Raw genomic sequence first — 144,179 nt, forward strand, 5'->3', positions numbered from 1 at the left:
TATTTTGCTTCTGTATTGAACCTCGGTTGGACACTTACAATAATTCTGGTCTCCATATAATAAAAAAGATACAGAAGTACCAGAGAAAATGCAAAAGAGATTTACTATGCTGATAGCAGATTGGGTTGTACCACATCAGGAAAGACTGAACAGACTGGGCATCTTTCTTGTAGAAAGGTTAAGAATGGGAGGTGATAAAAGCAAATTACTGCAGATGCTGGAATCTGAAACCAAAAAAAAAATGCTGGAAAATCTCAGCAGGTCTGGCAGCATCTGTAGGGAGAGAAAAGAGCGAACGTTTCAAGTCCGATAACTCTTTGTCAAAGCTGAAGACAGAGAAAGTGGGAAATATTTGTGCTGTGGAGTGAGAATGAAAGATGAGCCATAGCCACAGAAACACAATGATGGGGGGCAAATAGAACATACAGTGCAGAAGGAGGCCATTCGGCAAATCGCCGAAATGGGTCTGCACTGACCCACTTAATCCCTCACTTCCACCCTATCCCCGTAACCCAATAACCCCTCCTAACCTTTTTGGGCACGAAGGGCAATTTATCACGGCCAATCCACCTAACCTGCACGTCTTTGGACTGTGGGAGGAAACCAGAGCACCCGGAGGAAACCCACACAGACACACGGAGAACGTGCAGACTCCGCACAGACAGTGAGCCAAGCTGGGAATCGAACCTGGGACCCTGGCGCTGTGAAGCCACAGTGCTATCCACTTGTGCGACCGTGCTGCCCACGAATAGCAACAGAAAGCAAGGGGAAAGAGTGCTAATGGCAGTCCCCAGAGAGAACAAAAGGTGTGAAAGGCTGGTAGAATTTGAGGTGACCTGGTAGAGGTCTTTAAGATGATGAAATGTTTGCGAGAGGAGATGTTCAAAGATGTGCAGGTTAGGTGGATTGGCCATGATAAATTGCCCCGTACTGTCAAAAAGGTTTTGTGGTGTTATTGGGTTATGGGGATAGGGTGGAGGTGTGGGCTGGTGCAGACTCAATGGGCCGAATGGCCACCTTCTGCACTGTAGGGATTCTATGAATCTTATTATTTTTTTTTAGAAAATATTTTTTTGAGGCATTTATAATTTTAACATTTTAAACAGAGGTCCAACACACACAAAAAACCCACAATAGCATACCCAACCCCCCCCCCATCATAAACCCTAACTACCCATACATTAGATTCCCTACCCTTATTCGGCACTTCCTAGCCTCCCCCCCCCCCCCCCCCCCGCTGAAGGTCAATTTTCCTTGAAGAAGTCGATGAACGGCTGCCACCTCCAAACGAACCCCTGTAGTGAACTCCTTAAGGCAAACTTATTTTCCTCTAGTCACTGACCCAAACACCCGCCTTTGGAGGCTCCGAGTCCCCCCATTCCAACAAAACCCATCTCCGGGCCACCAGGGAGGTAAAGGCCAAAACGTCGCCCTCTCTCCCCACCCCCCTGGATCTTCCGGCACTCCAAATATTGCCAGTTCTGGAGTCGGAGTCACCCTCCCTTCCTGGACCTCTGAGGGATTCCATGAATCTGTGATTCTATGTAGAGACGATGTTCCCACTGGCCAGGGAGTCCAGAACTAGGACATAAATATAAAAGGGTCGCCAATAGCTATAATCTGGAATTCAGGAGAAATTTCTTTACTCAAAAGAATGGTGAGAACGTGGAACTCGCTTCCATGGGGAGTGGTCGAGATGAAGCAATGGATAAATTTAAGGTGAAGCTCAATAAACACATGAGGGAGATATGACCAGCTATCTAGTTATTTCACTATTTGCTGTTTGTGGGAGCTTGTTGAGTTTAAACTAACATTAACATTTCCTACCTTCCAACAATGAGTACACTTCAAAATTACACCATTGACTGTGAAGCATGCTGGGATACCTTGAGGTGAAAGAAACCGCGATATAAATGAAAATTCCTTTTAATTTTCCAAACTCTGTTAAATTTAATGGCGAGGATACTTTGACAGGGCTTTCTCCAGGTTACTGACACATTTCAAATTACAATGACATCGATACGGCAATAAAAGACTGAACAGAATTAGCAACGCACACATCCTCGGGAAACGATCATATTTTCTGCTGATAAGCTTTCGATGATCCTCATTTTAAAATCTTGTCCAGGCCAGGAAACTATGAAAAGAAGATAAGAAAATATCTCAAAATATCAAGATATTCTGGTCCTTTATCCCTCCAATTTCCTTCCCTCTTTTCCTGAAGGTATTAATCCATTATCAGGGGCTGTTTAGCACAGGGCTAAATTGCTGGCTTTGAAAGCAGACCAAGGTAGGCCAGCAGCACGGTTCAATTCCCGTACCAGCCTCCCCGAACAGGCACCGGAATGTGGCGACTAGGGGCTTTTCACAGCTTTTCACAGTAACTTCATTTGAAGCCTACTTGTGACAATAAGTGATTTTCATCTCATTTCTGTGTACCTGTGCAGCTTTGATGTAGGGCTCACGTTTTGTGTCAGCACTCTTTCCACATCAGCATGTGCCCTGGGACTGTGATGCCAGTTTTGAGTTCAGCTCTGGGACTGTGCTATCTAGTATGTCGGGTTTAGGCTTAGGTCTGTGCCGTCATGATGCCAGGGCCGTTAGATGTCCCTCACTTTCCTGTACCTTGTTCAGATCCTCGTTCCCCAAGGAGTACCAAGCAGTGAGTTCTCACGGGTAACGAGCTAAAGGATTGCCATCTGTCCAGGCCTGTCCTCGCGCTACGCTCTCAGCATAGGACCCCGAAGACATCCCTGGGTCAAACCATCAATGGACTCCATCATGCGTGAAATTTTAAATCCCTCCCCCCCGGGGGTGGGGCTGCAGAATGCAATGAGCCATTCAAAATTCCATGACTTCAGTGGGGTGGGAAATGCCCCCGGCATAAAATTCAGCCCCATGTGTCTCCAAACAGGAAGCGCCATTTAAAATTTTTATTCATCCACGAGATGTGGGAATCGCTGCTTACACCAGCATTTATTGCCCTTCCTAATTGCCCTTGAGAAGGTGGTGGTGAGCTGTCTTCTTGTGGCTGTAGCTACACTGCAGGTGTAGCTACAGCCACAGTGCTGTTGGGGAGGAAGTTCCAGGATTTACCCCAGCGACAGTGAAGGAACGGCGATATATTTCCAAGTCGGGGTGGTGAGTGACTTGGAGGGGAACCTCCAGGTGGTGGGGTTCCCAGGTATCTGCTGCCCTTGTCGTTCTAGATGGTCGAGGTAGCTGGTTTGGAAGTTGTTATCCAAGGAACCTTGGTGAGTTGCTGCAGTGCATCTTGTAGATGGTACACACGGCTGCCACTGTGCGTCGGTGGTGGAGGGTTTGAATGTTTGTGGAAGGGGGAGCAATCAAGTGGGCTGATTTGTCCAGGATGGTGTCGAGTTTCTTGATTGATTGATTGATTGATTGTCACCTGTACCAAAGTACAGTGAAAAGTATTTTTCTGCGGCCAAGGGAATGTACACAGTACATACATAGTAGGCAAAAAGAATAATTGACAGAGTACATTGACAAATGACTAACGGTACTAGACAGGGTAGATGCAGGGAAGATGTTACCAATGATGGGTGTGTCCAGAACCAGGGGTCACAGTCTGAGGATTCAGGGTAAACCATTTCGGACAGAGATAAGGAGACATTTCTTCACACAAAGAGTGGTGAGCCTGTGGAATTCATTACCACAGGAAGTAGTTGATGATAAAACATTGAATATATTCATGAGGCAGCTGGATATAGTACTTGGGGAGAATGGGATCAAAGGCTGAGCAGAGAAAGCAGGATTAGGCTATTGAGTTGGATGATCAGCCATGATCGTGATGAATGGCAGAGCAGGCTCGAAGGGCCAAAAGGCCTCCTCCTGCTCCTATCTTCTACGTATCTGTGTATATCGACAAATAGTGATTGGTTCCAGCGCAGTGCGTACAGATTGAGTGCAGTGTTGTTGGAGCTGCACTCATCCAGGCAAGTGGTGGGTGTTCCATAATACACCTAACTTGTTCCTTGTAGGTGGTAGATAGACTTTGGGGAGGTGAGTTACTCGTAACAGAATTCCCAGAATTTAATCTGCCCTTGTGACCACAGTGTTTATATGTCTGGTCTATTTTGGTTTCTCATCAATGGCCAAATCCTTGAGGAACTCCTGCAGTGATATCCTGTGAAGTGATTGATCTCCAACAACCACAACTATCCTCCTTGTGCTGGCTAGGATTCAAACTAGTGGAAAGTTCACCAACCATTTCCCAATGACTTCAGATTTGCGAGGGCTCCTTCATTCCAATACTCATTGAAATGCTGCCTTGATGTCGAGGGCAGTCACTCTCATCTCAACTTGACCACAGTTATTTTGCCCATGTTTGGATCGAGGTTTTAATGATTGCGGGGAGCTGAACCACCCAGGCAGAACCCAACTGAGGGTCAGTGAGCAGGTTGGTCTTTTGTAACTGGGGCTTGTAAACACTGTCTATTCACATGATAACAGGAAAGCAGGCATTTCGCTCCTCAAACCTATTCCGTCACTCAATTAGATCATGGCTGATTTGTATCTTAATTCTATTTACTCACCGTGATTCTTTAATTGAAGAATAAAGGGATTAAGGGTTGTGGTGTTCGGGCCGGAAAGGGGAGCTGAGTCCACAAAAAATCAGCCATGATCTCATTGAATGGTGGAGCAGGCTCGAGGGGCCAGATGGCCGATTCCTGCTCCTAGTTCTTATGTTCTTATGTCCTAATACCTTCATCTAACAACAAAAATTATTTTCAGTTTTCAAATTTTCCATTGTTCCTCAACGTCAGCAGCTTTTTGCAGAGTTACAGAATCCCGCAACCTTTTGTGTGAAATCGTGCATCCTGGCATCACCCATGAATGTCCTGGCACTAATTCTGAGCTGAGGGTTTGGTAATATCTGGCAGTGTGAATATTGGATATTGAGCCATAGATTCAGGATTGGTTAAAGGACAGAAAACAGGGAGTAGCAATGAAGCAGTAATTTTCAGGCTGGCAGACTGTGACCTCTGGGGCAGAACAAGAACAAAGAACAAAGGAAAGTACAGCACAGGAACAGGCCCTTCAGCCCTCCAAGCCCGTGCCGACCTTGCTGCCCGACCACAAGGCCCAGTCCTGGGGCCTGTTATGTGGATTAATGGGTGAGGTGCCGTGTAAAATATATCCAAACTTGCTGATGGCACAAAGCTAGTATGTAACGTCACATGTAGCCATGTTTTACTGCATCTGCCATGTGTTTCCCCCCTCACTCAACTTGTCTGAATCAAGGGCAGCACAGTGGCGCAGTGGTTAGCACTGTTGCCTTATGGCGCCGCGGACCCGAGTTCGATCCCGGCCCTGGGTCACTGTCCGTGTGGGGTTTGCACATTCTCCCCGTGTCTGCATGGGTTTCAGCCCCACAACCCAAAGTTGTGCAGGGTAGGTGGATTGGCCACACTAAATTGACCCTTAACTGGAAAAAAAAGAATTGGATACTCTAAATTTATTTTTTTTAAGCTTGTCTGAATCACATTGAAGACTCCTTGCATCCTCCTCACAATTCCACCCAGTTGTGTGTTGTAGAAATGTGCGGGCAGGTGGGGTCAGCGGGCAGTTGGGGTCAGCGGGCAGGTGGGGTCAGCGGGCAGGTTGGGTCAGCGGGCAGGTGGGGTCAGCAGGCAGGTGGGGTCAGCGGGCAGGTTGGGTCAGCGGGCAGGTGGGGTCAGCAGGCAGGTGGGGTCAGCGGGCAGGTGGGGTGAGTGGGCAGGTTGGGTGAGTGGGCAGGTTGGGTGAGTGGGCAGGTTGGGCGAGTGGGCAGGTTGGGAGAGTGGGCAGGTTGGGTGAGTGGGCAGGTTGGGTGAGTGGGCAGGTTGGGTGAGCGGGCAGGTTGGGTGAGTGGGCAGGTTGGGTGAGCGGGCAGGTGGGGTCAGCGGGCAGGTTGGGTCAGCGAGCAGGTTGGGTGAGTGGGCAGGTTGGGTGAGTGGGCAGGTTGGGTGAGTGGGCAGGTTGGGTGAGTGGGCAGGTTGGGTGAGTGGGCAGGTTGGGTGAGTGGGCAGGTTGGGTGAGTGGGCAGGTTGGGTGGGTGGGAAAGAAGGTGCCAGATGGAATGCGATGCAAGAAAACGTGAGGTTATTCACTTTGGAGAGAAACGTGTTTCTCGTGTTCGTGGTGATTTGGGTCTCCCTGCACAAGATGGTTAACAGTGGTACAGCAAACAATTAGTAAAGCAAATCTTACGTTAGCCTTTCATGTAAAGGGGTTGCAGCGTAACAATAAATCTTGCTGCAAATGTGCAGAGCTTTGGTGGGACTTTTGGAGCATGTTGCACATATTTGGTTCCATACCGAAGGAAGGTTTTATTTAATTAAGTGATGGTGCAACATAGGTTGACAAGACTGATTCTCGGAATGAGAAGGAATTGAGTAAAATGGATCTATAATTTCTGGAGATTAAAAGAATGAGACATGATCTCATTGAGACATAAATTATTCAGAGACGGTTTTGCAGTGTGGCTTCCCCTGGTTTAAGAATCTAGAACTAGGGCCATATTGTGTCAGGATAAGTGGTCGGTCATTTAGGACTGAAAAATTTCTTCACTAACGATTACCTGGGATTGTATGCCTGGTTCACCTTGGGAGAGACCAGTGCTAAATGTCAGTCACTCTGGATCTCCGAGGCACAGATGTTAGACCCCGCACCTTGGCTAACTCCGGCGAGAGCATATTCAAGTGAGCCTGACTGAACACGTTGAGCTGTAAAATTTAGATCCCGTCCATTGGGTTTGGTACTGGGTAATGAACCAGGACAGGTGTTAGATTTGGAGGTAGGTGAGCACTTTGGTGATAGTGACCACAATTCCATTACGTTTACTTTAGTGATGGAAAGGGATAGGTATATACCGCAGGGCAAGAGTTATATCTGGGGCAAAAGCAATTATGATGCGATGAAGCAGGACTTAGGATGCATCGGACAGAGCGGAAAACTGGAGGGGATGGGCACAATGGAAATGTGGAGCTTGTTCAAGGAACAGCTACTGCCTGTCCTTGATAAGTATGTACCTGTCAGGCAGGGAGGAAGTGGTCGAGCAAGGGAACCGTGGTTTACTAAAGCAGTCGAAACACTTGTCAAGAGGAAGAAGGAGGCTCATGTAAAGATGAGACATGAAGGTTCAGTTAGGGTGCTCGAGAGTTACAAGTTAGCTAGGAAGGGCCTAAAGTGAGAGCTAAGAAGAGCCAGGAGGGGACATGAGAAGTCTTTGGCAGGTAGGATCAAGGATAACCCTAAAGCTTTCTATAGATATGTCAGGAATAAACAAATGACTAGGGTAAGAGCAGGGCCAGTCAAGGACAGTAGTGGGAAGTTGTGCTTGGAATCCGAGGAGATAGGAGAGATGCTAAATGAATATTTTTCGTCAGTATTCACACAGGAAAAAGACAATGTTGTTGAGGAGAATACTGAGATTCAGGCTACTAGACTAGAAGGGCTTGAGGTTCATAAGGAGGAGGTGTTAGCAATTCTGGAAAGTGTGAAAATAGATAAGTCCCCTGAGCCAGATGGGATTTATCCTAGGATGCTCTGGGAAACTAGGGAGGAGATTGCTAAGCCTTTGGCTTTGATCTTTAAGCCATCTTTGTCTACAGGAATAGTGCCAGAAGACTGGAGGATAGCAAATGTTGTCCCCTTGTTCAAGAAGGGGAGTAGAGACAACCCAGGTAACTATAGACCAGTGAGCCTTACTTCTGTTGTGGGCAAAATCTTGGAAAGGTTTATAAGAGATTGGGTGTATAATCATCTGGAAAGGAATAATTTGATTAGACATAGTCAACACGGGGAGGTCGTGCCTCACAAACCTTATTGAGTTCTTTGAGAAGGTGACCAAACAGGTGGATGAGGGTAAAGCAGTTGATGTGGTGTATATGGATTTCAGTAAAGCGTTTGATAAGGTTCCCCACGGTAGGCTACTGCAGAAAATACGGCAGCATGGGATTCAGGGAGATTTAGCAGTTTGGATCAGTAATTGGCTAGCTGGAAGAAGACAAAGGGTGGTGGTTGATGGAAAATGTTCTGACTGGAGTCCAGTTACTCGTGGTGTACCACAAGGATCTGTTTTGGGGCCACTGCTGTTTGTCATTTTTATAAATGACCTGGAGGAGGGCTCAGAAGGATGGGTGAGTAAATTTGCAGATGACACTAAAGTTGGTGGAGTTGTGGACAGTGCGGAAGGATGTTACAAGTTACAGAGGGACACGGATAAGCTGCAGAGCTGGGCTGAGAGGTGGCAAATAGAGTTGAATGCAGAAAAGTGTGAGGTGATTCATTTTGGAAGGAATAACAGGAAGACAGAGTACTGGGCTAATGGTAAGATTCTTGGCAGGGTGGATGAGCAGAGAGATCTCGGTGTCCATGTACATAGATCCCTGAAAGTTGCCACTCAGGTTGAGAGGGTTGTTAAGAAGGCGTACGGTGTGTTAGCTTTTATTGGTAGAGGGATTGAGTTTCGGAGCCATGAGGTCATGTTGCAGCTGTACAAAACTCTGGTGCGGCCGCATTTGGAGTATTGCGTGCAATTCTGGTCGCCGCATTATAGGAAGGATGTGAAAGCATTGGAAAGGGTGCAGAGGAGATTTACCAGAATGTTGCCTGGTATGGAGGGAAGATCTTATGAGGAAAGGCTGAGGGACTTGAGGCTGTTTTCGTTAGAGAGAAGAAGGTTAAGAGGTGACTTAATTGAGGCATACAAGATGATCAGAGGTTTAGATAGGGTGGACAGTGAGAGCTTTTTCCTCTGATGGTGATGTCTAGCACGAGGGGACATAGCTTTAAATTGAGGGGAGATAGATATAGGACAGATGTCAGAGGTAGGTTCTTTACTCCGAGAGTAGTAAGGGCGTGGAATGCCCTGCCTGCAACAGTAGTGGACTCGCCAACACTAAGGGCATTCAAATGGTCATTGGATAGACATATGGACGAGAAGGGAATAGTGTAGATGGGCTTTAGAGTGGTTTCACAGGTCGGCGCAACATCGAGGGCCGAAGGGCCTGTACTGCGCTGTAATGTTCTATGTTCTATTGGGGGCAGGATCCAGATCACGAGGGTTCGTGAGATGCCATTTGACCTCGCAAGATGTGACAAGACCTGTAAATCCCATCAGAGGCCTCAGGCGAGATTTAATGGCCATGTCGCGTCCAGAGTAGGATGTACGATCGCGCCCTACATTTATGTTCTCATGTGCAATGGTTAATGATATACCATGTCAGTTTCTGATCTTTGGTAGGTACATGTGACCAATCCGATCCATTGGGAAATTAACTCGTCTCCTTCGACCATCTGGAACCTTCCTAGAAGGATCAAAAATAATTACAGATTGAAATGCTGCGCTGACAAATCAAAGCCAGACACCATTAAACATTCCTATTCCTCGTCAACATTAAAGCATTGAGCAGCCCAGAGATTCCAAACAAGATAATACCGGAGGTGCACACTGGGACACTGGGTCACAAGCTGTCCTTTCACACTATGGGACACTGGGTCACACACTGTCCTTTCACACTCTGGGACACTGGGTCACAAGCTGTCCTTTCACACTCTGGGACACTGGGTCACACACTGTCCTTTCACACTCTGGGACACTGGGTCACACACTGTCCTTTCACACTCTGGGACACTGGGTCACACACTGTCCTTTCACACTCTGGGACACTGGGTCACAAGCTGTCCTTTCACACTCTGGGACACTGGGTCAAACACTGTCCTTTCACACTCTGGGTCACTGGGTCACACACTGTCCTTTCACACTCTGGGACACGGGGTCACAAGCTGTCCTTTCACACTCTGGGACACTGGGTCACACACTGTCCTTTCACACTCTGGGACACTGGGTCACACACTGTCCTTTCACACTCTGGGACACTGGGTCACAAGCTGTCCTTTCACACTCTGGGACACTGGGTCAAACACTGTCCTTTCACACTCTGGGTCACTGGGTCACACACTGTCCTTTCACACTCTGGGACAGTGGGTCACACTCTGTCCTTTCATACTCTGGGACAGTGGGTCACACACTGTCCTTTCACACTCTGGGACAGTGGGTCACACACTGTCCTTTCACATTCTGCGACACTGGGTCACACACTGTCCTTTCACACTCTGGGAGGGTGAGTCACACACTGTCCTTTCACACTCTGGGACAGTGGGTCACACACTGTCCTTTCACACTCTGGGACAGTGGGTCACACACTGTCCTTTCACACTCTGCGACACTGGGTCACACACTGTCCTTTCACACTCTGGGACAGTGGGTCACACACTGTCCTTTCACACTATGGGACACTGGGTCACACACTGTCCTTTCACACTCTGGGACACTGGGTCACACACTGTCCTTTCACACTCTGGGACACTGGGTCACACACTGTCCTTTCACACTCTGGGACAGTGGGTCACACACTGTCCTTTCACACTCTGGGACACTGGGTCTCACACTGTTTTTTCACACTCTGGGACACTTGGTCACACACTGTCCTTTCACACTCTGGGACAGTGGGTCACATACTGTCCTTTCACATTCTGGGACAGTGGGTCACACACTGTCCTTTCACACTCTGGGACAGTGGGTCACACAATGTCCTTTCACACTCTGGGACAGTGAGTCACACACTGTCCTTTCACACTCTGGGACACTGGGTCACACACTGTCCTTTCACATTCTGGGACACTGGGACACACACTGTCCTTTCACACTCTGGGACAGTGGGTCACATACTGTCCTTTCACACTCTGGGACAGTGGGTCACACACTGTCCTTTCACACTCTGGGACAGTGGGTCACACACTGTCCTTTCACACTCTGGGACAGTGAGTCACACACTGTCCTTTCACACTCTGGGACAGTGAGTCACACACTGTCCTTTCAGACTCTGGGACACTGGGTCACACACTGTCCTTTCACACTCTGGGACACTGGGTCACACACTGTCCTTTCACACTCTGGGACAGGGGGGGTCACACACTGTCCTTTCACACTCTGGGAGAGTGGGTCACACACTGTCTTTTCACACTCTGCGACACTGGGTCACACACTGTCCTTTCACACTCTGGGAGAGTGCGTCACACACTGTCCTTTCACACTCTGGGATAGTGGGTCACACACTGTCCTTTCACACTCTGGGACAGTGGGTCACACACTGTCCTTTCACACTCTGCGACACTGGGTCACACACTGTCCTTTCACACTCTGGGACAGTGGGTCATACACTGTCCTTTCACACTATGGGACACTGGGTCACACACTGTCCTTTCACACTCTGGGACACTGGGTCACACACTGTCCTTTCACACTCTGGGACAGTGGGTCACACACTGTCCTTTCACACTCTGGGATAGTGGGTCACACACTGTCCTTTCACACTCTGGGACAGTGGGTCACACACTGTCCTTTCACACTCTGCGACACTGGGTCACACAGTGTCCTTTCACACTCTGGGACACTGGGTCACACAGTGTCCTTTCACACTCTGGGACACTGGGTCACACACTGCCCTTTAACACTCTGCGACACTGGGTCACACACTGTTCTTTCACACTCTGGGACAGTGAGTCACACACTGTCCTTTCACACTCTGGGACACTGGGTCACACACTGTTCTTTCACACTCTGGGACAGTGAGTCACACACTGTCCTTTCACACTCTGCGATACTGGGTCACACACTGTCCTTTCACACTCTGGGACACTGGGTCACACACTGTCCTTTCACACTCTGGGACACTGTGTCACACGCTGTCCTTTCACACTCTGGGACAGTGGGCCACGCACTGTCCTTTCACACTCTGGGATACTGGGTCACACACTGTCCTTTCACACTCTGGGACACTGGGTCACACACTGTCCTTTCACACACTGGGACAGTGGGTCACCCACTGTCCTTACACACTATGGGACACTGGGTCACACACTGTCCTTTCACACTATGGGACACTGGGTCACACACTGTCCTTTCACACTCTGCGACACTGGGTCACACACTGTCCTTTCACACTCTGGGACACTGGGTCACACACTGTCCTTTCACACTCTGGGACAATGGGTCACACACTGTCCTTTCACACTCTGGGTCAGTGGGTCACACACTGTCCTTTCACACTATGGGACACTGGGTCACACACTGTCCTTTCACACTCTGGGACACTGGGTCACACACTGTCCTTTCACACTCTGGGACAGTGGGTCACACACTGTCCTTTCACACTCTGGGATACTGGGTCATTCACTGTCCTTTCACACTCTGGGACAGTGGGTCACACACTGTCCTTTCACACTCTGGGACACTGGGTCACACACTGTCCTTTCACACTCTGGGACACTGGGTCACACACTGTCCTTTCACACTCTGGGACACTGGGTCACACACTGTCCTTTCACACTCTGCGACAGTGGGTCACACACTGTCCTTTCACACTCTGGGACAGTGGGTCACGCACTGTCCTTTCACACTCTGTGATACTGGGTCACACACTGTCCTCTCACACTCTGGGACACTGGGTCACACACTGTCCTTTCACACTCTGGGACACTGGGTCACACACTGTCCTTTCACACTCTGGGACAGTGGGTCACACACTGTCCTTTCACACTCTGGGACACTGGGTCACACACTGTCCTTTCACACTCTGGGACAGTGGGTCACACATCTTTCCTTTCACACTCTGGGACAGTGGGTCACACACTGTCCTTTCACACTCTGGGACAGTGGGTCACACACTGTCCTTTCACACTCTGGGACACTGGGTCTCACACTGTCTTTTCACACTCTGCGACACTGGGTCACACGCTGTCCTTTCACACTCTGGGACAGTGGGTCACATACTGTCCTTTCACACTCTGGGACAGTGGGTCACACACTGTCCTTTCACACTCTGGGACAGTGAGTCACACACTGTCCTTTCACACTCTGGGACACTGGGTCACACACTGTCCTTTCACACTCTGGAACTCTGGGTCACACACTGTTCTTTCACACTCTGGGACAGTGAGTCACACACTGTCCTTTCACACTCTGGGACACTGGGTCACACACTGCCCTTTCACACTCTGGGACAGTGGGTCACACACTGTCCTTTCACACTCTGGGACACTAGGTCACACACTGTCCTTTCACACTCTGGGACAGGGGGGTCACACACTGTCCTTTCACACTCTGGGACACTGGGACACACACTGTCTTTTCACACTCTGCGACATTGGGTCACACACTGTCCTTTCACACTCTGGGACACTGGGACACACACTGTCCTTTCAGACTCTGGGACAGTGGGTCACACACTGTCCTTTCACACTCTGGGACACTGGGTCACACACTGTCCTTTCACACTCTGGGAGAGTGGGTCACACACTGTCCTTTCACACTCTGGGATAGTGGGTCACACACTGTCCTTACACACTCTGGGACAGTGGGTCACACACTGTCCTTTCACACTCTGGGACAGTGAGTCACACACCGTCCTTTCACACTCTGGGACAGGGGGGTCACACACTGTCCTTTCACACTCTGGGAGAGTGGGTCACACACTGTCTTTTCACATTCTGCGACACTGGGTCACACACTGTCCTTTCACACTCTGGGAGGGTGGGTCACACACTGTCCTTTCACACTCTGGGACAGTGGGTCACACACTGTCCTTTCACACTCTGGGACAGTGGGTCACACACTGTCCTTTCACACTCTGCGACACTGGGTCACACACTGTCCTTTCACACTCTGGGACAGTGGGTCACACACTGTCCTTTCACACTATGGGACACTGGGTCACACACTGTCCTTTCACACTCTGGGACACTGGGTCACACACTGTCCTTTCACACTCTGGGACAGTGGGTCACACACTGTCCTTTCACACTCTGGGATAATGGGTCACACACTGTCCATTCACACTCTGGGACAGTGTGTCACACACTGTCCTTTCACACCCTGCGACACTGGGTCACACAGTGTCCTTTCACACTCTGGGACACTGGGTCACACAGTGTCCTTTCACACTCTGGGACACTGGGTCACACACTGTCCTTTCACACTCTGCGACACTGGGTCACACACTGTTCTTTCACACTCTGGGACAGTGAATCACACACTGTCCTTTCACGCTCTGGGACACTGGGTCACACACTGTCCTTTCACACTCTGGGACACTGGGTCACAAACTGTCCTTTCACACTCTGGGACACTGGTTCACACGCTGTCCTTTCACACTCTGGGACAGTGGGTCACGCACTGTCCTTTCTCACTCTGGGATTCTGGGTCACACACTGTCCTTTCACACTCTGGGACACTGGGTCACACACTGTCCTTTCACACTCTGGGACACTGAGTCACACACTGTCCTTTCACACTCTGGGACAGTGGGTCACCCACTGTCCTTACACACTATGGGACACTGGGTCACACTCTGTCCTTTCACACTATGGGACACTGGGTCACACACTGTCCTTTCACACTCTGGGACAGTGGGTCACCCACTGTCCTTTCACACTCTGGGATGGTGGGGTCATTCACTGTCCTTTCACACTCTGGGACAGTGGGTCACACACTGTCCATTCACACTCTGGGACACTGGGTCACACACTGTCCTTTCACACTCTGGGACACTGGGTCACACACTGTCCTTTCACACTCTGGGACACTGGGTCACACACTGTCCTTTCACACTCTGCGACACTGGGTCACACACTGTCCTTTCACACTCTGGGACACTGGGTCACACACTGTCCTTTCACACTCTAGGACAGTGGGTCACACACTGTCCTTTCACACTCTGGGACAGTGAGTCACACACTGTCCTTTCACACTCTGGGACACTGGGTCACACACTGTCCTTTCACACTCTGGAACTCTGGGTCACACACTGTCCTTTCACACTCTGGGACAGTGAGTCACACACTGTCCTTTCACACTCTGGGACACTGGGTCACACACTGTCCTTTCACACTCTGGGACAGGGGGTCACACACTCTCCTTTCACACTCTGGGACACTGGGTCAGACACTGTCCTTTCACACGCTGGGACAGGGGGGTCACACACTGTCCTTTCACACTCTGGGACACTGGGTCACACACTGTCTTTTCACACTCTGCGACACTGGGTCACACACTGTCCTTTCACACTCTGGGACAGAGGGTCACACACTGTCCTTTCACACTCTGGGACAGTGGGTCACACACACTGTCCTTTCACACTCTGGGACACTGGGTCACACACTGTCCTTTCACACTCTGGGAGAGTGGGTCACACACTGTCCTTTCACACTCTGGGATAGTGGGTCACACACTGTCCTTTCACACTCTGGGACAGTGGGTCACACACTGACCTTTCACACTCAGGACAGTGAGTCACACACTGTCCTTTCACACTCTGGGACAGGGGGGTCACACACTGTCCTTTCACACTCTGGGAGAGTGGGTCACACACTGTCTTTTCACACTCTGCGACACTGGGTCACACACTGTCCTTTCACACTCTGGGAGAGTGGGTCACACAATGTCCTCTCACACTCTGGGACAGTGTGTCACACACTGTCCTTTCACACTCTGGGACAGTGAGTCACACACTGTCCTTTCACACTCTGCGACACTGGGTCACACACAGGCCTTTCACACTCTGGGACAGTGGGTCACACACTGTCCTTTCACACTATGGGACACTGGGTCACACACTGTCCTTTCACACTCTGGGACACAGGGTCACACGCTGTCCTTTCACACTCTGGGACAGTGGGTCACACACTGTCCTTTCACACTCTGGGATAGTGGGTCACACACTGTCCATTCACACTCTGGGACAGTGTGTCACACACTGTCCTTTCACACTCTGCGACACTGGGTCACACAGTGTCCTTTCACACTCTGGGACGCTGGGTCACACAGTGTCCTTTCACACTCTGAGACATTGGGTCACACACTGTCCTTTCACACTCTGCGACACTGGGTCACACACTGTTCTTTCACACTCAGAGACAGTGAGTCACACACTGTCCTTTCACGCTCTGGGACACTTGGTCACACACTGTCCTTTCACACTCTGGGACAGTGAGTCACACACTGTCCTTTCACACTCTGCGACACTGGGTCACACACTGCCCTTTCACACTCTGGGACACTGGGTGACACACTGTCCTTTCACACTCTGGGACACTGGGTCACACGCTGTCCTTTCACACTCTGGGACAGTGGGTCACGCACTGTCCTTTCACACTCTGGGATACTGGGTCACACACTGTCCTTTCACACTGTGGGACACTGGGTCACACACTGTCCTTTCACACACTGGGACAGTGGGTCACCCACTGTCCTTACACACTATGGGACACTGGGTCACACACTGTCCTTTCACACTATGGGACACTGGGTCACACACTGTCCTTTCACACTCTGGGACAGTGAGTCACCCACTGTCCTTTCACACTCTGGGATGGTGGGGTCATTCACTGTCCTTTCACACTCTGGGACAGTGGGTCACACACTGTCCTTTCACACTCTGGGACAGTGGGTCACACACTGTCCTTTCACACTCTGGGACACTGGATCACACACTGTCCTTTCACACTCTGGGACACTGGGTCACACACTGTCCTTTCACACTCTGCGACACTGGGTCACACACTGTCCTTTCACACTCTGGGACACTGGGTCACACACTGTCCTTTCACACTCTGGGACACTGGGTCACACACTGTCCTTTCACACTCTGGGTCAGTGGGTCACACACTGTCCTTTCACACTCTGGGACAGTGAGTCACACACTGTCCTTTCACACTCTGGGACACTGGGTCACACACTGTCCTTTCACACTCTGGGACACTGGGTCACACACTGTCCTTTCACACTCTGGGACAGTGGGTCACACACTGTCCTTTCACACTCTGGGACAGTGGGTCACGCACTGTCCTTTCACACTCTGGGATACTGGGTCACACACTGTCCTTTCACACTCTGGGACACTGGGTCACACACTGTCCTTTCACACTCTGGGACACTGGGTCACACACTGTCCTTTCACACCCTGGGACAGTGGGTCACACACCGTCCTTTCACACTCTGGGACACTGGGTCACACACTGTCCTTTCACACTCTGGGACAGTGGGTCACACACTGTCCTTTCACACTCTGGGACAGTGGGTCACACACTGTCCTTTCACACTCTGGGACAGTTGGTCACACACTGTCCTTTCACACTCTGGGACACTGGGTCTCACACTGTCTTTTCACACTCTGGGACACTGGGTCACACACTGTCCTTTTACACTCTGGGACAGTGGGTCACATACTGTCCTTTCACACTCTGGGACAGTGGGTCACACACTGTCCTTTCACACTCTGGGACAGTGAGTCACACACTTTCCTTTCACACTCTGGGACACTGGGTCACACACTGTCCTTTCACACTCTGGAACTCTGGGTCACACACTGTCCTTTCACACTCTGGGACAGTGAGTCACACACTGTCCTTTCACACTCTGGGACAGTGGGTCACACACTGTCCTTTCACACTCTGGGACAGTGGGTCACACACTGTCCTTTCACACTCTGGGACACTGGGTCTCACACTGTCTTTTCACACTCTGGGACACTGGGTCACACACTGTCCTTTTACACTCTGGGACAGTGGGTCACATACTGTCCTTTCACACTCTGGGACAGTGGGTCACACACTGTCCTTTCACACTCTGGGACAGTGGGTCACACACTGTCCTTTCACACTCTGGGACAGTGGGTCACACACTGTCCTATCACACTCTGGGACAGGGGGATCACACACTGTCCTTTCACACTCTGGGACACTGGGTCACACACTGTCTTTTCACACTCTGCGACACTGGGTCACACACTGTCCTTTCACACTCTGGGACAGAGGGTCACACACTGTCCTTTCACACTCTGGGACAGTGGGTCACACACTGTCCTTTCACACTCTGGGACACTGGGTCACACACTGTCCTTTCACACTCTGGGAGAGTGGGTCACACACTGTCCTTTCACACTCTGGGATAGTGGGTCACACACTGTCCTTTCACACTCTGGGACAGTGGGTCACACACTGTCCTTTCACACTCTGGGACACTGGGTCACACACTGTCCTTTCACACTCTGGGACAGTGAGTCACACACTGTCCTTTCACACTCTGGGATAGTGGGTCACACACTGTCCTTTCACACTCTGCGACACTGGGTCACACACTGTCCTTTCACACTCTGGGACACTGGGTCACACACTGTCCTTTCACACTCTGGGACACTGGGTCACACACTGTCCTTTCACACTCTGCGACACTGGGTCACACATTGTCCTTTCACACTCTGGGACACTGGGTCACACACTGTCCTTTCACACTCTGGGTCACTGGGTCACACACTGTCCTTTCACACTCTGGGTCACTGGGTCACACACTGTCCTTTCACACTCTGGGACACTGGGTCACACACTGTCCTTTCACACTCTGGGACACTGGGTCACACACTGTCATTTCACACTCTGGGACAGTGGGTCACACACTGTCCTTTCACACTCTGTGACACTGGGTCACACACTGTCCTTTCACACACTGGGACAGTGAGTCACACACTGTCCTTTCACACTCTGGGACAGTGGGTCACGCACTGTCCTTTCACACACTGGGATACTGGGTCACACACTGTCCTTTCACACCCTGGGACACTGGGTCACACACTGTCCTTTCACACTCTGGGACACTGGGTCACACACTGTCCTTTCACACTCTGGGACAGTGGGTCACACACTGTCCTTTCACACTCTGGGACAGTGGGCCACACACTGTCCTTTCACACTCTGGGACAGGGGGGTCACTCACTGTCCTTTCACACTCTGGGACAGTGGGTCACACACTGTCCTTTCACACTCTGGGACAGTGGGTCACACACTGTCCTTTCACACTCTGGGACAGGGGGGTCACTCACTGTCCTTTCACACTCTGGGACACTGGGTCACACACTGTCCTTTCACACTCTGGGACAGTACGTCACACACTGTCCTTTCACACTCTGGGACAGGGGGGTCACTCACTGTCCTTTCACACTCTGGGACAGTGGGTCACGCACTGTCCTTTCACTCTCTGGGACACTGGGTCACACACTGTCCTTTCACACTCTGGGACAGTGGGTCACACACTGTCCTTTCACACTCTGGGACAGTGGGTCACACACTGTCCTTTCACACTCTGGGACAGTGGGTCACACACTGTCCTTTCACACTCTGGGACAGTGGGTCACACACTGTCCTTTCACACTCTGGGACAGTGGGCCACACACTGTCCTTTCACACTCTGGGACAGGGGGGTCACTCACTGTCCTTTCACACTCTGGGACAGTGGGTCACACACTGTCCTTTCACACTCTGGGACAGTGGGTCACACACTGTCCTTTCACACTCTGGGACAGGGGGGTCACTCACTGTCCTTTCACACTCTGGGACACTGGGTCACACACTGTCCTTTCACACTCTGGGACAGTACGTCACACACTGTCCTTTCACACTCTGGGACAGGTGGGTCACTCACTGTCCTTTCACACTCTGGGACAGTGGGTCACGCACTGTCCTTTCACTCTCTGGGACACTGGGTCACACACTGTCCTTTCACACTCTGGGACAGTGGGTCACACACTGTCCTTTCACACTCTGCGACAGTGGGTCACACACTGTCCTTTCACACTCTGGGACAGGGGGGTCACTCACTGTCCTTTCACACTCTGGGACAGTGGGACACACACTGTCCTTTCACACTCTGGGACAGTGAGTCACACACTGTCCTTTCACCCTCTGGGACAGTGGGTCACACACTGTCCTTTCACACTCTGGGACAATGAGTCACACACTGTCCTTTCACACTCTGGGACAGGTGGGTCACTCACTGTCCTTTCACCCTCTGGGACAGTGGGTCACACACTGTCCTTTCACACTCTGGGACAGTGGGTCACACACTGTCCTTTCACACTCTGGGACAGGGGGGTCACTCACTGTCCTTTCACACTCTGGGACAGTGGGACACACACTGTCCTTTCACACTCTGGGACAGTGGGTCACACACTGTCCTTTCAAACTCTGGGACAATGAGTCACACACTCTCCTTTCACACTCTGGGACAGGGGGGTCACTCACTGTCCTTTCACCCTCTGGGACAGTGGGTCACACACTATCCTTTCACACTCTGGGACACGGGGTCACACACTGTCCTTTCAGACTCCGGGACAGTGGGTCACACACTGTCCTTTCACACTCTGGGACACTGGGTCACAATCTGTCCTTTCACACTCTGGGACTGTGAGTCACACACTGTCCTTTCACACTCTGGGACATTGGGTCACACACTGTCCCTTCACACTCTGGGACAGTGGGTCACGCACTGTCCTTTCACACTCTGGGACACTCGGTCACACATTGTCCTTTCACACTCTGGGACAGTGGATCACACACTGTCCTTTCACACTCTGGGTCACTGGGTCACACACTGTCCTTTCCCACTCTGGGACAGTGGGTCACACACTGTCCTTTCACACTCTGGGACACTGGGTCACACGCTGTCCTTTCCCACTCTGCGACACTGGGTCACACACTGTCCTTTCACACTCTGGGACAGTGGGTCGCACACTGTCCTTTCACACTCTGGGACAGTGGGTCACATGCTGTCCTTTCACACTCTGGGACAGTGGGTCACACACTGTCCTTTCACACTCTAGGACACTGGGTCACACGCTGTCCTTTCACACTCTGGGACAGTGGGTCACACACTGTCCTTTCACACTCTGGGACAGTGGGTCACACACTGTCCTTTCACACTCTGGGACAGTGGGTCACACACTGTCCTTTCACACTCTGGGACAGTGGGTCACACACCGTCCTTTCACACTCTGGGACTGTGGGTCACACACTGTCCTTTCACACTCTGGGACAGTGGGTCACACACTGTCCTTTCACACTCTGGGACAGTGGGTCACACACTGTCCTTTCACACTATGGGACACTGTGTCACACACTATCCTGTCACACTCTGGGACACTGGGTCACACATTGTCCTTTCACACTCTGGGACAGTGGGTCACACACTGTCCTTTCACACTCTGGGACACTGGGTCACACACTGTCCTTTCACACTCTGGGACAGGGGGACACACACTGTCCTTTCACACGCTGTGACACTGGGTCACACACTGTCCTTTCACACACTGGGACAGTGAGTCACATACTGTCCTTTCACACTCTGGGACAGTGGGTCACGCACTGTCCTTTCACACTCTGGGACAGTGGGTCACGCACTGTCCTTTCACACACTGGGATACTGGGTCACACACTGTCCTTTCACACCCTGGGTCTCTGGGTCACACACTGTCCTTTCACACTCTGGGACAGTGGGTCACACACTGTCCTTTCACACTCTGGGACAGTGGGTCACACACTGTCCTTTCACACTCTGGGACAGTGGGTCACACACTGTCCTTTCACACTCTGGGACAGTGGGTCACACACTGTCCTTTCACACTCTGGGACAGGGGGGTCACTCACTGTCCTTTCACACTCTGGGACAGTGGGTCGCACACTGTCCTTTCACACTCTGGGACAGTGGGTCACACACTGTCCTTTCACACTCTGGGACAGGGGGGTCACTCACTGTCCTTTCACACTCTGGGACAGTGGGTCACGCACTGTCCTTTCACTCTCTGGGACACTGGGTCACACACTGTCCTTTCACACTCTGGGACAGTGGGTCACACAGTGTCGTTTCACACTCTGGGACAGTGGGTCACACACTGTCCTTTCACACTCTGGGACAGGGGGGTCACTCACTGTCCTTTCACACTCTGGGACAGTGGGACACACACTGTCCTTTCACACTCTGGGACAGTGAGTCACACACTGTCCTTTCACCCTCTGGGACAGTGGGTCACACACTGTCCTTTCACACTCTGGGACAATGAGCCACACACTGTCCTTTCACACTCTGGGACAGGTGGGTCACTCACTGTCCTTTCACCCTCTGGGACAGTGGGTCACACACTGTCCTTTCACACTCTGGGACACGGGGTCACACACTGTCCTTTCAGACTCTGGGACAGTGGGTCACACACTGTCCTTTCACACTCTGGGACAGGGGGGTCACTCACTGTCCTTTCACACTCTGGGACAGTGCGACACACACTGTCCTTTCACACTCTGGGACAGTGGGTCACACACTGTCGTTTCAAACTCTGGGACAATGAGTCACACACTCTCCTTTCACACTCTGGGACAGGGGGGTCACTCACTGTCCTTTCACCCTCTGGGACAGTGGGTCACACACTATCCTTTCACACTCTGGGACACGGGGTCACACACTGTCCTTTCAGACTCCGGGACAGTGGGTCACACACTGTCCTTTAACACTCTGGGACACTGGGTCACAATCTGTCATTTCACACTCTGGGACTGTGAGTCACACACTGTCCTTTCACACTCTGGGACACTGGGTCACACACTGTCCTTTCACACTCTGGGGCAGTGGGTCACACACTGTCCTTTCACACTCTGGGACAGTGAGTCACACACTGTCCTTTCACACTCTGGGACACTGGGTCACACACTGTCCTTTCACACTCTGGGACACTGGGTCACACACTGTCCTTTCACACTCTGGGACACTGGGTCACACACTGTCCTTTCACACTTTGGACAGTGGGTCACAAGCTGTCCTTTCACACTCTGGGACAGTGAGTCACACACTGTCCCTTCACACTCTGGGACAGTGGGTCACGCACTGTCCTTTCACACTCTGGGACACTCGGTCACACATTGTCATTTCACACTCTGGGACAGTGGGTCACACGCTGTCCTTTCACACTCTGGGACACTGGGTCACACACTGTCCTTTCCCACTCTGGGACAGTGGGTCATACACTGTCCTTTCACACTCTGGGACACTGGGTCACACGCTGTCCTTTCCCACTCTGCGACACTGGGTCACACACTGTCCTTTCACACTCTGGGACAGTGGGTCACACACTGTCCTTTCACACTCTGGGACAGTGGGTCACACGCTGTCCTTTCACACTCTGGGACAGTGGGTCACACACCGTCCTTTCACACTCTGGGACTGTGGGTCACACACTGTCCTTTCACACTCTGGGACAGTGGGTCACACACTGTCCTTTCACACTCTGGGACAGTGGGTCACACACTGTCCTTTCACACTATGGGACACTGTGTCACACACTATCCTGTCACACTCTGGGAAACTGGGTCACACACTGTCCTTTCACACTCTGGGACAGTGGGTCACACACTGTCCTTTCACACTCTGGGACAGTGGGTCACACACTGTCCTTTCACACTCTGGGACAGTGAGTCACACACTGTCCTTTCACACTCTGGGACACTGGGTCACACATTGTCCTTTCACACTCTGGGACACTGGGTCACACACTGTCCTTTCACACTCTGGGACAGTGGGTCACACACTGTCCTTTCACACTCTGGGACAGTGAGTCACACACTGTCCTTTCACACTCTGGGACACTGGGTCACACACTGTCCTTTCACACTCTGGGACAGTGGGTCACACACTGTCCTTTCACACTCTGGGACACTGGGTCACACACTGTCCTTTCACACTCTGGGACAGGGGGGTCACACACTGTCCTTTCACACTCTGGGACACTGGGTCACACACTGTCTTTTCACACTCTGCGACACTGGGTCACACACTGTCCTTTCACACTCTGGGACAGAGGGTCACACACTGTCCTTTCACACTCTGGGACAGTGGGTCACACACTGTCCTTTCACACTCTGGGACACTGGGTCACACACTGTCCTTTCACACTCTGGGAGAGTGGGTCACACACTGTCCTTTCACACTCTGGGATAGTGGGTCACACACTGTCCTTTCACACTCTGGGACAGTGGGTCACACACTGTCCTTTCACACTCTGCGACACTGGGTCACACACTGTCCTTTCACACTCTGGGACACTGGGTCACACACTGTCCTTTCACACTCTGGGACACTGGGTCACACACTGTCCTTTCACACTCTGGGACACTGGGTCACACACTGTCCTTTCACACTCTGGGACACTGAGTCACACACTGTCCTTTCACACTCTGCGACACTGGGTCACACACTGTCCTTTCACACTCTGGGACACTGGGTCACACACTGTCCTTTCACACTCTGGGTCACTGGGTCACACACTGTCCTTTCACACTCTGGGTCACTGGGTCACACACTGTCCTTTCACACTCTGGGACACTGGGTCACACACTGTCCTTTCAAACTCTGGGACACTGGGTCACACACTGTCCTTTCACACTCTGGGACAGTGGGTCACACACTGTCCTTTCACACTCTGTGACACTGGGTCACACACTGTCCTTTCACACACTGGGACAGTGAGTCACACACTGTCCTTTCACACTCTGGGACAGGGGGACACACACTGTCCTTTCACACGCTGTGACACTGGGTCACACACTGTCCTTTCACACACTGGGACAGTGGGTCACACACTGTCCTTTCACACTCTGGGACAGTGGGTCACGCACTGTCCTTTCACACTCTGGGACAGTGGGTCACGCACTGTCCTTTCACACACTGGGATACTGGGTCACACACTGTCCTTTCACACCCTGGGACACTGGGTCACACACTGTCCTTTCACACTCTGGGACAGTGGGTCACACACTGTCCTTTCACACTCTGGGACAGTGGGTCACACACTGTCCTTTCACACTCTGGGACAGTGGGTCACACACTGTCCTTTCACACTCTGGGACAGGGGGGTCACTCACTGTACTTTCACACTCTGGGACAGTGGGTCACACACTGTCCTTTCACACTCTGGGACAGTGGGTCACACACTGTCCTTTCACACTCTGGGACAGGGGGGTCACTCACTGTCCTTTCACACTCTGGGACAGTGGGTCACACACTGTCCTTTCACACTCTGGGACACTGGGTCACGCACTGTCCTTTCACTCTCTGGGACACTGGGTCACACACTGTCCTTTCACACTCTGGCACAGTGGGTCACACACTGTCCTTTCACACTCTGGGACAGTGGGTCACACACTGTCCTTTCACACTCTGGGACAAGTGGGTCACTCACTGTCCTTTCACACTCTGGGACAGTGGGACACACACTGTCCTTTCACACTCTGGGACAGTGAGTCACACACTGTCCTTTCACCCTCTGGGACAGTGGGTCACACACTGTCCTTTCACACTCTGGGACAATGAGTCACACACTGTCCTTTCACACTCTGGGACAGTGGGTCACAAGCTGTCCTTTCACACTCTGGGACAGTGAGTCACACACTGTCCCTTCACACTCTGGGACAGTGCGTCACGCACTGTCCTTTCACACTCTGGGACACTCGGTCACACACTGTCCTTTCACACTCTGGGACAGTGGGTCACACGCTGTCCTTTCACACTCTGGGACACTGGGTCACACGCTGTCCTTTCCCACTCTGGGACAGTGGGTCACACACTGTCCTTTCACACTCTGGGACACTGGGTCACACGCTGTCCTTTCCCACTCTGCGACACTGGGTCACACACTGTCCTTTCACACTCTGGGACAGTGGGTCACACACTGTCCTTTCACACTCTGGGATAGTCGGTCACACACTGTCCTTTCACACTCTGGGCCAGTGGGTCACACACTGTCCTTTCACACTCTGGGACAGTGGGTCACACACTGTCCTTTCACACTCTGGGACAGTGGGTCACACACTGTCCTTTCACATTCTGGGACAGAGGGTCACACACCGTCCTTTCACACTCTGGGACTGTGGGTCACACACTGTCCTTTCACACTCTGGGACAGTGGGTCACACACTGTCCTTTCACACTCTGGGACAGTGGGTCACACACTGTCCTTTCACACTATGGGACACTGTGTCACACACTATCCTGTCACACTCTGGGACACTGGGTCACACACTGTCCTTTCACACTCTGGGACAGTGGGTCACACACTGTCCTTTCACACTCTGGGACACTGGGTCACACACTGTCCTTTCACACTCTGGGACAGTGAGTCACACACTGTCCTTTCACACTCTGGGACACTGGGTCACACATTGTCCTTTCACACTCTGGGACACTGGGTCACACACTGTCCTTTCACACTCTGGGACAGTGGGTCACACACTGTCCTTTCACACTCTGGGACACTGGGTCACACACTGTCCTTTCACACTCTGGGACAGTGGGTCACACACTGTCCTTTCACACTCTGGGACACTGGGTCACACACTGTCCTTTCACACTCTGGGACAGGGGGGTCACACACTGTCCTTTCACACTCTGGGACACTGGGTCACACACTGTCCTTTCACACTCTGGGACAGTGGGTCACACACTGTCCTTTCACACTCTGGGACACTGGGTCACACACTGTCCTTTCACACTCAGGGACAGGGGGGTCACACACTGTCCTTTCACACTCTGGGACACTGGGTCACACACTGTCTTTTCACACTCTGCGACACTGGGTCACACACTGTCCTTTCACACTCTGGGACAGAGGGTCACACACTGTCCTTTCACACTCTGGGACAGTGGGTCACACACTGTCCTTTCACACTCTGGGACACTGGGTCACACACTGTCCTTTCACACTCTGGGAGAGTGGGTCACACACTGTCCTTACACACTCTGGGACACTGGGTCACACACTGTCCTTTCACACTCTGGGACAGTGAGTCACACACTGTCCTTTCACACTCTGGGACACTGGGTCACACATTGTCCTTTCACACTCTGGGACACTGGGTCACACACTGTCCTTTCACACTCTGGGACAGTGGGTCACACACTGTCCTTTCACACTCTGGGACAGTGAGTCACACACTGTCCTTTCACACTCTGGGACACTGGGTCACACACTGTCCTTTCACACTCTGGGACAGTGGGTCACACACTGTCCTTTCACACTCTGGGACACTGGGTCACACACTGTCCTTTCACACTCTGGGACAGGGGGGTCACACACTGTCCTTTCACACTCTGGGACACTGGGTCACACACTGTCCTTTCACACTCTGGGACAGTGGGTCACACACTGTCCTTTCACAATCTGGGACATTGGGTCACACACTGTCCTTTCACACTCTGGGACAGGGGGGTCACACACTGTCCTTTCACACTCTGGGACACTGGGTCACACACTGTCTTTTCACACTCTGCGACACTGGGTCACACACTGTCCTTTCACACTCTGGGACAGAGGGTCACACACTGTCCTTTCACACTCTGGGACAGTGGGTCACACACTGTCCTTTCACACTCTGGGACACTGGGTCACACACTGTCCTTTCACACTCTGGGAGAGTGGGTCACACACTGTCCTTTCACACTCTGGGATAGTGGGTCACACACTGTCCTTTCACACTCTGGGACAGTGGGTCACACACTGTCCTTTCACACTCTGCGACACTGGGTCACACACTGTCCTTTCACACTCTGGGACACTGGGTCACACACTGTCCTTTCACACTCTGGGACACTGGGTCACACACTGTCCTTTCACACTCTGGGACACTGGGTCACACACTGTCCTTTCACACTCTGGGACACTGAGTCACACACTGTCCTTTCACACTCTGCGACACTGGGTCACACACTGTCCTTTCACACTCTGGGACACTGGGTCACACACTGTCCTTTCACACTCTGGGTCACTGGGTCACACACTGTCCTTTCACACTCTGGGTCACTGGGTCACACACTGTCCTTTCACACTCTGGGACACTGGGTCACACACTGTCCTTTCACACTCTGGGACACGGGGTCACACACTGTCCTTTCACACTGGGACAGTGGGTCACACACTGTCCTTTCACACTCTGTGACACTGGGTCACACACTGTCCTTTCACACACTGGGACAGTGAGTCACACACTGTCCTTTCACACTCTGGGACAGGGGGACACACACTGTCCTTTCACACGCTGTGACACTGGGTCACACACTGTCCTTTCACACACTGGGACAGTGGGTCACACACTGTCCTTTCACACTCTGGGACAGTGGGTCACGCACTGTCCTTTCACACTCTGGGACAGTGGGTCATGCACTGTCCTTTCACACACTGGGATACTGGGTCACACACTGTCCTTTCACACCCTGGGACACTGGGTCACACACTGTCCTTTCACTCTCTGGGACACTGGGTCACACACTGTCCTTTCACACTCTGGCACAGTGGGTCACACACTGTCCTTTCACACTCTGGGACAGTGGGTCACACACTGTCCTTTCACACTCTGGGACAAGGGGGTCACTCACTGTCCTTTCACACTCTGGGACAGTGGGACACACACTGTCCTTTCACACTCTGGGACAGTGAGTCACACACTGTCCTTTCACCCTCTGGGACAGTGGGTCACACACTGTCCTTTCACACTCTGGGACAATGAGTCACACACTGCCCTTTCACACTCTGGGACAGGTGGGTCACTCACTGTCCTTTCACCCTCTGGAACAGTGGGTCACACACTGTCCTTTCACACTCTGGGACACGGGGTCACACACTGTCCTTTCAGACTCTTGGACAGTGGGTCACACACTGTCCTTTCACACTCTGGGACAGGGGGGTCACTCACTGTCCTTTCACACCCTGGGACAGTGGGACACACACTGTCCTTTCACACTCTGGGACAGTGAGTCACACACTGTCCTTTCACACTCTGGGACAGTGGGTCACACACTGTCCTTTCACACTCTGGGACACTGGGTCACACACTGTCCTTTCACACTCAGGGACAGGGGGGTCACACACTGTCCTTTCACACTCTGGGACACTGGGTCACACACTGTCCTTTCACACTCTGGGACACGGGGTCACACACTGTCCTTTCAGACTCTGGGACAGTGGGTCACACACTGTCCTTTTACACTCTGGGACACTGGGTCACAATCTGTCCTTTCACACTCTGGGACTGTGAGTCACACACTGTCCTTTCACACTCTGTGACAGTGGGTCACACACTGTCCTTTCACACTCTGGGGCAGTGGGTCACACACTGTCCTTTCACACTCTGGGACAGTGAGTCACACACTGTCCTTTCACACTCTGGGACACTGGGTCACACACTGTCCTTTCACACTCTGCGACACTGGGTCACACACTGTCCTTTCACACTCTGGGACACTGGGTCACACACTGTCCTTTCACACTCTGGGACAGTGGGTCACAAGCTGTCCTTTCACACTCTGGGACAGTGAGTCACACACTGTCCCTTCACACTCTGGGACACTCGGTCACACACTGTCCTTTCACACTCTGGGACAGTGGGTCACACGCTGTACTTTCACACTCTGGGACACTGGGTCACACACTGTCCTTTCCCACTCTGGGACAGTGGGTCACACACTGTCCTTTCACACTCTGGGACACTGGGTCACACGCTGTCCTTTCCCACTCTGCGACACTGGGTCACACACTGTCCTTTCACACTCTGGGACAGTGGGTCACACACTGTCATTTCACACTCTGGGACAGTGGGTCACATGCTGTCCTTTCACACTCTGGGACAGTCGGTCACACACTGTCCTTTCACACTCTAGGACACTGGGTCACACGCTGTCCTTTCACACTCTGGGACAGTGGGTCACACACTGTCCTTTCACACTCTGGGACAGTGGGTCACACACTGTCCTTTCACACTCTGGGACAGTGGGTCACACACTGTCCTTTCACACTCTGGGACAGTGGGTCACACACTGTCCTTTCACACTCTGGGACTGTGGGTCACACACTGTCCTTTCACACTCTGGGACAGTGGGTCACGCACTGTCCTTTCACACTCTGGGACAGTGGGTCACACACTGTCCTTTCACACTATGGGACACTGGGTCACACACTATCCTGTCACACTCTGGGACACTGGGTCACACACTGTCCTTTCACACTCTGGGACAGTGGGTCACACACTGTCCTTTCACACTCTGGGACACTGGCTCACACGCTGTCCTTTCACACTCTGGGACAGTGAGTCACACACTGTCCTTTCACACTCTGGGACATTGGGTCACACATTGTCCTTTCACACTCTGGGACACTGGGTCACACACTGTCCTTTCACACTCTGGGACAGTGGGTCACACATTGTCCTTTCACACTCTGGGACAGTGAGTCACACACTGTGCTCTCACACTCTGGGACACTGGGTCACACACTGTCCTTTCATACTCTGGGACAGTGGGTCACACACTGTCCTTTCACACTCTGGGGCAGTGGCTCACGCACTGTCCTTTCGCACTCTGGGACAGTGGGTCACACACTGTCCTTTCACACTCTTTGACACTGGGTCACGCACTGTCCTTTCACACTCTGGGACACTGGGTCACACACTGTCCTTTCATTCTCTGGGACACTGGGTCACACACTGTCCTTTCACACTCTGGGACAGTGGGTCACATGCTGTTCTTTCATACTCTGGGACAGTGGGTCACGCACTGTCCTTTCACACTCTGGGACACTGGGTCACATACTGTCCTTTCATACTCTGGGACAGTGGGTCACGCGCTGTCCTTTCACACTCTGGGACACTGGGTCACATACTGTCCTTTCATACTCTGGGACAGTGGGTCACACACTGTCCTTTCACACTCTGGGACAGTGGGTCACATACTGTCCTTTCATACTCTGGGACAGTGGGCCACGCACTGTCCTTTCACACTCTGGGACAGTGGGTCACACACTGTCCTTTCACACTCTGGGACAGTGGGTCACATACTGTGCTTTCACTCTCTGGGGCACTGGGTCACACACTGTCCTTTCACACTCTGGGACACTGGGTCACGCACTGTCCTTTCACACTCTGGGACAGTGAGTCACACACTGTCCTTTCACACTCTGGGACACTGTGTCACACACTGTCCTTTCACACTCTGGGACAGTGAGTCACACACTGTCCTTTCACACTCTGGGACACTGGGTCACACGCTGTCCTTTCCCACTCTGCGACACTGGGTCCCACACTGTCCTTTCACACTCTGGGACAGTGGGTCACACATTGTCCTTTCACTCTCTGGGACAGTGGGCCACACACTGTCCTTTCACACTCTGGGACAGTGGGTCACACACTGTCCTTTCACACTCTGGGACAGTGGGTCACACACTGTCCTTTCCCACTCTGGGACAATGGGTCATGCACTGTCCTTTCACACTCTGGGACAATGGGTCACACACTGTCCTTTCACCCTCTGGGCCAGTGGGGCACGCACTGTCCTTTCATACTCTGGGACAGTGGGCCACACACACACTGTCCTTTCACACTCTGGGACAGTGGGTCACACACACACTGTCCTTTCACACTCTGGGACAGTGGGTCACACACTGTCCTTTCCCACTCTGGGACAATGGGTCACGCACTGTCCTTTCACACTCTGGGACAATGGGTCACACACTGTCCTTTCACACTCTGGGCCAGTGGGGCACGCACCGTCCTTTCACACTCTGGGACAGTGGATCACGCACTGTCCTTTCATACTCTGGGACAGTGGATCACGCACTGTCGTTTCACACGCTGGGATAGTGGATCACGCACTGTCCTCTCACACTCTGGGACACTGGGTCACACACTGTCCTTTCACACTCTGGGACAGTGGGTCACACACTATCCTGTCACACTCTGGGACACTGGGTCACACACTGTCCTTTCACACTCTGGGACAGTGAGTCACACAGTGTCCTGTCACACTCTGGGACACTGGGTCACACACTGTCCTTTCACACTCTGGGACACTGGGTCACACACTGTCCTTTCACACTCTGGGACAGTGGGTCACATACTGTCCTTTCCCACTCTGGGACAATGGGTCACACACTGTCCTTTCACACTCTGGGACACTGGGTCACACACTGTCCTTTCACACTCTGGGACAGTGGGTCACACACTGTCCTTTCACACTCTGGGACACTGGGTCACACACTGTCCTTTCACACTCTGGGACACTGGGTCACACACTGTCCTTTCACACTCTGGGACACTGGGTCACACACTGTCCTTTCACACTCTGGGACAGTGGGTCACACACTGTCCTTTCACACTCTGGGACACTGGGTCACACACTGTCCTTTCACACTCTGGGACACTGGGTCACACACTGTCTTTTCACACTCTGCGACACTGGGTCACACACTGTCCTTTCACACTCTGGGACAGAGGGTCACACACTGTCCTTTCACACTCTGGGACAGTGGGTCACACACTGTCCTTTCACACTCTGGGACACTGGGTCACACACTGTCCTTTCACACTCTGGGAGAGTGGGTCACACACTGTCCTTTCACACTCTGGGACACTGGGTCACACACTGTCCTTTCACACTCTGGGACAGTGAGTCACACACTGTCCTTTCACACTCTGGGACACTGGGTCACACATTGTCCTTTCACACTCTGGGACACTGGGTCACACACTGTCCTTTCACACTCTGGGACAGTGGATCACACACTGTCCTTTCACACTCTGGGACAGTGAGTCACACACTGTCCTTTCACACTCTGGGACACTGGGTCACACACTGTCCTTTCACACTCTGGGACAGTGGGTCACACACTGTCCTTTCACACTCTGGGACACTGGGTCACACACTGTCCTTTCACACTCTGGGACAGGGGGGTCACACACTGTCCTTTCACACACTGGGACACTGGGTCACACACTGTCCTTTCACACTCTGGGACAGTGGGTCACACACTGTCCTTTCACAATCTGGGACATTGGTTCACACACTGTCCTTTCACACTCTGGGACAGGGGGGTCACACACTGTCCTTTCACACTCTGGGACACTGGGTCACACACTGTCTTTTCACACTCTGCGACACTGGGTCACACACTGTCCTTTCACACTCTGGGACAGAGGGTCACACACTGTCCTTTCACACTCTGGGACAGTGGGTCACACACTGTCCTTTCACACTCTGGGACACTGGGTCACACACTGTCCTTTCACACTCTGGGACACTGGGTCACACACTGTCCTTTCACACTCTGGGACACTGAGTCACACACTGTCCTTTCACACTCTGCGACACTGGGTCACACACTGTCCTTTCACACTCTGGGACACTGGGTCACACACTGTCCTTTCACACTCTGGGTCACTGGGTCACACACTGTCCTTTCACACTCTGGGTCACTGGGTCACACACTGTCCTTTCACACTCTGGGACACTGGGTCACACACTGTCCTTTCAAACTCTGGGACACTGGGTCACACACTGTCCTTTCACACTCTGGGACAGTGGGTCACACACTGTCCTTTCACACTCTGTGACACTGGGTCACACACTGTCCTTTCACACACTGGGACAGTGAGTCACACACTGTCCTTTCACACTCTGGGACAGGGGGACACACACTGTACTTTCACACGCTGTGACACTGGGTCACACACTGTCCTTTCACACACTGGGACAGTGGGTCACACACTGTCCTTTCACACTCTGGGACAGTGGGTCACGCACTGTCCTTTCACACTCTGGGACAGTGGGTCACGCACTGTCCTTTCACACACTGGGATACTGGGTCACACACTGTCCTTTCACACCCTGGGACACTGGGTCACACACTGTCCTTTCACACTCTGGGACAGTGGGTCACACACTGTCCTTTCACACTCTGGGACAGTGGGTCACACACTGTCCTTTCACACTCTGGGACAGTGGGTCACACACTGTCCTTTCACACTCTGGGACAGGGGGGTCACTCACTGTACTTTCACACTCTGGGACAGTGGGTCACACACTGTCCTTTCACACTCTGGGACAGTGGGTCACACACTGTCCTTTCACACTCTGGGACAGGGGGGTCACTCACTGTCCTTTCACACTCTGGGACAGTGGGTCACACACTGTCTTTTCACACTCTGGGACACTGGGTCACGCACTGTCCTTTCACTCTCTGGGATACTGGGTCACACACTGTCCTTTCACACTCTGGCACAGTGGGTCACACACTGTCCTTTCACACTCTGGGACAGTGGGTCACACACTGTCCTTTCACACTCTGGGACAAGTGGGTCACTCACTGTCCTTTCACACTCTGGGACATGGGACACACACTGTCCTTTCACACTCTGGGACAGTGAGTCACACACTGTCCTTTCACCCTCTGGGACAGTGGGTCACACACTGTCCTTTCACACTCTGGGACAATGAGTCACACACTGTCCTTTCACACTCTGGGACAGTGGGTCACAAGCTGTCCTTTCACACTCTGGGACAGTGAGTCACACACTGTCCCTTCACACTCTGGGACAGTGGGTCACGCACTGTCCTTTCACACTCTGGGACACTCGGTCACACACTGTCCTTTCACACTCTGGGACAGTGGGTCACACGCTGTCCTTTCACACTCTGGGACACTGGGTCACACGCTGTCCTTTCCCACTCTGGGACAGTGGGTCACACACTGTCCTTTCACACTCTGGGACACTGGGTCACACGCTGTCCTTTCCCACTCTGCGACACTGGGTCACACACTGTCCTTTCACACTCTGGGACAGTGGGTCACACACTGTCCTTTCACACTCTGGGATAGTCGGTCACACACTGTCCTTTCACACTCTGGGCCAGTGGGTCACACACTGTCCTTTCACACTCTGGGACAGTGGGTCACACACTGTCCTTTCACACTCTGGGACAGTGGGTCACACACTGTCCTTTCACACTCTGGGACAGAGGGTCACACACCGTCCTTTCACACTCTGGGACTGTGGGTCACACACTGTCCTTTCACACTCTGGGACAGTGGGTCACACACTGTCCTTTCAAACTCTGGGACAGTGGGTCACACACTGTCCTTTCACACTATGGGACACTGTGTCACACACTATCCTGTCACACTCTGGGACACTGGGTCACACACTGTCCTTTCACACTCTGGGACAGTGGGTCACACACTGTCCTTTCACACTCTGGGACACTGGGTCACACACTGTCCTTTCACACTCTGGGACAGTGAGTCACACACTGTCCTTTCACACTCTGGGACACTGGGTCACACATTGTCCTTTCACACTCTGGGACACTGGGTCACACACTGTCCTTTCACACTCTGGGACAGTGGGTCACACACTGTCCTTTCACACTCTGGGACAGTGAGTCACACACTGTCCTTTCACACTCTGGGAGACTGGGTCACACACTGTCCTTTCACACTCTGGGACAGTGGGTCACACACTGTCCTTTCACACTCTGGGACACTGGGTCACACACTGTCCTTTCACACTCTGGGACAGGGGGGTCACACACTGTCCATTCACACTCTGGGACACTGGGTCACACACTGTCCTTTCACACTCTGGGACAGTGGGTCACACACTGTCCTTTCACACTCTGGGACACTGGGTCACACACTGTCCTTTCACACTCAGGGACAGGGGGGACACACACTGTCCTTTCACACTCTGGGACACTGGGTCACACACTGTCTTTTCACACTCTGCGACACTGGGTCACACACTGTCCTTTCACACTCTGGGACAGAGGGTCACACACTGTCCTTTCACACTCTGGGACAGTGGGTCACACACTGTCCTTTCACACTCTGGGACACTGGGTCACACACTGTCCTTTCACACTCTGGGACAGTGGGTCACACACTGTCCTTTCACACTCTGGGACACTGGGTCACACACTGTCCTTTCACACTCTGGGACAGTGAGTCACACACTGTCGTTTCACACTCTGGGACACTGGGTCACACATTGTCCTTTCACACTCTGGGACACTGGGTCACACACTGTCCTTTCACACTCTGGGACAGTGGGTCACACACTGTCCTTTCACACTCTGGGACAGTGAGTCACACACTGTCCTTTCACACTCTGGGACACTGGGTCACACACTGTCCTTTCACACTCTAGGACAGTGGGTCACACACTGTCCTTTCACACTCTGGGACACTGGGTCACACACTGTCCTTTCACACTCTGGGACAGGGGGGTCACACACTGTCCTTTCACACTCTGGGACACTGGGTCACACACTGTCCTTTCACACTCTGGGACAGTGGGTCACACACTGTCCTTTCACACTCTGGGACATTGGGTCACACACTGTCCTTTCACACTCTGGGACAGGGGGGTCACACACTGTCCTTTCACACTCTGGGACACTGGGTCACACACTGTCTTTTCACACTCTGCGACACTGGGTCACACACTGTCCTTTCACACTCTGGGACAGAGGGTCACACACTGTCCTTTCACACTCTGGGACAGTGGGTCACACACTGTCCTTTCACACTCTGGGACACTGGGTCACACACTGTCCTTTCACACTCTGGGAGAGTGGGTCACACACTGTCCTTTCACACTCTGGGATAGTGGGTCACACACTGTCCTTTCACACTCTGGGACAGTGGGTCACACACTGTCCTTTCACACTCTGCGACACTGGGTCACACACTGTCCTTTCACACTCTGGGACACTGGGTCACACACTGTCCTTTCACACTCTGGGACACTGGGTCACACACTGTCCTTTCACACTCTGGGACACTGGGTCACACACTGTCCTTTCACACTCTGGGACACTGAGTCACACACTGTCCTTTCACACTCTGCGACACTGGGTCACACACTGTCCTTTCACACTCTGGGACACTGGGTCACACACTGTCCTTTCACACTCTGGGTCACTGGGTCACACACTGTCCTTTCACACTCTGGGTCACTGGGTCACACACTGTCCTTTCACACTCTGGGACACTGGGTCACACACTGTCCTTTCACACTCTGGGACACTGGGTCACACACTGTCCTTTCACACTCTGGGACAGTGGGTCACACACTGTCCTTTCACACTCTGTGACACTGGGTCACACACTGTCCTTTCACACACTGGGACAGTGAGTCACACACTGTCCTTTCACACTCTGGGACAGGGGGACACACACTGTCCTTTCACACGCTGTGACACTGGGTCACACACTGTCCTTTCACACACTGGGACAGTGGGTCACACACTGTCCTTTCACACTCTGGGACAGTGGGTCACGCACTGTCCTTTCACACACTGGGATACTGGGTCACACACTGTCCTTTCACACCCTGGGACACTGGGTCACACACTGTCCTTTCACACTCTGGGACAGTGGGTCACACACTGTCCTTTCACACTCTGGGACAGTGGGTCACACCCTGTCCTTTCACACTCTGGGACAGTGGGTCACACACTGTCCTTTCACACTCTGGGACAGGGGGGTCACTCACTGTACTTTCACACTCTGGGACAGTGGGTCACACACTGTCCTTTCACACTCTGGGACAGTGGGTCACACACTGTCCTTTCACACTCTGGGACAGGGGGGTCACTCACTGTCCTTTCACACTCTGGGACAGTGGGTCACACACTGTCCTTTCACACTCTGGGACACTGGGTCACACACTGTCCTTTCACTCTCTGGGACACTGGGTCACACACTGTCCTTTCACACTCTGGCACAGTGGGTCACACACTGTCCTTTCACACTCTGGGACAGTGGGTCACACACTGTCCTTTCACACTCTGGGACAAGGGGGTCACTCACTGTCCTTTCACACTCTGGGACAGTGGGACACACACTGTCCTTTCACACTCTGGGACAGTGAGTCACACACTGTCCTTTCACCCTCTGGGACAGTGGGTCACACACTGTCCTTTCACACTCTGGGACAATGAGTCACACACTGCCCTTTCACACTCTGGGACAGGTGGGTCACTCACTGTCCTTTCACCCTCTGGAACAGTGGGTCACACACTGTCCTTTCACACTCTGGGACACGGGGTCACACACTGCCCTTTCAGACTCTTGGACAGTGGGTCACACACTGTCCTTTCACACTCTGGGACAGGGGGGTCACTCACTGTCCTTTCACACTCTGGGACAGTGGGACACACACTGTCCTTTCACACTCTGGGACAGTGAGTCACACACTGTCCTTTCACCCTCTGGGACATTGGGTCACACACTGTCCTTTCAAACTCTGGGACAATGAGTCACACACTCTCCTTTCACACTCTGGGACAGGGGGGTCACTCACTGTCCTTTCACCCTCTGGGACAGTGGGTCACACACTATCCTTTCACACTCTGGGACACGGGGTCACACACTGTCCTTTCAGTCTCTGGGACAGTGGGTCACACACTGTCCTTTTACACTCTGGGACACTGGGTCACAATCTGTCCTTTCACACTCTGGGACTGTGAGTCACACACTGTCCTTTCACACTCTGTGACAGTGGGTCACACACTGTCCTTTCACACTCTGGGGCAGTGGGTCACACACTGTCCTTTCACACTCTGGGACAGTGAGTCACACACTGTCCTTTCACACTCTGGGACACTGGGTCACACACTGTCCTTTCACACTCTGCGACACTGGGTCACACACTGTCCTTTCACACTCTGGGACACTGGGTCACACACTGTCCTTTCACACTCTGGGACAGTGGGTCACAAGCTGTCCTTTCACACTCTGGGACAGTGAGTCACACACTGTCCCTTCACACTCTGGGACAGTGGGTCACGCACTGTCCTTTCACACTCTGGGACACTCGGTCACACACTGTCCTTTCACACTCTGGGACAGTGGGTCACACGCTGTACTTTCACACTCTGGGACACTGGGTCACACACTGTCCTTTCCCACTCTGGGACAGTGGGTCACACACTGTCCTTTCACACTCTGGGACACTGGGTCACACGCTGTCCTTTCCCACTCTGCGACACTGGGTCACACACTGTCCTTTCACACTCTGGGACAGTGGGTCACACACTGTCCTTTCACACTCTGGGACAGTGGGTCACATGCTGTCCTTTCACACTCTGGGACAGTCGGTCACACACTGTCCTTTCACACTCTAGGACACTGGGTCACACGCTGTCCTTTCACACTCTGGGACAGTGGGTCACACACTGTCCTTTCACACTCTGGGACAGTGGGTCACACACTGTCCTTTCACACTCTGGGACAGTGGGTCACACACTGTCCTTTCACACTCTGGGACAGTGGGTCACACACTGTCCTTTCACACTCTGGGACTGTGGGTCACACACTGTCCTTTCACACTCTGGGACAGTGGGTCACGCACTGTCCTTTCACACTCTGGGACAGTGGGTCACACACTGTCCTTTCACACTATGGGACACTGGGTCACACACTATCCTGTCACACTCTGGGACACTGGGTCACACACTGTCCTTTCACACTCTGGGACAGTGGGTCACACACAGTCCTTTCACACTCTGGGACACTGGGTCACACGCTGTCCTTTCACACTCTGGGACAGTGAGTCACACACTGTCCTTTCACACTCTGGGACATTGGGTCACACATTGTCCTTTCACACTCTGGGACAATGGGTCACACACTGTCCTTTCACACTCTGGGACAGTGGGTCACACATTGTCCTTTCACACTCTGGGACAGTGAGTCACACACTGTGCTCTCACACTCTGGGACACTGGGTCACACACTGTCCTTTCATACTCTGGGACAGTGGGTCACACACTGTCCTTTCACACTCTGGGGCAGTGGATCACGCACTGTCCTTTCGCACTCTGGGACAGTGGGTCACACACTGTCCTTTCACACTCTTTGACACTGGGTCACGCACTGTCCTTTCACACTCTGGGACACTGGGTCACACACTGTCCTTTCATTCTCTGGGACACTGGGTCACACACTGTCCTTTCACACTCTGGGACAGTGGGTCACATGCTGTTCTTTCATACTCTGGGACAGTGGGTCACGCACTGTCCTTTCACACTCTGGGACACTGGGTCACATACTGTCCTTTCATACTCTGGGACAGTGGGTCACGCGCTGTCCTTTCACACTCTGGGACACTGGGTCACATACTGTCCTTTCATACTCTGGGACAGTGGGTCACACACTGTCCTTTCACACTCTGGGACAGTGGGTCACATACTGTCCTTTCATACTCTGGGACAGTGGGCCACGCACTGTCCTTTCACACTCTGGGACAGTGGGTCACACACTGTCCTTTCACACTCTGGGACAGTGGGTCACATACTGTGCTTTCACTCTCTGGGGCACTGGGTCACACACTGTCCTTTCACACTCTGGGACACTGGGTCACGCACTGTCCTTTCACACTCTGGGACAGTGAGTCACACACTGTCCTTTCACACTCTGGGACACTGTGTCACACACAGTCCTTTCACACTCTGGGACAGTGAGTCACACACTGTCCTTTCACACTCTGGGACACTGGGTCACACGCTGTCCTTTCCCACTCTGCGACACTGGGTCCCACACTGTCCTTTCACACTCTGGGACAGTGGGTCACACATTGTCCTTTCACTCTCTGGGACAGTGGGCCACACACTGTCCTTTCACACTCTGGGACAGTGGGTCACACACTGTCCTTTCACACTCTGGGACAGTGGGTCACACACTGTCCTTTCCCACTCTGGGACAATGGGTCATGCACTGTCCTTTCACACTCTGGGACAATGGGTCACACACTGTCCTTTCACCCTCTGGGCCAGTGGGGCACGCACTGTCCTTTCATACTCTGGGACAGTGGGCCACACACACACTGTCCTTTCACACTCTGGGACAGTGGGTCACACACACACTGTCCTTTCACACTCTGGGACAGTGGGTCACACACTGTTCTTTCCCACTCTGGGACAATGGGTCACGCACTGTCCTTTCACACTCTGGGACAATGGGTCACACACTGTCCTTTCACACTCTGGGCCAGTGGGGCACGCACCGTCCTTTCACACTCTGGGACAGTGGATCACGCACTGTCCTTTCATACTCTGGGACAGTGGATCACGCACTGTCCTTTCACACGCTGGGATAGTGGATCACGCACTGTCCTCTCACACTCTGGGACACTGGGTCACACACTGTCCTTTCACACTCTGGGACAGTGGGTCACACACTATCCTGTCACACTCTGGGACACTGGGTCACACACTGTCCTTTCACACTCTGGGACAGTGAGTCACACAGTGTCCTGTCACACTCTGGGACAATGGGTCACACACTGTCCTTTCACACTCTGGGACACTGGGTCACACACTGTCCTTTCACACTCTGGGACAGTGGGTCATACACTGTCCTTTCCCACTCTGGGACAATGGGTCACACACTGTCCTTTCACACTCTGGGACACTGGGTCACACACTGTCCTTTCACACTCTGGGACAGTGGGTCACACACTGTCCTTTCACACTCTGGGACACTGGGTCACACACTGTCCTTTCACACTCTGGGACACTGGGTCACACACTGTCCTTTCACACTCTGGGACACTGGGTCACACACTGTCCTTTCACACTCTGGGACAGTGGGTCACACACTGTCCTTTCACACTCTGGGACATTGGGTCACACACTGTCCTTTCACACTCTGGGACACTGGGTCACACACTGTCTTTTCACACTCTGCGACACTGGGTCACACACTGTCCTTTCACACTCTGGGACAGAGGGTCACACACTGTCCTTTCACACTCTGGGACAGTGGGTCACACACTGTCCTTTCACACTCTGGGACACTGGGTCACACACTGTCCTTTCACACTCTGGGAGAGTGGGTCACACACTGTCCTTTCACACTCTGGGACACTGGGTCACACACTGTCCTTTCACACTCTGGGACAGTGAGTCACACACTGTCCTTTCACACTCTGGGACACTGGGTCACACATTGTCCTTTCACACTCTGGGACACTGGGTCACACACTGTCCTTTCACACTCTGGGACAGTGGATCACACACTGTCCTTTCACACTCTGGGACAGTGAGTCACACACTGTCCTTTCACACTCTGGGACACTGGGTCACACACTGTCCTTTCACACTCTGGGACAGTGGGTCACACACTGTCCTTTCACACTCTGGGACACTGGGTCACACACTGTCCTTTCACACTCTGGGACAGGGGGGTCACACACTGTCCTTTCACACTCTGGGACACTGGGTCACACACTGTCCTTTCACACTCTGGGACAGTGGGTCACACACTGTCCTTTCACAATCTGGGACATTGGGTCACACACTGTCCTTTCACACTCTGGGACAGGGGGGTCACACACTGTCCGTTCACACTCTGGGACACTGGGTCACACACTGTCTTTTCACACTCTGCGACACTGGGTCACACACTGTCCTTTCACACTCTGGGACAGAGGGTCACACACTGTCCTTTCACACTCTGGGACAGTGGGTCACACACTGTCCTTTCACACTCTGGGACACTGGGTCACACACTGTCCTTTCACACTCTGGGAGAGTGGGTCACACACTGTCCTTTCACACTCTGGGATAGTGGGTCACACACTGTCCTTTCACACTCTGGGACAGTGGGTCACACACTGTCCTTTCACACTCTGCGACACTGGGTCACACACTGTCCTTTCACACTCTGGGACACTGGGTCACACACTGTCCTTTCACACTCTGGGACACTGGGTCACACACTGTCCTTTCACACTCTGGGACACTGGGTCACACACTGTCCTTTCACACTCTGGGACACTGAGTCACACACTGTCCTTTCACACTCTGCGACACTGGGTCACACACTGTCCTTTCACACTCTGGGACACTGGGTCACACACTGTCCTTTCACACTCTGGGTCACTGGGTCACACACTGTCCTTTCACACACTGGGTCACTGGGTCACACACTGTCCTTTCACACTCTGGGACACTGGGTCACACACTGTCCTTTCACACTCTGGGACACTGGGTCACACACTGTCCTTTCACACTCTGGGACAGTGGGTCACACACTGTCCTTTCACACTCTGTGACACTGGGTCACACACTGTCCTTTCACACACTGGGACAGTGAGTCACACACTGTCCTTTCACACTCTGGGACAGGGGGACACACACTGTCCTTTCACACGCTGTGACACTGGGTCACACACTGTCCTTTCACACACTGGGACAGTGGGTCACACACTGTCCTTTCACACTCTGGGACAGTGGGTCACGCACTGTCCTTTCACACTCTGGGACAGTGGGTCACGCACTGTCCTTTCACACACTGGGATACTGGGTCACACACTGTCCTTTCACACCCTGGGACACTGGGTCACACACTGTCCTTTCACACTCTGGGACAGTGGGTCACACACTGTCCTTTCACACTCTGGGACAGTGGGTCACACACTGTCCTTTCACACTCTGGGACAGTGGGTCACAAACTGTCCTTTCACACTCTGGGACAGTGGGTCACACACTGTCCTTTCACACTCTGGGGCAGTGGGTCACACACTGTCCTTTCACACTCTGGGACAGTGAGTCACACACTGTCCTTTCACACTCTGGGACACTGGGTCACACACTGTCCTTTCACACTCTGCGACACTGGGTCACACACTGTCCTTTCACACTCTGGGACACTGGGTCACACACTGTCCTTTCACACTCTGGGACAGTGGGTCACAAGCTGTCCTTTCACACTCTGGGACAGTGAGTCACACACTGTCCCTTCACACTCTGGGACAGTGGGACACGCACTGTCCTTTCACACTCTGGGACACTCGGTCACACACTGTCCTTTCACACTCTGGAACAGTGGGTCACACGCTGTACTTTCACACTCTGGGTCACTGGGTCACACACTGTCCTTTCCCACTCTGGGACAGTGGGTCACACACTGTCCTTTCACACTCTGGGACACTGGGTCACACGCTGTCCTTTCCCACTCTGCGACACTGGGTCACACACTGTCCTTTCACACTCTGGGACAGTGGGTCACACACTGTCCTTTCACACTCTGGGACAGTGGGTCACATGCTGTCCTTTCACACTCTGGGACAGTCGGTCACACACTGTCCTTTCACACTCTAGGACACTGGGTCACACGCTGTCCTTTCACACTCTGGGACAGTGGGTCACACACTGTCCTTTCACACTCTGGGACAGTGGGTCACACACTGTCCTTTCACACTCTGGGACAGTGGGTCACACACTGTCCTTTCACACTCTGGGACAGTGGGTCACACACTGTCCTTTCACACTCTGGGACTGTGGGTCACACACTGTCCTTTCACACTCTGGGACAGTGGGTCACGCACTGTCCTTTCACACTCTGGGACAGTGGGTCACACACTGTCCTTTCACACTATGGGACACTGGGTCACACACTATCCTGTCACACTCTGGGACACTGGGTCACACACTGTCCTTTCACACTCTGGGACAGTGGGTCACACACAGTCCTTTCACACTCTGGGACACTGGGTCACACGCTGTCCTTTCACACTCTGGGACAGTGAGTCACACACTGTCCTTTCACACTCTGGGACATTGGGTCACACATTGTCCTTTCACACTCTGGGACAATGGGTCACACACTGTCCTTTCACACTCTGGGACAGTGGGTCACACATTGTCCTTTCACACTCTGGGACAGTGAGTCACACACTGTGCTCTCACACTCTGGGACACTGGGTCACACACTGTCCTTTCATACTCTGGGACAGTGGGTCACACACTGTCCTTTCACACTCTGGGGCAGTGGATCACGCACTGTCCTTTCGCACTCTGGGACAGTGGGTCACACACTGTCCTTTCACACTCTTTGACACTGGGTCACGCACTGTCCTTTCACACTCTGGGACACTGGGTCACACACTGTCCTTTCATTCTCTGGGACACTGGGTCACACACTGTCCTTTCACACTCTGGGACAGTGGGTCACATGCTGTTCTTTCATACTCTGGGACAGTGGGTCACGCACTGTCCTTTCACACTCTGGGACACTGGGTCACATACTGTCCTTTCATACTCTGGGACAGTGGGTCACGCGCTGTCCTTTCACACTCTGGGACACTGGGTCACATACTGTCCTTTCATACTCTGGGACAGTGGGTCACACACTGTCCTTTCACACTCTGGGACAGTGGGTCACATACTGTCCTTTCATACTCTGGGACAGTGGGCCACGCACTGTCCTTTCACACTCTGGGACAGTGGGTCACACACTGTCCTTTCACACTCTGGGACAGTGGGTCACATACTGTGCTTTCACTCTCTGGGGCACTGGGTCACACACTGTCCTTTCACACTCTGGGACACTGGGTCACGCACTGTCCTTTCACACTCTGGGACAGTGAGTCACACACTGTCCTTTCACACTCTGGGACACTGTGTCACACACAGTCCTTTCACACTCTGGGACAGTGAGTCACACACTGTCCTTTCACACTCTGGGACACTGGGTCACACGCTGTCCTTTCCCACTCTGCGACACTGGGTCCCACACTGTCCTTTCACACTCTGGGACAGTGGGTCACACATTGTCCTTTCACTCTCTGGGACAGTGGGCCACACACTGTCCTTTCACACTCTGGGACAGTGGGTCACACACTGTCCTTTCACACTCTGGGACAGTGGGTCACACACTGTCCTTTCCCACTCTGGGACAATGGGTCATGCACTGTCCTTTCACACTCTGGGACAATGGGTCACACACTGTCCTTTCACCCTCTGGGCCAGTGGGGCACGCACTGTCCTTTCATACTCTGGGACAGTGGGCCACACACACACTGTCCTTTCACACTCTGGGACAGTGGGTCACACACACACTGTCCTTTCACACTCTGGGACAGTGGGTCACACACTGTTCTTTCCCACTCTGGGACAATGGGTCACGCACTGTCCTTTCACACTCTGGGACAATGGGTCACACACTGTCCTTTCACACTCTGGGCCAGTGGGGCACGCACCGTCCTTTCACACTCTGGGACAGTGGATCACGCACTGTCCTTTCATACTCTGGGACAGTGGATCACGCACTGTCCTTTCACACGCTGGGATAGTGGATCACGCACTGTCCTCTCACACTCTGGGACACTGGGTCACACACTGTCCTTTCACACTCTGGGACAGTGGGTCACACACTATCCTGTCACACTCTGGGACACTGGGTCACACACTGTCCTTTCACACTCTGGGACAGTGAGTCACACAGTGTCCTGTCACACTCTGGGACAATGGGTCACACACTGTCCTTTCACACTCTGGGACACTGGGTCACACACTGTCCTTTCACACTCTGGGACAGTGGGTCATATACTGTCCTTTCCCACTCTGGGACAATGGGTCACACACTGTCCTTTCACACTCTGGGACACTGGGTCACACACTGTCCTTTCACACTCTGGGACAGTGGGTCACACACTGTCCTTTCACACTCTGGGACACTGGGTCACACACTGTCCTTTCACACTCTGGGACACTGGGTCACACACTGTCCTTTCACACTCTGGGACACTGGGTCACACACTGTCCTTTCACACTCTGGGACAGTGGGTCACACACTGTCCTTTCACACTCTGGGACATTGGGTCACACACTGTCCTTTCACACTCTGGGACACTGGGTCACACACTGTCTTTTCACACTCTGCGACACTGGGTCACACACTGTCCTTTCACACTCTGGGACAGAGGGTCACACACTGTCCTTTCACACTCTGGGACAGTGGGTCACACACTGTCCTTTCACACTCTGGGACACTGGGTCACACACTGTCCTTTCACACTCTGGGAGAGTGGGTCACACACTGTCCTTTCACACTCTGGGACACTGGGTCACACACTGTCCTTTCACACTCTGGGACAGTGAGTCACACACTGTCCTTTCACACTCTGGGACACTGGGTCACACATTGTCCTTTCACACTCTGGGACACTGGGTCACACACTGTCCTTTCACACTCTGGGACAGTGGATCACACACTGTCCTTTCACACTCTGGGACAGTGAGTCACACACTGTCCTTTCACACTCTGGGACACTGGGTCACACACTGTCCTTTCACACTCTGGGACAGTGGGTCACACACTGTCCTTTCACACTCTGGGACACTGGGTCACACACTGTCCTTTCACACTCTGGGACAGGGGGGTCACACACTGTCCTTTCACACTCTGGGACACTGGGTCACACACTGTCCTTTCACACTCTGGGATAGTGGGTCACACACTGTCCTTTCACAATCTGGGACATTGGGTCACACACTGTCCTTTCACACTCTGGGACAGGGGGGTCACACACTGTCCGTTCACACTCTGGGACACTGGGTCACACACTGTCTTTTCACACTCTGCGACACTGGGTCACACACTGTCCTTTCACACTCTGGGACAGAGGGTCACACACTGTCCTTTCACACTCTGGGACAGTGGGTCACACACTGTCCTTTCACACTCTGGGACACTGGGTCACACACTGTCCTTTCACACTCTGGGAGAGTGGGTCACACACTGTCCTTTCACACTCTGGGATAGTGGGTCACACACTGTCCTTTCACACTCTGGGACAGTGGGTCACACACTGTCCTTTCACACTCTGCGACACTGGGTCACACACTGTCCTTTCACACTCTGGGACACTGGGTCACACACTGTCCTTTCACACTCTGGGACACTGGGTCACACACTGTCCTTTCACACTCTGGGACACTGGGTCACACACTGTCCTTTCACACTCTGGGACACTGAGTCACACACTGTCCTTTCACACTCTGCGACACTGGGTCACACACTGTCCTTTCACACTCTGGGACACTGGGTCACACACTGTCCTTTCACACTCTGGGTCACTGGGTCACACACTGTCCTTTCACACTCTGGGTCACTGGGTCACACACTGTCCTTTCACACTCTGGGACACTGGGTCACACACTGTCCTTTCACACTCTGGGACACTGGGTCACACACTGTCCTTTCACACTCTGGGACAGTGGGTCACACACTGTCCTTTCACACTCTGTGACACTGGGTCACACACTGTCCTTTCACACACTGGGACAGTGAGTCACACACTGTCCTTTCACACTCTGGGACAGGGGGACACACACTGTCCTTTCACACGCTGTGACACTGGGTCACACACTGTCCTTTCACACACTGGGACAGTGGGTCACACACTGTCCTTTCACACTCTGGGACAGTGGGTCACGCACTGTCCTTTCACACTCTGGGACAGTGGGTCACGCACTGTCCTTTCACACACTGGGATACTGGGTCACACACTGTCCTTTCACACCCTGGGACACTGGGTCACACACTGTCCTTTCACACTCTGGGACAGTGGGTCACACACTGTCCTTTCACACTCTGGGACAGTGGGTCACACACTGTCCTTTCACACTCTGGGACAGTGGGTCACAAACTGTCCTTTCACACTCTGGGACAGTGGGTCACACACTGTCCTTTCACACTCTGGGGCAGTGGGTCACACACTGTCCTTTCACACTCTGGGACAGTGAGTCACACACTGTCCTTTCACACTCTGGGACACTGGGTCACACACTGTCCTTTCACACTCTGCGACACTGGGTCACACACTGTCCTTTCACACTCTGGGACACTGGGTCACACACTGTCCTTTCACACTCTGGGACAGTGGGTCACAAGCTGTCCTTTCACACTCTGGGACAGTGAGTCACACACTGTCCCTTCACACTCTGGGACAGTGGGACACGCACTGTCCTTTCACACTCTGGGACACTCGGTCACACACTGTCCTTTCACACTCTGGAACAGTGGGTCACACGCTGTACTTTCACACTCTGGGTCACTGGGTCACACACTGTCCTTTCCCACTCTGGGACAGTGGGTCACACACTGTCCTTTCACACTCTGGGACACTGGGTCACACGCTGTCCTTTCCCACTCTGCGACACTGGGTCACACACTGTCCTTTCACACTCTGGGACAGTGGGTCACACACTGTCCTTTCACACTCTGGGACAGTGGGTCACATGCTGTCCTTTCACACTCTGGGACAGTCGGTCACACACTGTCCTTTCACACTCTAGGACACTGGGTCACACGCTGTCCTTTCACACTCTGGGACAGTGGGTCACACACTGTCCTTTCACACTCTGGGACAGTGGGTCACACACTGTCCTTTCACACTCTGGGACAGTGGGTCACACACTGTCCTTTCACACTCTGGGACAGTGGGTCACACACTGTCCTTTCACACTCTGGGACTGTGGGTCACACACTGTCCTTTCACACTCTGGGACAGTGGGTCACGCACTGTCCTTTCACACTCTGGGACAGTGGGTCACACACTGTCCTTTCACACTATGGGACACTGGGTCACACACTATCCTGTCACACTCTGGGACACTGGGTCACACACTGTCCTTTCACACTCTGGGACAGTGGGTCACACACTGTCCTTTCACACTCTGGGACACTGGGTCACACACTGTCCTTTCACACTCTGGGACAGTGAGTCACACACTGTCCTTTCACACTCTGGGACATTGGGTCACACATTGTCCTTTCACACTCTGGGACACTGGGTCACACACTGTCCTTTCACACTCTGGGACAGTGGGTCACACATTGTCCTTTCACACTCTGGGACAGTGAGTCACACACTGTGCTCTCACACTCTGGGACACTGGGTCACACACTGTCCTTTCATACTCTGGGACAGTGGGTCACACACTGTCCTTTCACACTCTGGGGCAGTGGATCACGCACTGTCCTTTCGCACTCTGGGACAGTGGGTCACACACTGTCCTTTCACACTCTTTGACACTGGGTCACGCACTGTCCTTTCACACTCTGGGACACTGGGTCACACACTGTCCTTTCATTCTCTGGGACACTGGGTCACACACTGTCCTTTCACACTCTGGGACAGTGGGTCACATGCTGTTCTTTCATACTCTGGGACAGTGGGTCACGCACTGTCCTTTCACACTCTGGGACACTGGGTCACATACTGTCCTTTCATACTCTGGGACAGTGGGTCACGCGCTGTCCTTTCACACTCTGGGACACTGGGTCACATACTGTCCTTTCATACTCTGGGACAGTGGGTCACACACTGTCCTTTCACACTCTGGGACAGTGGGTCACATACTGTCCTTTCATACTCTGGGACAGTGGGCCACGCACTGTCCTTTCACACTCTGGGACAGTGGGTCACACACTGTCCTTTCACACTCTGGGACAGTGGGTCACATACTGTGCTTTCACTCTCTGGGGCACTGGGTCACACACTGTCCTTTCAGACTCTGGGACACTGGGTCACGCACTGTCCTTTCACACTCTGGGACAGTGAGTCACACACTGTCCTTTCACACTCTGGGACACTGTGTCACACACTGTCCTTTCACACTCTGGGACAGTGAGTCACACACTGTCCTTTCACACTCTGGGACACTGGGTCACACGCTGTCCTTTCCCACTCTGCGACACTGGGTCCCACACTGTCCTTTCACACTCTGGGACAGTGGGTCACACATTGTCCTTTCACTCTCTGGGACAGTGGGCCACACACTGTCCTTTCACACTCTGGGACAGTGGGTCACACACTGTCCTTTCACACTCTGGGACAGTGGGTCACACACTGTCCTTTCCCACTCTGGGACAATGGGTCATGCACTGTCCTTTCACACTCTGGGACAATGGGTCACACACTGTCCTTTCACCCTCTGGGCCAGTGGGGCACGCACTGTCCTTTCATACTCTGGGACAGTGGGCCACACACACACTGTCCTTTCACACTCTGGGACAGTGGGTCACACACACACTGTCCTTTCACACTCTGGGACAGTGGGTCACACACTGTCCTTTCCCACTCTGGGACAATGGGTCACGCACTGTCCTTTCACACTCTGGGACAATGGGTCACGCACTGTCCTTTCATACTCTGGGACAGTGGATCACGCACTGTCCTTTCACACGCTGGGATAGTGGATCACGCACTGTCCTCTCACACTCTGGGACACTGGGTCACACACTGTCCTTTCACACTCTGGGACAGTGGGTCACACACTATCCTGTCACACTCTGGGACACTGGGTCACACACTGTCCTTTCACACTCTCGGACAGTGAGTCACACAGTGTCCTGTCACACTCTGGGACACTGGGTCACACACTGTCCTTTCACACTCTGGGACACTGGGTCACACACTGTCCTTTCACACTCTGGGACAGTGGGTCACATACTGTCCTTTCCCACTCTGGGACAATGGGTCACACACTGTCCTTTCACACTCTGGGACACTGGGTCACACACTGTCCTTTCACACTCTGGGACAGTGGGTCACACACTGTCCTTTCACACTCTGGGACACTGGGTCACACACTGTCCTTTCACACTCTGGGACACTGGGTCACACACTGTCCTTTCACACTCTGGGACACTGGGTCACACACTGTCCTTTCACACTCTGGGACAGTGGGTCACACACTGTCCTTTCACACTCTGGGACACTGGGTCACACACTGTCCTTTCACACTCTGGGACACTGGGTCACACACTGTCTTTTCACACTCTGCGACACTGGGTCACACACTGTCCTTTCACACTCTGGGACAGTGGATCACACACTGTCCTTTCACACTCTGGGACAGTGAGTCACACACTGTCCTTTCACACTCTGGGACACTGGGTCACACACTGTCCTTTCACAATCTGGGACAGTGGGTCACACACTGTCCTTTCACACTCTGGGACACTGGGTCACACACTGTCCTTTCACACTCTGGGACAGGGGGGTCACACACTGTCCTTTCACACTCTGGGACACTGGGTCACACACTGTCCTTTCACACTCTGGGACAGTGGGTCACACACTGTCCTTTCACAATCTGGGACATTGGGTCACACACTGTCCTTTCACACTCTGGGACAGGGGGGTCACACACTGTCCTTTCACACTCTGGGACACTGGGTCACACACTGTCTTTTCACACTCTGCGACACTGGGTCACACACTGTCCTTTCACACTCTGGGACAGAGGGTCACACACTGTCCTTTCACACTCTGGGACAGTGGGTCACACACTGTCCTTTCACACTCTGGGACACTGGGTCACACACTGTCCTTTCACACTCTGGGAGAGTGGGTCACACACTGTCCTTTCACACTCTGGGATAGTGGGTCACACACTGTCCTTTCACACTCTGGGACAGTGGGTCACACACTGTCCTTTCACACTCTGCGACACTGGGTCACACACTGTCCTTTCACACTCTGGGACACTGGGTCACACACTGTCCTTTCACACTCTGGGACACTGGGTCACACACTGTCCTTTCACACTCTGGGACACTGGGTCACACACTGTCCTTTCACACTCTGGGACACTGAGTCACACACTGTCCTTTCACACTCTGCAACACTGGGTCACACACTGTCCTTTCACACTCTGGGACACTGGGTCACACACTGTCCTTTCACACTCTGGGTCACTGGGTCACACACTGTCCTTTCACACTCTGGGTCACTGGGTCACACACTGTCCTTTCACACTCTGGGACACTGGGTCACACACTGTCCTTTCACACTCTGGGACACTGGGTCACACACTGTCCTTTCACACTCTGGGACAGTGGGTCACACACTGTCCTTTCACACTCTGTGACACTGGGTCACACACTGTCCTTTCACACACTGGGACAGTGAGTCACACACTGTCCTTTCACACTCTGGGACAGGGGGACACACACTGTCCTTTCACACGCTGTGACACTGGGTCACACACTGTCCTTTCACACACTGGGACAGTGGGTCACACACTGTCCTTTCACACTCTGGGACAGTGGGTCACGCACTGTCCTTTCACACTCTGGGACAGTGGGTCACGCACTGTCCTTTCACACACTGGGATACTGGGTCACACACTGTCCTTTCACACCCTGGGACACTGGGTCACACACTGTCCTTTCACACTCTGGGACAGTGGGTCACACACTGTCCTTTCACACTCTGGGACAGTGGGTCACACACTGTCCTTTCACACTCTGGGACAGTGGGTCACAAACTGTCCTTTCACACTCTGGGACAGGGGGGTCACTCACTGTACTTTCACACTCTGGGACAGTGGGTCACACACTGTCCTTTCACACTCTGGGACAGTGGGTCACACACTGTCCTTTCACACTCTGGGACAGGGGGGTCACTCACTGTCCTTTCACACTCTGGGACAGTGGGTCACACACTGTCCTTTCACACTCTGGGACACTGGGTCACACACTGTCCTTTCACTCTCTGGGACACTGGGTCACACACTGTCCTTTCACACTCTGGCACAGTGGGTCACACACTGTCCTTTCACACTCTGGGACAGTGGGTCACACACTGTCCTTTCACACTCTGGGACAAGGGGGTCACTCACTGTCCTTTCACACTCTGGGACAGTGGGACACACACTGTCCTTTCACACTCTGGGACAGTGAGTCACACACTGTCCTTTCACCCTCTGGGACAGTGGGTCACACACTGTCCTTTCACACTCTGGGACAATGAGTCACACACTGCCCTTTCACACTCTGGGACAGGTGGGTCACTCACTGTCCTTTCACCCTCTGGAACAGTGGGTCACACACTGTCCTTTCACACTCTGGGACACGGGGTCACACACTGTCCTTTCAGACTCTTGGACAGTGGGTCACACACTGTCCTTTCACACTCTGGGACAGGGGGGTCACTCACTGTCCTTTCACACTCTGGGACAGTGGGACACACACTGTCCTTTCACACTCTGGGACAGTGAGTCACACACTGTCCTTTCACCCTCTGGGACAGTGGGTCACACACTGTCCTTTCAAACTCTGGGACAATGAGTCACACACTCTCCTTTCACACTCTGGGACAGGGGGGTCACTCACTGTCCTTTCACCCTCTGGGACAGTGGGTCACACACTATCCTTTCACACTCTGGGACACGGGATCACACACTGTCCTTTCAGACTCTGGGACAGTGGGTCACACACTGTCCTTTTACACTCTGGGACACTGGGTCACAATCTGTCCTTTCACACTCTGGGACTGTGAGTCACACACTGTCCTTTCACACTCTGTGACAGTGGGTCACACACTGTCCTTTCACACTCTGGGGCAGTGGGTCACACACTGTCCTTTCACACTCTGGGACAGTGAGTCACACACTGTCCTTTCACACTCTGGGACACTGGGTCACACACTGTCCTTTCACACTCTGCGACACTGGGTCACACACTGTCCTTTCACACTCTGGGACACTGGGTCACACACTGTCCTTTCACACTCTGGGACAGTGGGTCACAAGCTGTCCTTTCACACTCTGGGACAGTGAGTCACACACTGTCCCTTCACACTCTGGGACAGTGGGTCACGCACTGTCCTTTCACACTCTGGGACACTCGGTCACACACTGTCCTTTCACACTCTGGGACAGTGGGTCACACGCTGTCCTTTCACACTCTGGGACACTGGGTCACACACTGTCCTTTCCCACTCTGGGACAGTGGGTCACACACTGTCCTTTCACACTCTGGGACACTGGGTCACACGCTGTCCTTTCCCACTCTGCGACACTGGGTCACACACTGTCCTTTCACACTCTGGGACAGTGGGTCACACACTGTCCTTTCACACTCTGGGACAGTGGGTCACATGCTGTCCTTTCACACTCTGGGACAGTCGGTCACACACTGTCCTTTCACACTCTAGGACACTGGGTCACACGCTGTCCTTTAACACTCTGGGACAGTGGGTCACACACTGTCCTTTCACACTCTGGGACAGTGGGTCACGCACTGTCCTTTCACACTCTGGGACAGTGGGTCACACACTGTCCTTTCACACTATGGGACACTGGGTCACACACTATCCTGTCACACTCTGGGACACTGGGTCACACACTGTCCTTTCACACTCTGGGACAGTGGGTCACACACTGTCCTTTCACACTCTGGGACACTGGGTCACACGCTGTCCTTTCACACTCTGGGACAGTGAGTCACACACTGTCCTTTCACACTCTGGGACATTGGGTCACACATTGTCCTTTCACACTCTGGGACACTGGGTCACACACTGTCCTTTCACACTCTGGGACAGTGGGTCACACATTGTCCTTTCACACTCTGGGACAGTGAGTCACACACTGTGCTCTCACACTCTGGGACACTGGGTCACACACTGTCCTTTCATACTCTGGGACAGTGGGTCACACATTGTCCTTTCACACTCTGGGGCAGTGGATCACGCACTGTCCTTTCGCACTCTGGGACAGTGGGTCACACACTGTCCTTTCACACTCTTTGACACTGGGTCACGCACTGTCCTTTCACACTCTGGGACACTGGGTCACACACTGTCCTTTCATTCTCTGGGACACTGGGTCACACACTGTCCTTTCACACTCTGGGACAGTGGGTCACATGCTGTTCTTTCATACTCTGGGACAGTGGGTCACGCACTGTCTTTTCACACTCTGGGACACTGGGTCACATACTGTCCTTTCATACTCTGGGACAGTGGGTCACGCGCTGTCCTTTCACACTCTGGGACACTGGGTCACATACTGTCCTTTCATACTCTGGGACAGTGGGTCACACACTGTCCTTTCACACTCTGGGACAGTGGGTCACATACTGTCCTTTCATACTCTGGGACAGTGGGCCACGCACTGTCCTTTCACACTCTGGGACAGTGGGTCACACACTGTCCTTTCACACTCTGGGACAGTGGGTCACATACTGTGCTTTCACTCTCTGGGGCACTGGGTCACACACTGTCCTTTCACACTCTGGGACACTGGGTCACGCACTGTCCTTTCACACTCTGGGACAGTGAGTCACACACTGTCCTTTCACACTCTGGGACACTGTGTCACACACTGTCCTTTCACACTCTGGGACAGTGAGTCACACACTGTCCTTTCACACTCTGGGACACTGGGTCACACGCTGTCCTTTCCCACTCTGCGACACTGGGTCCCACACTGTCCTTTCACACTCTGGGACAGTGGGTCACACATTGTCCTTTCACTCTCTGGGACAGTGGGCCACACACTGTCCTTTCACACTCTGGGACAGTGGGTCACACACTGTCCTTTCACACTCTGGGACAGTGGGTCACACACTGTCCTTTCCCACTCTGGGACAATGGGTCATGCACTGTCCTTTCACACTCTGGGACAATGGGTCACACACTGTCCTTTCACCCTCTGGGCCAGTGGGGCACGCACTGTCCTTTCATACTCTGGGACAGTGGGCCACACACACACTGTCCTTTCACACTCTGGGACAGTGGGTCACACACACACTGTCCTTTCACACTCTGGGACAGTGGGTCACACACTGTCCTTTCCCACTCTGGGACAATGGGTCACGCACTGTCCTTTCACACTCTGGGACAATGGGTCACACACTGTCCTTTCACACTCTGGGCCAGTGGGGCACGCACCGTCCTTTCACACTCTGGGACAGTGGATCACGCACTGTCCTTTCATACTCTGGGACAGTGGATCACGCACTGTCCTTTCACACGCTGGGATAGTGGATCACGCACTGTCCTCTCACACTCTGGGACACTGGGTCACACACTGTCCTTTCACACTCTGGGACAGTGGGTCACACACTATCCTGTCACACTCTGGGACACTGGGTCACACACTGTCCTTTCACACTCTGGGACAGTGAGTCACACAGTGTCCTGTCACACTCTGGGACACTGGGTCACACACTGTCCTTTCACACTCTGGGACACTGGGTCACACACTGTCCTTTCACACTCTGGGACAGTGGGTCACATACTGTCCTTTCCCACTCTGGGACAATGGGTCACACACTGTCCTTTCACACTCTGGGACACTGGGTCACACACTGTCCTTTCACACTCTGGGACAGTGGGTCACACACTGTCCTTTCACACTCTGGGACATTGGGTCACACACTGTCCTTTCACACTCTGGGACACTGGGTCACACACTGTCCTTTCACACTCTGGGACACTGGGTCACACACTGTCCTTTCACACTCTGGGACAGTGGGTCACACACTGTCCTTTCACACTCTGGGACACTGGGTCACACACTGTCCTTTCACACTCTGGGACACTGGGTCACACACTGTCCTTTCACACTCTGGGACAGTGAGTCACACACTGTCCTTTCACACTCTGGGACACTGGGTCACACACTGTCCTTTCACACTCTGGGACACTGGGTCACACACTGTCCTTTCACACTCTGGGACAGTGGGTCACACACTGTCCTTTCACACTCTGGGACACTGGGTCACACACTGTCCTTTCACACTCTGGGACACTGGGTCACGCACTGTCCTTTCACACTCTGGGACAGTGAGTCACACACTGTCCTTTCACACTCTGGGACACTGTGTCACACACTGTCCTTTCACACTCTGGGACAGTGAGTCACACACTGTCCTTTCCCACTCTGGGACACTGGGTCACACGCTGTCCTTTCCCACTCTGCGACACTGGGTCACACACTGTCCTTTCACACTCTGGGACAGTGGGTCACACATTGTCCTTTCACTCTCTGGGACAGTGGGCCACACACTGTCCTTTCACACTCTGGGACAGTGGGTCACACACTGTCCTTTCACACTCTGGGACAGTGGGTCACACACTGTCTTTCCCACTCTGGGACAATGGGTCATGCACTGACCTTTCACACTCTGGGACAATGGGTCACACACTGTCCTTTCACCCTCTGGGCCAGTGGGGCACGCACTGTCCTTTCATACTCTGGGACAGTGGGCCACACACACACTGTCCTTTCACACTCTGGGACAGTGGGTCACACACACACTGTCCTTTCACACTCTGGGACAGTGGGTCACACACTGTCCTTTCCCACTCTGGGACAATGGGTCACGCACTGTCCTTTCACACTCTGGGACAATGGGTCACACGCTGTCCTTTCACACTCTGGGCCAGTGGGGCACGCACCGTCCTTTCACACTCTGGGACAGTGGATCACGCACTGTCCTTTCATACTCTGGGACAGTGGATCACGCACTGTCCTTTCACACTCTGGGATAGTGGATCACGCACTGTCCTCTCACACTCTGGGACACTGGGTCACACACTGTCCTTTCACACTCTGGGACAGTGGGTCACACACTATCCTGTCACACTCTGGGACACTGGGTCACACACTGTCCTTTCACACTCTGGGACAGTGAGTCACACAGTGTCCTGTCACACTCTGGGACACTGGGTCACACACTGTCCTTTCACACTCTGGGACACTGGGTCACACACTGTCCTTTCACACTCTGGGACACTGGGTCACACACTGTCCTTTCACACTCTGGGACAATGGGTCACGCACTGTCCTTTCACACTCTGGGCCAGTGGGGCACGCACTGTCCTTTCACACTCTGGGACAGTGGATCACGCACTGTCCTTTCATACTCTGGGACAGTGGATCACGCACTGTCCTCTCACACTCTGGGACACTGGGTCACACACTGTCCTTTCACACTCTGGGACAGTGGGTCACACACTATCCTGTCACACTCTGGGACACTGGGTCACACACTGTCCTTTCACACTCTCGGACAGTGAGTCACACACTGTCCTTTCACACTCTGGGACACTGGGTCACACACTGTCCTTTCACACTCTGGGACACTGGGTCACACACTGTCCTTTCACACTCTGGGACAGTGGGTCACACACTGTCCTTTCACACTCTGGGACAGTGAGTCACACACTGTCCTTTCACACACTGGGTCAGTGAGTCACACACTGTCCTTTCACGCTCTGGGACACTGGGTCACACGCTGTCCTTTCACACTCTGGGACACTGGGTCACACACTGTCCTTTCACACTCTGGGACACTGGGTCACACACTGTCCTTTCACACTCTGGGACACTGGGTCACACACTGTCCTTTCACACTCTGGGACACTGGGTCACACACTGTCCTTTCACCCTCTGGGACAGTGGGTCACACACTGTCCTTTCACACTCTGGGACAGTGGGTGACACACACACTGTCCTTTCACACTCTGGGACAGTGGGTCACACACTGTCCTTTCCCACTCTGGGACAATGGGTCACGCACTGTCCTTTCACACTCTGGGACAATGGGTCACACGCTGTCCTTTCACACTCTGGGCCAGTGGGGCACGCACCGTCCTTTCACACTCTGGGACAGTGGATCACGCACTGTCCTTTCATACTCTGGGACAGTGGATCACGCACTGTCCTTTCACACTCTGGGATAGTGGATCACGCACTGTCCTCTCACACTCTGGGACACTGGGTCACACACTGTCCTTTCACACTCTGGGACAGTGGGTCACACACTATCCTGTCACACTCTGGGACACTGGGTCACACACTGTCCTTTCACACTCTGGGACAGTGAGTCACACAGTGTCCTGTCACACTCTGGGACACTGGGTCACACACTGTCCTTTCACACTCTGGGACACTGGGTCACACACTGTCCTTTCACACTCTGGGACACTGGGTCACACACTGTCCTTTCACACTCTGGGACAATGGGTCACGCACTGTCCTTTCACACTCTGGGCCAGTGGGGCACGCACTGTCCTTTCACACTCTGGGACAGTGGATCACGCACTGTCCTTTCATACTCTGGGACAGTGGATCACGCACTGTCCTCTCACACTCTGGGACACTGGGTCACACACTGTCCTTTCACACTCTGGGACAGTGGGTCACACACTATCCTGTCACACTCTGGGACACTGGGTCACACACTGTCCTTTCACACTCTCGGACAGTGAGTCACACACTGTCCTTTCACACTCTGGGACACTGGGTCACACACTGTCCTTTCACACTCTGGGACACTGGGTCACACACTGTCCTTTCACACTCTGGGACAGTGGGTCACACACTGTCCTTTCACACTCTGGGACAGTGAGTCACACACTGTCCTTTCACACACTGGGTCAGTGAGTCACACACTGTCCTTTCACGCTCTGGGACACTGGGTCACACGCTGTCCTTTCACACTCTGGGACACTGGGTCACACACTGTCCTTTCACACTCTGGGACACTGGGTCACACACTGTCCTTTCACACTCTGGGACACTGGGTCACACACTGTCCTTTCACACTCTGGGACACTGGGTCACACACTGTCCTTTCACCCTCTGGGACAGTGGGTCACACACTGACCTTTCACACTCTGGGACACTGGGTCACACACTGTCCTTTCACACTCTGGGACAGTGTGGGTGAAACGCTCCAGCCCAGGCAGCATCCTGGTGGATCTCCTCTGCACCCACTCCAATGCAATCACATCCCTCCTGCAGTGTGGTGACCAGAACCGCACACAGTTCTCCAGCTGTGGCTTAACCAGTGTTTTATACAGGGGCTGGTTTAGCACAGGGCTAAATCCCTGGCTTTTAAATCAGACCAAGGCAGGCCAGCAGCACGGTTCAATTCCTGTACCAGCCTCCCCGAACAGGCGCTGGAATGTGGCGACTAGGGGCTTTTCACAGTAACTTCATTTGAAACCTACTTGTGACAATAAGCGATTTTCATTTTCATTTCATTACAGCTCCAGCATCACCTCCTTGCTCTTAAATTCTGTGCCTCGGCTAAGAAAAGGGAAGTGTCCCAGAGGACGCCTTTTTTTAAAAAAATTTAGAATACTCAATTGATTATTTCCAATTAAGGGGCAATTTGGTTTGGCCAATCCACCTACCCTGCACATCTTTGGGTGCGCTGGGCAAGATCCAGATATACATATTTAAATAAGCTGTACGGCACATTCAAATATGCTTGTGCTGGATTCTCCCGGGGCACAGGAGCTAACAGCATCACCAGCGAGGCCCGGGCCAGGTGTCACTTAGTACTGGTCCACATTGACCAGGCCTAATGGCAACTGGAGGGTCTTCCAGGCCTTTGGTGACCTCTAGGTGGTTGGGGACACAGCAAGGTGACTCCCTGGCATTCCCTCTGGCACCTGGGCACTTTGGCACTGCCAGGTTTGCACCTTGACACTCCCACCCTCGCACCGCCACAGTGCCCGGGTAACACTGCCAGGGGGAGGGACAGTGTGGCAGGGGCACGGCCAGGATGGCAGGGGCAGTGCCAGGCTGGCAGGGGCAGTGACAGGGTGGCAGCGGCTCTGCCAGGGTGGCAGCGGCTCTGCCAGGGTGGCAGGGGCAGTGACAGGGTGGCCTTCCAGGCAGACCATTCTAGATCTTAAACACTTATTGCATAAAAAACATTCTCCTCAACTCCCCGAGTTCTTTTCTCAATTATCTTAAATCTGTGCCCTCTGGTTACTGACGATTTGCCATTGCAAACAGTTTCTCCTCATTCACTCTATCAAATCCTTCTTGCACACCTCTGTTAAATCTATCCTCAACCCTCTCTGCTGATACGATTGAAACATACAAGATTCTTCGGGGGTTCGTCAAGGTAAATGTTGGAAGGATGTTTAATAATAATCTTTTTATTGTCACAAATAAGCTTACATTAACACTGCAATGAGGTTCCTGTGAAAAGCCCCTAGTCGCCACACACCGGTGCCTGTTCGGGTACACAGAGGGAGAATTCAGAATGTCCAATTCACCTAACAACACGTCTTTCTGGACTTGTGGGAGGAAACCGGAGCACCCGGAGGAAACCCCCGCAGACACGGGGAGAACGTGCAGACTCCGCACAGACAGTGACCCAAGTCGGGAATCGAACCTGGGGCCCTGGCGCTGTGAAGCCACCGTGCTAACCATCGTGCCACCCTTCCACTCCTGGGAGAGTGTCGGGCCAGAGGGCAGAGTCGCAGAATAAGGAGGAGCTCATTTAAGATGGATTTGAGGAAGAATTTCTTCCTCAGTGAGTGGTGAATCAGGACGCTGTGGAGGCCAGAGTCTTGAACATTTTCAAGTTTGAGATCAATAGGTTTTTAATCCGTTGATAAATTGAGGTTTACAGAACTAAGACAGGAAAGTGGATTTAGTGAGTGTTAGATCAGCCATGATCATCGCAGGATAATAGAATCACAGAATCCCTACAGTGCAGAAGGAGGCCATTCGGCCCATCGAGTCGGCATTGACCCTTCGAAAGACCACGCTACTTAGGCCCAATGCCCCACCCTATTCATGTAACCCCACTCTAAGGGGCAATTTATCGCAGCCAATCCACCTAACCTGCACATCGTTGGACTGTGGGAGGAATCCAGAGCACCCGGAGGAAACGCACGCACACACGGGGAGAAGGTGCAGACTCCACACAGTCACCCAAGGCCGGAATTGAACCCAGGACCCTGGATCTGTGAGGCAGCAGTGCTAACCACTGTGCCACCGTACCGCCCCTAGTCTTATCTTATTAAATGGCAGACTAGACTGGACGGGCTAAATGGCTGACTGCTGTCCCGATATTTTACGGTGTAAGAAGAATCCTAGCTTGCCCAGTCTTTCAGCTTTGAAGTCTCTCATTCCTAGTCTCATTCCAGTAAATCTACGCTAAGGGCCCGATCGAATATGACCTCATCATGCCCGACTCGGGACGCGACAAGGCCGTTCAATCTCGCGGGAGGCCTCTCACAAGATTGGTGACGCTTGGGATGCCTCGCGAGATTGAATGAAATTTCACGAGACGTCGCAATCCCGCCCAATGAGGGTGGGATCCAGATTTACATATTTAAGTGAGCAGGTAGCTTCACTGAAGTATCTCTGCGCCGGACTCTTCCGAAGCCCGGGAATGAACGCCTGGGAGTCCTCGCTGTGGCGCCGTTTAACACTGGTCCGCAAACACATGGACCGGGCATAACGGCACATGAGGTGCTCTCCCAGGCCTCCGGAGGCCCCTGGGTGGTCAGGCTCTCGGAAGGGTGATACCCTGGCATTCCCTCTGCTTTTGCAATGCCACCGATCACCCTGGCGGTGCCCAGTTGGCAATGCCAGGCCGGCAGGGGCACTGCCAAGGTACCAGGCTGGCAGTAGCAAGGTGCCCGGATGCCAGGATGTCCATGCCGAGGATTGGGCCAGGAGTGCCCTGTCCTTATGAGGCCAGAAAAAGAGCCGTTTCACAGCGGGGTCGCTCTTCGTGCTCCAGGCGCTGAGAAACACGCCTCTATCCACACCCAAAACGGAACTCTTTTTCCCCTTAAATCGCCTTGACATTCTTCCTGAAGTGTGGTGCCCAGAATTGGCCAAAATAGTCCAGCTGAGGCCTGACTATTATAAAAATGTCACGTAATTGCTTTTGTATTCTATGTGTCTGATAACAAAGCCACAATCCCTCGCTGTCTGCTCTTCCACAGCCGTCTCAACTTGTCCTGTCACCTTCAAAAGGTTGTATTTTTTTTGATCACAGGCATCTGTCACTCAGGGATAGGGCAGGGGAGTGGGCCTAGGTTCAGGGTGCTCATTCGGAGGGTCGGTGCAGACTCGATGGGCCAAAAGGCCTCCGCCTGCACTGCAGGGATTCTATGACTCGATGGACAGAGACGTGCAAGCGTGCGACATTCAAGGAGCCAGGTCGCCGTGAGCCACCACAGCCAGGACAGGATTGAACTCAAGCCTTTGGTGTCATTCTGTGTCACAGCCAACCAATCTAGCCAACTAACCGATGCCTACCCTTCAGAGGTGTGTGGAAAGTCCCCCGCCCTCTGCCCCTTCAACATTCCACCATTTCGTTTTCATTGCCTCTCCTCAATTTTCCCACCAACATAAATCAGTTCATATTCAGAGTGAGCTCTGAGGGGGGGGTTGGGGAGACCTTATGAAGAGGGCAGACTCACCCCGGCTTCGACGTGCCGCTTTTGGGTTTGGCAGAACTCCGGTTTGAACGGAAACCTAACTGGGGCACGCTCCTCCTCTTTTTCTTCGATGCGACATCAGTTTGGCGACTGGTGAGGTGACTGAAGGGAGGAAGCCAGGCTGACGGACTGGAGTCGTTCCCCTCCATGGATGCTGAAGTCAGGACTGCCTTGGCCCACGGTGAGGGGTCTGAGGGCTGCGGAAAGGTTAACTCTGAAAATTACAATCTTCCACAGCCCTGTCCCAGGACAAGTCAGAATGCTTCATTCCGGTCTGTTTTACATAAATGTACAGATATTTTTCAGACCCAGAACCACAGAATTCCAACAGTGCAGAATGAGGCCATTCGGCCCATCGAGTCTACACTGACCCTCTGAAAGAGCACCCTACCGAAGCCCATTCCCCTGTCCTAACCCCGTACCGCACCTAACTTCCACATCTTTGGACGCTAAGGGGTAATTTATCACGGCCAATCCACGTAACCTGCACATCTTTGGACAGTGAGAGGAAACCGGAGCACCCGGAGGAACCCCACGCACACACAGGGAAAAAGTGCAGACTCTACACAGTCATCCAAGGTTGGAATTGAACCCGAGTCCCTGGCGCTGTGAGGCAGCAGTTAACCACTGTGCCACCGTGAAAAGAATAACATTAAAAAAGAAAACTTAAGTGAACATGTTTTCTGCTAAAAACAAATAAAATAGTTATTTCTGACTGTAGCAAGTACCATCAAAAGGTTTAATTCAGAGGTATCAACATTCTGAGCACATCCTCCAATTCTTTTCCCCCAAAGACACAAATCTTTACTGCCTCAGGATATCAGCTGTTGGGTCAACACTCTCATTTCTGACTCAGAAAGTTGTCGGTTCAAGTCCCACTCTGGAGACATGCACACAAAGTCCAGACTGGCACAGCCAGTACAATACTGACCGAATGCTGCACCGTCAGAGGTGCCATGGTTCAGTTTAGATGTTAAACCAAGGTCTTATCTGCCCTCCCTGGTGTGCTGGTCATTATCTGTACCTCAATCTGCAGATTAGCTGGTCAGCATCACATTGATGTGGGATCTTGCTGTGTAATTTGAACAGTGACTGCACTTCACTCGTACCCTCAATGGCCTTATGACATCCCGAGATTGTGAAAGGTGCGATGGATGTGCAAGTCTTTTTTTTAAATTTAGAGTACCCAATTCATTTTCCCAATTATGGGGCAATTTAGCGTGGCCAATCCACCTAGCCTGCACATCTTTGGGTTGTGGGGGCGAAACCCACGCAAACACGGGGAGAATGTGCAAATACCACACGGACAGTGACCCAGAGCCGGGATTGAACCTGGGACCTCGGTGCTATGAGGCAGCAGTGCTAACCACTGTGCCACCGTGCTGCCCCGTGCAAGTCTTTCTTTACAGCTACACAAGCACCATTGTACTCCTGCTCAACACTCTTGTTTGTGTTCAACATTCCCAAGTCTGGACACTGATTGTTGGCAAGGCGCAGGTGGTGAGACCATCAGCCCCTCCACTCTCCCCACACCCCCTCCACTCTCCCCACACCCCCATCACTCTCCCCAGACCCCCATCACTCTCCCCACACCCCATCCACTCTCCCCACACCCCCATCACTCTCCCCACACCCCCATCACTCTCCCCACACCCCCATCACTCTCCCCACACCCCCATCACTCTCCCCACACCCCCATCACTCTCCCCACACCCACATCACTCTCCCCACACCCCTATCACTCCCCCCACACCCACTCCACTCCCACCACACCCCCTCCACTCTCCCCAAACCCCCATCACTCTCCCCACACCCCCACCACTCTCCCCACACCCCATCACTCTCCCCACACCCCCATCACTCTCCCCACACCCCTATCACACCCCCACACCCTCTCCACTCCCCCCACACCCCCTCCACTCTCCCCACACCCCCACACCCTCTCCACTCCCCCCACACCCCCTCCACTCTCCCCACACCCCCATCACTCTCCCCACACCCCCATCACTCTCCCCAGACCCCCATCACTCTCCCCACACCCCCTCCACTCTCCCCACACCCCCACCACTCTCCCCACACCCCCATCACTCTCCCCACACCCCCATCACTCTCCCCACACCCCCATCACTCTCCCCACACCCCCATCACTCTCCCCACACCCCCATCACTCTCCCCACACCCCCATCACTCTCCCCAGACCCCCATCACTCTCCCCACACCCCCACCACTCTCCCCACACCCCCATCACTCTCCCCACACCCCCATCACTCTCCCCACACCCCCATCACTCTTCCCACACCCCCTCCACTCTTCCCACACCCCCTCCACACTCCCCACACCCCCTCCACTCTCCCCACACCCCATCACTCTCCCCAGACCCCCATCACTTTCCCCACACCCCCTCCACTCTCCCCACACTCCCATCGCTCTCCTACACCCCCATCACCCTCCCCACACCCTCATCACTCTCCCCACACCCTCATCACTCTCTCCACACCCCCATCACTCTCCCCACACCCCCATAACTCTCCACACACTCCCATCACTCTCCCCACACCCCCTCCACACTCCCCACACCCCCATCACTCTCCCCACACCCCCATCACTCTCCCCACACCCCCATCACTCTCCACACACCCCCATCACTCTCCCCACACCCCCATCACTCTCCCCACACCCCCATCACTCTCCCCACACCCCCATCACTCTCCCCACACCCCCATCACTCTCCCCACACCCCCATCGCTCTCCCCACACCCCCATCACCCTCCCCACACCCTCATCACTCTCCCCACACCCCCATCAATCTCCCCACACCCCCATCACTCTCCCCACACCCCCATCACTCTCCCCACACCCCCATCGCTCTCCCCACACCCCCATCACCCTCCCCACACCCTCATCACTCTCCCCACACCCCCATCACTCTCCCCACACCGCCATCACTCACCCCACACCCCCATCACTCTCCCCACACCCCCATCACTCTCCGCACACCCCCATCACTCTCCCCACACCCCCATCACTCTCCCCACACCCCCATCACTCTCCCCACACCCCCATCACTCTCCCCACATCCCCATCACTCTCCCCACATCCCCATCACTCTCCCCACACGCCCATCACTCTCCCCACACCCCCATCACTCTCCCCACACCCCCATCACTCTCCCCACACCCCCACCACTCTCCCCACACTCCCTCCACTCTCCCCACACCCTCATCACTCTCCCCACACCCCCATCCCTCTCCACACACCCCCATCACTCTCCCCACACCCCCATCACTCTCCACACACCCCCACCACTCTCCCTCCACTCCCCCCACACCCTCATCACTCTCCCCACACCCCCATCACTCTCCACACACCCCCATCACTCTCCCCACACCCTCATCACTCTCCCCACACCCCCATCACTCTCCACACACCCCCATCACTCTCCCCACACCACCATCACTCTCCCCACACCCCCGTCACTCTCCCCACACCCCCGTCACTCTCACCACACCCCCGTCACTCTCCCCACACCCCCGTCACTCTCCCCACACCCCCGTCACTCTCCCCACACCCCCGTCACTCTCCCCACACCCCCGTCACTCTCCCCACACTCCCATCACTCTCCCCACACTACCATCACTCTCCCCACACCCCCGTCACTCTCCCCACACCCCCGTCACTCTCACCACACCCCCGTCACTCTCCCCTCACCCCCATCACTCTCCCCACACCCCCATCACTCTCCCCACACTCCCATCACTCTCCCCACACTCCCATCACTCTCCCCACGCTCCCATCACTCTCCCCACGCCCCCATCACTCTCCCCACACTCCCATCACTCTCCCCACACTCCCATCACTCTCCCCACACTCCCATCACTCTCCCCACACCCCCATCACTCTCCCCACGCCCCCATCACTCTCCCCACACTCCCATCACTCTCCACACACTCCCATCACTCTCCCCACACCCTCATCACTCTCCCCACACCCCGTCCACACTCCCCACACCCCCTCCACTCTCCCCACACCCCTTACACTCTCCACACTCTCCCATCACTCTCCCCACACTCCCATCGCTCTCCCCCACTCCCATCACTCTCCTATACCCCCATCACTCTCCCCACACCCTCATCACTCTCCCCAGACCCCATCACTCTCCCCACACTCCCATCACTCTCCCCACACCCCCATCACTCTCCCCACACCCCCATCACTCTCCCCACACTCCCATCACTCTCCCCACACTCCCATCACTCTCCCCACACCCGCATCACTCTCCCCACACCCGCATCACCCTCCCCACACCCCCATCACTCTCCCCACACCCCCATCACTCTCCCCACACTCCCATCACTCTCCCCACACTCCCATCACTCTCCCCACACCCCCATCACTCTCCCCACACCCCCATCACTCTCCCCACACTCCCATCACTCTCTCCACACTCCCGTCACTCTGCCCACACTCCCGTCACTCTCCCCACACCCCCGTCACTCTCCCCTCACCCCGTCACTCTCCCCACACCCCCGTCACTCTCCCCACACCCCTGTCACTCTCCCCACACCCCCGTCACTCTCCCCACACCCCCGTCACTCTCCCCACACCCCCTACACTCTCCCCACACCCCCATCACTCTCCCCACACTCCCATCACTCTCCCCACACTCCCATCACTCTCCCCACACCCCCTTCACTCTCCCCACACCCCCTCCACTCTCCCCACACCCCCTCCACTCTCCCCACACCCCCATCACTCTCCCCACACCCCCTACACTCTCCCCACACCCCCATCACTCTCCCCACACCCCCGTCACTCTCCCCACACCCCCTACACTCTCCCCACACCCCCATCACTCTCCCCACACCCCCATCACTCTCCCCACACCCCTATCACACCCCCACACCCTCTCCACTCCCCCCACACCCCCTCCACTCTCCCCACACCCCCACACCCTCTCCACTCCCCCCACACCCCCTCCACTCTCCCCACACCCCCATCACTCTCCCCACACCCCCATCACTCTCCCCAGACCCCCATCACTCTCCCCACACCCCCTCCACTCTCCCCACACTCCCTCCACTCTCCCCACACCCCCATCACTCTACCCACACCCCCATCACTCTCCCCACACCCCTATCACTCCCACCACACCCCCATCACTCTCCCCAGACCCCCATCATTCTCCCCACACCCCCATCACTCTCCCCACACCCCCTCCACTCTCCCCACACTCCCTCCACTCTCCCCACACCCCCATCACTCTACCCACACCCCCATCACTCTCCCCACACCCCCATCACTCTCCGCACACCCCCATCACTCTCCCCAGACCCCCATCACTCTCCCCACACCCCCACCACTCTCCCCACACCCCCATCACTCTCCCCACACCCCCATCACTCTCCCCACACCCCCATCACTCTCCCCACACCCCCATCACTCTCCCCACACCCCCATCACTCTCCCCACACCCCCATCACTCTCCCCAGACCCCCATCACTCTCCCCAGACCCCCATCACTCTCCCCACACCCCCACCACTCTCCCCACACCCCCATCACTCTCCCCACACCCCATCACTCTCCCCACACCCCCATCACTCTTCCCACACCCCCTCCACTCTTCCCACACCCCCTCCACACTCCCCACACCCCCTCCACTCTCCCCACACCCCATCACTCTCCCCAGACCCCCATCACTTTCCCCACACCCCCTCCACTCTCCCCACACTCCCATCGCTCTCCTACACCCCCATCACCCTCCCCACACCCTCATCACTCTCCCCACACCCTCATCACTCTCTCCACACCCCCATCACTCTCCCCACACCCCCATAACTCTCCACACACTCCCATCACTCTCCCCACACCCCCTCCACACTCCCCACACCCCCATCACTCTCCCCACACCCCCATCACTCTCCCCACACCCCCATCACTCTCCACACACCCCCATCACTCTCCCCACACCCCCATCACTCTCCCCACACCCCCATCACTCTCCCCACACCCCCATCACTCTCCCCACACCCCCATCAATCTCCCCACACCCCCATCGCTCTCCCCACACCCCCATCACCCTCCCCACACCCTCATCACTCTCCCCACACCCCCATCACTCTCCCCACACCCCCATCACTCTCCCCACACCCCCATCAATCTCCCCACACCCCCATCGCTCTCCCCACACCCCCATCACCCTCCCCACACCCTCATCACTCTCCCCACACCCCCATCACTCTCCCCACACCGCCATCACTCTCCCCACACCCCCATCACTCTCCCCACCCCCCCATCACTCTCCCCACACCCCCATCACTCTCCCCACACCCCCATCACTCTCCCCACACCCCCATCACTCTCCCCACACCCCCATCACTCTCCCCACATCCCCATCACTCTCCCCACATCCCCATCACTCTCCCCACACGCCCATCACTCTCCCCACACCCCCATCACTCTCCCCACACCCCCATCACTCTCCCCACACCCCCACCACTCTCCCCACACTCCCTCCACTCTCCCCACACCCTCATCACTCTCCCCACACCCCCATCACTCTCCACACACCCCCATCACTCTCCCCACACCCGCATCACTCTCCCCACACCCGCATCACCCTCCCCACACCCCCATCACTCTCCCCACACCCCCATCACTCTCCCCACACTCCCATCACTCTCCCCACACCCCCATCACTCTCCCCACACCCCCATCACTCTCCCCACACTCCCATCACTCTCTCCACACTCCCGTCACTCTGCCCACACTCCCGTCACTCTCCCCACACCCCCGTCACTCTCCCCTCACCCCGTCACTCTCCCCACACCCGCGTCACTCTCCCCACACCCCTGTCACTCTCCCCACACCCCCGTCACTCTCCCCACACCCCCGTCACTCTCCCCACACCCCCTACACTCTCCCCACACCCCCATCACTCTCCCCACACTCCCATCACTCTCCCCACACTCCCATCACTCTCCCCACACCCCCTTCACTCTCCCCACACCCCCTCCACTCTCCCCACACCCCCTCCACTCTCCCCACACCCCCGTCACTCTCCCCACACCCCCTACACTCTCCCCACACCCCCATCACTCTCCCCACACCCCCGTCACTCTCCCCACACCCCCTACACTCTCCCCACACCCCCATCACTCTCCCCACACCCCCATCACCCTCCCCACACCCCCATCACTCTCCCCACACCCCCATCACTCTCCCCACACCCCCATCACTCTCCCCACACTCCCATCACTCTCCCCACACTCCCATCACTCTCCCCACACCCCCTTCACTCTCCCCACACCACCTCCACTCTCCCCACACCCCCTCCACTCTCCCCACTCCCCCATCACTCTCCCCACACCCTCATCACTCTCCCCACACCCCCATCACTCTCCCCACACCCCATCACTCTCCCCACACCCCCTCCACTCTCCCCACACTCCCATCGCTCTCCTACACCCCCATCACCCTCCCCACACCCTCATCACTCTCCCCACACCCCCATCAACCTCCCCACACCCCCATCACTCTCCCCACACCCCCATCACTCACTACCTCACACCCCCACCACTCTCCCTCTAACATACCCAGTCTCTCTCTCTCTCACCCTGGTCTCTCTCTTCCCTCTCTACCCCACATTCTCTCTCTCGCCATCTCACCTATTTCCTTCTCTCTTATTCTAGTGTCTCCCCCAGTCTCTCCCTGTCCCCTCATCGTTCTCTGGCAGCCTCTCTCTTGCTTTTCTACATTCCCACTCTCTCACTCTCACACACTTCCAGTCCCCCCCTACCTCCAATCTCCTGGCCAGTCACCCTCCCTCTCTCCAACTCTCTTTCCCTCTCCACCTCTGCCAGTCACTCTCTCTCTCTCACCCTCCCTCACTCCGAGTCACCCTCTCTCTCTGTCACGCTCAGACACCCTCCCTCTCTCCCACCCTCACCCTCTCTCCCTCACTGCCAGTCAATCTCTCTCCGTCCCCCTCCCTCTCTCTCTCACCCTCTCTCTCGCTCCCCCTCCACCTTTCTCTCTCTCACCCTCCCTCTCTCTCTCTCTCACCCTCCCTCTCTCTCTCTCTCTCACCCTCCCTCTCTCTCTCTCTCACCCTCCCTCTCTCTCTCTCTCACCCTCCCTCTCTCTCTCTCACCCTCTCTCTCTCCCCCTCCCCCTCCCCCTCCCCTTCTCTCTCTCTCCCCCTCCCCCTCTCTCTCTCTCTCTCACCCTCCCTCTCTCTCACCCTCCCTCTCTCTCTCTCACCCTCACTCTCTCTCTCACCCTCCCTCTCTCTCTCCCCGTCCCCCTCTCTCTCTCTCCCCTCCCCCTCTCTCTCTCTCTCTCACCCTCCCTCTCTCTCTCACCCTCCCTCTCTCTCTCTCTCACCCTCCCTCTCTCTCTCACCCTCCCTCTCTCTCACCCTTCCTCTCTCTCTCTCACCCTCCCTCTCTCTCTCACCCTCCCTCTCTCTCTCCCCCTCCCCCTCTCTCTCTCTCACCACCCTCCCTCTCTCTCTCACCCTCCCTCCCTCTCTCTCTCTCTCACCCTCCCTCTCTCTCTCACCCTCCTCTCTCTCTCTCACCCTCCCCCACCTCTCTCTCACAACTCCCCCTCTCTCTCCCTCCCCTCCCTCTCCCTCCTTCCCCTCTCTCTCTCTCTCTCTCCCCCTCCCCCTCTCCTCCCTCTCTCTCCCCCTCCCCCCTCTCACTCTCTCACCCTCCCTCTCTCTCTCTCTGTCACCCTCTCTCTCCTCTCTCTCACCCTCCCTCGCTCTCTCTCTCTCTCACCCTCCCTCTCTCTCTCTTTCTCCCTCGCTCCCTTTCTCCCTCTCTCTCTCCCTCCCTCTCTCTCTCCCTCCCTCTCTCTCTCCCTCTCTCTCTCCCCCTCCCCCTCTCTCTCTCTCTCACCCTCCCTCTCTTCCTCTCTCTCACCCTCCCCCTCTCTCACCCTCCCTCTCTCTCTCTCTCACCCTCCCTCTCTCTCTCTTCCTCTCTCTCCCTCTCTCTCTCTCTCCCTCTTTCTCTCTCCCTCCCTCTCTCTCTCTCTCTCTCTCCCTCTCCCTCTCTCTCTCTCTCCCTCCTCTCTCTCTCTCTCTCTCTCCCTCCCTCCCTCTCTCTCTCTCCCTCCCTCTCTCTCTCTCCCTCCCTCCGTCTCCCTCCCTCTCTCTCTCTCCCTCCCCCCCTCTCTCTCTCTCTCACCCTCCCCCCTCTCTCGCTCTCTCCCCTTCCCCCTCTCTCTCTCTCTGTCTCTCACCCTCTCTCTCTCCCCCTCCACCTCTCTCTCTCTCACCCTCACTCTCTTTCTCTCTCTCTCACCCTCCCTCTCTCTCTCACCCTCTCTCTCTCTCTCTCTCACCCTCCCTCTCTCTCTTTCTCCCTCGCTCCCTTTCTCCCTCTCTCTCTCTCTCCCTCTCTCCCTCTCTCCCTCTCTCACCCTCCCCCTCTCTCTCACCCTCTCTCTCTCTCTCTCCTCACCTCCCTCTCTCTCTTTCTCCCTCGCTCCCTTTCTCCCTCTCTCTCTCTCCCTCCCTCTCATCTCTCCCTCTCTCTCTCCCTCTCTCTCTCCCCCTCTCTCTCTCTCTCACCCTCCCTCTCTTCCTCTCTCCCCTCACTCCACCCTCCCCCTCTCTCTCTCTCACCCTCCCTCTCTCTCTCTCACACTCCCTCTCTCTCTTCCTCCCTCCTCTCTCTCTCTCCCTCCCTCTCTCTCTCTCACACCCTCCCTCTCTCTCTTCTCCCTCCCTCTCTCTCTCCCCCTTTCCCTCCCTCTCTCTCTCTCTCTCTCCCTCTCTCTCTCTCCCTCTCCCTCCCTCTCTCTCTCTCTCCTCCTCCCTCCCCTCTCTCGCTCTCTCACCCCCCTCTCTCTCTGTCTCCCTCCCTCCCTCCCTCTCTCTCTCCCTCCTTCCCTCTCTCACCCTCCTCTCTCTCTCTCTCCCCCCCTCTCTCTCCCTCTCTCTCTCTCTCCCCCTCCCTCCTTCTCCCCCCCTCTCTCTCTCCCTCCCCCCTCTCTCTCTCTCTTTCACCCTCGCTCCCTTTCTCCCTCTCTCTCTCCCTCCCTCTCTCTCTCCCTCTCTCTCTCCCCCTCCCCCCTCTCTCTCTCTCTCACCCTCCCTCACTTCCTCTCCTCTCACCCTCCCCCTCTCTCACCCTCCCTCACTCTCTCTCTCACCCTCCCTCTCTCTCTCTTCCTCTCTCCCTCTCTCTCTCTCTCCCTCTTCTCTCTCCCTCCCTCTCTCTCTCTCTCTCTCTCCCTCCCTCCCTCCTCTCTCTCTCCCTCCCTCTCTCTCTCCCTCCCTCCGTCTCCCTCCCTCTCTCTCTCTCCCTCCCCCCCTCTCTCTCTCTCTCACCCTCCCCCCCCTCTCTCGCCTCTCTCCCCTTCCCCCTCTCTCTCTCTCTGTCTCTCACCCTCTCTCTCTCCCCCCTCCACCTCTCTCCTCTCTCACCCTCACTCTCTTCTCTCTCTCTCACCCTCCCTCTCTCTCTCACCCTCTCTCTCTCTCTCTCTCACCCTCCCTCTCTCTCTTTCTCCCTCGCTCCCTTTCTCCCTCTCTCTCTCTCTCCCTCTCTCCCTCTCTCTCTCTCTCTCACCCTCCCCCTCTCTCTCACCCTCTCTCTCTCTCTCTCTCTCACCCCTCCCTCTCTCTCTTTCTCCCTCGCTCCCTTTCTCCCTCTCTCTCTCTCCCTCCCTCTCTCTCTCCCTCTCTCTCTCCCTCTCTCTCTCCCCCTCTCTCTCTCTCTCACCCTCCCTCTCTTCCTCTCTCTCACCCTCCCCCTCCTCTCTCTCACTCCCTCTCTCTCTCTCTCACACTCCCTCTCTCTCTTTCTCCCCTCCCTCTCTCTCTCCCTCCCTCTCTCTCTCTCTCACCCTCCCTCTCTCTCTTTCTCCCCTCCCTCTCTCTCTCCCTCTCTCTCTCCCTCTCTCTCTATCTCTCTCCCTTTCCCTCCCTCTCTCTCTCTCTCTCCCTCTCTCTCTCTCCCTCTCCCTCCCTCCCTCTCTCTCTCTCCCGCTCCCTCTCTCGCTCTCTCTCCCCCTCTCTCCTCTGTCTCCCTCCCTCCCTCCCTCTCTCTCTCCCTCCCTTCCCTCTCTCTCCCCCTCCCCTCTCTCTCTCCCCCCCTCTCTCCTCCCTCTCTCCCTCTCTCTCTCTCTCCCCCTCCCTCCGTCTCCCCCCCCTCTCTCTCTCCCTCCCCCTCTCTCTCTCTCTCCCTCCTCCCCCCTCTCTATCTCTCTCACCCTCCCTCTCTCTCTCACCCTCCCCCCTCTCTCTCTCTCTCCCCTTCCCCCTCTCTCTCTCTGTCTCTCACCCTCTCTCTCTCACCCTCCCTCTCTCTCTCACCCTCCCTCTCTCGCTCTCTCTCTCTCTCTCACCCTCCCCTCTCCTCTCTCTCCCCCTCTCTCTCTCCCCCTCCCTCTCTCTCTCACCCTCCCTCTCTCTCTCTCTCACCCTCCCTCTTTCTCTCACCCTCCCTCTCTCTCTCCCCCCTCCCCCTCTCTCTCACTCACCCTCCCCCCTCTCTCTCTCACCCTCTCTCTCTCTCTCTCTCTCTCTCTCTCCCTCACCCTCCCTCTCTCTCTCTCTCTCTCTCCCCCTCCCCCTCTCTCTCTCTCTCTCACCCTCCCTCTCTCTCCTCCCTCCCTCCCTCTCTCGCTCTCTCACTCCCTCCCTCTCTCTCTCTCCCTCCCTCTCTCTCTCTCCCTCCCTCCCTCCCTCTCTCTCTCCCTCCCTCCCCTCTCTCTCTCCCTCCCTCCCTCTCTCTCTCCCTCCCTCCCTCTCTCTCTCCCTCCCTCCCTCCCTCCCTCCTCCCTCTCTCTCTCTCTCCCTCCCTCCCTCCCTCCCTCCCTCTCTCTCGCTCTCTCTTCCTCCCTCTCTCTCTCCCTCTCTCTCTCTCTCTCTCTCACCCTCCCTCTGGCTGTCTCTCTCTCTCTCACCCTCCCTCTCTCTCTCTCTCTCTCACCCTCCCCCTCTCTCTAACCCTCCCCCTCTCTCTCACCCTCCCCCTCTCTCTCTCACCTTCCCTCTCTCTCTCCCTCCCCCCCCTCCCTCTCTCCCTCCTCTCTCTCTCTCCCTCCCTCCCTCTCTCTCTCTCACCTTCCCTCTCTCTCTCTCTCTTTCACCCTCCCTCTCTCTATCTCTCCCTCTCTCTCACCCTCCCCCTCTCTCTCTCTCCCTCTCTCTCTCTCTCTCCCTCCCTCCTCTCCCTCTCTCTCTCCCTCCCTCTCTCCCTCCCTCTCACCCCTCCCCCTCTCTATCTCTCCCTCCCTCTCTCTCTCCCTCCCCCCCCTCCCTCTCTCCCTCTCTCTCTCTCTCCCTCCCTCCCTCTCTCTCTCTCACCTTCCCTCTCTCTCTCTCTCTTTCACCCTCCCTCTCTCTCTCTCTCCCTCTCTCTCACCCTCCCCTCTCTCTCTCTCCCTCTCTCTCTCTCCCTCCCTCCCTCCCTCCCTCTCTCTCGCTCTCTCTTCCTCCCTCTCTCTCTCTCTCCCTCTCTCTCTCTCTCTCTCTCACCCTCCCTCTGGCTGTCTCTCTCTCTCTCACCCTCCCTCTCTCTCTCTCTCTCTCTCACCCTCCCCCTCTCTCTAACCCTCCCCCTCTCTCTCACCCTCCCCCCTCTCTCTCTCACCTTCCCTCTCTCTCTCTTTCACCCTCCCACTCTCTCTCTCCCTCCCTCTCTCCCTCTCTCTCTCCCTCCCTCTCTCCCTCCCTCTCACCCTCCCCCTCTCTATCTCTCCCTCCTCCCTCCTCCTCTCCTGCCCTCCCCCTCTCTCTCTCCTCTCTCTCTCTCCCTCCCTCCCTCTCTCTCTCTCACCTTCCCTCTCTCTCTCTCTCTCTTCACCCTCCCTCCCTCTATCTCTCCCTCTCTCTCTCTCCTCTCCCCCTCTCACTCTCTCTCCCTCTCTCTCTCTCTCCCTCCCTCCTCTCTCTCTCTCCCTCTCTCCTCTGCCTCCCTCCTCCCTCTCTCTCTCTGCCTCCCTCCCTCCCTCTCTCTCTCTTTTGCTCTCTCTTCCTCCCTCTCTCTCTCCCTCCCTCTCTCTCTTTCTCTCTCTCACCCTCCCTCTGTCTGTCTCTCTCACCCGCCCTCTTTCTCTCTCACCCTCCCCCTCTCTCTCACCCTCCCCTCTCTCTCTCACCTTCCCTCTCTCTCTCTTTCACCCTCCCTCCCTCTCTCTCTCCCTCTCTCTCCCCCTCCCCCTCTCTCTCTCTCTCACCCTCCCTCTCTCTCTCCCTCCCTCTCCCTCCCTCTCACCCTCCCTCTGTCTGTCTCTCTCTCTCTCTCTCACCCTCCCTCTCTCTCTCGCCCTCCCCCTCTCTCTCACCCTCCCCCTCTCTCTCTCACCTTCCCTCTCTCTTTCACTCGCCCTCTCTCTCTCTCTCCCTCCCTCTCTCCCTCTCTCTCTCCCTCCCTCTCTCCCTCTCTCTCACCCTCCCTCCCTCGCTCTCTCTCTCTCCCCCCCCTCCCTCTTTCTCCCACCCACTCTCCTTACCAGTTCAGCCGCCTGTGTCCCCGGTGATGTCCCGCCGCTGGAGCCCACGATGCTGAGCACCAGGAGCAGGTGAAGGAAGTTCTGTCCGGATCCCAGCATCTGGCGAGAGATTTACTTTGGTGAATAACAAGAATCGGGGGCTGGATTCTCGCCTCTGGCAGTTCGGGAACATTAAGGGCAGCACTGAATAGAAAGCAGAATATTCACTGCAATCGCACTCTGCAACAGGAATGATTATGGGGAGAATGAGTGACAGACTGCAATAAATTCTACAGAACTCCTGCTCACTGAGGTTTGAGGAGCTTCGGCGAATCCAAACGGTGTAATCAGCAAATTAATCTTAAAAAGAATCAATCTTCAACCTTGAAGGAATAAAACTATTGAGTTCGGAACAATTAAAGGTCAGAATGCAGCCAGACCCCCTGAGTTTGATTTATTCCAGGTCTCCAGCATCATTGTAACTGTTCGAAACATTGGAATAAAGAACTGGATTCATTGCCAATCATGTTTCCAATTGTTAGAAGCTGGTTAGTTTTGCCAACCTTTTAGAACAATTCTAAAAGTTTAAATTCTTCGCATTTTGATGGAATAAAGGAGTCAGCCCCCCTCCCCTCCTCTGGAAGCCCCCCTCCCCTCCTCTGGGTCCCCCCTCCTCCGGTTCTCGCCTCCATCCCCCCCTCCTCCATTCCCCCCTCCTCTGGATCTCACCTCCATTCCTATGCAGGAGCTCAGATTCCTCCTCCTCCGCCTTCATTCCCACTGTATTTATAACCCGGCCCCCACCCTCCTTGCCTCTCTCTTGCCCCCTCTCTGTCTCACCCACACGCCTCTTGGCGTCCGCACCTGCTTCTCGGTCACTTTCCCTTTCATTGAGTGTCTGCGGTTTGGGCGAAAGTCGGAACGAATCCCAAACCTTCAGCCTCTGCCAAGTCGCGGAAACCATGCAGCTGCCTGCTGAGGGCTGCTCTTCAATGTTTCAAACCACACCTGGCCTGCACTCGGCGTCTGCACAACACCAGCTTTCCTCCCCTCCCCTTCTTCACTTTCTCGGAAAAGGCCAGCCCGTTCGGCCCCTCTTACAGGCCAGCATTTGTTGCCCATCCCTAGTTGCCCCTTGAGGAGGTGGTGGCCAGATACCTTCTTGAACTGCTGCAGCCCCCGATGTGTAGGTACACCCACTGGGCTGTTAGGGAGGGAGTTCTAGGATGTTGCCCCAGGGACAGTGAACGAACGGCGATATATTTCCAAGCCAGGGTGGTGAGTGACTTGGAGGGGAACCTCCAGGCGGTGGGGTTCCCAGGTATCTGCTGCTCTTGTCCTTCTAGATGGTAGTGGTCGTGGGTTTGGAAGGTGCTGACTAAGGAACCTGGGCGAGTTGCTGCAGTGCATCTTGTAGATGGTACACACGGCTGCCACTGTTCGTCGGTGGTGTAGGGATTGAATATTTGTGGAAGGCGGAACAATCAAACTGGGCTGCTTTGTCCTGGATGGTGTTGAGCTTCTTGTGTGTTGTTGGAGCTGCACTCATCCAGGCAAGTGGAGAGTATTCCATTACACTCCTGACTTGTGCCTTGGTGGACAGGCTTTGGGGAGTCAGGAGCTGAGTTACTCACCGTAGGATTCCTAGTCTCTGACCTGTCCTTACAGTCATAAAAGTGGAAGGCTGAATAGGGGGAACTTAAAGGCAGGGATCCCTCAGCAACGCCATGGTGGGGTATACTCACTTGGGTGGGGGGGGTGGGGGGAATGCCCCGATGCCTACAAGGATGCATGGGTGTGGGGCTGGCTCACCTTCATGCTTGGGTGCCATGCAAAGAACTGATGGGGGGGGAGGGTTCTGCCAATGTCTGTGGGGAGCCGCGATGTATGTGGATGATGGATTAGGGGGAGCCTCAACCTCACTTTGAGATCTGGGCAGCCTTTAAAATGGGCGCTGCGATCTCTGAGGAACCGGTCTTTAGTTCCCCACTGCAGAAATAAATTTGTCGTGTGGGATTTTCTAGTGAGAAACTCCCCAAGCGACTAAGTGTGGGTGAATACTGGTCTGGATCCCGGCCAAACATCCAGCAGGAAACACCCCACCAAACCTGCCCAAAATGATTTTGGGGAGAATCACGCTATAGTCGGAGAAGCTACACACCCTCAAATACACATCACTGGCAAGTTCCAACTTCCTGTGCAGAGCGTGTGGCAGACGTTACCTTTCAGTAATCTGCATCTTCGGCCATTGAAGGAAGAGGAGCAGATGATCCCCTCTGGACTTACCAACGTTCTGAGGCTGGATTCCCATCATCCCTCACAGAGTTAACACAGGCATGGAAGAAGGTTTCAGCAGCAAATGAGCTGAGACGGGAAGAGAATTGGTGATGTTAATGTTACCAGAGTTGCGAATGTTACAGAGGTGAGAATAGTCAGTCTGAGTGAGGCGAGGGTATGTGTCCAGAAGCTCATTTCACGAGAATGTTGCAAAGAATCTGGTTCAGCTGCAAAATAACAGGCACTTTGATTTTCCCAGTACTTGGTTGGGGAATTTCCTGTTCACACACATGGGACGAGATTTTCCGTCCCACCAGCTCCGTTTTCCGGGACAGCACCCCCCCCGCCGGCAGCGGGATTCTCCGTCCCGCCAGCCCGGTTTTCCGGCGCTCCTCCGTCAGCAGCAAGGTTCTCTGTTCCTGCAGCCGGCCAATGGGGTTTCCCATTGTGGCCGCCCCCAGGTCATCGGGAAACTCGCGGGCGTGGGCGCACTGCCGGCGGAGCGGAGGATCCCCCAGAAGGACTGCAGCGGTTCAAGAAGGCAGCTCACCATCACCTTCTAAAGGACGATTAGGGATGGACATTAAATGGTGGCCTAACCAGCGACACCCACATCCCATAAACAAATCTGTGGGCAGCACAGTGGTTAGCACAGTTGCTTCATAGCTCCAGGGTCCCAGGTTCGATTCCCGGCTTGGGTCGCTGTCTGTGCGGAGTCTGCACGTCCTCCCCGTGTGTGCGTGGGTTTCCTCCGGGTATTCCGGTTTCCTCCCACAGTTCAAAGATGTGCAGGTTAGGTGGATTGGCCATGCTAAATTGCCCTTAGTGTCCAAAGAGGTTGTATGGGGTTGCTGGGTTTCGGGGATAGGGTGGAGGTGTGGGGCTTAAGTGTGGTGCTCTTTCCAAGAGCAGGTGCAAACTTGATGGGCCGAATGGCCTCATTCTGCACTGTAAATTCTATGATTCTATGAAAACAAAAAAAGAGTCGCTCTGGATCCAGGATAATCAGTCTGTGATGTAGAGACAGTTAAGGCGTTGAGGAAGGTCACAGAATCTAAATGCAAGGTATCTAAACTAAAAGGTTCAATGAAGGTTGCAGGAACGTATGCCAGGAACATCTGCTGTACCTAAAAATGAGGAATCACCTAATGAAGCTATAACACAGCTACTTGCATGTCAAACAGCATGAGCAGCAAGTGCTACACAAGCTGAGCGATTCCAGAAGATATCTAAGCTCTGCAGTCCTGCCACATCCAGTCGTGAATGGTGGTCAAAATTAAATAACTCAGTGGAGGAGGAGGCTCCACAAATATCCAGCGGGGAGTCTGGCTCATCAGTGCTAAAGATAAAGCTGAATACTGCAAAGGATCTAGTCCCTGACAATATTCCAGCAATGCTTCTGAAGGCTTGTCCAGAACTTGCCGCACCCCTAGCCAAGCTGTTCCAGTGCAGCTACAACACTGGCCTCTACCCGGCAATGTGGAAAATTGCCCAAGTATGCCTGTACACAAAAAGCATGACAAATCCAACCCAGCCAATTAACGTCGTATCAGTCTACTCTTGATCTTCAGTGAAGTGATGGAAGGGCCATCAACTGTATATCAAGTGGCACTTGCTTAGCAATAACCTCCTCGCTGATGTTATGTTTGGGTTTTGCCAGGGCCAAGGAGCCCTAGCTAAACTGGAGTTAATGGACATCAGAGGGAAAACACTCCACTGGTTAAAGTCATACCTGGCACAAAGGAAGATGGTTGCGGTAGTTGGAGGTCAGTCATCTCAGCTCCCGGACATCAGTGCAGGGGTTCCTCAGGGTAGTGTCCTAGGCCAAACCATCTTCCGTCATACGGTCGGAAGTTCGCTGATGACTGCACAATCTTCAGCCCAATTGGTGATTCCTCAGATACTGAAATGGTCCATGTCCAAATGCAGCAAGACCTGGGCAATATCCAGGCTTAGCTGACAAGTGACAAGCAGCATTTGCACCACACAAGTGCCAGGCAATGACCATCTCCTGCAAGAGAGGATCTAACCATCACCCCTTGTCATTCAATGATATTAATATCACTGAATCCCCCACAATCAACATCCTGGGCGTTACCATTGACCAGAAACTGAACTGGACCCAGCCACATTAATACTGTGGCTATCAAATCAGGTCAGAGACGAGGAATCCTGCAGCGAGTAACTCATCTCCTGACTTCCCAAAGCCTGTCCATAATCTACATGTCAGGAGTGTGATGGAATAGTATCAACTTGCCTGGATGAGTGAAGCGCCAACACCACTCATGAGGGCAGCACGGTAGCACAGTTAGTGGTTAGCACAGTTGCTTCACAGCTCCAGGGTCCCAGGTTTGATTCCCGGCTTGGGTCACTATCTGTGCAGAGTCTGCATGTTCTCCGTGTGTCTGAGTGGGTTTTACTCCGGGTGCTCCGGTTTCCTCCCACAGTCCAAAGACGTGCGGGTTAGGTGGATTGGCCACGATGAATTGCCCTTAGTATCCAGAAAGGTGTGGTTGCTGGGTTATGGGATAGGGTGGAGGCGTGGGCTTAAGTAGGGTGCTCTTTCCAAGAGCCAATGTCGACACGAATGGCCTCATCCAGGACAAAACAGCCCCGCTTGACTGGCACCCCATCTAGAAATATTCACTGCCCCCACCATCAATGCACAGTGGCAGCAGTGTGTACCATCTCTAAGATGCACCATAGGAGCTCACCAAGGCTCCATAGACAGCACCTACCAAATCCACGCCCACTGCCATATAGAAGGAGAAGGGCAGCAGATACATGGGGGCACCACCGGTAGAAAGTTCCCCTCCAATGTCACTCACCATCCTGACTTGGGAACATATCGGTCGTTCCTTCATTGTCACTGGGACAAAATGCCTAGCCAGCAGGAAGTCGACATCCCATGAATGAATTTTTAAAATGTATGATTCCAGGGTTTGCGCCCTCATCTCTGCACAGTAGGTATTTCTATGTGCTAAATTAAGTGGATTGAGAGCTGAGATGGTTTCTCTTGTTTGAGTGGAAATAAAGATAGCAGTTAAGGGTATTGTATCCACTGTATTGAAAAGTATTATTTATGGGGTAATTAAGTTATTTTCCGGTGCGATGTTAAAGATATTTAATACTGTGTTAGTAATAAAGTTTGTTTTAATATACCGTATCCCTATTTCACTGTGAAATTACAAAATTAAAATAAAACATTGGGGTTTCTATCCAGTATCCTCGTCACTGTTGGGGTCTTCTGGGATCGTAATATTGGCAAATGAAGCAGAAGTGATAAGAGAAAAAACTTTTTCACACAGTGAGTGGCTAAGTCCTGGAATGCAAGGCCTGAGAGAGGTGGAAACAGGTCGAATTGGGGCATTCTGAAGGAAATTAGATGATAATTTGAAAAGAAAAAATATGACGAACAGACAAGAGGATGGCATTAAGGAATTGTTCATTTGGAGGGCTGGCACAGGGAGGCTGGGCTGAATGTCCTCCCACAGCACTGTGGCGAACCTGTGATTGTCATGAACTCGTCACGAACCTGACAAGACTCAAGCTAAAGCTTTCACCAGTAGTTTTGTATCAAAAGTAAATGCACACGGCATATAATTGTTCCTGCGTTGAACATATAATTTTTGAAAAGGAAATAATCTCTGACATAGTAAAATTTATTTTCACTCTTCGCCAAGGAAACGATGGGCTTTTTTCAGCATTTTCTTCTGCTCCCTCCAACCTACTCACTCTCGTGAAACCACATTGACTAAATTCCTGTGGCAAACAGAACTGGCCTCCTTCTGCACTGTAAAACTTTATGATTCAAATACTGACTTTGAGAGACTTTCTTCTCTCTGTTTCAACACTGTGCCTCCCTCCCCCCCCGCCCCCCCCCCCCCCCCCCCCCATTTTCTCCGAGGGCTCTTCTGGTATTCAGTGATCAATAGCTGGTTTCTTTGCTTGGATTGGAACTCCTAATTAGGCAATGGACTAATTTGGTGCATTTGTATTGATGGCCTCACTGTACCAAGAGTATGCCCCAATCCAATTTCAAAGCCATTCTGATCAACAGACCAGTAAGTAACGTCGCCTACACCTCCTGAGGTCCCTGAGAGAAGCTGGAAGGAGTCCAGCACTGAGGGGGAGAGGGTGTTGACCTGTTCGAAGGCATTTGATTTATTTATTCTTTCACAGGACGTAGGTACAACTGGAAAGTGCATCATTTGTTGCCCATCCGTAACTGCCCTCGAGATGGTGGCGGCGAGCTACTTTCTTGAACCGCTTCAGTTCATGTTTTGTACGTACACCCACAGAGCAGTTAAGGAGGGAGTTCCAGGATTTTGACCCAGGGACAGTGAAGGAACGGCGATATATTTCCCAGTCAGGATGGTGGGTGGGTTTGAGGGGGACCTGCAGGAGATTGCATTCCCATTCCCTGCTGCCCTTGTGCTTTTGGGAAAAGGAGAGTCCAACACTACAAAATGACCGAGGAATGGGAAGAACTTCCTGTTGCATGTCTGCCATAGAATCCATAGAAGGATCCGTAGAATTCCTGCAGTGCAGAAGGAGGCATTCGGCCCATCACATCAGACAGGTGCAGGAACCAGAGCACAGGTATAAGGTAATTGTCAGAAAACCAGAGATGAGATGAGAGACATTATCCTGCGCTGTTATAAACTAGAAGGTGTTGCTTGAAAGGGCGATGGAAGCAAGTTATACAGTGACTTAAAAAAGAGCATTGGATAAAAGCTTAGAACGGAAATATTTGTGGGTCTGTGGGAAAGGACCGGAGAAGTGGTACTTATTGAACAGAGAACATACAGTGCAGAAGGAGGCCATTCGGACCATCGAGTCTGCACCGACCCACTTAAGCCCACATTTCCACCCTATCCCCGTAACCCAATAACCCCTCCTAACCCTTTTTGGACACTAAGGGCAATTTATCACGGCCAATCCCCCTAACCTGCACATCTTTGGACTGTGGGAAGAAACCGGGGCACTCGGAGGAACGCAGACACGGGGAGAACGTGCAGACTCTGCACAGACAGTGACCCAGCGGGGAATTGAACCTGGGACCCTGGCGCTGTGAAGCCACAGTGCTAACCACTGTGCTGTCATGTTGCCCAATGTTATGCTTTAAGGTGAAAAAATACTCAAGTGTACGTGCAAAATTGTGCATATGAATGTTTATATGTATGTGAGTATCAATATGTACCAATATGTCTATGTGCGTGTGTGTGTGTGTTGAGTGAGTGTGTGTGTATGTGAGTGTGCATGATATGCCTATGTGTACATGTGTGAGTGTATGTGTGTGTGAATGTGATTGCCAGCCCGTGTCACTGTATATCAGGGAGAGAGTGCCTGTTGTGTGTCATAGAGGCTACAACACAGAAAAGGCCCTTCGGCCATTGCATCTGCGCCGCTCAAAAACAACCACCTCACTATTCAAATTCCATTTTCCAGCACATTGTCCTTTCCTTTATCTACCCTCCAATTGCAATTGCAGATCTAAATACTTAAATGTTATGAGGGTCTCTGCCTCCACCATCCTTTCAGACAATGTATGTGTTTATGTATTTGTGCGTGTGTGTATGTATGTTTGGATGTGTGTGTTTGTGTGCATATGTGTGTGTATATGTATGTATCTGTGTGTGCTTATATATGTTCGTATCTATGCGTGTGTGTGTGTAACTTTGTGTGTGTATGTCTGTGCTTTTGTGTCTTTTGTATGTGCATGTGTGTGTGTCACTGTCTCCATGTGAGTGCGTTTATGTCTGTGTTTGTTGGTGTATGTACATGTGTATGCGTGTGTATGTTTGTGTGCATGTCTGTCTATCTGTCTGTGTATGTTTGTGTGTGTATTTGGCTGTTTGTGTGTATGTATATATTTCTGTATGTTTTATGTGTGTTTGTGCAATGTCTGTGTGTATATCCGTGTATGTATCCGTGTATGGTGTGAGGTAAGTGCCATATTATATTATTATTATATTATTAGCATTGTGCAGGTCAAGGTTCGGAGGTGGAGGAGCAGTCTCTGTCAGCGAGAGAACCTGAGAACATCTAAGACACTCAGAAGGTAAGAAGGTGAGTAAGTGATTTTTACTTATTTTTACTTTTATACCTTTTTCAAATTGTGTGTGTCGGGGGGAAACTGAAGTGACATCACAGAAAAGCTGTGGCCAGAGTGGCTAGTATTTGGTAACTAATTAAACATAATAACTTAATTATAATTTAGAGGGATATCTAAGCCAGAGATCGGAGAGTACTATAGTTAGCTATCGCATTTCTATTAGAAATCTAGTGCTAGGAAAATGATAGTTGACAGTAACTTTGAAATTTAAAAAATATATATTTAACAAAAAAAGACAAATTTTAATTTTAATTTTAATTAATTGACGCAATGTCAGTTAGAGGGGTGCTGTGCTCTGACTGTGAGATGTGGCAGGTCCGGAAGGCTTCCAGCGTCCCGGGTGGCTTCATCTGCAGAAAGTGCACCCAATTGGAGCTCCTCACAGACCGCATGGTTCGGTTGGAGCGGCAATTGGATGCACTTAGGAGCATGCAGGTGGCGGAAAGCATCATAGATCGCAGTTATGTAAATGTGGTCACACCCAAGGTGCAGGCAGAGAAATGGGTGACCACCAGAAAGGGCAGGCAGTCAGTGCAGGAATCCCCTGTTGTTGTCCCCCTCTCGAACAGATATACCCCTTTGGATACTGTCGGGGGGGATAGCCTATCAGGGGAAAACAGCAGCAGCCAGAGCAGTGGCACCACGGCTGGCTCTGATGTTCAGAAGGGAGGGTCAAAGCGCAGAAGAGTAATAGTAATAGGGGACTCTATAGTCAGGGGCACAGATAGGCGCTTCTGTGGACGTGAAAGAGACTCCAGGATGGTATGTTGCCTCCCTGGTGCCAGGGTCCAGGATGTCTCCGAACGGGTAGAGGGCATCCTGAAGGGGGAGGGCAAACAGGCAGAGGTCATTGTACATATTGGTACTAACGACATAGGCAGGAAAGGGCATGAGGTCCTGCAGCAGGAGTTCAGGGAGCGAGGCAGAAAGTTAAAAGACAGGACCTCGAGGGTTGTAATCTCGGGATTACTCCCTGTGCCACGTGCCAGTGAGGCTAGAAATAGGAAGATAGAGCAGCTAAACACGTGGCTAAACAGCTGGTGTAGGAGGGAGGGTTTCCATTATCTGGACCACTGGGAGCTCTTCCGGGGCAGGTGTGACCTGTATAAGAAGGACGGGTTGCATCTAAACCGGAGAGGCATAAATATCCTGGCCGCGAGGTTTGCTAGTGTCACACGAGAGGGTTTAAACTAGTATGGCAGGGGGGTGGGCACGGGAGCAATAGGTCAGAAGGTGAGAGCATTGAGGGAGAACTAGGGAATAGGGACAGTGTGGCTCTGAGGCAGAGCAGACAGGGAGAAGTTGCTGAACACAGCGGGTCTGGTGGCCTGAAGTGCATATGTTTTAATGCAAGGAGCATTACGGGTAAGGCAGATGAACTTAGAGCTTGGATTAGTACTTGGAACTATGATGTTGTTGCCATTACAGAGACCTGGTTGAGGGAAGGGCAGGATTGGCAGCTAAACGTTCCAGGATTTAGATGTTTCAGGTGGGTTAGAGGGGGATGTAAAAGGGGAGGTGGAGTTGCGCTACTTGTTCGGGAGAATATCACAGCTGTACTGCGAGAGGACACCTCAGAGGGCAGTGAGGCTATATGGGTAGAGATCAGGAATAAGAAGGGTGCAGTCACAATGTTGGGGGTATACTACAGGCCTCCCAACAGCCAGCGGGAGATAGAGGAGCAGATAGGTAGACAGATTTTGGAAAAGAGTAAAAACAACAGGGTTGTGGTGATGGGAGACTTCAACTTCCCCAATATTGACTGGGACTCACTTAGTGCCAGGGGCTTAGACGGGGCGGAGTTTGTAAGGAGCATCCAGGAGGGCTTCTTAAAACAATATGCAGACAGTCCAACTAGGGAAGGGGCGGTACTGGACCTGGTATTGGGGAATGAGCCCGGCCAGGTGGTAGATGTTTCAGTAGGGGAGCATTTCGGTAACAGTGACCACAATTCAGTAAGTTTTAAAGTACTGGTGGACAAGGATAAGAGTGGTCCGAGGATGAATGTGCTAAATTGGGGGAAGGCTAATTATAACAATATTAGGTGGGAACTGAAGAACATAGATTGGGGGCGGATGTTTGAGGGCAAATCAACATCTGACATGTGGGAGGCTTTCAAGTGGCAGTTGAAAGGAATACAGGACCGGCATGTTCCTGTGAGGAAGAAAGATAAATACGGCAATTTTCGGGAACCTTGGATGACGAGTGATATTGTAGGCCTCGTCAAAAAGAAAAAGGAGGCATTTGTCAGGGCTAAAAGGCTGGGAACAGACGAAGCCTGCGTGGAATATAAGGAAAGTAGGAAGGAACTTAAGCAAGGAGTCAGGAGGGCTAGAAGGGGTCACGAAAAGTCATTGGCAAATAGGGTTAAGGAAAATCCCAAGGCTTTTTACACGTACATAAAAAGCAAGAGGGTAGCCAGGGAAAGGGTTGGCCCACTGAAGGATAGGCAAGGGAATCTATGTGTGGAGCCAGAGGAAATGGGCGAGGTACTAAATGAATACTTTGCATCAGTATTCACCAAAGAGAAGGAATTGGTAGATGTTGAGTCTGGAGAAGGGGGTGTAGATAGCCTGGGTCACATTGTGATCCAAAAAGACGAGGTGTTGGGTGTCTTAAAAAATATTAAGGTAGATAAGTCCCCAGGGCCTGATGGGATCTACCCCAGAATACTGAAGGAGGCTGGAGAGGAAATTGCTGAAGCCTTGACAGAAATCTTTGGATCCTCGCTGTCTTCAGGGGATGTCCCGGAGGACTGAAGAATAGCCAATGTTGTTCCTCTGTTTAAGAAGGGTAGCAAGGATAATCCCGGGAACTACAGGCCGGTGAGCCTTACTTCAGTGGTAGGGAAATTACTGGAGAGAATTCTTCGAGACAGGATCTACTGCAGGATGTTTGAGGTGAGGGATGCAGTTAGTGTCCCTGCTGATTTTACCTGCAGGAAGTGCTGCCATCTCCAGCTCCTCCTAGACCGAGTTAGGGAACTGGAGCTGGAGTTGGAAGAACTTCGGATCATTCGGGAGGCAGAAGGGGTCATAGATAGCAGCTTCAGGGAATTAGTTACACCAAAGATTGGAGATAGGTGGGTAACTGTAAGAGGGACTGGGAAAAAACAGTCAGTGCAGGGATCCCCTGCGGTCGTTCCCCTGAGAAACAAGTATACCGCTTTGGATACTTGTGGGGGGGGGGACTTACCAGGGGTAAGCCATGGGGTACGGGCCTCTGGCAGGGAGTCTGTCCCTGTTGCTCAGAAGGGAAGGGGGGAGAGGAGCAGAGCATTAGTAATTGGGGACTCTATAGTCAGGGGCACAGATAGGAGATTTTGTGGGAGCGTGAGAGACTCACGTTTGGTATGTTGCCTCCCAGGTGCAAGGGTACGTGATGTCTCGGATCGTGTTTTCCGGGTCCTTAGGGGGGAGGGGGAGCAGCCCCAAGTCGTGGTCCACATTGGCACCAACGACATAGGTAGGAAAGGGGACAAGGATGTCAGGCAGGCTTTCAGGGAGCTAGGATGGAAGCTCAGAACTAGAACAAACAGAGTTGTTATCTCTGGGTTGTTGCCCGTGCCACGTGATAGTGAGATGAGGAATAGGGAGAGAGAGCATTTAAACACGTGGCTACAGGGATGGTGCAGGCGGGAGGGTTTCAGATTTTTGGATAACTGGGGCTCTTTCTGGGGAAGGTGGGACCTCTACAGACAGGATGGTCTACATCTGAACCTGAGGGGCACAAATATCCTGGGGGGGAGATTTGTTAGTGCTCTTTGGGGGGGTTTAAACTAATGCAGCAGGGGCATGGGAACCTGGATTGTAGTTTTAGGGTAAGGGAGAATGAGAGTATAGAGGTCAGGAGCACAGATTTGACGTCGCAGGAGGGGGCCAGCGTTCAGGTAGGTGGTTTGAAGTGTGTCTACTTCAATGCCAGGAGTATACGAAATAAGGTAGGGGAACTGGCAGCATGGGTTGGTACCTGGGACTTCGATGTTGTGGCCATTTCGGAGACATGGATAGAGCAGGGACAGGAATGGATGTTGCAGGTTCCGGGGTTTAGGTGTTTTAGTAAGCTCAGAGAAGGAGGCAAAAGAGGGGGAGGTGTGGCGCTGCTAGTCAAGAGCAGTATTACGGTGGCGGAGAGGATGCTAGATGGGGACTCTTCTTCCGAGGTAGTATTGGCTGAAGTTAGAAACAGGAAAGGAGAGGTCACCCTGTTGGGAGTTTTTTATAGGCCTCCTAATAGTTCTAGGGATGTAGAGGAAAGGATGGCGAAGATGATTCTGGATATGAGCGAAAGTAACAGGGTAGTTATTATGGGAGACTTTAACTTTCCAAATATTGACTGGAAAATATATAGTTCGAGTACAATAGATGGGTCGTTTTTTGTACAGTGTGTGCAGGAGGGTTTCCTGAAATAATATGTTGACAGGCCAACAAGAGGCGAGGCCACGTTGGATTTGGTTTTGGGTAATGAACCAGGCCAGGTGTTGGATTTGGAGGTAGGAGAGCACTTTGGGGACAGTGACCACAATTCGGTGAGGTTTACGTTAATGATGGAAAGGGATAAGTATACACCGCAGGGCAAGAGTTATAGCTGGGGGAAGGGCAATTATGATGCCATTAGACGTGACTTGGGGGGGATAAGGTGGAGAAGTAGGCTGCAAGTGTTGGGCACACTGGATAAGTGGGGCTTGTTCAAGGATCAGCTACTGCGTGTTCTTGATAAGTATGTACCGGTCAGACAGGGAGGAAGGCGTCGAGCGAGGGAACCGTGGTTTACCAAGGAAGTGGAATCTCTTGTTAAGAGGAAGAAGAAGGCCTATGTGAAGATGAAGTGTGAAGTTTCGGTTGGGGCGATGAATAGTTACAAGGTAGCGAGGAAGGATCTAAAGAGAGAGCTAAGACGAGCAAGGAGGGGACATGAGAAGTATTTGGCAGGAAGGATCAAGGAAAACCCAAAAGCTTTCTATAGGTATGTCAGGAATAAGCGAATGACTAGGGAAAGAGTAGGACCAGTCAAGGACAGGGATGGGAAATTGTGTGTGGAGTCTGAAGAGATAGGCGAGATACTAAATGAATATTTTTCGTCAGTATTCACTCAGGAAAAAGATATTGTTGTGGAGGAGAATGCTGAGCCCCAGGCTAATAGAATAGATGGCATTGAGGTACGTAGGGAAGAGGTGTTGGCAATTCTGGACAGGCTGAAAATAGATAAGTCCCCGGGACCTGATGGGATTTATCCTAGGATTCTATGGGAGGCCAGGGAAGAGATTGCTGGACCTTTGGCTTTGATTTTTATGTCATCATTGGCTACAGGAATAGTGCCAGAGGACTGGAGGACAGCAAATGTGGTCCCTTTGTTCAAAAAGGGGAGCAGAGACAACCCCGGCAATTATAGACCGGTGAGCCTCACGTCTGTAGTGGGTAAAGTCTTGGAGGGGATTATAAGGGACAAGATTTATAATCATCTAGATAGGAATAATATGATCAGGGATAGTCAGCATGGCTTTGTGAAGGGTAGGTCATGCCTCACAAACCTTATTGAGTTCTTTGAGAAGGTGACTGAACAGGTAGACGAGGGTAGAGCAGTTGATGTGGTGTATATGGATTTCAGCAAAGCGTTTGATAAGGTTCCCCACGGTAGGCTATTGCAAAAAATACGGAGGCTGGGGATTGAGGGTGATTTAGAGATGTGGATCAGAAATTGGCTAGCTGAAAGAAGACAGAGGGTGGTGGTTGATGGGAAATGTTCAGAATGGAGTACAGTCACAAGTGGAGTACCACAAGGATCTGTTCTGGGGCCGTTGCTGTTTGTCATTTTTATCAATGACCTAGAGGAAGGCGCAGAAGGGTGGGTGAGTAAATTTGTAGACGATACTAAAGTCGGTGGTGTTGTCGATAGTGTGGAAGGATGTAGCAGGTTACAGAGGGATATAGATAAGCTGCAGAGCTGGGCTGAGAGGTGGCAAATGGAGTTTAATGTAGAGAAGTGTGAGGTGATTCACTTTGGAAGGAATAACAGGAATGCGGAATATTTGGCTAATGGTAAAGTTCTTGAAAGTGTGGCTGAGCAGAGGGATCTAGGTGTCCATGTACATAGATCCCTGAAAGTTGCCACCCAGGTTGATAGGGTTGTGAAGAAGGCCTATGGAGTGTTGGCCTTTATTGGTAGAGGGACTGAGTTCCGGAGTCGGGAGGTCATGTTGCAGCTGTACAGAACTCTGGTCCGGCCGCATTTGGAGTATTGCGTACAGTTCTGGTCACCGCATTATAGGAAGGACGTGGAGGCTTTGGAGCGGGTGCAGAGGAGATTTACCAGGATGTTGCCTGGTATGGAGGGAAAATCTTATGAGGAAAGGCTGACGGACTTGAGGTTGTTTTCGTTGGAGAGAAGAAGGTTAAGAGGAGACTTAATAGAGGCATACAAAATGATCAGGGGGTTGGATAGGGTGGACAGTGAGAGCCTTCTCCCGCGGATGGATATGGCTGGCACGAGGGGACATAACTTTAAACTGAGGGGTAATAGATATAGGACAGAGGTCAGAGGTAGGTTCTTTACGCAAAGAGTAGTGAGGCCGTGGAATGCCCTACCTGCTACAGTAGTGAACTCGCCAACATTGAGGGCATTTAAAAGTTTATTGGATAAACATATGGATGATAATGGCATAGTGTAGGTTAGATGGCTTTTGTTTCGGTGCAACATCGTGGGCCGAAGGGCCTGTACTGCGCTGTATTGTTCTATGTTCTATGTTCTACTCCCATTTGGAAGCAAATGGACGTATTAGTGAGAGGCAGCACGGTTTTGTGAAGGGGAGGTCGTGTCTCACTAACTTGATAGAGTTTTTCGAGGAGGTCACTAAGATGATTGATGCAGGTAGGGCAGTAGATGTTGTCTATATGGACTTCAGTAAGGCCTTTGACAAGGTCCCTCATGGTAGACTAGTACAAAAGGTGAAGTCACACGGGATCAGGGCTGAGCTGGCAAGGTGGATACAGAACTGGCTAGGCCATAGAAGGCAGAGAGTAGCAATGGAGGGATGGTTTTCTAATTGGAGGGCTGTGACCAGTGGTGTTCCACAGGGATCAGTGCTGGGACCTTTGCTCTTTGTAGTATATATAAATGATTTGGAGGAAAATGTAACTGGTCTGATTAGTAAGTTTGCAGACGACACAAAGGTTGGTGGAATTGCGGATAGCGATGAGGACTGTCGGAGGATACAGCAGGATTTAGATTGTCTGGAGACTTGGGCGGCGAGATAGCAGATGGAGTTTAATCCGGACAAATGTGAGGTAATGCATTTTGGAAGGTCTAATGCAGGTAGGGAATATACAGTGAATGGTAGAACCCTCAAGAGTATTGAAAGTCAAAGAGATCTCGGAGTACAGGTCCACAGGTCATTGAAAGGGGCAACACAGGTGGAGAAGGTAGTCAAGAAGGCATACGGCATGCTTGCCTTCATTGGCCGGGGCATTGAGTATAAGAATTGGCAAGTCATGTTGCAGCTGTATAGAACCTTAGTTAGGCCACACTTGGAGTATAGTGTTCAATTCTGGTCGCCACACTACCAGAAGGATGTGGAGGCTTTAGAGAAGGTGCAGAAGAGATTTACCAGAATGTTGCCTGGTATGGAGGGCATTAGCTATGAGGAGCGGTTGAATAAACTCGGTTTGTTCTCACTGGAACGAAGGAGGTTGAGGGGAGACCTGATAGAGGTATACAAAATTATGAGGGGCATAGACAGAGTGGATAGTCAGAGGCATTTCCCCAGGGTAGAGGGGTCAATTACTAGGGGGATAGGTTTAAGGTGAGAGGGGCAAGGTTTAGAGTAGATGTACGAGGCAAATTTTTTACGCAGAGGGTAGTGGGTGCCTGGAACTCGCTACCGGAGGAGGTAGTGGAAGCAGGGACGATAGGGACATTTAAGGGGCATCTTGACAAATAAATGAATAGGATGGGAATAGAAGGATACGGACCCAGGAATTGTAGAAGATTGTAGTTTAGTCGGGTAGCATGGTCGGCACGGGCTTGGAGGGCCGAAGGGCCTGTTCCTGTGCTGTACATTTCTTTGTTCTTTGTTCTTTGTTTTGTGTGTGTGTTTGCATGTGCATGTGTATATTTGTGTATGTTGTGTGTGTGTGTTTGCATGTGCATGTGTATATGTTTGTGTATATGTATATATCTGTATGTATGTATGTGTATGTACTTGCATGTGCGTGTATGTTTGTAACTGTGTGTATATGTGTGGGTATGTGCATATTTGTGTGTGCATGTGTGCATTTGAATGTGTGTGTGTATGTATCTGGGTGCATTTTCCAAAATTCTTTGGACTCTGGAATGGTTCCTACAGATTGGAGGGTAGCTAATGTAACCCCGCTATTCAAAATGCGAGACAGAGAAAACAGGGAAGTATAGACCAGTGAGCCTGACGTCGGAAGTAGGGAAGTTGCTGGAGTCCATTATCAAGGATTTCATAGCACAGCATATGGAAAGCAGTGGTATAATCAGACAAAGTCAGCATGGCTTTATGAAAGGGAAATCATGCTTGACAAGTCTACCAGAATTATTTGAAGATGTAACTAGTAGAGTTGACTGGGGAGAACCAGTGGATGTGGTTTATTTAGCATTTCAGAAGACTTTCGACAAGGCCTCACATAGCAGATTACTATGTAAAGTTAAAGCGCATGGGATTGCGGGTAGTGTCTTGAGATGGATAAAAAGCTGGTTAGTAAACAGGAACAAAATGTTGGAATAAATGGGTATTTTTCCAATTGGCAGGCAGTAACTAATAGGGTATCACAGTTGCTAGGACCCCAGCTGCTCACATTATATATTAATGATTTGGATGAGGGAAGTAAATGTATTGTCTCCAAATTTGTAGGTGATATAAGGTTGGGTGGGAGGATGAGCTGTGAGGAGGATGCAGAGATGCTTCAACAGGATGTGGACAGGCTGAGTGAGTGGGCATATACATGGCAGATGCAGTATAATATGAATAAATGTGAAGTTATCCACTTCAGTAGCAAATGTAGGAAGGCAGATAATTATTTGAATGGGTGTAAATTGAGAGAGGCGGATACTCAGCGAGACCTTAGCATTCCCATGCATCAGTCGCTGAAAGTAAGTATGCAGGTGCAGCAGGCAGGAAAAGCGGTAAATGGTATGTTGACCTTCATAGCGAGAGGACTTGAGTACAGGAATAGAGATGTTTTACTGCACTTGTATAGGATATTGGTGAGGACACACCTGGAATATTGTGTGCAGTTTTGGTGTCCTTATCTGAGGAAGGGTGTTCTTGCTATGGAGGGAGTGCAGCAAAGGTTCACCAGACTGATTCCTGGGAGGGCGGGACTGTCATATGAGGAGAGACTAAGTCGGTTAGGATTATATTCATTGGAGTTTAGAAGAGTGAAAGGGGATCTCATAGAAACTTACAACATTTTAACAGGCTTAGACAGGGTAGATTCAGAAAGAATGTTCTCGATGGTGAAGGAGTCCAGAACTAATAATAATCTTTATTGTCACAAGTAGGCTTACATTAACACTGCAATGAAGTTACTGTGAAAAGCCCCGAGTCGCTACATTCCGGTGCCTGTTCGGGCACACAGAGGGAGAATTCAGAATGTCCAAAATACCTATCAGCACGTCTTTCAGGACTTCTGGGAGGAAACTGGAGTGCCCGGAGGAAACCCCCACAGACACGGGGAGAACGTGCCACACAGACAGTGACCCAAGCCAGGAATCGAACCTGGAAGCCTGAAGCTGTGAAGCAACAGTGCTGACCACTGTGCTAATGTGCCGCGGTAGGGGGGGGGGTCATAGTTTGAGGATAAGGGATAAACCTTTTAGGACTGAGATAAGGAGAAATTTCTTCACCCAGAGAGTGGTGAATCTGTGGAATTCACTGCCACAGAAAGTAGTTGAGTTCAAAACATTGTGTAATTTCAAGGAAGAATTAAATATAGCTCTTGGGGCTGAAGGGATCAAGGGGTTTGTGGGGAAGGCGGGATCAATATATTGAACTTCATGATTAGCCATCATCATTATGAATGGCAGAGCAGGCTTGAAGGGCCGAATGGCCTCCTCCAGCTTATAATTTCTATGTATGTTTCTATTCTGAACATGTATACGTGTGTGTTTATGAGTGTATTTTTTCAATTCATTTTTACGGGATGTGAGTGTCACTGACTAGACCAGAACTGCCCTTGAGAAGGTGGTGGTGAGCTGCCTTCTTGAGCCGCTGCAGCCCATGTCATGTAGGTACACCCACAGTGCCGATAGGGAGGGAGGTCCAGGATTTTGACCCAGCGACAGTGAAGGAACGGCGATATATTTCCGAGTCGGGGTGGTTTGTGACTTGGAGGGGAAGCTCCAGGCGGTGGGGTTCCCAGGTATCTGCTGCTCTTGTCCTTGTAGATGGTAGTGGTCGTGGGTTTGGAAGATGCTGCCTCAAGGCGCCTTGGTGAGTTACTGAAGTGCATCTTATAGATGGTACACACAGCTGCCACTGTGCATCAGGGATGGAGGGTTTGAATGTTTGTGGAACGCGTGCCAATCTAGCGGGCTGCTTTGCCCTGGATGGTGTTGAGCTTCTTGAGTGTTGGAGCTGCACTCATCCAGGCTAGTGCAGAGTATTCCATCACACTCCCGGCTTGTGCCTTGTAGATGGTGGAAAGGCTTTGGTACGGGTCAGGAGGCACAGCATTCCTAGCCTCTGACCTGCTCTTGTAGCCACAGTATTTATATGGCGAGTCCAGTTCAGTTCCTGGTCAATGGAAACTCCCAGGATGTTGATAGTGGGGAATTCAATGACGGTAATACCATTGAATGTCAGTGGTTTGAATGGTTTGATTCTCTCTTATTGGAAATGATCATTGCCTGGCACCTGTGTGGCACGAATGTAACTTGCCACTTGTCAGCCCAAGCCTGGATATTGTCCAGGTCTTGCTGCATTTGGACAGGGACTGCTTCATTATCTGAGGAGTCGTGAATGGTGCTGAAAATTGTGCAGTCATCCGCAAACATCCCCACCACTGACCTTATGTTGGAAGGAAGGTCACTGATGAAGCAGCTGAAGATGGTTGGGCCGAGGACACATCTCTGAGGACCTCCTGCAGTGTTGGCCCGGGACTGAGATGATTGACCTCCAACCACCACAACCATCTTCCTTTGTGCCGGGTATGACTCCAACCAGCGGAGAGTTTTCCCCTGATTCCCATTGACTCCAGTTTAGCTTGGGCTCCTTGTTGCCACTCGGTCAAATGTTCTTATGTGTACGTGTGCGTATGTGAGTGTATGTGTGTGAGCGTGTGCGTATGTTTGTGCATGTATATGTTGTGTGTGTAAGTATGTATTTGTATGTGTGTGTGTATGTGTGTTAGTACGTGCACTGGTGCGTATTTATCTGTGTGTATGTTTGTGTATATGTATGTATGTGCGTGAATGTGTGTATGTTTATGTGGGGATGTGAGTTTCTATGTGTGTATGTGTGTGTGAGTATGTTTGTGTGTGTGTGAATGTATGTGTGTGAGTTTGTGAGTGTGAAGACAGTCTGAAAGATCAATAACACTTCTTTCCTCGACTGACACATGAGGAGAAGCCAGGTGACGATGTACGAGAACGAAATCATATCCCAACGAGAGTCAGCACCTTCAGGGGAACTGCAGAGGTGAAAACAGCCAACAAAAAGGGAGGGAGATGGGCTGGTGGATTGGCACTACCCTGAGGGTACAGCAAAGCTAATAATATGGGCGAATGTTGAACTTGGAGACCAGTCTCACATTCGATGTTATGACTGGATCAAGAAATCGAGCTAATCAGAGGAAATTGGAAGTCACTTGTGTACATTGGAAGTGAATATCGAATGAAAACCACAAAAGGAACCTTCAACTAGCGATACCTTCAAACACACCTCTCAGCTGCCAGTGGGTGTTGTGTTTTACTTCTATTCATATTTAAATGGCGAGGCGGGGGAACAATGAAACAAAAGCCAAATGACCTTCAGCTGCGTGTTCTGTTTCGCGAGACATGGGCAAGCTCAAAATAGTTTCCAACAGCCTCGTATTGAAGTGCCCAGCACAGTGGAACCGTTTGTGGGACAAAGCTACATTTGTAGTGAAAATAATTTACTCCGGGGCAGGAAGGAAGGGTGGGGAAATTTTCTAATGCACTTTGAGCACAGACAGAATGAGAGGGCATTCTATTCTGTCCTGAATGCCAGGCTTAATAAAGTGAGGGTGCCGATGGCGAATAGAATACTCTATTCCTTGGACACCAGTGTTAGGATCAAAAGGAAGAAACAAAAGAAATTGCATTTCTATAGCGCCTTTCATGACCTCAGGACATCCCAATGTACTTTACAGCCAATAAAGTACTTTTGAAGTATAGTCACTGTTGTAATGTAGGAAACGCAACAGCAATTTACACACAGTAAGATCCCACACACAGCAGTGTGATAATAACCAGCTAATCTGTTGTGGCTAATTGGGAAAAATATATTGGCCATAACATTGCATCTAACAGGACTTCCGATGACGTCATGCACAAAAAGTGGCTCGTGGCTGGGTCTTTGCTTTTGATCTTTTTCAACCCATTTTTTGTGGGGTGTTTGATGACCAGGTGCCTGCTGTGGGCTGAAGGAACTGTTCCTCGACCGGGTCATGTCAAAACCGTTGACAAAAAAGCCCAACTTGAAAAAAGCCAAAGGAAGGTGAAGGAGGGGAGATGGCCTTAGCACCCATTACTTTTGACACATGGGGGGTAGTGGGGAGGGGAATGCTAACAATGTCCAAAGATTTTTTCTTTGTCTAACCTTAGAGGCGGGGCCAGCGACCATCTAAGGTGGGCCTGGGATCCGGGAATTTGGGCAGGAAGGATAATTCACAGTGTTGATGACTGACTCGAGTGGGAGAAGGGGTGAGAGACCCTCAACAAGGTTAATCACCTGGAATGTGTGCGGCCTGGGGCGGGCGATGGAGGGAGGGGTGTTCCCATTTGAAAGGTTTGGGGACCGATGTGATGCTCCTGCGGGATGCGCACCTTCAGAAGCGGGCCCAGACCAGGTTGCGGAAGGCATGGGTGAGCCAGGTTTTTATTCAGGGTTTGACAGGGTTTCGATTTTGGTTTAGTAAGAGGGATTGATTTCAGTCACAGACGGTGGTGACGGATCGGTGGTGTGGGGTCGCTATGTGATGGTTACAGGCACACTGGGGGGGAAGGCAGTGATGTTAGTGAACGTGTATGCCCTGAATTGGGGCAATATTAACTTTATGAAGCAGCTGTTGGCGGACATTCTAGAGCTGGGCACACACCAGCTGATGTGAGGGGGGTGTGGTAATACCAGGTATTGCAGTACCTGAGAGGTGGATACCCATTGGCTAGACCTAGGAGTCTACCATTGGCTAACATACATAGCTCCGCCCTGAGAGGCGGGGTATAAGAACCCATGCCGTCCCAGCAGCCTTCACTTTCTGTATCGAAGCTGCTGGGTACAGTTCTAGCTGATTAAAGCCGATTAGTTATGACTCACCTTGTCTCGAGAGTAATTGATTGTGCATCAATTTAATCAGCTATTACTTCTGAAAGGATGGACCTCCGCATCAGGCCGGAGTGCCTTCAGCTCAGTCCCCACGCAGACAACTCCGCTGCTATCTTCAAGCACTGGCTGGCGTGTTTTAAGAGCTTCATCAACACAGCCGCCAACACCCCCACAGAAAGGCAGAAAATGCACCTTCCACGCTCGCGGGTCAGCCCTGCGATCTACCCTCTGATCGAGGAGGCGGAGAATTATGCTGCAGCTAATGAGCTGCTAGAAGGACATTACATCCGTCCCCTGAACCAGGTCTATGCCCATCACCTGCTGGCAACTAGAAGGCAGAGCCCTGAAGAAACACTGGAAGACTTCTATCGGGCACTACCAGTGCTGGGCCGGAACTGTGGCTGCCCAGCAGTTATGGGGAACGAGCACACAGAACTTTTAATTCAGGACGCTTTTGTGGCAGGTATGACTTCCCCCGACTTCCGCAGAAGGCTTCTTGAAATGGACACACTGGGCCTCACTGAGGCACGGGCACTGGCAGGGTCCATGGACGTTGCATACAAAAACGCACTGGCTTTTGCTCCCGGACGCACGGCGCCCCCCTGGGCTGCGTGGCACCCCCATCGCGGCGGCCCCCCAGACTTTCCCGCTAACCCCGCAGGCCTGCGCCGCTAGACGGCCCGTTTTCACCGCCGGCCAACGCTGCTTCATCTGCGGCCAAGTGAATCATCCCCGCACGCGCTGCCCGGCCAAGTCAGGGTGGTGAGCGACTTGGAGGGGAACCTCCAGCTGGTGGGGTTCCCAGGTATCTGCTGCTCTTGCCTTTCTAGATGGTAATGGTCGTGGGTTTGAAGGTGCAGCCTAAGGTGCCTTGCTGAGTTTCTGCAGTGCATCTTGTGGATGGTACACACAACTGCCGCGGTGTGCCGATGGTGGAGGGAGTTAATGTTTGTTGATGGGATGCCAATCATGCGGGGCTGCTTTGTCCTGGATGGTATTGAGCTTCTTGAGTGTTGCTGAAGCTGCACTCATCCAGGCAAGTGGAGAGTATTCCACTATGTTCCTTATCTATGCCTTGTAGGTGATGGACAGACTTTGAGGGAGAGGGGGTTGCGTTCAGGGGTGAGATATTCATCACAGGATTCCTAGCCTCTGATCTGCCCTGGTAGCCACAGTATTAATATGGCTCGTCACTTCAGTTTCTGATCAATTGTAACAGCCAGGATTTTGATTGTGGGGAATTCAAGGATGGTAATGAAATGAAATGAAAATGAAAATCGCTTATTGTCACAAGTGGGCTTCATATGAAGTTACTGTGAAAAGCTCCTAGACGCCACATTCCAGAACCTGCTTGGGGAGGCTGGTACGGGAATTGAACCGTGCTGCTGGCCTGCCTTGGTCTGCTTTCAAAGCCAGCGATTTAGCCCTGTGCTAAACCAGCCCCTAATGTCATAGAATGTCATAGAATGTCATCGGGCGATGGTTAGATTCTCTCTTGTTGGAGGTGGTTATTGCCTGGCACTTGTGTGGAGTGAATGTTACTTGTCAGCCCAAGCCTGGATATTGTCCAGATCTTGCTGCATTTGATGTGGAGATGCCGGCGTTGGACTGGGGTGAGCACAGTAAGATGTCTTACAACACCAGGTTAAAGTCCAACAGGTTTGTTTTGAATCACTAGCATTCGGAGCACAGCTGCTTCCTCAGGTGAATGAAGAGGTGGGTTCCAGAAACATGCATAGAGACAAAGTCAATGATGCAAGACGATACTTTGAATGCGAGTCTTTGCAGTAATTAAGTCTTTACAGGTCCAGACAGAGCGACTGGAGAGAGGGATAATCACAGGTTAAAGAGGTGTGAATTGTCTCAAGCCAGGACAGTTGGTAGGATTTTGCAAGCCCAGGCCAGATGGTGGGGGGGCGAATGTAATGCAACATGAATCCAAGGTCCCCATTGAAGCCGTACTCATGTGTGCGGAACTTGCCAATAGGTTTCTACTCGGCGATTCTGCGTTGTTGCGCGTCCTGAAGGCCGCCTTGGACATGTACTGCTTCATTATCTGAGGAGTTGTGAATGGTGCTGAATATTGTGCAGTGATCACCAAACATCCCCATTTCTGACCTTACGATGGCAGGGAGGTCAGTGACAAAGGAGCTGAAGATGGTTGGGCCGAGCACACTACCCTGAGAAGCTCCTGCAGTGATGTCCTGGAACTGAGATCATTGACCTCCAATAATCACAACCATTTTTCTTTGTGCCAGGTATGACTCGAACCAGCGGAGAGTTATCCCTGATTCCCATTAACTCCCGTTTAGTTAGGGCTCCATGATGCCATAGTCAAATGCTACCTCGATGTCAAGGGCAAGGCAATAATTCCAGGAGGGGTCGGGTGAAAGGCCAAACTGGTTTATTTTAAAATAGAGCCACTACCGCAACACACAAAACAAATGTCCCAGCCCAGGGCGAGTCGGGGAGCGACCGTTAAAGGTTGCACGAACGGGCCCAGCTGGACAGGCCTCCAGCCGCTCCTCGGGGAGCATCTCCCTTGGTCCTCATGAGGGTTATCTCATCTCACCCCCTTCAAGTTTGAATCACCCCCTCATTGCTTGGATCAAGGCCTTGAGCCAGCATCAGGTGGAACCGGATCGGGGGCATCAAGCGGACTTGGGATCGTCACTTCCTTATTGACTGCCAAAGGGCCACAGATGGAGGCTGACCTCAGCAGAGCACGAATCTTCTCGTTCTCCATTTCTGACTCCGGATCTTTATTGACGGAGGTGGTGGATGACTCTCGGGTCCCCTTGCCGGTGGTAGTTGCAACAGGCAGCAAGGACGTCGCCTCTGTTGAAATAGTCTGTGCTGAAGTGGGTTCCCTGCTTCTCAGGTGGTCCGGGTGTTTTTTCACAGCCTTCCTTTGGATTTTGACTTTGGAAGAAACCAGACCAGCCCTTTCCAGCATGAATCCGGGGATCCATTGGGAGCCACCTCCAACACCACCCCTCCCCCTCCGCCCCAAGTTAGGAAACAGCAGGCGGAGCCTGGTGCACAGCTGCCGTTACATTAACAATTGCTGGCGCGACTCCCGTTGTTGTGTGCGGTGCGGTTCTGTAATCAAAGAGGAACCGGGACAATTTCATATCAAGGGAACCAGCAAACTGCTTCTTCATTCCAGGCCATTCGATGATGGATGGTACAGAGCGTTTCGATATGTTTACTGCCATTCAACTTCATCAATGCCTGATATTCTCCATTGATAAAGGGAGTACCATCATTGGATACGAGGACCTCTGGTATGCCATGGGTAAAGAAACTTTGCCAACGTTTTTCGATTGTTTGATGAGTAGGTATTGAGGACATATGATGTACTTCCAACTACTCGAGTGGATTTTGACCAAAATAAGGAACATTGATCCCAGGAATGGGCCCGTCCCATGGTCCTCCTGGCCATTCCCATGGGTGCAGTGAGGCCGAAGGTGGGAGCGTCTGGTTTGCCTGGCACAAGGAGCACCGCTTCACCAGATTCTCGATGTCTATTGGGTCCAGGGCACTAGACGTAGCTCCTTATGAGCATTTTTATCTTGGATACCCCAGAGTGTCCTTGTGTTATTCTGTCAGGAGTGGGCGTGACCTGGGTGGGGAACAACCACTTGGGCTTCCTATGCCGCCTTCTACACTCAGCTCTTGTTGTTTAGTGAGGGACGGCTTCATATCATCCGTGGGGTGTCCTCGGATTCCGCCATTGACGATCATATGGTGCAATTTTGCCAGTGTGAGGTCCTTCTGGGTCCACACTTGAATTTGCTTCACGGATACTGGCACGGTACCCAAGAAGTTCAAGGTCATGATGACTCTTTCCAATGCTGGCAGAGGGACCAAGATTGTGGGTAGCAGGAGGCGGCTCAGGACATCCGCATTGGCAATGTATGTTCCTGGGCAGTGCTCGAGAGAGAGTATTTGTAGGCCGCTGACAATAATGTCCAATGTTGGATCTGAGCTGAGGCGGTGGGGTGGATCATTTTATCCTCTTTGAAAAAGCCCAGCAGGGGTTTATGTTCTGGTCGACCATAGACATATGGGTGTAATTTCTTCACCCCAAAAGTAACAGCCAATCCTTCCTTTCTAATCTGAGAATAGCATCTTTCCCCGTCGACTAAGGTTCTGGATGTGCATGCTATAGGTCTCTCTGTGACATCGTCCCACCGATGGGAAGAGACTGCCAGTATTCCATATGGAGAGACAACCATGTTTATACCAGTTCTCTCCTGGGGTCGTGTTGAGCCAGGAGGTTTGGTGATATTAACTGCTGCTTCATCTTCATGAAGACTTCATCCTGTGGTGCCTGCCATGACCACGTCTGGTGTTCTATGTGCAGGGATGACAATAAAGTGGCCAAGTTTGGGATAGTGGTTAGTTCAGAGTGGTTTATGAGGCCTAGCAAAGATTTTAGTTCTGTCGCATTTTGCGGGGGTTGGTGCCTCTTTGATGGCCTTAACTTTAAGCTCCACGTGGTGTAGGCCTTTTATCTTGGATACCCCGGGTGTCCATTGTGTCATTCTGTCAGGAGTGGCCGCCCAACCTGGGTGGAGAACAACCACTTGGGCTGCCCACAGGATGATGCCTGTGGTCGATCACTTGGCCTACCTGGAACACACAGGCATCTGTGTCAGAAAATCATCTAAAACCTCCTGCAGGTTTGCTAAGTGCTCTTTTCAATGGCTCCTGTGATTAGTATGTCATCTAACTATACTGCCACCTTAGGTAGCCGCTGGAGAATGTTCTCCATCACATGTACTCTGAAGGGTAGGTGTATGTATTCATGTAAACTCTTATAGGTGTCAATCGTCGCGAACTTCCTAGTTGGACAAAGGCACTGCTCGTATCTAGTTTGGTGAAGGTTTGACCCTCAGCCAGTTTGGCACATAGATCTTCTGTGTTTGGCATGGGGTACCGATCTAAACATCAGGTTTTATGAACCGTTACGTTAAAGTTTACGCAAGGCAGACCAACTTGTTGGGCTTGGGCACGTGGATGATTGGTGCAGCCCACTCTGCGAACTGCACTGGTCGTATTATCCTGAGGCTGTCCTGCAGGGGAGGCACGGCAACACTGTGGTTAGCACTGCTGCCTCACAGCGCCAGGGACCCAGGTTCAATTCCGACCTTGGGTGACTTTGTGAAGTTTGCACTTTCTCTCGGTGTCTGCTTAGTTTTCCTCCAGGTGCTCCGATTTTCTCCCACAGTCCAGTGAGGTGGATTGACCATGATAGCTTGTCCCTTAGTGTCCAAGGATGTGCAGGTGAGGTGGATTATGGGATTCTGGGGATAGGGCCGGTGAGTGGACCTAGATAGGGTGCTGTTTCAGAGGGTTGGTGCAGACTCAATGGGCTGAATGGCCTCTTTCTCCACTGTAAGAATTCTATCCACTTGAGTTCTACTTTGGTAAGTAAAGCATGTGGGACTGGCTGCCCACGGGGAGAATGTGCAGATTCCGGACAGACAGTGACACCAGCCGGGAAGCGAACCTGACCCTGGTTTCTTTCCGTGGAAAACCTTGGGCGGGATTCTCCGTTCCCGGCAGCCGGCCAATGGGGTTTCCCATTGTGGCCACCCCAACGCCGTCGGGAAACCCGCGGGCGTGGGTGCACTGCCGGCAAAGAGGAAGATCCCGTCGACGGAGACTGCTTGTCTTTAGTTGACCTCCTGCATTGGTGAACAGAGTTAGCAGCTGGAGCCTTACCTACAGCTCTTTAGCGAGCTCCACATCTGGATGCAAAGTAGATAGGGTAGTTCAGTTTCCGCTGAAGAAATTACATCTTGCTTCTTTTTTTTTTCCAAAGTTATATTTTTTGGAATCCTCTGACTTTTTTTGAAAGCGGATTGAAGATTTGGAAGGCCAGAACAAACATTTATTTCTCCCTGAGTGAGACAGGGTCAAGATTTGCCTGGACTTGCTCTGCCTCTCCAGGGTAGAACCAAGCTCACAAGTTCATTGTTTTGCTTGGGGAACCTTCAGAACATTCACAGTAATGTCGGGATTGGCCCCAACTCAAAAGAAATTGCTTGAGATTTCTGTCCTGGCAGAGGTTTTTCCAACCTTGATACTAATGTGTCCTCAGCAGTGTAGATGGAAGCTTCCGTGCCAAGACGCTTGCTGTATTTCAGGTTCTTTGACACGCATCTCTGTTGAACAATGTGAATAATGAAATGAAATGAAAATCGCTTAGTGTCACAAGTCGGCTTCAAATGAAGTTCCTGTGAAAAGCCCCTAGTCGCCACATTCCGGCGCCTGTTCGGGGAGGCTGTTACGGGAATCGTACCGTGCTGCTGGCCTGCCTTGGTCTGCTTTCAAAGCCAGCGATTTAGCCCTGTGCTAAACAGCCCCTTTTGTTGCTGGTTAAAGCATCGTTGTGTAACACTTGGGTAAATTTTTCCAATGAGGATACGCCGAGGTTTCTCTTGGTAGCCTGTGCAAATGTATTATTAAACGCCCAGCGCTGTAGCAGGAAGACGATTGCCTCATTGTCTTGTGGTTGCTGGTTTCAGTCTTAGCTGAAAGGAACATTTCTACTTTCCACTCAGACATTGGTTGGCTCCATGCTAGGTGTAGGGAGGTGGGAGGGCAGCTGTTCCCTTGGAAAAGGCTGATTTGTGTTCAGCTCAGAAGAGACATTTGGCCCTCTCTGGGCTTTTTTATGGAGAAAGATTACATTATATTAACCCATTGATTGCTGGTAGATGCAAGGACATTGGTTAGGTCATTGCTAGTGTATTGTGTGTGCTTCTGGAATCCACATTATAGGAGGGATGTGATAGCACTGGAAAGGGAGCAGAGGAGATTTACCAGCATGTTGTCCGGGCTGGAGAGTTTTAGGTATGAAGAGTGATTGAACTCGCTGCCTGAAAGGGTGTATCATAGAATCATAGAATTTACACTGCAGAAGGAGGCCTTTCAACCCATCGAGTCTGCACCAGCCCTTGGAAAGAGTACCCTACCTAAGCCCACACCCCCAGCCTATCCCCGTAACCCAGTAACCTCACCCAACCCAACCTTTTTGGACACTAAGGGCAATTTAGCGCGACCAGTCCACCTAACTTGCACTATTTATACTATGGGAGGAAACCGGAGCACCCGGAGGAAACCCACGTACACAAGGGGAGAAAGTACAAACTCTGCACAGACAGTGACCCAAGTCGGGAATCGAACCTGGGATCTTGGAGCTGTGAAGCATCTGTGCTAACCACTGTGCTACCAACCCCCAAGAGTTGAGGCACAGACCCTCATAACATTTAGGAAGTATTTAGATGTGCAGTTGTGATGCCAGGGCAGACAAGGCTATCAGCCGAGTGCTAGGAAATGGGATTAGAATAATTAGGTGGTTGTTTTTGACTAGCGCAGACGCAATGGGCCAAAGGGCCTTTTCTGCCCTGTCGACGTTTATAACTCGATCACATTCCGATATCTTTTGGACTGACTGACTTTTCTTTTTTTTTTTAAACATTCTGAGCTTTATGGCACTAGCTGAATGGAAGACTTTGTGAAGTACTTTCTGCCCAACATTCTCTTTCAGGTCCAAAAAGCAAAATTTGCCAGTTGTCCATCAATGCCGATGCTGCCTCCCAACTTGTCCATTCGAGCAGGCCCCTGGCTGACCTCACAAATTCTACCTTTTGCAAACTTGAGGTAATTTAAAAGTCTTCAGCTCATGTCCTTTCTCACACCAATCCCCGTTCCCCTATCACTACGTTCTTGCCAGCTCACCATTGCCCCCCCCCGTAAAGCAAATCCTCTGCTTCACAATTTTCATCCTTATTTTCAAATCCCTCCATGGCCGAGCCTCTCCTGTCCACCAACATCGCGACCGCCCCCCCACCCCCCGCCCCTCCCACCCCCTCCCCGAGATATCTGCACAAATCTAATTTTGGCCTGTTGAGCAGCATCAGTTTTAATTGCTTTACCATTTGTGGTCGTGTCTTCAACTACTGAAACTCTAAGCTCTGGAATTCTCTCCATAAACTTCCTTTCATTTCTCCTTTAAAATACTTCTTGTAATCTATCTCTTTGACCAATCTTGTGGCCATTTGGCCTAATCACAGAATCATGGAATGGATACAGCACAGAAGGAGGCCTTTCAGCCTATTGGGTTGATGCTGGTCCTCTGCAAGAGTAAACCAGTTAGCCCCACCCCTTGCCCTTTCCCCCGAGCCCTGAACTGCTCTCTCTTCAGGTGCTTATCCAATTTCCTGATGAAAGCCACAATGTATGTGCTTCCACCACACTAATAGGCAGAGCATTCCAGATCCTAACAACTCGCTGCATGAATGATATTATCCTCACCTCATTTTTGGTTTGTTTACCCATCACTTCAATCCTCCCTCCCATCAATGGAACTCTCTCAAGGTCTCGCATGATGTTGAACACCTACATCAAATCTCCTCTCAACCTTATCTTCCACCCCAGTTCCTCCAACCTTCCCACATAATTGATGTCCCTCATCACCGGAGACATTTTTGTAAGCCCTTTCAGTGCCCTCTCTCAAGCCTTCACATTCTTCCTGAAGTGTGGCACCAGAATTATGCAGAAAATCTAGTTGAGGCTGAACTAGCGCATTATAAAAGTTCATCGCAACTTCCTCACTTTTGCACTCTAATCCAAAATCTCAAAATGTCTTTTAAACCACTTTCTCAATCCCCAGGTTCCTCTGTTCCTGCGCCCCCATTGAAATTGTATCCTGAAATGAAAATGAAAATCACTTATTGTCACAAGTAGGCTCCAAATGAAGTTACTGTGAAAAGCCCCGAGTCGCCACATTCCGGCGTCTGTTTGGGAGGCTGGTACGGGAATTGCACCGTGCTGCTGGCCTGCCTTGGTCTGCTTCCAAAGCCAGCGATTTAGCCCTGTGCTAAACCAGCCCGTGATGCTATAACTAGCCCCCGGTATTTTACATTAGCACCTCTTTGTTCTTCCTGCTAAAATGAATCATTCCACACTTCTCTGCATTAAACATCATCTGCCAAGTGTCCACCCATCCCATCAGCCTGCCCATGTCCTCTTTAAGTACGTCATTATCCTCCTCACATATTTCAATAATAATCGCTTATTGCCACAAGTAAGCTTCAATGAAGTTACTGTGAAAAGCCCCTAGTTGCCACATTCCGGCACCTGTTCGGTGAAGCCGGTACGGGAATTGAACCGTGCTGCTGGTCTTGTTCTGCATTACAAACCGGCTGTTTAGCCCACTGTGCTAAACCAGACCCATGTTCAAGTTCTGTGTCATTTGCAAATTTTGAAATTGTGCCCTGTTCACCCAGGTCTAGAATATTAATATATGTGAAGAAATACAGTGGTTCAAATACCGACCCCCAGGGAACCCCACTGTAAATCTTCCTCCAGTCCGGGAAACAATCAGTCACCACAACTCTCAGTTTCCTGTCACTCAGCCAACCTCATACAAAGAACAAAAAACAAAGAACAATATAGCACAGGAACAGGCCCTTCGGCCCTCCAAGCCTGTGCCGACCATGGCAATGTCTAAATTAAAACGCTCTGCACTTACAGAGTCCGTATCCTTCCATTCCCACCCTATTCATATATTTGTCTAGATGTCCCTTAAATGCCGCTATTGTACCTGCTCCCACCACCTCCCCAGGCAGCGCGTACCATATATTTACCACCCTCTGTGTAAAAAACTTGCCTCGCACATCTGTTCTAAACTTTTCCCTATGTCTCCTCGTACTTGAATCTCCAACCCTAGGAAAGAGCTTCTGACTATCCACTCTGTCTATGCCACTCATAATCTTGTAGGCCTCTATCAGGTCGCCTCTCAACCTCCGTTGTTCCAGTGAGAACAGACCGAGTTTATCTAATCTCTCCTCATAACTAATGGCCTCCATACCAAGGAACATCCTAGTAAACTGCTTCTGTACCCTCTCCAAAGCATCCACATCCTTCTGGTAGTGTGGTGACCAGAATTGTACACAATATTCCAAATGGGGCCTAACTGACGCCAATTTTTATATTCAATGCCCCGACCAATGAAGGCCAGCATCTTTTTGACCACCTTATCCACATGCGTTGCCACTTTCAGCGATCGGTGAACATGCGCGCCCAGATCTCTCTGCCTGTCAATACTCGCAAGAGTTCTACCATTTATTGTGTAATTCCTACATGCATTGGACCTTCCAAAGTGCATTACCTCACACTTGTCCGGATTAAACTCCATCTGCCATTTCTCCGCCCAAGACTCCAACCAGTTTATATCCTGCTGTATCCTCTGACAATCCTCTTCACTATCCGCAACTCCACCAATTTCTGTGTCATCTGCAAACTTACAAATCAGTAAATGTTGTCCGTGTTGTCACTCTCACATTTAATCCATGGCTTCCACTTTTCTAATAAACTATGATGTGTAATTTCATCAATAACCTTTGAAAGACCTTTCACACCACATCAATCACATTACACAGCCCTCTCTGTTATCTCATCAAAGATAATCCAGTTAGCCAAAGATGATTTACCTCGATCAAATCTGTACTGGTTTTCCTTAATTAATCCGCACTTATCCAAGTTACTGTGAACTTTGTCCAGGACTATCATTTCGAATAGTTTTCCCACCACCGAGGTTACCTGTAATTGTTGGATTTATCTTTACGCTCTTTTTTTTTGAATGAGCCTGTAACAGTTGCAATTCTCCATTCCTCTATCGTCTGTATCTAAGGGTGATTGCAAAATTATGGCCTGCATAATCACGTCGGTCCCGGTGGTTTATCAACTTTTAAGTACAGTCAACATAGGCAATCCAGTGTATAAACGACCTCCTGTTACACTGACCCTGACAACTTCTTCTTCCTTGTTAAAGACAGATGTTAAAGACAGATGTTAAAGACAGATGCAAAATACTAATTTAGTATCTCAGCCCTGCACTCTGCCTCTGTTGTGTCCCGATCTTAGGCCACGGCGTTTGGACCATTAAGTTCCCCATGGCCTGACCTGAATATGATCTTCCCCAGTGAATCTTCCCAAAGAGTGCTGCCCTAAAGAAAGGAGAGGTGGGGTGGCATGGTGGTTAGCTATGCTGCCTCACAGTGTCAGGGTTCCGGGTTCAATTCCGGCCTTGGGTGACTGGCTGTGTGGAGTTTGCACTTTCTCCCTGTGTCTGCGTGGGTTTCCTGCGGGTGCTCCGGTTTCCTCCCACAGTCCAAAGATGTGCAGGTTGGGTGGTGTGGTCGTGATAAAAATTGCCCCTTAGTGTCCAAAGATGTGTAGGTTAGGTCGGATTACATGGATTGGGCTTAGGTAGGGTGCTCTTTCAGAGGGTTGGTGCAGACTTGATGGGCTGAATGGCCTCCTTCTGCACTGTAGGCATTCTACCTTTGGAAGCAAAGTGCAGAGGGAGTGCTGCATTGTTGAAAGGGCTGAGTTTTGGATCAAACTTTCAGCTGAGGGCCTACCTGCAGTCCCTGGTGGAAATAAAAGATCCCGGGTATTAGTTTGAAGTACAAGAGATTTCTCCCTCGTGCCCGAGCGATAGTTCGCCTCCCAACAACATGACTGAAATAGGTTACCTGGTTATTATCACATTGCTGCTTGGGGGAGTTTGCTGTGTGCAAATTGGCTGCTGTATAAGTAACATTGCAACACGGTTGGCACCTTGGCTTAACTGTTTAAAGCGCCTGTCTCATTGACAGGAGTTACATTTACTTTTCTAATTCTTTCACCAGACATGGCTGTCTCTGGCTGGGCCAGTGTTTATCACCAATCCGAATTGTCTTTAAGAAGTTGGTGATGAACTGCCTTCTTGAGCTACTCTAGTCCATATGGTGTCGGTATACCCATGGCGCTGTTCGGAAGGGAAGACTACACTTCAAAAGCACGCTTTGTCGACTGTACAGCACTTTGGTGTAGATTACACAGGAGCAGGCCCATCGAGCCTATCCACCATTCAATATGATCATGGCTGGTCATCCAATTCAATGCATTTTTCCCACACTATCCCCATTTCCCTTATTTTCATTGGTATTTACAAATCTGTCAATCTCTAAACGTACTCAGTAACTGAGCTTCCACATCTCTCTGGGATAGAAAATTCCAAAGATCCACGACCCTCTGAGTAGAAACATTTCTCTTCATCCTGGTCCTAAGTGGCTTTCCCCAGTTTGAAATTGTATCCCCGGTTCTAGGCTCGCCAACCAGGGGAAACATCTTCCGGGCAGCTACCCTGTCCATTCCCTGAGGCATTTTGTAGGTTTCAATCAGATCCCCTCTCATTTTTTGAAATTCTAGACAATACAGGCCCAATTTTCCCCAATCTCTCTTCATGGGACAGTCCTGTCATCCCGGGAAACTTTGTTGCAATTCCCTTTATGGCTATAATATCCTTTCTGAGGTAAGGGTCCAAAACACCAGGTGCCAACCGCACATTGTCTGGCCTATATGTGACTCCAGACCCACAGAAATGTTGTTGTCTCTTAAAAAATGCTTTCTGAAATGGCCTAGCAAACTGCTCAGTTCAAGTGTAAATAGTGATGAATGTTAAATTTTGGCTCTGCCAGCGAAGCCCACACCCCATGAATGAATGAGAAAAAAAAAACATCTTTCTCGCCGCCACCACCTCCTCTTCTCTATCTTGTTCTCACTCGCCATACTGGAAAGCTTTCAGTAACATTAGACAGCAGTGTTGGTCACTGCTGATTTGTCCTGGCTGGCGTTGAGCTGCTCCCCCAATGCCTGTAGCCTGTTCCACCAGTCCCATAGACTCAAGGCTGATAATGGTTCAGCTGTCCAAAGATCCCATTTAAATCAGAGGTAGAGGATCACACAGGGGTCACAGTGTGGTCCTAGCGACGCACGGGACATACTCGACTTCAGCCAACCCGCAGTTTCAGCTCCCTGTAAATCACAACCAGGTGGAGCCTAAAATCAGAGGACAAAATTGGGGACGAGATGCTTTCTGGTTAGTTTCTGATTGCTCTTGTTGATCCCAGGTAGATACAGATTATTCCAGTTAGGATGTGACCTGGTTAAAGCTGTTTTTCCTTCTGGGATATACATACTGCGGCTACAAGGACCAGGCCATAGGCTGGGAATCCTGCAGCGAGTAATTCACCTCCTAACTCCCTAAAGCCTGTCCACCATTTACCAGGCACAGGTTAGGAGTATGATGGAATACTCCACTTGTGGCTCCAACAACACTTGAACAGATCAACACCAGGCAGGACAAATCAGCCGACTTGATTGGCACACCATCCACCTGTTTAAATATTCACTCCTTCCACTGCCAACCCAGTGACCACAGATGCACTACAGCAACTTACCAATGTTCCTTTAATGGCGCCTTTCAAACCTGTGATCCCCACCGCCTAGACGAATAAGGGCAGCAAACATTTGGGAATACACCATCTTGAGGGTGACACAGTGGCACAGTGCTTAGCACTGCTGCCTCAAAGCACCAGGGACCTGGGTTCAATTCCAACCCGGGTGACTGTCTGTGCGGAGTCTGCATTTTCTCCCCGTGTGTGTGTGCGTTTCCTCCGGGTGCTCCAGTTTCCTCCCACAGTCCAAAGATGTGCAGTTTAGGTGGCTTGGCCATGATAAAACTGCCCCTTAGTGTCCCGGGATGTGCAGATTGGGTTACAGGTATAGGGCGGAGTGGATCGGTACCGATTCAATGGGATGAATGGCCTCCTTCTGCACTGTAGGGAATCTATGATGGGAATATTTCACTGTTCCTTCACCATTGCTAGATCTAAATCCTCGAACTTCCTTCCTAACAGCTCTGTACATGTATCTACACCAGAGAGTCTCAATAGGTTCACCATTACTTTGCCAAGAACAATTGGGGATGAGCACCAATGATGGCTTTGCAGATGACACTCATATCCCTTGAAATAATGAGAAAAAATAAGTAGCTACCCTTAAAAAAGTTTCAAGAGCTATAAAAGTTGTATAATTGCCATATTTTGACACTTTATTATTATTAGCAGCTCGATGTTAACAACACACATTGACATGCTTTCACCCACTTAAAATATGACAGGTGTTCTGTTGCGTGATATGGGCATGCAGAAGACATTGCCAATCCGCGATTCACAGCCATCAAATCATACAATCGCATGCAACTGTTTTGTTTAGTGAGAGGACATCTGCATATGGCTTTCCATATTAAGCACTACTCATAAAACAATAATGGGATCCAACTCAGTAACAAAGAATTCAACGTTCTTCAAAGAACAAGAATTTTGATCACTTATTTTAAACAAATTGGATGGAGGCCAAGTAAAGTCAGAGCCTAGGAAGGCACACTGCTTTAGGGGAATTTCTGTTCCCGCCGTCTCACTTTGCATCATGGTTTGTGCACGAAAAGAGACACCCTGAATACTTAGCAAGCTGTTCCAGGGAGTGCCTGGTCCACACAGGTCATGACGGCCCACTCTGTGCCCTGTGGGGTTCCAATTGCGATTGGGTAAAGGAAATCAGGGTTTGAAGGGAACTAATCAGGCAGGGTTCCCACCGTTGATCACTTTCCAGTGAATCCCTTTATGTTTGTACATGTACAGAAAATCAGGCAAAGTTTGGGTACCTCAGATAGTCAAATAGCTTATTCGGGTCCTGTGAGGTGAATGGTCAATTGCGACAATTGGCAGCTATGCCTCAATGTGTAGCATAGGAGGCCACCAGATCACTCCAGATTTGAGCACACAGGACAGGCTGACAGTTCAGTGCCGGACTGAGAAAATGCTACCCAGTTGGCATTGCCATCTCTTGGATGTGATGTCAAGACAAAGCCCTGTCTGTCCCCTCAGGTGGATTTAAAACAATCGCATGGTTCGATTTTGAAATAAGCAAGGGGGTTTTCCTGGTGCCCTGCATCCCTCAACCAAGCCCACCTTAAAATTGCCTGGTCATTGTGGGATCTTGCTGTATGTAAAGCCAGCTGCCACATTTGCCTGTAAAGTTACAATGGCTGTGCTTCAAAAAAAGTACTTCATTGGCTGTGACGCATTTGGGATGCCCTGAGGGTATTAAAGTTTGTAATAAATATAAAATGGTTCTTTCCACCAGGGTCTATGTAACTGGTCCCACCTAGAATCAACGCTCTTACGAAAGGGAGAAAAATGGTCAAAAGCTGCATTGGCACGGACACAGACAGGTCTCAGACAGGTCATAGACAGGTCACAGACAGGTCACAGACATGGGCCAAAGTGAAAAAGGGTTAGAGTTCAAATACCACAAATATTCTCCTTTCCTGAAATCAGTTGGATTTGTCTGATGTGTTTGACAAACAAAAACATTAACTCCCTACATTTCTTGGGTGATTACTTGTTGAGCAAAAATCAAAAAGGTGTCAGTGTTTTATTTTGAAGCACTTTAAACTGAGTACCAATCGTTAAATATTTTACTTCAGGCTAATTGTGCTACGGGATCGAGTTAGCTTAATTGGCGAGACAGTTCGCGTGTGGACCAGATTAAGACCAACAGCTCGGTTTTGGATCCGGGTCCTGGCTGACACCTGCCTCTTTGCCCTACCCGTAGTAAAAAGAAATCACGCCACTTTGCTGAGGCTCGGTGAATAATCGCGAGGATAGACGTGAGGCGAAGAGCTCAAGGAGAATGGCATTTCCCTGTGCAAAAACAAACCAACCGAATTCCATGCAAAATATTAAAAGTGAAAGAACATGGGCAGAATTCTCTGAAAGTAGGGCTATGTCCCCACGCTCGCGGGAAAATGGGTGCAAATCACTCTGGACTTTCTTGGAGAAAGACCAGAGTGCTTCTCCGTTTTGAAAGGGGCTGGCAGGACCCCGGAGTTGTCCACGCAGCCCCGGCTGCCGATAAGGGGCCCTGCACTTCAGGCCGAGGGTCCACGCAATATGGTGGACCCACCCAGCAAGCTGGCTCCAACAATATAGCCCCCCCCCCCCCCCCAGATCGCAGGGGCCTGCCGATCGGTGGCCCCCGATCGCGAGCGTGGCCGTCCTGGAAGCCCCGCCCGGTGACGTATCCCCCCCCACCAGGACTGGGTCCGCAGCTGCCACTCCGAGCTCCCGCCGGCGTGGCTCACTCATGGTTCCACCCGGCGGGAACTCCGCCTGCTGCCCTGTGAATTTATCCCATTCCCAAGGTCACCGTCCACTGGGGCACAGTTTGAAATCCCAGAATAAGACAATCCGAGCTCCTCAATTTCCACACAAATTTGCCTCCAACTTCTGTCTGCTTTAATTTTTTTCTAAGGATTGCTTGGGCAGAAATTTATCAAATACCATTTGGAAATACCAACTTTCTTCTTATTTGGCAGCCCCTCAGGGTGGAAGATGACTTGCTTCCACTCCGGGGGGGAAGGGCTCTGTGACTCTGCCACAGGTGGGACAGGTGGTGATCGATGTGGGCGGGGTGCTCTGGATTCTGCACGCTCTGTCTGCTGCTTACGCTTAGCCTCCACGTGCTCTACTCGGTGAAGCTCGGGGTGGTTGGCATTGTCGTGGATGCTTCTTCTCCAGTTTGTGCGTTCTGAGGCAGCGATTCCCACGTGTCAGTGGCGATGATGGATTTTTTAGGGAGGCTTTTAGAGTGCCCTTCTCGCGTTTCCTCTGCCCTGCTAGTGATCCCTCGCCATTGTGGAGCCCGGATTGGACCAACATCGCAGTTGGTCGAGCATGACCAGTTTCTCGATACTGAGGATATTGGCCTGGAAGCTCCCGCTGAAACTGACTCACCAGTCGATTTCGGCGGGAGAATCAGCTGGTGAGTCAGTTTCAGCGGGAGCAGTGCGGAAGTGGTTGCTGGGAGGTAAGTCTGTCCTTTAAAAGCACTTGTCTTTGCAGGGGCAGGCCAGTCGATTTCGGCGGGAGAACAGCTGGTGAGTCAGTTTCAGTGGGAGCAGTGCGGAAGTGGTTGCTGGGAGGTAAGTCTGTCCTTTAAAAGCACTTGTCTTTGCAGGGGCAGGCCAGTCGATTTCGGCGGGAGAACAGCTGGTGAGTCAGTTTCAGTGGGAGCAGTGCGGAAGTGGTTGCTGTGAGGTAAGTCTGTCCTTTAAAAGCACTTGTCTTTGCAGGGGCAGGCCAGTCGATTTCGGCGGGAGAACAGCTGGTGAGTCAGTTTCAGCGGGAGCAGTGCAGAAGTGGTTGCTGGGAGGTAAGTCTGTCCTTTAAAAGCACTTGTCTTTGCAGGGGCAGGCCAGTCGATTTCGGCGGGAGAACAGCTGGTGAGTCAGTTTCAGCGGGAGCAGTGCAGAAGTGGTTGCTGGGAGGTAAGTCTGTCCTTTAAAAGCACTTGTCTTTGCAGGGGCAGGCCAGTCGATTTCGACGGGAGAACAGCTGGTGAGTCAGTTTCAGCGGGAGCAGTGCGGAAGTGGTTGCTGGGAGGTAAGTCTGTCCTTTAAAAGCACTTGTCTTTGCAGGGGCAGGCCAGTCGATTTCGGCGGGAGAACAGCTGGTGAGTCAGTTTCAGCGGGAGCAGTGCGGAAGTGGTTGCTGGGAGGTAAGTCTGTCCTTTAAAAGCACTTGTCTTTGCAGGGGCAGGCCAGTCGATTTCGGCGGGAGAACAGCTGGTGAGTCAGTTTCAGCGGGAGCAGTGCGGAAGTGGTTGCTGGGAGGTAAGTCTGTCCTTTAAAAGCACTTGACTTTGCAGGGGCAGGCCAGTCGATTTCGGCGGGAGAACAGCTGGTGAGTCAGTTTCAGCGGGAGCAGTGCGGAAGTGGTTGCTGGGAGGTAAGTCTGTCCTTTAAAAGCACTTGTCTTTGCAAAAAATTTGAATGCGGATTACAGGCAGGGTTCTGAGGAATGTGGAGGAATAGAGAGATCTTGGCGTTCATGGCCATAGATCTGTGAAGGTTGCCACTCAAGTGGATAGAGCCGTGAAGAAGGCTTATAGTGTGTTACCGTTTATTAACAGGGGGCTTGAGTTTAAGAGCCGCGGGGTTATGCTGCAACTATACATGACCCTGGTGAGACCACATTTGGAGTATTGTGTACAGTTCTGGTCACCTCATTATATGAAGGATGTGGAAGCATTGGAAAGGGTGCAAAGGTGATTTACCAGGATGTTGCTTGGTTTGCAGGATAGGTCTTATGAGGAAAGGTTGATGAAGCTAGGGCTTTTCTCTTTGGAGCGGAGGAGGATGAGATGCGACTTAATAGAGGTTTATAAGATGGATAGAGTGGACGTTCAGAGACTATTTCCTCGGGTGGATGTAGCTGTTACAAGGGGGGCATAGCTATAAGATTCAGGGTGGGAGATATAGGAGGGATGTCCGAGGTAGGTTCTTTACTCAGAGAGTGGTTAGGGTGTGGAGTGGACTGCCTGCTGTGATAGTGGAGTCGGACACTTTAGGAACTTTCAAGCGGTTATTGGATAGGCACATGGAGCACACCCGAATGACAGGGAGTGGGATAGCTTGATCTTGGTTTTGGACAATGCTCGGCACAACATCGAGGGCCGAAGGGCCTGTTCTGTGCTGTACTGTTCTCTGTTCTATACAAGGAATAGTAGAAATCTGGAACACGCGCCTCCAAAAGGCTGTCGATACTGGGGATTAACTGAAAATTTCACGTCTAAGATCGGGCGACTTTTATAAGCTTTTTTAGGTATTTTATAAGTATTAAGGGTAGTAAATGGAGTTACAATACAGATCAGCCATGGGATGTTTGAATGCCAGAAAGGTTTGATGGCTGAATGGCCGAATGGCTGAATGGCCTCGACTTGTTCCAGTGTTGCTCTGATTTTACTGGCCCATTGATGCCTGGGTAGTTACTCACAATCACATCAAGTAAGCCATTGGTTGAATGGAAAATAAGCCAAGACTGCCAAACCTGATCATTCTCAGCCAATTTGCACTAAAATGTGTGTGTGTGTGTGTGTGTATGTGCGTGTGTATGTGTTGTGTGTTTTGTGTGTGTGTGTACATGTGTGTGTATGTGTTGTGTGTTTTGTGTGTATGTGCGTGTGTACGTGCATGTGTGTGTGCACGTGTGTTGTGTGTGTATGTGCGTGTACGTGTTTGTGTGCATGTGTATGTGTGCTGTCTGTGTTTTGTGCGTGTTGTGTGTTTTGTGCGTGTGTGTTGCATGCATGTGTGTGTTGTGTGTGTGTGTTGTGTGCATGTGTGTATGTGCATGTGTTGTGTGTGTATGTGCATGTGTATGTGTGTTTGTGTGCGTTGTCTGTGTGTGTGTTTTGTGTGAGCGTGTGTGTGTTGTGTGTGTGTTGCATGTGTGTGTGTGTGTTGTGTGTGTGTGCGTGCGCACGTGTGTGTGTGGACAAGTCACAAGCACACAGAATGGTTGGAATGAGACCCAATCAGAATCCACACCTGCAGTTTAGAACAGCAGGGCACTGGCGGGGGGAAAACAATTAAACCATCAATTATATCCTTTGGGAAGAGAAAAGTTATTTCTGGTGAAGTATTCAGCAAGATTCTTTAGTCATGTTTATAAATCACGCAGGTTTAATGCATTGGGTCAAGTTGGAAAGTGTCAACATCTGGAAAAAGATTAAAAACACAAAACTGCTCCAGCTCTCCTTAAAGTGGAAATGTATCAAGGAGCAGATGTTGGAATTTGTTATATTTTTATTTTAAAATGTCAAAGTGTGAACAGAAAAGGAACAAATCTTGAAGCACCTCCTGTATATATAAAACGGGATTACGATGTGTTAATCCAGACTTCAGGAAATATGAGATGTTATTTTTGATATAAATCACATGGCTGGATTCCAATGCACTTGAATGAGTCACCTACTTGTTTGTTGTTTTGGTATCTTTGTGCACTTCCTTCAAAGAACAGTGTGAAGTAGTAGATGGATTCCCCGGGTGATTAGCAGTTCAATGAGATAGCATCAACACTTTTTCCACAGCCATAATCATCTTCATGTCAGCCCAATGTAGCAGGAGCTGGTGGTGGTGGGGTTTAGTCCTATATGACAGGGGGGGTCTTTCCATTCAAGTACTCAGTTCCCATCAAACACTCCCCGCCACCCCCACAGCTTTGTATCAGTCACAGCTAAGGCCATCTCTGATCATTCCTTATATCACGCACCACCCACATCCCCTTTCCCCATCTCAACCTTACCTCCTTCTGTATCTGTCCCTAGAAACGCAATCCCCAAATTCACTCAAACTACCCATTTCCAACTTACCTTCAAAGTCATTAAAGTGCTTACGCCTTCCAAATACAAACCTTTTTGCACTGAGTGCTGAATTTGGGTGCATTTGAGTGCTATGGTGAGAGTTTGGTGACTGAGGGAGTTAGGTGAGGAGGAGCTCCTTTCATTTCATTTCCTACATTTCCTCAAAGAGCGTGAAGGGAGCTGGGAGTTCACAGAGATTGCAGCTGATTGGGAGCAGAGTCGGAGGGCGGAGTTCCAGTTGGTCCACAGGGCAGCTATATTCTGTAAGGTAAGTGGGGATGGAGGCTAGGGCAGTTGCATGCTCCTCCTGTAGGATGTGGGTGGTGAGGGATACCACCGGTGTTCCCACTGACTATACCTGCAGGAAGTGCACCCAACTCCAGCTCCTCAGAGACCGTGTTAGGGAACTGGAGCTGGAGCTGGATGAACTTCGGATCATCCGTGAGGCAGAGGGGGTTATAGAGAAGAGTTACAGGGAGGTAGCCACACCCAAGGTACAGGACAAGAGTAGCTGGGTTACAGTCAGGGGAAAGAAAACAAACGGGCAGACAGTGCAGGGATCCCTCGTGGCCGTTCCCCTTCAAAACAAGTATACCATTTTGGATACTGTTGGGGGGCGGGGGGGGTGACCTACCAGGGGAAAGCCCTAGCGGCCAGGTCGCTCGCACTGAGTCTGGCTCTGTGGCTCAGAAGGGAAGGGGGGAGAATAGAAAAGCGATAGTGATAGGAGACTCAATGGTTAGGGGAATAGATAGGAGATTCTGTGGTCGCGACCGAGACTCCCAGAAGGTATGTTGCCTCCCGGGTGCCAGGGCCAGGGATGTCTCAGATCATGTCTTCAGGATCCTTAAGGGGGAGGGGGAGCAGCCAGAAGTCGTGGTGCACATTGGTACCAACGACATAGGTAGGAAAAGGGGTGCGGATGTAATAAACGAGTTTAGGGAGTTCGGCTGGAAGTTAAAAGCCAGAACAGACAGAGTTGTCATCTCTGGTTTGTTGCCGGTGCCACGTCATAGCGAGGCTCGGAATAGGGAGAGAGTGCAGCTGAACACGTGGCTGCAGGAATGGTGTAGGAGGGAGGGCTTCAGGTATTTGGATAATTGGAGCGTATTCTGGGGAAGGTGGGACCTGTACAAGCAGGATGGGTTGCATCCGAACCAGAGGGGCACCAATATCTTGGGAGGGAGGTTTTCTAGTACTCTTCGGGAGGGTTTAAACTAATTTGGCAGGGGAATGGGAACTGGATTTGTAGTCCAGCAACTAAGGTAGCCGATGTTCAGGACGTCAAAGCGTGTAGTGAGGCAGTGGGGAAGGGAACACTGACAAAGGAGAGTACTTGCAGGCACGGAGATGGGTTGAAGTGTGTATACTTCAACTCAAGAAGCATCAGGAATAAGGTGGGTGAACTTAAGGCATGGATCGATACTTGGGACTACGATGTGGTGGCCATCACGGAAACTTGGATAGAAGAGGGGCAGAAATGGTTGTTGGAGGTTCCTGGTTATAGATGTTTCAATAAGATTAGGGAGGGTGGTAAAAGAGGTGGGGGGGGGGGGGGTTGCATTGTTGATTAGAGATAGTATAACAGCTGCAGAAAGGCAGTTCGAGGAGGATCTGCCTATTGAAGTAGTATGGGTTGAAGTCAGAAATAGGAAAGGAGCAGTCACCTTGTTGGGAGTTTTCTATAGGCCCCCCAATAGTAGCAGAGATGTGGAGGAACAGATTGGGAAACAGATTTTGGAAAGGTGCAGAAATCACAGGGTAGTAGTGCTGGGTGACTTCAACTTCCCAAATATTGAGTGGAAACTCTTTAGATCAAATAGTTTGGATGGGGTGGTGTTTGTGCAGTGTGTCCAGGAAGCTTTTCTAACACAGTATGTAGATTGTCCGGCCAGAGGGGAGGCCATAATGGATTTGGTACTTGGTAATGAACCAGGGCAAGTGATAGATTTGTTAGTGGGGGAGCATTTTGGAGATAGTGACCACAATTCTGTGACTTTCACTTTAGTAATGGAGAGGGATTGGGGCAAGGTTTACAATTGGGGAAAGGGTAAATACAACGCTGTCAGACAAGAACTTAAGTGCATAAGTTGGGAACATCGGCTGTCAGGGAAGGACACAAGTGAAATGTGGAACTTGTTCAAGGAACAGATACTATGTGTCCTTGATATGTGTGTCCCTGTCAGGCAGGGAAGAGATGGTCGGGTGAGGGAACCATGGATGACACGAGAGGTTGAATGTCTTGTTAAGAGGAAGAAGGATACTTATGTAAGGTTGAGGAAACAAGGTTCAGACAGGGTGCTGTAGGGATACAAGATAGCCAGGAGGGAACCGAACAAAGGGATTAGGAGAGCTAAGAGAGGGCATGAAAAATCTTTGGCGGGTAGGATCAAGGAAAACCCCAAGGCCTTTTACACATATGTGAGAAATATGAGAATGACTAGAGCGAGGGTAGGTCCGATCAAGGACAGTAGCGGGAGATTGTGTATTGAGTCTAAAGAGATAGGAGAGGTCTTGAACGAGTACTTTTCTTCAGTATTTACGAATGAGAGGGGCCATATTGTTGGAGAGGACAGTAGTTGCCCTATTATGTATTTTCTTTTATTCCCTTTTCTTCTCATGTACTTAATGATCTGTTGAGCTGCTCGCAGAAAAATACTTTTCACTGTACCTCGGTACACGTGACAATAAACAAATCTAATCCAATCCAATCCAAACAGACTGGTAAGCTCGAGGAGATACTTGTACGGAAGGAAGATGTGTTGGGCATTTTGAAAAACTTGAGGATAGACAAGTCCCCCGGGCCTGACGGGATATATCCAAGGATTCTATGGAAAGCAAGAGATTAAATTGCAGAGCCATTGGCAATGATCTTTTCATCCTCACTGTCAACAGGGGTGGTACCAGGGGATTGGAGAGTGGCGAATGTCGTGCCCCTGTTAAAAAAAGGGAATAGGGATAACCCTGGGAATTACAAGCCAGTTAGTCTTACTTCGTGGTAGGCAAAGTAATGGAAAGGGTACTGAGGGATAGGATTTCTGAGCACCTGGAAAGACACTGCTTGATTAGGGATAGTCAGCACGGATTTGTGAGGGGTAGATCTTGCCTCACAAGTCTTATTTAATTCTTTGAGGAGGTGACCAAGCACGTGGATGAAGTTAAAGCAGTGCATGGATTTTAGTGAGGCATTTGATAAGGTTCCCCATGGTAGGCTTATGCAGAAAGTAAGGAGGCATGGAATAGTGGGAAATTTGGCCAGTTGGATAACGAACTGGCTAACCGATAGAAGTCAGAGTGGTGGTGGATGGCAAATATTCAGCCTGGAGCCCAGTTACCAGTGGCGTACCGCAGGGATCAGTTCTGGGTCATCTGCTGTTTGTGATTTTCATTAATGACTTGGATGAGGGAGTTGAAGGGTGGGTCAGTAAATTTGCAGACGATACGAAGATTGGTGGAGTTGTGGATAGTGAGGAGGGCTGTTGTCAGCTGCAAAGAGACATAGATGGGATGCAGAGCTGGGCTGAGAAGTGGCAGATGGAGTTTAACCCTGAGGTTGTCCATTTTTGAAGGACAAACAATAATGCGGAATACAGGGTTAACGGTAGGGTTCAAGTTGCCACTCAAGTGGATAGAGCTGTGAAGAAGGTCTATGTTGTGCTAGCATTCATTAGCAGAGGGATTGAATTTAAGAGCCGTGAGGTGATGATGCAGCTGTACAAAACCTTGGTAAGGCCACATTTGGAGTACTGTGTGCAGTTCTGGTCGCCTCATTTTAGGAAGGATGTGGAAGCTTTGGAAAAGGTGCAAAGGAGATTTACCAGGACGTTGCCTGGAATGGAGAGTAGGTCTTACGAGGAAAGATTGAGGGTGCTAGGCCTTTTCTCATTAGAACGGAGAAGGATGAGGGGCGTCTTGATAGGGGTTTATAGGATGATCAGGGGAATAGATAGAGTAGATAGTGAGAGACTTTTTCCCCGGGTGGGACAAACCATTACAAGGGGACATAAATTGAAGGTGAATGGTGGAAGATATAGGAGGGATATCAGAGGTAGGTTCTTTACCCAGAGAGTAGTGGGGGCATGGAATGAACTGCCTGTGGAAGTAGTTGAGACGGAAATATTAGGGACCTTCAAGCGGCTATTGGATAGGTAGAATGATGGGGTGTAGATTAATTTGTTCTTAATCTAGGACAAAAGTTTGGCACAACATGGTGGGCCGAAGGGCCTGTTCTGTGCAGTATTTTTCTATGTTCTATGTTCATTCCCTTTTTCCCCAGAACTCAGTGTTTGAGTTCCTCCTATCAGGGTATCATCCATCATGGTAATGAAGCAGTTCTTACAAAGTCACAGATTCTGTCACGACAGTACGTTTTCCCTCCTCATCGATCTCGGCCTGTCTGCAGCCTTTGATAGGGTTGACCACCCAAACCTCCTCCAACACCTCTCCATATCATCCAGCTGGGTGACACTGCTTTCGCCTGATTCCATTCTCATCTCTCTGATCGAAGCCAGAGAAACATTTGCTCCTGCATTGTTATCTCTGGTGCCCCCCCCCCCCCCACCCACCCCAACCCCAAGGATCTATATTCACCCTGCCCCCACCTCTATTTCCTCACCTACTCAGCAATAGATCTGAAAGCACTGACCATACCCAACTTTACCGCACGGTCGCCTCTCTTGGCTAAATTATTGGACATCCAGTACTGGGTGAGCAGAAGTGGCCCCAATTAGAAACTGAGTGGGTTCATTGTTTTCAGTCCCCACTCCAAACTCCGCTCACTGGCTTCCAATTTCATCCCTCTCCTTCGACAGCGGTCTGAGATTAATCCAGTCTCTTCGCAACCTTGGTGCCATCTTTAACCCAGAGAATTGCTCCCATTCACACATACGAATCATCACTATGTCCACCTCTGTAACATCACCAGACATAGCACATCAGCTGCCGGTTCACTCATTCCTGCTTTTTGTTTCCTCTACACTCGACTATTTCTTGCACTCCGGATTGGTTCCCACATTTCACCCTCTGTAATCCAAAAGTCTGATGCCTGTGTCTTAACTCACACCAGGCCCTGTTCAGCCATCACCCCTGTAATTGCTGATCTATATTGATTCCAGGACACCCAACTTCTTGATTTTAACTTTCTCATCCTCATTTTCAAATCCGCACATTGTCCTCGGTCCTCCCTATCTCTGTAATCTCCTCCACCTGGTTTAGGGGCTGGTTTAGCACATAGGGCTAAATCGCTGGCTTTGAAAGCAGACCAAGGCAGGCCAGCAGCACGGTTCAATTCCCGTACCAGCCTCCCCGAACAGGCGCCGGAATATGGCGACTAGGGGCTTTTCACAGTAACTTCATTGAAGCCTACTCGTGGCAATAAGTGATTTTCATTTTCATTTTCCACCTCCAGAACCATAAGACCATAAGACAAAGAAGCAGAATTAAACCACTCGGCCCATCGAGTCTGCTCCACCATTCAATCATGGCTGATATTTTTCTCATCCCCATTCTCCTGCCTTCTCCCCATAATCCCTGATCCCCTTATTAATCAAGAACCTATCTATCTCTGTCTTAAAAACACTCAGTGATTTGGCCTCCACAGCAGGAGGTGGAGGGTGGAGGTCGAAGGTTGTTTTTGTGACTGGCAGCCTGTGTCCAGTGATGTATGGCAGGGATCGGTGCTGGGCCTCTTGTTATTTGTGCTGTACGTTAATGATCTGGACGGGGATGTGAGTGATATGATCAGTAAGTTCGCAGATGACACAATAATTGGTGGTGTGGTAATAGTTCGCAGGAAAGCCTTAGATTACAGGACGATGTAGACGGCCTGGTTAGACGGGCAGAACCGTGACAAATGGAAGTTAACCATGGGGCAGCACGGTAGCATGGTGGTTAGCACAATTGCTTCACAGCTCCAGGGTCCCAGGTTCGATTCCCCGCTGGGTCACTGTCTGTGCGGAGTCTGCACGTTCTCCCCGTGTCTGCGTGGGTTTCCTCCGGGTGCTCCGGTTTCCTCCCACAGTCCAAAGATGTGCAGGTTAGGTGGATTGGCCGTGATAAATTGCCCTTAGTGTCCAAAATTGTCCTTGGTGCTGGGTGGGGTTACTGGGTTATGGGGATAGGGTGGAGGTATGGACTTGGGTAGGGTGCTCTTTCCAAGAGCCGGTGCAGACTCGATGGGCCGAATGGCCTCCTTCTGCAATGTAAATTCTATGTAAAAGTATGAGGTGCTGCATTTTGGGAGGACTAACCAGGCAGGGGAATAGACAATGAACGGTAGGACACTAGGAAGTACAGAGGACCAGAGGGACCTTGGGGTTCATGTCCTGAAGGCAACAGGACTGATAGAGAAGATGGTTAAGAAGCCAAGGCAGAGAGTATAAGGGCAAGGAAATTATAATGGAGCTGTATAAAACGCTCATGAGGACGCAGTTAGAGTACTGTGTGCCGTTCTGGTTACTACTGAGGGGGGGTTCAGCGATGATACCTCTCACACTAAATAGTTAGCATGCCACTAGATTGGTTTTACATAAGTTACTTTATTAAGGATTGGGATGAATTATAGGAAGAGTACCGAGTAATCATTATTAACCATTAAACATGTATGTTTCGGACATAGCAGTAATAAGTAATCGATAGTGAAACAATCCAGGGTGCTGGTTCTGTTGTTCTGTTTCTCACAAACAGCACAGGATGTTGCGATTGTACATAGCTGTCAGGATGAGGATCCTGGCATCAATCATGGGTTGCTTGTGATTCTATTGGGTGAAGTTTAAAAATAACAGCTTCAGGGATTGGATCACATTCAACTGGGGTGGGCTATTGATTTTTGAATGTTGTATATGTGCTGAGCTTGTGTCTTTGTTCTGTAGAAGGACCTTGGCAGCTTTCCAGGTCTTATCTCTCTTGTACATGAAAGCAAGCTTGTAGAATATTAAACCATCTTCAGATTGTTGATGTGTCTGCTGCTCTTTGTACTGAGTTGACCACAGGAGAAAAGCCCACATGGAAGCTGACTCAATACACAGGCCTTGAAACCGCTCTTAAATTATTTGGCGCTGCGAGCATTATCGTCCACAGGATTCTGACCAGAATGATGCCTCCCCGGGTGAGTACATTTGATTTACCACCCAGTAGATAGAGGTTGCGTATCACATGGTTGGATCCATAAGTTGTGCGATTCGGACAAGGGGTGCAAGCTGCGAGTAGGTAGCAGCAGACACAAGCAACACTGAGAACGCGCTAATATTGGGTGGACAAAGATGGACTTTTGTACCACGCCAAAGAGCAGTGCAGGATAAACCGCCGCGCGTTTTTAAAAAAGAAAACTGGAAAGGGTAGGGCCCCGCGACGATTCGATGGAGTCCAAAACAGGGAGCTCCCCCATGGGGACCTGATGGCAGTATGATACAAACCATTGTTATTGAGCATAGGAAGTTGATCAAAAAGATGGTTGAAAAAGGATATGATTCAGAAGCGCCTGAAGCTGAGCAAGAGGCTTGGTGGCTAGGGCAGACTAAAAATAAGGCAGAGATGGCAGCTGTCATTCTTGCTGCTCTGATGAAAAGTCGCCTCAACACTGAGGCAGAGCAGAAACAAGCAGCCTCTATAAGAAAAGCGCAGGAGGAGGGACTTAACAAACCACAGGGAAGGATGGTGGATGTGCCACTATATCCCTCCCTCCCTGAGGAGGAGGAAGGAGAACAGGGGAAAATAGACGGGGGAAGTTTAGCTGACGAAGCAGCCCAGTATAATGACTATCCACCCCCATATAATTCAACAATCCCATCCCCTCCCATGGCACCAATTCGAACTACATTCAAAACCGCCGCGAGTGGGAGAGGGGCCATAGCGGCCAGTCAAGCAATGCCGCTGACTGCAGCGGAGAAACAAATGCTCATGGACAAACTCGGTCCACTGCGCCGAATCCATACTCATTCAGCCTTTTTGGAAACCATGGACGAATTAAGGGAAACCGGCCTGGCAGATGTTACCCCGCCAATGTACAAAGCAGGGGCTGGATAACGGCAGCCGGCAGAACAGACCGGCAAAAATACGATCATTTTAAACGGGACCTGGGGCGGGCCTTAGGACACGGTAGTGCTAATTGGACAAAGGTGACACTCGTTAAACAAGGTCCCAAAGAAACAGCAGACGAATACGGGGAACGGAAGTTCCGAAGTTATGTAGATGAGGGGGGTGTAGTCAACCCCCAGAAAGGTGATGAGATATTTTTAAATATGTTAAAGGACGGGGTTCAGTCCAGCCCTAACTAAAATAGTAGAAACGGGTCTCCCGGTAGGAAATATACATCAGGAAATTATGAATTGGGCCATGAAAGCTCAGGCAAATTGCCAGAAAGCTCCAAATTAGCCGCAATTCAAACTGGGGAATTCCAACTCAAAGCAAAAGGGAATGTTTCTTATGTGGGAGGAAAGACACTTTGCGAGGGAATGTCAGAATAGCGTCGCCAGGAGGGTAATTCGATGTACTAACTGTGGGAGGAACGGCCACGAGAAATGGGACTGCTGGGCGAAAGGGGGAGGAAAGGAAGGACAGGGACCCAAACACTCAAAGATTGGCACAGAGCTCCTCCCCAGCAGCCTCGTCTCAGCGCAGCCTCAGCCAGTGATTCAAATCACAGCGTCCGAATTACAGAAGTTGTTGGGACAGAAATGACAATTGGCAGCCCTGGGAACCCAGGGCAGGGACCCCCGGGTGTATGTGGACGCGGTGTTGCGGGGTCTGCTGACTGACACGGGGCAGCTGTGTCCATTACAGATTTACCCTTGCCGACAAGTAATCATAGTATGCAACTATAGGGAGTGACTGGAGGAACACGAACGGCAATCTTAAGTGAACCGATCGTTTTAGAAATAGGGGGTCAAGCAGAACAGGTTCAAATTTGGGGAATGCTCGAGTGGGGAAGGCAGCATTCTGGGGATAGGTTTATTGGAACAACTGGGGGCTGTAATTGACACAAAGGCAGCCTCCATAACGTGGAACAAACCCTACAGACAGGACCGGCGGGGACAACGGAAAGGATATACAATCTCCCGGGTAGCGACTATTCGGCCCAATTGGGAGAAGGGAAAGGTCTGGGGAAACCTAGCCTCCCAATACCCCCAGGCCTGGGCCACACACAAGCAGGATTGCAGTTACCTTGCTGTCCCCCCCATAGCAATCCCTGGAGGAGTTCACCCTCCACACAAGCAGTATTCCATTAAACCGAAAGCATTGGAAGCCATCAAAGGCATCATTGCTGATCTGGAACAGCAACGGATTGTAACTAAACCGTCCTCCTGTACTAATTCACCTATATGGCCCGTTAAAAAAACCGGATGGCAGCTATCGACTGACCATCGACTACACTGCCCTAAATAGCCATGCAACCAGGGAATACCCGATAGGAGCAAACCCGACGAGTATTCTTAATACTATAGGGCCGGAACACTTGATATTTACAGTTCTAGACGTAGCTAACGGGGTTTGGTCAATCCCTGTGGTTGAGGAGCATCAGTACAAGTTTGCTTTTACAGTGGGGAACCAGCAGTACACCTGGACCCGCTTACCACAAGGGTACCACATTAGCCCCGCTATATTTCACAAGAATATGGCCCAGATAATTGAACCCCTACATTGTGTCAGAACCACGATTTTAAAATATGTGGATGATATTTTAATAGCCTCCAACAGTTCAGCATCACACTGCCTGGCCCTCCGCCAGGCGGTGCAGGCAATCCAATACGCTGGACTTCAACTAAATCCGAACAAAGCACAGCTTGGACAGAGTCAGGTGACATATTTAGGACATATTATTGCTCAAGGAAAGAAAAAAATCCCGGAAGACAGAAAGAAAGCCATGCTCTGCATGCAGAGACCCCACAAGGTGAAAGGGGTCAGACAAGTGCTGGGATTATCTAACGATTGCAGGAACTTTGTGGAGGGATCGAGTGGGGGAAGGAGGAGACGCAGGCTTTTTCCAATCTAAAACAAGCGATGGTGAAGGCGCCCGCCCTGGGGTTGCCGGACCTCAGTAAGCCATTCCACATCTTCTGCCAGGAGGATAGTGGAATGCAGGCTGCTGTCGTAGCCCAGAGGCATGGGGATAAATTAAGACCAGTCGGATACTACTCCGCCCAAAGGGATGCGGTAGCCACAGGCATACACCGATGTGTGCAGGCCTTGGCGTGCGCTTCATGGACAGTAAATGCATCAGAACCCATCACCCTGATGGGTAAGATAATCCTCCATAGCCCTCATACCATTGTTCAGCTGTTAGAGGCTGGAAGACTGAAGGGTGTCTCGGATAGTAGACGCTCAAAGTGGAAAGCTAATATTTTACCTGGTGACAGACATGTGGAAATCTGTACAGATATGAGGGAAAATCCCGCGATAGGGTTAACGATACAAGGGACGGAGCATGAATGCGTTGTGGAAGTAGGGGAGGACACGAGTGGAGGCTTGGCAGAAGAGCCACTGGTGGGAGAGGGAGTGAACAACTTATATGTGGATGGAGCAAGAAAGTATATAGGAGGAGAGCCCGGGACAGCATGGGCTGTAGTTGATAGTGAAGATGAGTTGATTGCAGGAGAACAGATCCCCAGGAACCACTCAGCACAAATAGCTGAATTAATAACTTTAACAAGGGCCCTGGAATGGGGCAAGGGAAAGCAAATCAATGTGTATACGGACAGTAGGTACGCTTTTGGTGTAGTTCATGACTACATGACAGCTTGGAGTAGGCGAGAGATTGTGACCTCCAGCGGAGGACACATGCAGCATGATGGGCACATTTAGGGCAGCACGGTACCATTGTGGATAGCACAATTGCTTCACAGCTCCAGGGTCCCAGGTTCAATTCCGGCTTGGGTCACTCTCTGTGCGGAGTCTGCACATCCTCCCCGTGTGTGCGTGGGTTTCCACCAGGTGCTCCGGTTTCCTCCCACAGTCCAAAGATGTGCAGGTTAGGTGGATTGGCCATTCTAAATTGCCCTTAGTGTCCAAAATTGCCCTTAGTGTTGGGTGGGGTTACTGGGTTATGGGGATAGGGTGGAGGTGTGGACCTTGGGTAGGGTGCTCTTTCCAAGAGCCGGTGCAGACTCAATGGGCCGAATAGCCTCCTTCTGCACTGTAAATTCTATGAAATAAAGTCTATGAAATGAGAATTTAATCAAGGACTTGATCCTGGCCCCCCGACAGCCCTTGGAAGCAGCCGTGATTAAGGTCCAAGCCCATCGGAGAATTGAGAATTCTGCTCAGCAAGGTGCCATAATGGAATATAGAGGAGAGAGGGAAAGATAATAGCCCCCGAGGCCGTGCAACAATCCCTGTTGGACATATATCATGGACGAGCGCACACATGGAAGGACAATATGATCAAACTATTGAAGGAATGTTGGTGATGGAAGGGAATGGGCAGGGATGTGACCAAATTCTACCAGCGATGCATACAGTGCACCCTGGTGGAACCAGGCTGTCCCTGCAAGATAAAAATGGGAAGTCAGCCCCGGCCTAAAGGACCATGGGAAAAGTTGCAATTGGATTTTACTGGGCCTTTGCCTCGGGTACAGGGTAAAACATACTGTTTGGTGATTGTAGATCAATTCACCCGGTGGGTGGAAGCACTTCCGTGTAAGGATGCCACCGCTAGTACCGTGGCTTTGATATTGGCTAATTAAATAATCCCAAGGTGGGCGGTGCCCCTCCAACTGGATTCTGACCAAGGGGCTCATTTCACGGGAAAAGTCATGAAGGAGGCTTGTAAAGCTTTGGAGATCTGGCAAAGATTCCACATCCCATACCATGCTCAAAGCTCGGGAATGGTAGAGCGGATGAATCGGACCTTAAAAAACAGCCTGGCCAAAGCTATATTGCAGGAAGGGAATAATTGGGTACGGGCCCTGCCGGCAATATTGTTGCGTCAAAGAGCCACCCCCGCCCGGGGACGGATCTAACCCCTTTTGAGTTAATGACAGGGAGAGCAATGCGCCTCCCGGAGGAGGTGATAACCGGAGGGGCGGAACGTGAGATAAGCAAAGGAACTGTACTCTGATGCATGCAAGAGCTGGTGAACCGCCTGCATGCCCTTAAGGGTGAGGTAATTGCACAGCAACAACATAGAGATTGGACCAAACTGACTGGAAAGTGTCATAATATACACCAGTATATCATGGTGCAGACACACACACTGATGGACACACAGCAAGACCAATCAACACATGCAGCACCGCAGCCAATCACCAGTTAGAGCACACTCACTATAAAGACAGAGGGCATCAGAGTTCCCGCTCATTCGGGATGCAGCCTCCTACAAGGACAGAGCTTACAGCTTACAGCACAGGTCCTCACCATGTGCTGAGTGCATAGACTGGTTCGGACAGGCATAGGTCTTTAGTTTCATCTAACATCGTGTTAACCCACAGTGAAAGTATGTTCAACAGTTTCTAACTTAATAAAATAGTGTTGCACTATTTTACGTGTTGGTGGGCTGTATGTGTTCCACGGATCCAGAACACCCAACACATCATGATACCAGGAGTTGAGGGATATTAGAACTTCTCAGACCTACCTGCAAGTGATCTGCCTTCCACTAGCATACAGTGATCCTGCAAAATGGACAACGTCCGCCCGCCGTTGCCGCTCCGCATCACCGGTAACCTGGGGGCCAACTGGAAGATATTCAAACAACGCTTCCAGCTCAACCTGGAAGCCACAGACCGGGAAGATGCCTCGGACACCAAAAAGATCAGTCTCTTCCTATCCATGGCCGGGGAACATGCCATCCACATTTTCAATTCTCTCACCTTTGCTGATGATGAAGATAAATCAAAATTCAAGACGGTCCTCCTCAAGTTTGACACTCACTGCAACATAGAGGTGAATGAAAGTTTTGAGCCCTATGTATTCCAACAGCGTTTACAGGGTAAGGATGAATCTTTCCAGTCCTTTCTCACCCACCTCCGCATCCTTGCGCAGTCCTGTAATTACGGGACCACCTCCGACTCCATGACACGCGACCAGATCATTTTCGGTGTTCAGCTCCTCAAGGTACAGCAGCTCACCCTAGCGACCGCCATCGAGACCTGCTACACGAACACGCCACTCATCGGTATTCCCACATCCAAGTGGCTGAAACGGCGCGGCAAGGTCCCCACGAGGCAGAACGGGTCCAAGCAATCGAGCAACTCTAGGGCCTCAGCCTGGATGAGGGCGGCCATTTCACGTGCTTTTCGCGGATTCCCGCACTTGTGCGCACCGAACGAGGGGACGGCGACGTCGGCGAAAGTATTGCACAGGCGCGCACCACATATGGCCGCACCGTGCATGCGCGGTGGCGCAGCGAAGGTACTGACGCTACAGCGTGCGGCAACTGTGCTCCACCCACTTAAAGCGGCAATGCCCTGCCAAATCCCGACAATGCCTGAGATGTGGCAAACTTGGACACTATGCTGCTTTATGCAGATCAGCTCGGCCTGCCAATTCGTGTCGCTCCGGCCAGACTCGCAGGAATGTCCGGGCCATTCAACCTACGGTCACCGAGTCCGATGCGGACCTACTACCCGATATTGACACCGAGGATCGAAAGACACCTTTTCAAAGAACAAAGAACAAAGAAAAGTACAGCACAGGAACAGCCCTTCGGCCCTCCAAGCTCGTGCCGACCATGCTGCCCGACTAAACTACAATCTTCCAATGGCTCCCTGCCCACGAGCGCGAATGGAGAGAACTCAAAGCAAAACTGACCACGGCCCCGGTCTTAGCCTTCTTTGCTCCAGCAAAGGAGACCAAAATTTCGACCGATGCCAGTCAGCATTGGGGCAGTGCTCCTTCAACGTGATGAGGCCTCATCATGGGCCCCCATTGCATATGCGTCACGTGCGATAACCCACACGGAGCAGCGCTACACGCAGATAGAAAAGGAGTGCTTGGGCCTACTGACTGGTGTGGTTAAGTTTCACGATTATGTCTACGGACTTCTTCAATTCACCATCGAGGCCGACCATCGCTCGCTGGTCAATATAATACAGAAAGACTTGAACGATATGACGCCTCGCCTCCAGCGTATTCTTCTCAAGCTCCGGCGATACGACTTCCAGCTGGTATACACCCCAGGCAAAGCCCTCATCATTGTTAACGCTCTCTCCAGGGCAGTCAACACTCCATGTGACCCAGCGGGATTTGTCTGCCAGGTTGACGCCCATGTGGCATTCGCAGCCTCCAATCTACATGCCACGGATGAACGCCTCGTCCAAATTTGCCGTGAGACGGCGGCTCTCCCCTTGCTACAGCGTGTCATGCGCCACCTAATGGACAGGTGGCTCAAGGGCCAATGCCCTCAATTCTATAATATCAGAGATGATCTGGCGGTAGTAGACGGGGTTCTTCTAAAACTGGACCGCATTGTCATCCCGCAAAGCATGCGCCAACTTGTCCTGGAACAACTACACGAGGGCCACCTTGGCGTGGAAAAGTGCCGCCGATGGGGCCCGAGAGGCAGTGTACTGGCCCGGCATTAATGAGGACATAGCCAACACAGTGCTCAACTGCCCCATTTGTCAGCGTTTCAAGCCGGCCCAACCACGTGAGACCCTGCAGCCCCATGAGTTGGTCACGTCACCATGGACCAAGGTGGGCATCAACCTGTTCCACGCGCTGGGTAGAGACTACGTCCTGATCGTGGACTACTTTTCGAATTACCCGGAAGTGATACGGTTGCACGACATCGCCTCGTCTGCCGTCATTCGTGCATGTAAAGAAACATTTGCTCGACACGGCATCCCGGTCACGGTTATGTTGGACAATGGCCCCTGCTTCGCCAGCCAGGAATGGTCCAACTTTGCCAGGCGATACAATTTTGCCCATGTGACATCCAGTCCCCTGTACCCCCAATCCAACGGCAAAGCGGAGAAGGGAGTACATATCGTCAAACGGCTCCTATGCAAGGCTGCTGATGCTGCTGATGCTGGGTCTGATTTCCACCTTGCCTTGCTGGCCTATCGCTCCGCCCCACTGTCCCCTGGCCTGTCGCCAGCCCAGTTACTCATGGGTCGTACCCTGAGGACGACGGTGCCGTCCATCCATGTCCCAGACCTCAACCACGTTCCGGTCCTTCGCCGGATGCAGCTGTCTCGTGCACAGCATAAGGCGGCTCATGACTCCTGTGCAGCTGATCTCCCTGCTCTGGCTCCAGATGACAACGTCTGCGTCCATCTTCCGGATGGGGGCTGGTCTGCGACCACTGTTGTCCTTCGGCAGTTGGCCCCCCGCTCGTTCCTGGTTCATCTACCGGAAGGCTCCATTCTGCGCCGCAATCGACGCACCCTTCGTCTCGTTCCACGCTCGCCACGTGATCCTCCAGTGTCGCCTCGCCCGCCTGCTGACCCTGCCACGGACTATACAGTGCTCCCTGTCACTCTGCCTCCCCCTGACTCTGACGCAGTCCAGCCCGCTCCTGAACCGGCGGCTCTCGACCCACCCTTGAGGCGGTCAACCAGAATTCGTCGCCCACCTCAGAGACTTAATTTATGAACTTTGCGGACTTATAGACTCTCTGAATTGTTTTGTTGCTTTGTTTGATCGTTTCCCTGGTTTGTATATAGTGTTGATCTCGTTATTCTTGTTGTATACTGCTTCTCTGCACCAGGCACCTTCCCATGTAAATAGCTTAGTTCTCATGTACGTAGTCCTGTAAATATGTCTTTGCACCCCACACATAGTTAGGAACATTCTCACCATACATTATTTATTGCCACACACATACATTCTTTTAGAAAAGGGGGGCTGTCATGATACACACCAGTATATCATGGTGCAGACACACACACTGATGGTCACACAGCAAGACCAATCAACACACACAACATCGCAGCCAATCACCAGTTAGAGCACACTCACTATAAAGACAGAGGGCATCAGAGTTCCCGCTCATTCGGGATGCAGCCTCCGACAAGGACAGAGCTTACAGCCTGCAGCACAGATCCTCACCATGTGCTGAGTGCATAGACTGGTTCAGACAGGCATAGGTCTTTAGTTTAATCTAACATCGTGTTAACCCACAGTGAAAGTATGTTCAACTGTTTCTAACTTAATAAAATAGTGTTGCACTATTTTAAGTGTTGGTGGCCTGTATGTGTTCCACAGATCCAGAGCGCCCAACACATCAGAAAGGATACCCCAAAACTACCAACACCAGGGGATAGGGTAATGGTCAAACTCACGACGGGTAAAAAGGGACGAGGGGTTCGATGGGAGGGACCCTATGCAGTAGTCATCGCGGGACAAACATGTGCCCTAATAGACGAGAAACCCGGTCTGCAGTGGCGGCACTGGATGCAGTTGAAACCATACCCTCATGAGTAGTCCCATAGTCACAAGAGAGATCCCTCCGGTGGGTCGGCGAACCGAAGGAGCGGGGGGGGGGGGGGGGGGGGGGGGGCGTGGCATTGCCAGCTGCGGCACTTGTAAGGGGCGTGGCATTGCCAGCTGCGGCACTTGTAATGGGACTTATCTGGGTTTGTAGATGGGCCATCAGAGTGGTTCAGAATATTGGACAAATACGAGGAAGGAGTGGCGATGATGTGAATGATATCGTGCTAATAGACCACCGGAAGGTGTTTGTTTCTTCCCATAGGATTCTATTGCTAGCCCACGTTGGAGCCCTACTTCATTTCTGGTTGCAGCCATCAACATCGACCACCTCGCAGGGACGCGGAAGGCGCCGGATATTGCAGATAGAAGAACCAATGGTTGCATGTATACCACGTGGGTGCGTTGGGCTGCTGTAAATGTTGTGAGAGATGCAAAGGGGAGGAGTGGTATAGGTTTTTATTATGATGGGACTCAGGATGTGTGCACAAACGGGACTCTATATGTTCCTGCGAGGCAGTTTATACGAATTACCTGCAATTTCTGGGCCCTATATCAGTTGGGAACCCAGAATCAAGGGAATTACAGGTGATACGGAAAGCTAGGATGCAGGACCTTTGCCCCTAGGCAAGATTGTTTTTAAAATGGCCGATCAGAGAACGTTAAATGCCATCGATGGCCCAAATCGCTCAATTGTGTAACATAAAGTAACAGGGGACCGTCTGGAAATTCACTGCATCAATCCCCGCCAGGCACCTAACCGTACTGAAAATTATGAGATGATATGTGACAGATTAACAGCTTTGTATCAGGGAAGTGCGGTACACAGCCAGTCAGCACAGGAGCCCGAGAATTGGGTGAGATATTGTAGGAAGCAAGGACCCCACCAGACACGGGTGGGGACCAGGTAGAAGCCTACCACCACCACCGTGACACCGGCGAGCTCCGGCTCGAGTACAACCACGAGTCCAAGGACAACCCCCAGGCCTGAATGTGATGAGCCACACGATGGACACGGATTAGTTCTGACCCCCCTCTGACGAATTAGTGACGATGGTACCTGGATATGAACATGTGAACGTTATGGTTAATCCCACCAGTCTACACTTAACAGCCTATTGCTATGGGCAAGGATTGTTTGTAGTCTTGGAGAGGGAGATTTTGGATGGGAGTGGATTGGCATAAGCGACGACAGAGAGGCACAGTGGAACTGGCTGTTGGAGATTATGCGGCAGGAATTTCGACTGTCAATGCCCTTGACATTGCTGAGATAAGTGAGGAGATTGAGGTTATGAAAAGGCAAATGAAAGCTACAGTTAAGGACATATACCAGGATGCTGAAACGGCTACAGACCTTAGCCAGCAAGTCAATCAGCTTGTGTGGAGAGAACGTAAACAGTTGCAACCATATCAGACCACGATTAGTGAGTTAATTAATAGACAGAGTGCGATCTCGAAGGAGGTGTACCGCGTGCAAGCATGTAATATGTATGCATCACACTTATTACAAAGTGTTCGGGCCAACCTACTCCAGTTGGCTGCACACCGAATGCCTAATTGGGTTAGCAATGATCAATTGATGGCTTGGGTCAAAACTGCCCACCAAGCTCCTGAACACCTGAGGGAGTTGACATTGGCCAGTCGCGTTCCCTTTGCCAATGATAACCACACCCTCCTAGTGGGAATGATGTTGCATATTCCCAGGGCAGGGGAGAACAGTACTCATGAACTTCTTCAGGTGAACAACTTGGGACACTATGGGAATGGTGTGTTAGTTAAACTGAAGGATGCTCCTGAACATGCAATACAAAGAGCAGGTAGGATATTATCTATCGACCTCCGGGTATGCAAAGGGGGTGGGGGAAATAACTGGTTGTGCCCAGTTAGCGGTCAAATTAACCTATCAGACTGTGTTTAATAGTGGTCAATACTTGGACAACTACTACATTGTGACGTCATACCACAATTATACCAAGCGTGGCATTGTGTGCAAATTGCCTGGACATAATGTTGTTCTAACCAATTTATCCGAGTCTATTACCATTGGCCGACATGAACTGACTCCAGACAGGGATGTGTCCATCGTGGAAGCGGATGACATCGAGCGAACTGACGATGACCAACGGATTCACCGATATGTCCATAAGGGACTTGCACGACTGGGAAGGACTTAAGAAGGAGGCGACGTGAATTTACCACCTCTGGAACAAGGAGCGGGAGCTCATCCAGACTCACACAATGAAGGCTGCAGAACAGTTTCAGTATAAGGGATTAGGGACTGAATACCAATATCCATCCATGGATACGTATTATATCGCACGTTGTTGTAATTTTGCAGCTGTTTATATTGCTTGACATTTTAATCATGCTCTGTTGCCTCAGACGCCGCATTAGGGAATGGCAGACAGACTGTCGCCCCCTAGTTAAAAAGGAACTGTTACAGCTCTTACCTGTTGTCCATTCCACACCAAGGCCGGAATACAACAAATTCTGTATGTCTCTTTAATGGCCTGTTCTTGGGCTAGCCAAGGGCCAAAAGGGGGGATTGAAGGAGGGGGGGGGTTCAGCAATGATACCTCTTCACACTAAATAGTTAGCCTGCCACTAGATTAGTTTTACATAAGTTACTTTATTGAGGATTGGGATGAATTATAGGAAGAGTACCGAGTAATCATTATTAACCATTAAACATGTATTTTTAGGACATACCAGTAATAAGTAATCAATAGTGAAACAATCCAGGGTGCTGGTTCTGTTGTTCTGTTTCTCACAGACAGACAACACAAGATGTTGCGATTGTACATAGCTGTCAGGATGAGGATCCTGGCATCAATCATGGGTTGCTTGCGATTCTATTGGGTGAGTTTAAACATAGCAGCTTCAGGGATTGGATCACATTCAACTGGGGTGGGCTATTGATTTTTGAATGTTGCATTTGTGCTGAGTTTGTGTCTTTGTTCTGTAGAAGGACCTTGGCAGCTTTCCAGGTCTTATCTCTCATGTGCATGAAAGCAAGCTTATAGAGTATTAAACTGTCTTCAGATTGTTGATGTGTCTGCTGCTTTTTGTACTGAGTTGAGCCACAGGAGAAAAGCCCACGTGGAAGCCGACTCAATACACAGGCCTTGAAACCGCTCCTACAACTACACTATAGGAAGGATGTGATTTCACGAGAAAGGGTGCAGAGGAGATTCACCAGGATAATTTCAGAGCTGGAGCGTTTCAGCTATGAGGAGAGGTTGGTTAGACTGAGGTTGTTCTCCTTAGAGCAGAAAGGCTTAGATGGTCCTGATTGAGGTGTACAAAATTATGAAGGACGTAGATCAGGTGATTAGGAAGAAACATTTTCCCTTAGCTGAGGGGACAGTAACCAGGGCGCATTGATTTAAGGAAATGGACAGGAGGTTTAGAAGGGATTGTAGGAAAACCTTTTTTACCCAGAGGGCAGTGGGAATCTGGAACTCTCTGCTTTAAGGGGTGGTAGCTGGGGGTACACTCCCAACATTTAAGGAGCATTTAGATGAGCACCTGAAACCTGCCATAGCATACAAGGCTATAGACCAAGTGCTGGAAAATGTTATGAGAATAGATAGGTGCAGACATGATCCATAAAGATGAGGTGTTGGGCGACTTGAAAAATATTAAGGGAGATAAGCCCCCAGGGCCTGATGGGATCTACCCCAGAATACTGAAGGAGGCTAAAGAGGAAATTGCTGAGGCCTTGACAGAAATCTTTGGATCCTCACTGTCTTCAGGTGATGTCCCGGAGGACTGGAGAATAGCCAATGTTGTTCCTTTGTTTAAGAAGGGTAGCAAGGATAATCCAGGGAACTACAGGCCGGTGAGCCTTACGTCAGTGGTAGGGAAATTACTGGAGAGAATTCTTCGAGACAGGATCTACTCCCATTTGGAAGCAAATGGACGTATTCGTGAGAGGCAGCATGGTTTTGTGAAGGGGAGGTCGTGTCTCACTTACTTGATAGAGTTGTTTGAGGAGGTCACAAAGATGATTGATGCAGGTAGGCAGTGGATGTTGCCTATATCAACTTCAGTAAGGCCTTTGACAAGGTCCCTCATGATAGACTGGTACAAAAGGTGAAGTCACACGGGATTGGGGTGAGCTGGCAAGGTGGATTCAGAACTGGCTAGGTCATAGAAGGCAGAGAGTAGCAATGGAAGGGTGCTTTTCTGATTGGAGGGCTGTGACTAGTGGTGTTACGCAGGGATCAGTGCTGAGACCTTTGCTGTTCTTCATATATATAAATGATTTGGAGGAAAATGTAACTGGTCTGATTAGTAAGTTTGCAGACGACACAAAGGTTGGTGGAATTGCGGATAGCGATGAGGACTGTCAGAGGATACAGCAGGATTTAGATCGCTTGGAGGCTTGGGCGGAGAGATGGCAGATGGAGTTTAATCCGGACAAATGTGAGGTAATGCATGTTGGAAGGTCTAATGCAGGTGGGGAATATACAGTGAATGGTAGAACCCTCAAGAGTATTGACAGTCAGAGAGAACTAGGTGTACAGGTCCACAGGTCACTGAAAGGGGCAACACAGGTGGAGAAGATAGTCAAGAAGGCATACGGCATGCTTGCCTTCATTGGCCGGGGCATTGAGTATAAAAATTGGCAAGTCATGTTGCAGCTGTATAGAACCTTAGTTTGGCCACACTTGGAGTATAGTGTTCAATTCTGGTCGCCACACTACCAGAAGGATGTGGAGGATTTAGAGAGCGTGCAGAAGAGATTTACCAGAATGTTGCCTGGTATGGAGGGCATTAGCTTTGAGGAGAGGTTGAATAAACTCGGTTTGTTCTGACTGGAACGACGGAGGTTGAGGGGTGACCTGATAGAGGTCTACAAAATTATGAGGGGCATAGAAAGAGTGGATAGTCAGAGGCTTTTCCCCAGGGTAGAGGGATCAATTACTAGGGGGCATAGGTTTAAAGTGCGAGGGGCAAGATTTAGAGTAGATGTACGAGGCAAGTTTTTTACACAGAGGGTAGTGGGTGCCTGGAACTCGCTGCCGGAGGAGGGACGATAGTGACGTTTTTTGTTTTTTTTAACAAACAATTTTATTGAGGTATTTTTGGCATTGTAAACAGTAACAATATATATTAGTGTGCAAATATCATAGTGCAAATAACAGTTCCTCTCTCGCAAATAGACCCGCCTATTCTTCCCCCCTACTCTACACTATTCTACCCCCCCCGTCCCCGCTGACGATTAGTTCCCCGCAAAGAAGTCGATGAATGGTTGCCACCTCCGGGCGAACCCCGATTGTGATCCTTGTAAGGCGAACTTGATTTTTTCCAAGCCGAGAAAACCTGCCATGTCCGACAGCCATACTTCGGTCTTTGGGGGCTTTGAGTCCCTCCAGGCCAACAGTATTCGTCGCCGGGCTACCAGGGAAGCAAAGGCCACAACGTCGGCCTCTATCCCCTCCTGGGGTCCCGGGTCGTCCGACACCCCGAAATCGCCACCTCGGGACTCATCGTCACCCTTGTTTTCAGTACCCGGGACATGACGTTCGCAAATCCCTGTCAGTAACCCCTGAGTTTTGGGCACGCCCAGAACATGTGGACATGGTTCACTGGTCCTCCCGCACATCTAGCACACTTGACCTCCAGCCCAAAGAATGTACTCATCCGGGCCACCGTCATGTGGGCCCCGTGAACTACCTTGAACTGAATCAGGCCGAGCCTGGCACATGTTGCGGTTGCATTTACCCTCCTCAGAGCGTCTGCCCATATGCCTCCCTCCAACTCCCCACCAAGCTCCTCCTCCCACTTGAGTTTCAGTTCCTCGGTCCCTGTGTCCTCCGCTCCCATAAGCTCCTTATAAATATCCGAGACCCTCCCCTCTCCTACCTCTCCCCTGGAAACTACCCTGTCCTGAATCCCCCTTGGTGGAAGGCGTGGAGAGGACGGGACCTGTCTATGTACGAAATCCCGCACCTGCAAGTACCGAAAGTAATTTCCCCATGCCAGCCCAAACTTCTCCTCCAGCGCCCTCATGCTCGCGAAGCTCCCTTCCAGGAACAAGTCGCCCATCCTTCCCACCCCCGCCCTCCACCACGCTCGAAACCCGTCGTCCATCTTCCCCGGGACAAATCGGTGGTTCTCGCATATTGGGGACCAGACCGATGCTCCCACTTCCCCCGCGTGCTTCCTCCATTGGCCCCAAATCCGCAGAGCCGCCACAACTATTGGGCTGGTGGAGTACCTGGCCAGCGGGAGCGCCAGAGGAGCTGTGACCAGGGCTGCCAAGCTGGTGCCCCTGCACGAAGCAGCCTCCACCTGCTCCCAAACCGACCCCGTACCCACCATCCATTTCCTTATCATGGCTATGTTAGCCGCCCAGTAGTAGTCGCTGAGGTTCGGCAACGCCAGTCCCCCCTCGCTACAGTTCCTTCCAGCATCCCCCTCTTTACCCGTGGGGACTTCCCCGCCCAAACAAATCCCAGGATGATTTTATTAATCCTTTATAAAAGGACCGCGGAACGAAAATTGGGAGACACTGAAAAATAAACAGGAATCTCGGGAGGTTCATCATCTTCACTGTCTGTACTCTCCCCGCTAGTGACAGCGGGAGCGCATCCCATCTCCGGAACTCGCTTCTCATTTGCCCCACCAGCCTAGACAAGTTCAACTTATGCATCCTGCCCCTGTCCCATGCCACTTGTATCCTTAAAACTTTCCCCAACCAGCCTAAACGGTAGCTCCCTCAGCCTATTCTCCTGACCCCTCGCCTGCACCACAAACATCTCGCTTTTTGCCATGTTCACCTTGTACCCCGAAAACCGGCCAAATTCTCCCAGGCTTTCCATTATCCCGTCCATCCCTGCCACTGGATCTGACAAGTACAAAAGCAGGTCATCCGCGAAGAGCGAGACCCTGTGTTCTACCCCCCTTCCTGACCATTCCCTTCCATCCCCTTGCCGCTCTCAGAGCAATTGCCAGCTGTTCTATGGCCAACGCAAACAGCAATGGAGAGAGGGGGCACCCCTGTCTTGTCCCACGGTATAGACGAAAATACTCAGATATCATCCTGTTCGTCCTTACACTAGGCTCCGGGGCCTGTTATATCAGTCTAACCCAGTCCACAAAGCCGTCCCCAAACCCAAACTGTCCCAGCACCTCCCATAAATAGTCCCACACCACCCGGTCAAAAGCCTTTTCGGCATCCATTGCCACCACTGCCTCCAGCTCTCTGCCCTCCGGGGGCATCATAATCACATTGAGTAGCTGCCTTAGGTTGGCTACCAGCTGCCTGCCCTGTACAAACCCCATTTGGTCCTCCGTAATCACGTCCGGTACAGTCTTCGATTCTGGACGCTAGGATCTTGGCCAGTAGTTTAGCGTCAACATTAATCAAGGAGATTGGCCTATAGGACCCACAGGCTTCCGGATCTTTATCCCGTTTTAATATCAGCGAGATGGTGGCTTGCGACATCGTCGGGGGTAACACCCCATTGTCCCTCGCTTCGTTAAACACCCTAACCAGCACCGGCCCCACTATCCCCGAGAACGTTTTGTAGAACTCCACTGGATACCCGTCCGGCCCCGGGGCTTTACCCGACTGCACGGCCTTCAGGCCCCCCATTACTTCTTCAGACCTAATCGGGGCCCCCAGCCCCTCTACCATCCCCCTGCCCACCTTTGGGAAGGTCAGCCCATCTCAGAAGCTCCTCACCCCCTCCGGCCCCATGGGGGGTTCCGAGGTATATAGCTTGCTGTAAAAGTCCCTGAATACCCTGTTCAATCCTACCGGATCTCCCACCCGGTTTCCTGCCCTGTCCACTACCGTCCCTATTTCCCTGGCCGCCTCCCTCTTCCTACGTTGCTGTGCAAGCATTCTGCTGGCTTTCTCCCCATACTCATACACCGCGCCCCTTGCCTTTCTGAGCTGCTCTACGGCCTTCCCAGTGGATAGCGTCCCCAGCTCCGCCTGCAGTCTCCGTCGCTCCCTAAGTAGCTCTGCCCTCGGGGACTCCGCATATTCCCTGTCCGTCCGTATCATCTCCTGAACCAGTCTGTCCATCTCCGCCCTGTCCCTATGGGCTTGGATTGAGATCAGTTCCCCTCTCAACACCGCCTTCAGCGCCTCCCAGAGCACCGCTGCTGAGACTTCCCCTGTATCGTTGACCTGCAGGTAGTTCTGCATGCATTTCCCCACTCTCTCACACACACCCTCATCTGGCAACAATCCCACCTCTAATCCCCATTGTGGGCACTGGTAACCTTCTTTGCGGACCTGCAGGTCGACCCAATGTGGAGCATGGTCCGAAATAGTGATCGCCAAGTATTCTGTATCCCTCACCCCCTCCAAAAAGTCCCTACTCATAATAAAGAAGTCAATACGAGAATAAACCTTGTGAACATGTGAATAGAACGAGAACTCCTTCCCCGTCGGCCGACTGATTCTCCAGGGGTCTACCCCCACCATTTGTTCCATGAACCCTCTCAGTTCCCTTGCCATTGCCGGGACCCTGCCCGTTCTGGAGCACGACCGATCCAGGTCGGGATCAAGGACTGTATTAAAGTCCCCACCCATAATCAGCTTGTGCGAATCCAAGTTGGGGATTTTCCCCAGCAGCCTTTTGATGAAATCTACATCATCCCAGTTTGGAGCGTAAACATTCACTAGAACCACCCTCACCCCCGCAAGCTTACCCCGGACCATGAGAAATCTCCCACCCCCATCCGCAACTGTGCTGTCCACCTCAAATTGAACCCGTTTGTTAATCATGATCGCGACCCCT

The 144,179-nt window shown here is 51.8% G+C and overlaps 1 protein-coding gene across 3 annotated transcripts; it reads right to left on the reverse strand.

The window, feature by feature from the left end:
- Positions 1 to 1,924: 1,924 nt before the first annotated feature.
- Positions 1,925 to 78,000, reverse strand: ostn (osteocrin). Of its 3 annotated transcripts, none has more exons than XM_072473412.1 (5): positions 77,876 to 78,000; positions 77,033 to 77,131; positions 63,541 to 63,755; positions 9,229 to 9,317; positions 1,925 to 2,137 (listed from the first exon to the last, which is right to left on the reverse strand). In XM_072473412.1, the coding sequence occupies exons 1-4, from the start codon at positions 77,900 to 77,902 to the stop codon at positions 9,233 to 9,235; spliced, it is 426 nt and encodes a 141-aa protein (XP_072329513.1). In that variant the 5' UTR covers positions 77,903 to 78,000; the 3' UTR covers positions 1,925 to 2,137; positions 9,229 to 9,232. The 3 variants fall into 3 exon arrangements, with proteins under 3 accessions (XP_072329513.1, XP_072329514.1, XP_072329516.1); XM_072473413.1 differs by having other exon boundaries at positions 9,194 to 9,317; XM_072473415.1 differs by lacking the exon at positions 77,876 to 78,000 and adding an exon at positions 77,741 to 77,766.
- Between the last annotated feature and the right edge of the window lie 66,179 nt (positions 78,001 to 144,179).

The sequence above is a fragment of the Scyliorhinus torazame genome, chromosome 14 (assembly GCF_047496885.1).
Source record: "Scyliorhinus torazame isolate Kashiwa2021f chromosome 14, sScyTor2.1, whole genome shotgun sequence".
Lineage (NCBI taxonomy): Eukaryota > Metazoa > Chordata > Chondrichthyes > Carcharhiniformes > Scyliorhinidae > Scyliorhinus > Scyliorhinus torazame.

Excerpts from the sequence above, each read along its gene's own strand:
- ostn (XM_072473412.1), bottom strand. The coding sequence starts at position 77,902 with ATGAAAGGGAAAGTGACCGAGAAGCAG. Across the intron at positions 63,756-77,032 it reads GGACACAGGCGGCTGAACTG|CCCTCAGACCCCTCACCGTG; the intron begins GTAAGGAGAGTG and ends ACCTTTCCGCAG. Across the intron at positions 9,318-63,540 it reads AGCGGCACGTCGAAGCCGGG|GAAGGTTCCAGATGGTCGAA; the intron begins GTGAGTCTGCCC and ends TGATCCTTCTAG.